This window comes from Protopterus annectens, chromosome 6.part0 (assembly GCF_019279795.1).
Source record: "Protopterus annectens isolate FY-2018-M chromosome 6.part0, PAN1.0, whole genome shotgun sequence".
Lineage (NCBI taxonomy): Eukaryota > Metazoa > Chordata > Ceratodontiformes > Protopteridae > Protopterus > Protopterus annectens.
The window spans coordinates 1,740,915,815-1,741,059,993 of NC_056737.1; positions in this window are offsets into that span (position 1 = coordinate 1,740,915,815).

Genomic DNA, 144,179 nt, shown 5'->3' on the forward strand with positions numbered 1-144,179 from the left:
TCTATTTGAAGGGCATTTCTGTTGCTTAAATGTGTAAGGACAGGTACTGACATAAAATCTTGAAATGTGATTTTTTTTTATATGTGTGCAATGCTGCACATAGCATTGCACAAACAATTGGAGTGGAAGGTTAACATCTTAGCAGGAATTTCTACGAGCAGTAGAAATACATGGGGGACAGACAAGTGAAGAACATATTGCAGCAATATCAAAGCTGAGGAAGAAATAGATACAAGACACTGCCGCAATTACAAAGAGATGGCATCTGGCCATAACCATGATCTGTAATACAAACAAAGTTGAATAAAATGATGGATGCATTATCATGCCAGGGCTTCACAGAGTAGTACTTGAACTGTTCTCACTGTGTATCACACATAATCATACCCACATAGAATAGTGTTGGCAGAACACAGTTGTTACCACTTGCACATGTGATGGGGTTAGAATGACAGCTGAATACAACAATTTTCAATAGAATAGGGTAATAGGAAGTGAACACAGTATCCATGAATCTTGCTTGGATGTGGATAGCCAGAAATCACATTCTTTAGCTGTAGAGTCAAGCTTCCATGGTGTGAACAAGAGCATTATCCACTGTACTGGCTTGTTCTATTGTGGTTTGATGCATCCTGTGGCAGGAAAGGTATAGATTGATAAGACTGTGAGTATTCACCATGATGGAGCATTCTGTGTGCTGATTCCATTGTTTTCATTTGATGGGCATAAATGACCGCTCCCCCTGTAGTATTGCAGATAGCATGACTGTGTCATTGTTCCATGCCACTTGCATGTTGCCATTATTGTCAGCCACAGGTGCCCTAATGATTAGGCCTGTGTTGTGCTGTTGTGCTGTTGTGCTGTACCCTTCAACAGTAGATCCCGTGAATGTACTAGAACAAAGAATGGCTATTACTAAGAAGAGTAACTTGGAAGATAGGAAACTGAGAAGGGAGGATATATGAATGTACAAATTAAGAGTGTTACCCCCAGAGGAGGAAAATTGCCCAACAGAATTATAATTGTTGACTGATGTTAATGTAGTAGGGAGATGAAATGGGGAGTTAGTCCCATTATTGCCCCCCTGAAAGTGGTATATGTAGTTATCTGCCTGGGTTCAGTATGCAGGTGGTCCTCGTTTGGCAGTGCAATTTTACTGAAGCTTTTTCTCCTGAAGCTAGTTTGAAGAGGAGTCTGACAACATGGCATTATTGTCATGGTTTCTGAGAGAGTATCTGGAAGTTTTGATGTGTAGTTTGTTTCCAAGGGAAGGAGAGAAATGGTTATGCAGGATTTTAAATGTAAGGAATGGGAAAAGGAGAATGGGTCTAGCACTGATAGGGAGTAAGTTTACTTTTTTAGGCTGAGACGGTGTTTTAACTGAAGAGAAAGATTTACAAATCTGTATATTGCATTTAAAGCTTTCTGTATTTTGTGGGTATTGTATGGAGATTACTGGATGCTGACAGGCAGAGCATATTCAAGTCCTTTTGCAAAGACATACCTTGTAAGGGCTATTTTAGCATCTTTGTTGAGGTGATTTTAGATAGAATAAGATGTTTTAAGGTGGACAGTTACTTCTGAGATTACCAGGCTGGTGTTCTGTTTTGAAAATAAAAATATGATCTTGTATCAAGATGAGGTACTTCTATTTCTCAACTAATTAGATGGTTTCCTTGCTAGAAGTAGTAATAAGGAAAGGAGAGGAGGTAAATGTGTTTTGTTGAGTGCCAAAGAACATAGCTGCTGTTTTGGAGGCATTATAAGATGGTTTGTTGTTGGACAGCCAGTTACACAGAGAGGTGAAGTCCTTTTCTAGGACTGAGTGTACAGCTGTAATAGAGTATCCCTTTCTATACAGGATGATGCTGTTTGCATAACGTGTTATACTTTCAGGTTGATGGAAGAGTTTATGCCATTGATGAAGAAACACAGAATAGTATGGGACCAAGGATGGAGTCTTTTAAGATGAACCCTGAACTACTATGGTGTATGGGTATACGACAAAAAACAATCACCTTTTGCCATGACCTATCTAGTGGGGTGAGTAATTTCAGAGAAGTAGCTACTTGATTGTACTTGGGTTTGCACACTGCAAAGCAATTCCCTTAGAAGTAAAATTAGAGAGAGGGAGAGCAGCATGCTACAGAGATGTTCCTCACTTTATCTTTTTCCTTTTATGGTACTCTAGTTTGGGTGGACTCCATAGTTATTCTACCCACACTTTCTCACTCATATATATACCAACTCCCTCCCTCTTTTTCCTGATTTAACTTCCCAGACGAAGAGATTGGAAACCTCAAGGGTGGACAAAGGGCACTGGGGACTATTACCATCTGGTCCACTAAGGCTTTCCTGCTGGGGTCTTTTAACCCGGCCTTGTCCAGTGCATATAGGATTTGAACATGGCTTAGCCTGGCACACTGCTTATATGAACAGAATCCTTCTATAGTGGTGGGAGGGAGTCAGCTCAGGCCTAGGGAGAAGGTAGAACTCTGGCAGATGGGCCAATAAGTCAGGCTATCCACAGACAGGAATTCCAAAAGTCAGGACTACAACACTGAATATACTCAAATATCCACATTTACGGTAAACTTCTAACATAATTGCACTTTTTAAACATGTCTATGAAGTCTTAAAAATATGGTACTCTCTTGTTTGCAGTTTTGTATTTTTTGATTGCACATTATCAATGACAAGATTCTGGATCTTGCCTGCTGGAAGTAAAACAATGTCATGGGGGACATCGGCAGGGAATGTGAGAACATTTTGATGGTAATTTTTATGATGGACAGCACTGCTGAATGATGCTTTCAGAGAACGTTAATGGTTTCCTTTTGTCACTGTTATATGTGACTGTAGAATTAGTATTTATAAGTTGGTGGGGGGTGATGGTGGGCTTGCTCCCCCTACAAAAAAGCTTATTGCATTTTTCTCTGGTAGTGGCTTTTAGAAATATTTTTTCAAGTTGTTTGTTGGACAAGTATCACTTGAAAAATGCCATTATTTGATAAATATTTATGAATCACCTTCAGCAGCAAGAGTCAGTAAGTCATTGGAGGTCAGATCAGCAAGTTGTGTGATAGTTCCAAGTAGTCCTAAATCAGTATTCTGAGACAGTCTTCAGTGAAGGAAAAACATGGCAGGTGAACAGTCATTTCTACTAAAACTTTAAGTGAACTTGTAAATGCTATGTACTTTAGTACAGCTATGCTTCATAATGTGAATTTAAAATAGCAGAATATTGATTACACTGAAGCGGCAGCTATTCCTTGTACTTGGCTATATTTGCTCTTCTTGACTCGTCTGTTTTAAACATGTCTATCCATAGGTTGCATGCTTTAACATGTCTGTCCATAGATTGCATGCTTTAACATGTCTGTCCATAGGCTGCATGCTTTTACTTAACATGCTTGTATTAGATATCCAGATTTTCCTTAGATTGTTGGTAACAGTGAAACTGGGTTCACAGATTTTAAACGCATTTATTCATTTTGCATAAGGAACTCTTATTCAAGTTTCTTATTAGTGCTACAGGTACAGCTTTTGACAGTGCATATAAAACAACTACATATACATTTGCAGAGAAGGCTTTCTCTCTTTGTACTGTTTTTTTTCCCTTGTACAGTGTGCTCTGTTCTAATCTTGGTTGCTAAAGGAAACAGCATTCTGCACAAATTGTATTTTCTGAAAACTAATTTGTTCTCCTCAGAGCACATTACTAATTCATGCATTTTTATAAACACGGATAAAAGTTTTGTTATTGATTTTTACAAGTACAAACCATGATGATGTTTTTGGCATTATTACATTAAAAATCTGGGAAATTACATTGCCTCTCTTTTATCAGTTCATGTAGTAATATACAAGAATGCGGCACCAATTTTTTGTCTTTAAAAAAGAAGGATAACAATATAGTTAATCGTGGATCTACCCAGCAAAAACTCCATTACTGTTCACGTGTGCTTTTGGTGTATATCATTTTGCATTTGTAGACAGCATTTTGGTAAATAGCATACCTACCACTACCACAAGTATAACTCAAGTCACTCCTTCACCGAATCCTGAGGCAAACAACATTGTACCTTGACAATGCAGAATGACTAAAGCAGATCATAGCAAGGAAGACGGGAAAAATCTAAGATAAAACCTACATTATAGCAGGAACAAGAAATTGCTGCAGACATGCATGTGAAGGGGAAGCAGGAACAATGTGAGACTAATGCCTTATGATAACTGCTATACAACCTTACAAAGAAATACTCCCAGAAGAGTTCTTTGCCTGCCCAATGTCAGAGAAGTACAGTAAATGATTATCGCTTGTCTGGTCAGGATAAAACAGACAAGTGGTTGTGGTTTCAGTTCAAGCAGCTTTATTACACACAAACACATCAGGAATGAGGCTTTGCAACTTAAACTTAAATTAACTTATAAACAGACTGACTACCACACTCATACATGTTAACACTCTGGCTGTTCTCTCAAAATGGCACTGCTGCCTGCACATGCTCACTACTTATATGCATGTGCTTATATCTGGAAATGCTTCTTAAAGGGACATACACATGCTGCGTTCTACATCCTCCCTCTTTGAGAAATAGATCATATACCAAATGACAGTATTCAATGACATGCAATTTACAGAAATGATTTTTTGACATGCAATTATATGGAACTAATTCTTTGACATGCAGTCATACAAAATTAGACACATATAGAACAATCATGTCCAGGTTGCAGTGTAGTTTACACTAGGTCTAGAAATACGACTTGATCATGTAACATAAAAGTCAGAATTGGATCTAGCAATGGGGACTGTCTTCAAGGAATGTTCAACTTTGGGGTCAACTGGGACATCATCAGGAACAGGAATGGATACTGAGACATGTTCTTCGGTATAAACATTGTTAGGGTTGCTCTGAGATCTAGAGTCTGTATCACAGGTACAATGCTGCGATATCATTTCTGATACAGGAAGAAGATGTCTGCAGTTTCCCCTGTATTCTATACCCTCAGATTTCACTAAGTAGGATCTTGGCTTGGCACATATATTTCTCAATTGACCAATTCAGTCAAAGCCTTTTGCTGTTTGCATCCTCACTGTCTCTTCTTCTTTTAATAGACAAAGAAATCCGCTTGTTGTATCATAGCTGGACTTCTGAGAATGCTTCTTAAAAAGTTGAGTTTTGATTGCTCTGTTGTTTTTAGTATTAGACTCCAACAAACTAGAACTGATAGGAAAAGTTGTTCTGGTTTGCCTAGATAGAAGTCTCTGAGCAGGCGAAACAAGTAGGTTATCATGAGGTACATTTCTGAGATTAAGCAAATTCAAGTAGATATCGGTATTGTCATGCTTTGACCTCTCTAGTGATTGCTTTGCAATCTGTACTGCATGTTCAGCAGGGTCATTTGACTGTGGGTATTCAGGACTACTAGTAACACGGATAAAGTCCCACTGTTTTGCAAATCTCTGAAACAATTGACTGGTAAAGTGAGAATTATTGTCAAAAATAACTTTATGTGGAATACCATGGACTGAGAAATGATACTTCATCTTAGTAATAACAGCACCGGATGTTAGGTTAGGTAGCAAATCAACCTCAAACCAGTTCGAATAAGAGTCTACCAGCACTAAGTAATGCTGATTGTTCCACTCAAATATGTTAGCGGCTACTGTTGACCAAGGTAGTTCAGGAATTTGGCTTAGCTGAAGTGGCTCTTTTTGCACATGCGGCTTACTACTTTTGCACACTGAACAAGAAAAAAAGCACTTTATGAATGTCTTTCGATAGAGAAGGCCAAAATACTAGTGCTCGCCCTTCTTTTGGTAGAGTCAGAACCAGGGTGGCAATGATGCAAAATCTGAATGTATTCACATTGTAAGGAACTAGGAACAATAAATTTTGGACCTTTGAAAGTGATACCATCTTCCATCAGCATCCCATCTCTGTATGGAAAGTAAGGTTGTACTTCTGGCGATACACAGGATTGCTTTGATGGCAATCCTACATTGATGAAGTGGTTGAGCTTTTGCAAAATTGGATCAGTCTTTGCATGATCTCTCAGCTCATCAAGTCTCGTGGAAGAAATATTATGCACTTCCATGACATCAAAGTCAAAATTCTCTGCATCAAGCTGTTCCATGGTATTTCTGGGTGATCTGGATAAAGTATCAGCTGGATAAAGAAGTTTGCCTTTTGTATAGACTATTTTGAAATTATGCTTTTGCAATTTGAGCATCATTCTTTGTAGTTTTGCTGGAGCTGAATGCATATGCTTCTTTAGAATAGTGACTACATGTTGATGGTCAGTTTCTATCTGGATAGCTCAGCCAAAAATATAATCATGGAACTTCGAACATGCGAACACAACTGGCAAATGTTCCTTCTCAATTTGAACATACTGCATCTCAGTTTGGGTAAGAGTTCTAGATGCATAGGCAACAGGTCTGCTCTCTTGAATAATAACTGCACCAAGACTGAACTTTGAAGCATCACTAGGAAAGAACTACTAGTTTTTGGACATCATAGTACCTTAATGTAGACAGGTTGGCAATTTGCTGTTTGAGATTATCAAATGTTCTCTGGTGTTGTTCTAACCATGACCAGGCAAAATATTTGCATATCAGCTCTCTCACAGCCGCCGATAACTCACTAAAGTCAGGGATAAATTTGCCCAAATAATTAACCATACCAAGAAAACGCTGTAGAGCTTGGACATTGTCTGGAGCTGGCATCTCAAGGTTAGCTGCTTGTTTAGATGGGTCAGGTCATAGGCCTGTACTGATAAATAAATGACCTACATAAATAACTTCTGGTAGTCTTAATTTACATTTCACAGGATTGAGCTTTAAATTCACTTCACACTCTGTGTCTAGAACTTTTCTGAGGTTTCTGTCATGTTCTGCATCACCATTGCCTCCAACTAGTAAATCACCAACTATTATTTCACACAGATAGCCTGAAACAATTTGTTCCATTGCACGCTGAAAGACTTCACTGGCAGAATTTATTCCAAAAGGCATCCTGAGGAATCTGTATCTACCAAATGGGGTACTGAATGTAGTCAGTAGTGAAGATTTGCGATCAAGCATTACTTGACAAAATGAACTCTTTGCATCTAAGACAGAAAAAGCAGTGGCATTTGGCATGAGGGTGGCAATATCCTCGACTGTATGCATAAGATGATGAGGTCTTTTTAATGCCTTGCTCAAGTCTCTTGGGTCAATGGATATTCTGATTTCATCTGAATTTTTCTTATGAGCAGCTACCATGGAAGGCATACACTCAGTTGGTATTATGACTGGACAAATCACACCTTGCTGCACCATTCTGTCTAACTGGACCTTGACTTTGCCCTGCATAATTATTGGGGCTCTCCTTGCTAGTCTGACCACTGGACTGACCTCTGAGTGCACTTTCATGGAGTACACAACTGGAAGTTTGCCTAGTTTGTTGATGAAAACATCAGCATACTCTGAAAAAATAGCATCAGTGACACTGGAACTGGGACATGTGCTTACATGATGGACTTCTTTGGTAAAAGAAAGCAGTTTCATTCTCAAACTGTCTCTGAGACCCAATAATGACTGCACAGGTCTGACTACATAAAATTGCAAGTTGTAACTTTTCCCAGCTGAATAGCATGAAAGAACTACTGAGCCTTTGGTTTGAATCTCTTCACCTCCATAAGCATCAAGCTTCACACAATTGACCAAATTAAGTTGCTCACCAGCCCTCACTTTAGCAAATGTTTCTACTGACATCACATTACACTTTGAACCAGTGTCTACTTTGAGCTCTGTTAGTTTACCATTGATCAGGACAGTACAAAAAAGTTGTTCTTTGCCAGCAAATCTACTGCATTAACCGTTTAACTGACCACTGATACACCATCTACATAGAAAGTAGGGTTGCAGCTCTCTACTTGATCAGATTGCTTTTTTGAGTGACCTTTCTTAATAACTGAATGAGGCCTGCTTGATTTACAAAGCTTTTGAAAATGATTCCATTTTTTACACTTGTGGCATTGCTGACCAAATGCTAAGCACTTCTCTCCTTTAGACTCATGATTGGCACCACAATTACGACAGTTAACAATAAGACTTGACTTGGATTTTGCTGACTCACACTTATACTGCACTTAGCATGCCCTTTTTACTAAGCTAGTCTTGGAACTTGCTAGAGAGCTATGCAATTTCCCAGAAGATCATGTGGGGGTTACAGCTGCTATTGCTTAGACCTGCTTCTGCTTGCCACATGAGGCATGCTGTGTACGTTTGCTCTAGAGGCTGTTGAAACCATGCTTTTATCACTTGCAAGAATACTTGGATAGCTTTCTGTAAGCTCATGGATTTGACAAATCTATATGGCTTTGCTTAACATTAAATCACTGTCATGAAGCAAATTCTTTCTCACTGAAGCACTATTAACACCACACACAAGCCTGTCCTTTAATAACTCATCTTTCATGTCAACAAATCTACACATTCTGGCCTTATTTCTCAAGTCAATGATATAAGCTGCAAAAGTTTCACCTGGGTTTTGGTCTCTTGTATGAAATAAGTACCTCTTTAATGAAATATTTGTTTGGAGGTCGCACATTTCTGTAAATTTACATTTCAAGCACTCACGGTCCTCCCTTGATTCAGCCAGTACCACGATATGGTGGTTTTCCCCCTCTCCTGCATATACTGCTGGTGCACACACAAATGAACGTTCTCTTTTAGTAGCTTCTGACCCAGCTAAGTTAAGCAAAATGGATGCCCTTGTATGTGCATCTTTGTCAGAAAAAGCTGCTTGTATGAAAATATCATATTCCTGCTCAAATACTCTCTAATTCTCTGCTATATTATGATCAAACACACGTGGACTAGGTCTGCTAAATGCCTCTGCCATATCAATACACAGTAGTGAAAGTGTCTGAAATTATGTACAAACATACACTCATAAATATATATGCCAGAACTTAATGCCAATACTTGTAGTTATGCCCAGTAGCACAACAAATTCTTTGAAATAACTGCACTTTGTCAAATAAATCTCCATAGCACAAGAACACTTTAAAATCACTGTACCTTGTAAAACCACTCTATCAGTGTAAGAAATACTTTGAAATGACTGTACTTTGCAAATAAACTGTACAAAGTGGAATAAGCTCATAGTAAGAAACACTTCAAGATGAATGCACTTTGCAAATAAACTGTACACAGCACAAGAACCTTTCAAAATGACTGCACTTTGCAAAATAACTCTGTACAGTGTAAGAAACACTGAAATGGCGGCACTCTGTGAATAAATGCACACAGCACAAGAAAGTTTTTAAAATGGCTGTACTTTGACTGTACTTTACAATATAACTGTAATTTGCACACAGCAAGCTCTTTGAAATAATTGCACCGTAATAAAGCACAAACTCTGCAAACACTTTGTACACTCTGAGATACTTCAAAAAACTCTAATTATGCTTTGAATGGCTTTGGTCAATGCAAAATAGTAGTTTGTGCCCAAACATGGTCTTTTACTAAAAAACATGCAGTCGCCTTGCTTTTTACACTTAATTTGCCCTTTTATTGTACTTGTTATTCCCTTTTAATCTCTTATCATGTTCATTATACTTTTCTAGTGCCTGTTTTACTTCAAATGTGCTCATTATGCAAACCAAGGGTAATTCTGAGCCCCATATGCATATTTTCTGCTAGTTTTATCAAATATCATAGTTTTGAGCATTTCATTTAATGAATAATGCATTTTATGCCTTTTGTTTACTTAATAATATATTTTGTGCTACTCATTTGATTAATAATGCATTTTGTGCCTTACAAATGCTGCGTCTCATTTTCTTCACCAAATAAATCATTTGTGTAAGTTTTTGTTACCTTAAGTTTGTTTCTAGCCTTTTTTTGTTTGTCTGAGCTCTGTTCACACAACTAGCTTAATCTGCATTTCACCTTCAACTCTGCACCTCATGGCTTGAAGAAGCTGCTCTCTTAATCCCTGCTCTGACACCATGTCACTCGTCTGGTCAGGATAAAACAGACAAGTGGTTGTGGGTTCAGTTCAAGCAGCTCTATTACACACAAACACATCAGGAATGAGGCTTTGTAACCTAATCTTGAACTTATAAACAGACTGACTACCACACTCATACATGTTAACACTCTGGCTGTTCTCTCAAAGTGGCACTGCTGCCTGCACGTGCTCACTCTTTATATGCACGTGCTTATATCTGGAAATGCTTCTTAAAGGTACATACAAACACTCTGTTTTACAGTGTTAAGGTGCAGTCATATGTAAATTGGTTAATGAGGTATCCTGGAAAGGTTAACTGGTTGATTTGCTTCATGGAAAAGCAGGCATACTTTGCTGATCTCAATACCAAATGGAAGAAAAAAAATCAGTGGCAGACAACAAAGTACAAACACACCATTATGAGTGATCAGTCTGGCTTCACTATAACAACAGTCTTCAATTACCGTAACAGCAAACAAGAAAAAACTAGTATTATGTCAGTTATAGGCAGAAACACATTTTTATGCCCCCACAATAAACCATGGCCTCTTTTGTGAAACTTGAAAATGAAACCAAGCTTTTATCCAGCAACCAAAAGCAGGCAAGCTGATGATAGAATTTGCCACGTGACTTGAAGAGCATTATAAAGAAGAAGGGGAAAGGTTCCATTACACCAGTCAGCATGTCTTTAACTGGGTGTCAGCTAGTAGTTCTTTGATGTCAGGCATGGGGTTGCATTCTGTAAAAAGGATATCTGCATTCATTCATGTATGTTATTGAATAGGTATTGTGCTTACTTTGAGTGCATGGGTAAGGGTACATGTGGGCTTCTGCCATGTGGGGCAGTCTTGGTGAAGAGTGTTATTGTCCATTCAAGTTATGTCACTTGGGGGGGCAAATTCTTCATCATAGAATATTTCTGTACTGTGGATACAGTGTCTGCTTCCACTGTATTGTTTTGGCACAGATGTACACCAATTTGGTACAAGAATGGTGGGAAAATGGAGACACACTCACCCATATACTGCTCTGTATCTGATACAGGTTTTGTGCAAGCAACTCAAAAAGAGAAATGTGGCTATCACCAAAGCAGTGTTCTGCTTCCCATACAAGAGAAAATTAGTCTTTCCATTGACAGTGGAATGAACAAATGAAGCAGACATCCTTCAGACGATACTGTTCTTGAACAGGGATATCATGTTGCTTTAATTTGTATATATACAGGACTGTGCAGACACAGAGGTGGACTGAACAACATCATTGCTCTATTAGTAGAGTAGGGATATTACTAACAATACAATGCCTACTGTATCATTCTATTTTATGAACAGTGGCCTTTATAATATAGAAATGGTCAAAAGTCATGTCACTTTGATACCTATTGAAGGACCTGCCACCCCAGTGTTATCTGATTTCTGGACAAAGCGTGTTCATGTTCTGTAAATTCCTAAATTTGCTCCTGCTACTTCACATTGCAACAAACCCTAGAAATTAATTTGTATTTGTTTGTTTGCTTTTTGTTTGTTTAGTTGACTGGAATATTCTTACTGCATGTTTCATTTTCATGTAAGAATAAATAGGACAGTCAAACTGACTAGTGGTATTTGTTTGGGCTACTTGTGAAATTCCCCTAGTCACAATGAACAGCATTCAGTGGAATACTAGCTGTCAAGGGCTAAATGTCTCAGAAACAGAGAAAGAAAAAGAGAATATTCAGACTAAAGAGCTGATGAAGGAAATGCTATTTTTACTGACCTAGAGGATCAGTATTGCCTCTGCAAGCTTTATGGACTAAATTACAGATGACCTTAAGCCAAGCCAGAGCAGAAAATTGTTTTATGGGGTGAGTCTGTTGAGCAAGTGGATATGGAATTAGAAGTAAGTATTGTAGTGTTTCATTCTGTGATGTAAGGAAGATGGAGTGTGGGGTTGCTTTCCTCTGAAACCCAGGAGAATATGCATGGCCTCAACAGAGTAGCAGAAAGTGATATCACCCTATAAGAAGGGGCTCGGTTGCAAACAGTGGTAGTGACACCACAGTGTCCTTACTCAAAACTGGATACTTCCGCAGGGAATGAAGCAATTCCATTCTGCAGTATAAAACTATCATATTTTAGCAATTAGGTAAGTGAGCCACTAGGCAGATTAATATTTTACATAGCTGTCTTGGAGCAGTTGCGTCCATTCAGCAGATGAGAGTGGTAGTGCATATCTCTAAAGAAGATTTGTTTGATAATTCATTTGAAATGTTACATGACTGGTAAAAGGCTATGGAACATAAAAAGAAAAAAAAAATTTAAAAGGAGAAAGAAATGGAAAAAAATAGACAAGGGACCATAACACTTTTCACTAAATATAAATCATTTTAGGGATGACGTGAAAAGGAAGTTGTTTTGAATTAGTTGAACAATATGTGTCTTTTCACTGGACTACAGTTCTTGAACATATGGAAAAGGAGAAATGGTCCAATCTACACAGCAAGGAAATACTATCTGGTCCTTCAAGGCACAGGAGTGCAGTGTAGTAAAATCATTATGTGTTCTAGTAAATCTCAATTAAATGTTTAAGCTACAACTTCGATTGAAAATAGACAAACTAGACTAACAAATATGTATGCTCCAGTAAAAGAGAAAGAGATAGGACCATTATTCAGAAAAATGAAACACATTTCTTGATTTTTGCCCCCCATCTATTGGGTGGGGGATTTCAGTCCACATATGGGAGACAGAAAGAGGAAGAAAGGGTAAATGGATAAAATGATATTGAAAGAGATTATTAACAACATGGATATGTAAGTAGTTGAAAAGAGGGGACACTGAAACAGCTATAGACCTTTTTAGTCAAAACTCAGTTTGTGAAATATGAACTGCATATACCTGATAATTCATTCTCAGATAACAAGCCATTAGTATAAACACCTAAACAGATTAAGTACTAGAGAAATAAGAAAAGAGAGGACAAGGGTAGATGCTGGCTTATTATAGTATGCAGCATGTAAAGAAGTCATGGAATATATTTATTTTACATTTGTTAACCGGGAGTGTCTGATTGAGCCGAAAAGGTGCTTTTTCAGCAGAGGTCCAGGGAGAAAAGCTCCACATAGAAAAATTACAGATACATTTAGTTATTTAGACATGATCAGTATACACACAAATTACAAAAGACATGTTTTTACAGTGATATGCAGCACATCAACAATTACAGTGGAGAGAACAAACAAAAAATATTAATTTAAAAATAAAGGTAATTAAGAGATTTGTGGTGTACAGCTGAAATTTGGAACATAGGTAGAATACATACATAGTACACAGGTACAGTACATACATTGTAGATTAGCCAGTGTTTGTGAGTAAGACTGAAAACTATTATCAAGTATTCTAGATTTAGTATGTGTACCTTATCCGCTTTCACTTGCCTGGGGAGCAATCATGGCACTGCCAGCTTTGCTTGAGATGTTGCCTGATGACGTCTTGAAAGGAGGCTTTGGAGGATGTGTTTTGAATGCTAGTGGGGACAGAGCTCCATTTTTTAGCCACTGAACTACTATATAGTGCATCTACAAAGCTATTGTAGCTGTTGGTGACTTCTAGTAGTAATTTGCTTGATGATCTAAGAGGCCTTTTGGCTGAGTGATGTTGTAATATGCTTTTGAGGGCAGGACACTTATTGGGGAGGTAATAGATTGAATGACAGAGGCAGAGCTGATTGTAGGTTAGGAGGTTGGGCAGTTCAAGCCAGTGGAGCTGTCTCAAAGCAGTACAGTGATGAGTTCTATATGAGCAATTTGCAGCAAAGCGGGAAATTCTGTTATTGCATGCTTCTATTTTGCTTAGTTCAGTTTTGTTGAGATTAGTCAGAATGGGAGATGCATAGAGTAGGGTGGATAGAAGTTGGGAGCGAAAAATGGCTGATCTTGTGTTGTCGGTAAGAAATGGTTTGATACGGTAGAGTGATCCCAGTTTGGCATGTACTTTTTTAATAGTTAAGTTGAGATGACTATCAAATTTTAGGTGGGAGTCTATGGTTATTCCCAATAGCTTAGCCTGTGCCACTGGAGCAATTGGAGTAGCATTTGTGGAGTAGATAGTGAATTGACTGTTAGTGTTTTTGTTAGAACTGGTTATAATCATAAGCTGAGTTTTCTTTGGATTGAGGATAAGTTGGGCTTTGGTAAGGTAGTTTTCAATTTCAGAGAATGCTAGTTGAGTTGTTTGCAGGAGGGTGGGAATGTTTTGTGCAGCACAGATTAAGGTAGTATCATCTGCATACTGAATTATAGATGCATGCTGTGTGGAGGTATGGAGGTCATTTGTGAAGACTGTGAATAGTAGTGGTCCTAAGATAAAACCCTGTGGGACTGCTATAGTTATGGGCAGCTGAGTAGAGAGAGAATTTCCCCATTTCACAGCTTGGTACCTGTCAGTTAAGTAGCTTTGGAACCAGGTAAGAGTGGAATTTGATAGGTGATATTGGTTTAGTTTGTTTAGCAGAATTTGGTGTGAGACTGTGTCAAATGCTTTGGACATATCCAAAAAAAGAGTTGACATCTGCAGGCCTTCATTTTTGAGACGGTTTACTGTGTCTGTGAAGCAGAGGAGGGCTGTAGTGGTACTATGGGCAGGTCTGAAACCATGCTGAGTAGGTGACAGGATGTTGCTGTCTAGGAGATATTTTAGCATCTGGATATAGATGCATTTTTCTAGGATTTTGGCCAGGGGGGAGAGTAAAGCAATGGGTCTGTAGTTATTAAGTTCAGTGGAGGTCCTGCCTTTATGTATGGGTGTAACATAGGATATTTTCCAGAGTTTGGGCACATAGTTTTCAACAATTGATCTGTTTATGAGAGTAGAGATTGGGATAGCAATTGCATCTGCTGTGAGTTTCAAGAAATAGCTGGGGAGTAGGTCAGCTGCTGTTGATGAGGTTTTTAGTTTGGAGAGCATGCTTTTGATTGAAATGGTGGAAACTGTTTTGAGGGTAAAGCTTGTATTAGTGTTATTTGTGTTTGGGGGGGATAGTGAGGAAGGAACTGTCCTGCGATACTAAGGATAGACTTGAGTTCACAAAGTGGGAGTTGAATTGTGTTTCAAATGGAACTTTAGTGTCAGGGGTGGTTGGTTTGGGGGTAGCCTTTTGGGTGGGGTTTAGTAGCTGATTTACATGTTTCCAAAATTTTGGGGGGTTGTGTTGGTATTTAGTTTGTAATGTTGTGTGGTAGGATTTTTTGTCCAGCCTAATGCATTTTTTTGCACGATTACGCAGTTCTTGATACTTAGTTAGGCTTTGTGTTTCTTTGTTTTTTTGATAGTTAAGCCAGACAGTGTCTCTGGACTTGAGGATTTGTTTGGTTTATTTACTGAGCCAGGGGTTTGTAGAGGGTCTAACCTTCATTTTGCACAATGGAGCGACAGTGTCTAGGTGTTGTAGAAATGTTTTGTTGAAATATGCTACAGCCTGGTCAAGTGGGAGGGTTTTTAGGGGGGTCCAGTCACAGCTACAGAGTAAAGTGTTGAGGACCTCAGGAGAGAATTTGTTTGTGTTTCTAGTGGATATATAGTTAGTGGTTTTGCATATGCTTGTTCTACTATGTATAAAGTATATTATGTGGTGATCACTTAAGGATATGAGAATATCTTATGATTCATGGATTTTGGCTTCCGTATACTTCACTGAATCCCAGTCCACAAGGACTCCACTCACTAAATTCAACTCCCCACTGTTGAACTCCCTGATTACAGTTCTATAGGAAATCACTGGTAGTGGTGTTTCTACATGTATCTAAGTGTGCACCAGCAGTGGTTCCTTTGTTTCACTGGTGGTGGTGTTTCTAAGTGTGCAGCAGCAGTGATTCTTTTGTTTCACTTGTGGCGGTATTTCTATGTGTTTCTAAGTATGCACCAGCAGTAGTTCCTTTGTTTCACTGATGGTGGTGTTTCTAAGTGTGCACCAGCAGTGGTTCCTTTGTTTCACTGGTGGTGGTGTTTCTAAGTGTGCAGCAGCAGTGATTCTTTTGTTTCACTTGTGGCGGTATTTCTATGTGTTTCTAAGTGTGCACCAGCAGTGGTTCCTTTGTTTCACTGGTGGTGGTATTTCTACACGTTTCTAAGTGTGCAGCAGCAGCAGTTACTTTGTTCTGGGAGATTTCTCCCTTCTACATGTTTGTGTGACTGTAGAGTTGATATATTTATAAAGGTTTGATAAGTGCAGGGAGCTCCCCCATGTAAAAAAATATTTTACCAATATGCTGAAGAGCTAAGCCCACAGACACAATTGCCCCACTTTGAGGGCAACCAAGAAGTACAGTCAGTTTAAGAGACTTGCTCAGAGTCACATGGTAGACAAATAAAATTGAAAGGAACCTAACCAGGACCCTTAGTCCTCTTTATTAAATGCCAGACAAATATGTGTAACATTCATAAGTGAACTGTGGTCTTCATGGTGGGTGGATTTAAAAGAGAAGTAAGGGAATATGAAAGTCAAAGGAGAAGAATCAGAAAACTGAAAAGGAAGAGAATATATGAAGATTATAGAAAGTACACAAATGTATATAGAAAGGATTTTAGTTAATTATTTTTCATTTGTCATTTGTTAGGAAATAAATTTTGAAAATAAATTAAATTGGAAGTTTACTTACTGAAGAAAGGAACAAGGTATTTTGGGGTGCTTGAAATATTTGGAGGGATTGTTTGAGGGATCAGGGCTAATAAAAAATAAGATGTGGGAGGTAAAGACAAGTACCATCATAAGTAGATTAATATTAAAACAGGAAATTTAATTGCAAAGAGGTATGAACAACTTTGAAGAAAGAAAGAAAGAAAGAAAGAAAGAAAGAAAGAAAGAAAGAAAGAAAGAAAGTTCAGTTAGATGGAGCACCAAGATTAAAAAAGTTGATATACCAATTTTGTGATCATGGAATTTCCCCTGCTAGGTAAGTATTAATGATGTACCAATTTTGGATGACTTCCACTTATAACTAGTAGCAATGGAATTTAATGAATGGTGTATGAATCAGCACATGGAGAAACATTTTATAGGAGTACTGAATTCTGTCTTGAACAAAAAATAGGGAAGATATTTTGAATTGAAGTCCTTGGACCATATTAAATTCAAATAAAGCTTGCTAGTCAAGTTACTGCAGTTATGAATAGACTTAGATTTTGGGAAAATTGAGTTAATAAATGAGGTGTTTGATGTACGTTTGAGAAGTTATGATGTCACTAAATTCTTTATGACAAACTATCAGATGGTCTCTAAATGCAAACAGAAAAAAAGGGTTTTAATGACTGGCTAAATGGTTGGTGTCATTACAGGTAGACCCCAATATATGTCAGCCTGGGAAAAGGTGACAGGTTAACGTACATCACAAATGATGGCCTGCAGCTCTCACTCAGTAATGTTTACCTATTGGCCAAAGCCTTTGCAACCTCAAAAGTGCCTTTTTAGGCAAAGCCCAGCTGTTGGACATCCCAATGTAATAGACATAAATACATTAAATTCAAGATCAAACTATATCAACATTACTCTTCTTAACACCAGAAATCTAAATAATAATTGCCTGATCTTGAGGCTGTCCTTAATCTTAAACATTTTCATGTTTTTATTGTAACTAAGCTTGGTTTCACTGTAGAGATAGTGTCCCCCTCCATTACCAGTACTACCACACACTCAGGCCAGATGGAACTGTGGCAACAGTTCTATACCTGTCAGGGATCCTATCACTTTTGGACAGATTCCATATGATCCAAAAAGAAAACTGAATAAAATAAGTTTATTGCCTGTTACAGGACACTTTTCAAGAAAATCCTAAAAGTACTCACAGAACTGTCCATAATGAAAAATACCTCTATGACAGATGAATTTGACAGATAGATATGTCTAACAATTTGTAGACTAAATTAATAAATCTCTGGGACAGATAGTAAGCCAGCCCACCAGAGGATGGGACATGCTTTATCTTGTCCTTACCAACATAGCCTGTACATGTTCCATCCATATAGTATCTTTGTCTCTAGTTAAATCTGATAATAGACTAGTGACCTTCACCTCCACAGTGAATAAAACTAAATTTAAAGACTTCAAACAGACCAACCTGGTTAAATTTTATGATGATGTTTCAAACTTTACTAGCAATGTCATCAGTCCTTTTGCAGTTTCAGATGCTACTTGTGCAGTTGAGGTTTACATCCACCTCCAGAAATGTATAAATAACAGTCACTACTGCAACAAAATATAATGGATAATTTAAAAACAAACCTCTCTGGTGGTTTACCAGTATAAACAAACCCCTATAACAAAAGAAAAAAACTCCTAAAATCTTTTCACAATTTTAAATCAACCTTTGTTAAGTATGCTATGAAAAAGATTAGCAAAGAATTCAAATCTACCATCAGAAGAACAGAGCAAAACATGAACTGAAAATAGCTTTCAAAGCCAAGGAGAGTAATAAATCACTCTTTAGTTTCATCAGAACATTTCAAAATAATACAGAGCAGTGTTCAGAGCTAGTTCAAATGTGCACTTCCCTCAATGACCCTAATCACATTGCAGAAATACTTACAGATGAGTTTAGTGCAAACTTTACTTTATAATCAATCAGTGAACACCCACAAATTCCTAAAGACCTTATAGCTCTAAGATCTTCCATGGAAATGACTTAACTAGTCTCTCAAAAGCTCCAAATCCCACATATTTACAATATGCCTATATGCTTAATAAATAATGCCAAACATGGTTTACAAAACTCCCCCTATACTTGTTTGACTTAAGCTTAGCCACAGGTCATGTCCTTGAGGTATGGAAAACAGCTACTGCAATGCTCCTCAACAAGAAAGCCCTACTACTGACCTTGGGGACTATCAGCCTAGCAAGCCTAATTTACAAAGCCTTGGAACACATCCTATCTGACTTCATAAAGCACGATATCCAAAACCTCATACACCTAGAAAAGCAACAGTGTGATTTTTCAAAGGATAGCTCACATGTATTAATCTTCGTAAATTTCTTCAAAATTATCATGGATGCATTGAGCAGTGGACATTTAATTCAAGCTGCATCTCTGAATCTGGCTAAGGCTTTTGACACCAATCCCCAAACTGGTATTGTGAAAAAAAAATAAAAATAAAAAGCAGAAGACTTGCACATATAACATTAAATGATAAACTGGAAAGCAAACTGGTTGAAAGACAAAGCCCAAGTTGCACCAGTAGACAATCCCACTTCCAAAAGCAAGAAGGCAACAAGTAGCATATCATAGGTATCAGTGCTGAAACCCCTTCATTTTGGCATTTGTATTTTTGACCTCCAAGTGGCAAACCCAAACCTATGGATAGCTAAATCAGTCAATGACTGTAAGTGGAGTGTCATTGTTTGATCACCTGGTGATACAGAATCACTCCAAGGATTGCTCTATGTAAATCAATGATGTACAAAAATAGGGCTGAAATTAAACAAAAAAAGTGCAGTATTGTCACATTAGGCAAACAGCCTCAAACTACACTTACAATACAGACAATGCTCAACTTCAAATGGATGCAGTTATCAGGGATTTTGGCATCTTGGTGGACAACTGCCCCCTTATTTGACCACCATGTAACAAGAGAAGCTAGGCAATCTTTCTGAATGAACCAACTGATATCCAAGGCTTAACATTTATATTGAAGGAAGTTATCTGTCTCTTGTATGCATCTCTGACTGGAAAAATAATAGCATACAATGCACCCTCCTGCATGTACTTATCCAGGCATATCATGCATTAAAAAGGCTGTAGATATCGATTACTAAAAAATAACTGATTTGGAGCCCCCTAGCTTCCAATACAGGTTTGAAGCCCTACCCCTAGATTCTGTTCCTTTTCGGTTCTTGCATGGTGACCTATATCTTGCATCCCATGACATTAAAAACTCAACCCGCTTTGATATTTTGTACCTGCAACAGTATTTAAATTAAGGGTCTCATTCTTCATCACCACATCAGGAAATAGTGCTGGAGGAATGGGTTTATTACCAGTTCGCCCCATATCTGGAGCAAATTACCACCACATGTAAAACAGGGTAAGATCCTTATGCCCCTCAAGACAATCTTTGACAACTGGATGGGTAACTGCAAATTATTTCCTGGTCTGACCTGAGCATCCTCATATGGATGGAAGGAACTTCATGAGTGTGGATTCTGACAACTTGCATATAGTCCTTGGATTTAATTGGCATGTATCACCTTTTGATCTTATGATCACATGAGAAGTTGCTTGAATATTACAAGAGGGTATAGTTTCAATTCACTTATGATATAGATAATAGCCAATATACATAGAAAAGTATGGATTGCACCTCTAATAAATGGAAGAAAGGGATGTCAAATGCAAATGCCTAATGGGGTAAGACAAGGGTGCAATAATATAAAATACAAAGAAGGACGGAACAGATTTAATTGGTAAAAGACAAGACAATTCAAGAATATGTGTCATTTTAAATTACACTGATAATTTTGTTTCATCTGTACATGGGATAAATGAAGTCTGTGGAACTGAAAAGAAAGAGCTACATTACTGGAGGTAGTGTTAGAAATGAATGAAGAAAAATGCAATGATTTTTCATGCAAGTTTGAAAAGAAAGGGGTGATAGGAAAAACAAATTTGTCATAAGAGTGCATAGATATATTGGGTATTTATCTTAATAAAAAATATATATGGAAGTTATAGTGGAATAAATGGAAATGTGTTACTAAGGAGACAGCCAGTTTTACTTGAAACACCCAGAACCAGCTTTCACTGCAACAAGAACAGCCTCTGAACTCTAGACCCTAAACTTTGTGAATCTGTTCCACTTAATCTCAAACTTACAGAATTTTCATCAGTTGTAATGAGTTAAAAATCATACCTAATAAACCAATCTAAATGGAAGTGTCTTTACTCAAGTCATGTAACATAAATCCATCATTCACCTCTATAATTTACATATTCTCTCATGTTAGTTCCATCCCACAGTAGGTTTCTAACGCTTATGTGGATTTTCACCCTTCATATTCTCTTTTGACGTACTCCTTCTTACTTGCGATTGTACATTTTGTAAATTTGTAAATAATTATCCTCTTTGCATTATTGAGCATTTATTACATTAACTGTTCTATAATAATTTTCACATTGTTTTATATTAACTTGATTTCATTGCTCTAAAGTGTATACTTTGATTTTATCTCTGTTTTCGTTTTGGGGGCTGAGACTAAACTTGATCCACTGAGATCACAGTAAACAAATTCAAATAAATAAATAAATTCATTTAGACTTTAATTTACAGAGAAATTACATTAAAAAGACAAATACATTGAAAAATTAAATTGCTTTGGATAAGATATGCATTTTCTAAACAGTAGGAAAACATTAAATATCTTCTTTTTGGTTATTTGGGGCTGAAGATTGAACCATTTAAATAAGGGAATGTTACATAGTGAGATTAATAAAAGAAGACCACATGAGCATTCTAATTGTTTAGTTTCTTTTCAGTTTCATTATATGATGCAAGTGATCATGTTACAAGGGGGTCATGAAGTTGATGAGGATTTGAAGTACAACTATAATTATCTGAAGCACAAACTAGTAATATAAAAGCAGCAGAAGGTTAGACATAATCATTGTCATTATAATAAGCTGGTGATGGGAAGAGATATGAGTGGAAATAATTATGGAAGGGAGGCAATGATATAAGTAAGAGATGAAAATGAATTACAGTGAACCCCCTTCAAAACTGTTGGTACAAGAAGTCTTAAATGCTATTCAAAGAAGATTTAGTTGGATTGTGCATAATTCTGCCCTGAATTACTTTGCTTGGAGAATCTCACATGGTAGGTTACCAGTGAAATCCCAAATAAAGTGCAATGTGAAAGAAGAAAGAATGCGCTCTTGCCTGAAATGTGGTGAGGCAGAATCAATAATACTTTTTAAAATGAGAATGACTTTCAAACAGTTGAGAAATAATTGCTAATAAAATGTATATGGATGTTCTTAATAAATTGATATAGTATAGCATAATAATGTTGTCATCGACAACAAGAATTTAGACCTAATCAACAAGCACTTAGAACTAATCAAGGCCACCCCATGGATCAGTTACTATGGAAACAGCATTCATCATAATTGGCTCTCCTTCATGGAATAAAATTCCAATAGACATAAAAAATAAATAAAAAATGTATTTCTTCATACAAAATCTCAACGAGTTCCTTCTCAATGAGCACACATGCACATACTACAGAGATAAAGGTTAACATATCACCATTTAAGACATCACCATAAACATTGCATATAGCTATTCAGATTTCCTATAACACGAGTATACATATGTAAATAGATTTACTAACAAGATACTAATGAATGCCATAGAGCTAAACTGCAATATGAACATTTTACTTACCTGAGTTAGTATTAGGTCATTTTAGAGGTGTAGAGGTAATAAGGCAATACCTTATTACTTCTACAACTCTAATATGACTTAATACTTCATTACTACTTTTATGTTTCAGAGGACCTTTTATATTGACTTTTGCACACATTGCTCATACTGTAACCCTTAGGCCTATTATGATCAAAATGTGTAATAGTTCTCATTTGTAATGTTTTATACATTTCACACTCTTCTGTGAATTTTGTCATGTTAATACTCTTGCAAATTCAAGTGTACAATATTGTTGTATTCATGCCCCTTTACAGGTCTAGTTCGTGGCTGATAAAGGTCAATTTCAACAGTCCATCTACATGGTAAACAAACAAACAAACAAACAAACAAACAAATAAATAAATAATATATGGCCATTATAAATCCGAAACAAAACAACAAAGAATGGATACAATAGTTATCTATATATGGGTCATTTGGCTAGGAAAAAAAAACAGAATGTGTTTTATATATAAAAGAACAAGAGGTGAGGGAAGTAAGTAAACAGAGAACAATGGTTGTACAGTAATTTAAAATATTTTAAAGTATTTGTATATTAAATACATAATATTATGTTGAAAAGGTATAGGAAGTTGATTTCTTGAAATTGTCTGTCATGTTGAAATGATGTAAAATAACACATATTTTAATAAAAAAACTTTTTTTAAAAAAATGAGGTTACTTTACTCAGAAATGATCAGCAGTAATACTCAAGCTTTCACTAGGATAGAGGAAGATGAAGAAGTAAATCAGTGTAGGAGGTAAAGAAACATATCAATTCAGTTGTACAACTGCCAGTTTGAGTAAATACTTTTGGCCAAAATTACAGGCATTAAAAGAACAAAACACAGTTGCTTTAGTGCCTTACCAATTTCACAACTGTTAGTAAAGCATGTTTTTGTTGTTATGGAATGAAGAAATTGACATTAACAATCCAATTATAGGACTTAAAAGGAGAGGTACTATTGGATCCAGAAGCAGTTGTCAATGTGTTTGGTGCATTTTGAGTGTTAATTGAGGATTTTATTGAAATTCAATGTAAAGAACATTTGATCAAACAAAGGTCTTCTATAATGGTCAATATAAAAATGTTTTAAGCATATTCATAAAGATCATTATGAGTGTAATGAGATTAAATGCATTTTTATGGGGAGAGATGTCACATAAGACACAACTGTAAAAATGAGATGCAACATATTTTTGTGCTGAAAAGTGTCACTATTATAATTTACTGAATCTAAAATATATAAAATGGATAAATTGGTTGATTAAAATGGGAGAAGATTGAGAAATGGTACAAGTGTGGAAAATATACAGAAAATAAATGATGAAACAGCAAATTGTGAGAGGAGAACAAGCAGCAAAGTGAAACTGTGAGAGACAGAAAGGGAAGATGTAAGAATAGCAGGGACAGGAAGTGTCTGTTTTTTCTGCAAATGGAAAAGAAAATGAAACTGTGGAGATACTAGGAATAGAAAAGGGAAGAGGAGGAATAGAAAGAGACTCAAATAATGTAAAACCTATGTAACTGAAAGGAAGGGGATAAATCAAATGCCATCATGGAAGTATCGAATAGAGAAAGCTATAAAACACTAAAATCCAAATGTAGAGAAATGGCAGATAAAACTGCAACTAAATAAAAAACAACCTGCCACACATAAACTTTTATTCAATAACGGTTAAATGCTTTTGTCCTTGTATTGTGTTAATGACTTCTAAGAACCAAAAGTAAAAAAACTATAAAGCAATAAAGACAAGAAGTGTTGCTGTTAGAAGAGTACAGAAGAGGGGAAAGATCAACAAAAATACACAAAAAGATGGACGTAAAAAGAATCAATGCACAGTATCAGAACAGACCAGGATCTATTGTACACTATTGCAAATAATAAACTAAAGATATCAGCACAGGCAGAAAAACTTAGAAAATAAATATAAAGTAAAAGTACAAAATAAGCAACTTATTGATGACCCCCAAAAAGTTTTATAGAGAATTGAGAAACAAGGCAAAAGGAGTAGAAATATCACGAGAAAAGAAGAAATAGACACACGTTGGAGAAATATCTGTGAAGATCCTGTGGAACATAATAAAGATGCTGAGTGGATAAAAGAAGTAAAAGAAAGAATAAGACAATCAAATGTACAGGATATGACATGGAATGAAGTAACAGCCAGAGAAATTGAAACAAAATTAAGAAAAGCTCCTTATTGGAAAACCCCAGGTCCAGATGCAGTACCTAATGTCTGGCTAAAAGTATTAACATCTTTACATGAAGATTTTAGCCATGAGTTAGAACTATTTATAGGCACACCCCAAATAAATTCTAATCTGGTTAACAACAGGAAATATTATACTCCTCCTTAAGAGTGAACCTGCAAGATATCCTAAAACCTATAGACCAGTAACTTGCCTTCCAATGCTGTATAAATTATACACTGGAATTGATGTCAGCAGAGTTTACAGTCATTTAGAATAAAAATCAATCATGGCAATAGAATAAAGGGGTAACAAAGAAAGTCCTATGGAACAAAGGATCATTTGTTGTTGAATAAAGTCATAATGGAGAACTGTAAAAATGGTAAGAATCTAAGTATGGCATGGATAGACTACAAAAAAGCATTTGACAGCATCCCACATTCATGGATAAGAGTGGTTACAAATGTATAAAATACATCCTGCATTGATCAATTGCATTGCAGTAACCATGAAACAGTGGCAAACCACTTTGCAGCTAAGCCATGATAAAAGACAAATTATTATCCCAGGGATAAAAATTCAAAGAGGGTTATTCCATGGCGACTCTTTGTCACTTCTGCTCTTTTGTCTTGCCCTTAACCCAATAAGTTGTCTACTTAATAGATCCAGTCATGGCTACAATTTGGTTCCCAAAAACAGCAAAGGGAAAAGACTTATCTTCTCTTTGTGGAAGATTTAAAACTGTATAGTTCATCAGATGAGGAACTGAAAGCACAACTGCAAGTAATCAAAACTTTTCCAGATGATATTAGAATGTCATTTAACCTTGATAAATCTGCAAAAGTAATCCTTAAAGCAGGAAAGCTGTAGTTCCAAGAAAATATCAGTCTCAGACAGGAATGTAATATAAAAGAACTTAAGCAAGAGGGAGTGTATAAATATTTGGGAATTGATGAAGGATCAACAATAAAACATGAACAAATGCAAATAAAACATACGAAGGAATATTTTAGAAAATTAAAATTAATACTGAAAACAGCTCTGACATCTAGGAACAAAGTTCAAGCTATAAACCAATTTGCTATTCCTGTTCTAATTTACAGTTTTGGGGTGATTGACTGGCCCAAAAGGTATTGGATCAAAATTCATACTTATGAAACAACTTATAAAAATTAATGTATACCAAGATTTTATATTCCCCATTCTGAAGGAGGTATGGTCCTCCTCGAAACTGATTATATGTATAGATCTGCAATCATAGGACTGCATACATATTTGCTGACCTTACACGATCCAAACATAGAGAAAGTTTTAAAACATGAGGAAAACAAGTTTAAGATGACTTCCCTGCTTAATTTAACAGAAGCATATTGGTGTCAAGTAGGAAAGGAAATCATACCAGCAGTAGATAAAAATCAGGCAGCAACTGAATGTGCCAAAAAAACAAAAAAGAATATAAGGTGAAGGATCAGATGAGAAGGCAAGAAATGTGGAAAATGGATAAATATAGTTGCAAGTACAGAAAACTCCTGGAACAACCTCATGTTGATCAGTATTATATGCAGGAATGGTTGAGGTGAATTTAAACCAAAATATGAAAGGTTAATATTGGTGGCCCAGGATAATGGACTACGTACATGCAGGTTTTGTAAAACAGAATTGGAAACAGTTGTACTTCTTGTTGCTGGGTGTGATAAACTAATGGCAGAGGGCCTATATACTGAAAGGCATAATACTGTATCAAGACTGCTGCACTGGGCATTGTGCAAACATTATGGCATTGAAGTAGCTGAGAAACATTGGAAGCATGAGCCACAGAGCATTATAGAAAATGATGATGTCTATATCACATAGCATCACCCATTACCAACAGTTCAAAAACAGATGCAAGAAAACCAGATATATTAGTCCTGGAAAAGAAGACAAAAGTAACATTGATCATTGAAAGTGCTACACCCAGAGATTACAGTGTCTTATGTACAGAGACACACAAAGTCATAAAATATCAGGATTTGCAGGTAGAAACAAGGGCAATGTGGATGAAGGATACCCAAACAGTTCCAATAATAGTAGGAACAATGGGCCTCATAAAAAAGAACTTACAATTGTATTTAGATATGCTATTGATACATGTAACTCCATATGAACTAAAGGAGTCAATTTTGGACACATTGCGGGTGCTGTGAAGAGAACTTTTGGCTAACATCAAAGATTGAAACAATAATAGTTTCATGAACTTTAATCATACTTTAACTTAGGAATGGGGTCTATTTCTGTCTTGGTATTAGAAACCCAAAAGTCTTTGAGAAATTAAAAAGAGAAATCTCAGTCTGTGGAAAAATAAATATGAGAAACTACAGCATTAACATACAAGTACAATGGAAAAACGTACTAGCACATTTCATGAGTAGCATCAATTGCTGCTCATTTTTAAAGGATTTACTTCAGCATGTCCAGTGTTACATAGAATTATCTTGGAAGACAATTAGAAGACATATTATTTTAAAAGCAAATTATAACTCCATAGTCTTGCTTAATGACTTGTTTATCATATTAAGCATAATCTTGTTGGTAGAGAGTATCTCTGCTTTTGGTTCTTTAATGCTTATCTGGACAATTTGATCATAAGACCATAGTTGCAAACAAAACAGGAATCTTAGTTTTTATTCAGCTGAAATAAGGAAGGCTGATTTTCAAACACAACAAAACAAACTTCATTTGATGAGCAAACAAAGTAAATATGGACATGGTTGTTAAGAACAGCAGCACAAATCTGTTAGGGACAAAGCAAAGACAGCAGTTTTCTTTACAAAAAAGCAATGCATACAGAAGGTAACAGTCTCCACAAATCCTGCTGTAGATTTTACCACAACAGCCAGGTGTCCCAGTTCTATATATTGGGCTATTTAAAAGGTCACACCCTTACTAAGACAAGAGTGACCAATTTTAAAGTAAAAGACTTATAAAACACCCCTGTTACAGTCCCTCCCCTGTTCAAACTCCAGGGGTTTGAATGACCTGTGACATTAATACATGTAGCTGCCAGACCACTGCCCAGATGGAGTTCAGCACTACTTATCCTAAGTAAGTGAAACTCCCTGTCTTCAAAGTAGCTGAATGTCTTACTGAAGTGAGTAATGCTCTGGTCAATACATGGATTTCTATAGGACTGAAACCTGACCCTCTCTTTGCTTCTAAAACTAAATATTATTTATTTCAAGGAGAAATGTGTTTACACAAATGCCCCCCCCCCCCCATTCTTTTGGTGCACTGGCAGAGTGTCAGCTATCTATACCTTATTAGTTGGGCTCCAGAACTTGGGCTTGACCCTGTCACCTGAGAGACTTTTAAAATCTATCAATATTGCAAGGTTTTAATGCGCTAACCTGTAATGTCTAAGGAGGTTTCTTTCGGTTGGTATGCATCTTGTTCAGCTTCCCAATCCATATTTCTTGCTCAGTCACTGCAGACAACTATTTTATTTTCTTTCCTGCACTTCTAAGGGGTAGAAGAAGACTGTAGCTATTCTCTGATACTTGGGGCAGGAAGAATTATATGAAAACTGTATTCAACAAAGTATTTAGGAAATCTTCTGTCATTTTCAATTCTATTTTATTTCTTTGCAAATATGGTTTCCTTCTTAATACATAAAAAATCCAGTCAGCAGTGTCTGTGTAGATTTGCAGTTTCATCGCCTTTTCCTGTCAGTGGCCACCTAATGCATGGCTGGGAACAAGGTTCAGTACTATGTTTTGGAAAGCTTAGGGTATTAACAGTCATTTAACTACCTCTTCAATTTTCTGTCTACTGTAAATGAGCTCATGTTTGAATGCCCTAGGGCAGATAGCCTAGTATCAACTTATGAACCTATATGGGAGATCGTAAATATTCCCGTGGGATCTCTTCTGTATCACTGCTAGACAGAGGCATAGTAAACTAACCTTAAATGGGCTATCTTCTGTGACCCACTATACAGAGGCACAGTCAACTAATCTAAGAAGGGTGGCGAAAGCCAAGCACATTCTGGCTAGGCTTGTAAATGCCCTAGGGCAGATAGCCTAGTATCAACCTATGAACCTATGAATCAAAATAGGGGTGAGTGAGTGGTCAGTCTGGTCATATGGCAAACTCATTTACAGTTGGTATTTTGTGGCCTCTTTTAAGGTGAGGTTCTCCCACTGTGCTTTTTTTAAAGATATGTCACTAATGTTCAGATCGATCAGATCCTTACTTCTGCTGTTGTCTTCAGATTCCAGTTCATTTTGGCTTGAATCATACCCTTTTAATATAGGTATAGTATTTCTGCTTTACCTTCATTTGAGATTCCATCTAAGTTTATTTCTAAAAAATGCAAACTTTTCTCACCAATATTCTTGACCTTTGTGGGCTGTTGTGATCCACCTTTCATGTGTGCCCAAAAATCAAGGAAGTGGGAAAATTTTTTCCCAGAATAATCTAATACAAAAGTCTGGTTATTATCCCTATACGAAATCTGAGTGTTTCTGTGAGCACTAAATGCCACACTGAGCAGTCCTTTCTATCCCCATGTACACATGCAGACCATATATTTTCCTCTGAGTTCTGTATCTTATTATTTATTAAAAATAATTTAGTAAAGTTACCATACTTCCAGTGCCCACCAGTTCATAGACCTGTTCTGAATTTGTGATTGAGCACTACTAACAGTAGCTGTATCACCCTTATCCACAACCACGAAATGTGTCTCCCTACTAGACGTTTCAGCTTCACCTGTAAACACTGAATGTGTGTTCCACCTCGAGAGCTACCATATCCCATAGCATTCAACACATGTAGCAAACTTTCATTTGAGCTGTAAAGGCATTTTATTAGGACACAAACAGAATTAGTGCTTTGGCTTAACAAACACCCCCTTTTCTATTTTGATTGGATTATTTGGAAAGCTAATTTTGTGGAAAAGTGTGGATTATATGCCTCATATTACATAATTACACGGACTAGCAGATAACTATTAGCAATTCCCAAATTCAGAAAAAAATAAACATTTTTTTTGAAGCTGTTTACTTCTTTTTGCATGTATGAATGCATACATTTGTTAACCAAATAATCACACTGTCCCAAGAACCCTTTTCAGGCATGACTCAAGCCAATAGGCAAAAGGAAAGCATATTTACAAAGAAGTAACACATAACTGATAGTACAATAGATTTCTTAAATACTTTGCTTACAATTTTCATAGACTTTTACAAGATTTAACAATAATAATAGTTTACGTAAAAGCATTATTGACTTAAATTTTCATGTAGTCCCATCCATATTTACGGGATATCTGGGATTGCAATAACCCAAACAGGTGCACCAACAAATGATTCAAAAAAAAAAAAACTGACTAAGAATCACCAGTGAAACTGTCATTAACAAGGGCAGAGGCAAACCCTGGACTGAATATAAATTGTAAACAAACTTCCAAGCAAAAATAAAAGTACAGTACTGTTTATTGACTGGTTAAGTGCTTTCGTCCATCACAGTGGACTTCTTAAGAACAAAGAACCTAAAATAATTTGCATTATATATACACATCCCTTCCATTTAATCACAATTAAAATCCAATCAAGTAAGCCCCCTTTAATTGAAAGCAATTAATACTAAAACTTTAAAGTGAAAAAAGGAAGTTAAAAGGAACTCCTCTGGCAACTTAAGCTTGATGCCGCTGTTATTCCAGGCCTTAATGACCAAGAGCAGCAAAACTATGAAATATGTTAACATTTACTGTCAAGGCTAAATAAGTGTTAGAAATTTTTGTATATGGATTGTACTTATTTTAATGTTTTTATGACTGAGTTTTTGCTTTGAAACATTTTAACCGTATGTTTTTTTCTGGAAAGAAAATGTTACCTGTTTCTGTGACTTACTCATCTATGGATGTATGAGCTAGACTTCTCAAGAAATAGTTTAAAATAATAAGATCTACAGCTCAGATTGTTAGAATTTTCTCTGACTCTAACCATTTTTATTCCAGCATGGGTAAGTCAAGCATTTGAGAATGGGATGACTTGTCTGATATGTCTACTTGTAAAATCTCTGGGCATCTACTGCCAGAGTGACCCCTCCCACGTGTGAGAATATCTGCCTTTAACTTATTGCATTCATTGGCATGCACTTGCTCCAAAACAAAGCTGCTTTTTGGGATTCCCCTTTCAAAATTGGGGTATTAGTATACTGCACTTTCTCATCTCTGGGCATCTACTGCTGGAGTGACCCCTTCCACATGTGTGAAGATATCTGCCTTTAACTTATTGTATTCATTGGCATGCACTTGCTCCAAAACAAAGCTGCTTTTTGGGATTCCCCTTTCAAAATAGGGTTATTAGTATACCCCCTTTCCCTTTCAGTGGTTCTCTAGAAAGTTTAGCAAATAGACATCAATATCATTAGTGGTGCTTATTTCCTATAAGAAGTAGTTAACCCTTACCCCTGTGTTCTGAGCTGGACAGTGTTTTGGTGAATCATTGCAAGGGCCTGGAAGTGCTGTTCATGATTCATGAGAAGGGTTGCATATTTTGGCCATTTTCTTATTGAGCAGTGTTCTGTTGTATGCTGTCATGGAAAGCTCAATTAACTTATTTTTGGGCATGAGCACTTGAAAACTGTGCTACTATGGCCTTTTCAACTTCTCCATGTTGCTGTGTACAGTTTGTTTCACAGTACATTTGACCAGAGAGCAGCTTCTGTAGCAGTTTCTTATAGTTCACTAGGCCAAAGCATGCTTTAGACACATATCAGCATCTCTACCATGTGTAGCAAACTGATGCTTATCTAAACACGCTTTGGGCATGAGAGTGTAGATCCAACCAAATATCTTAGTTTCTGTCACGGCACATAAAGTAAATGCAGCTTGCTTTACACAATCAGTTTGTCCAAGAGACAACAGTCTTCAAATACACTGGTACATGTGTAACCACAAAGGCCAGATAGCCCAGCTCTGCTTGCAGTCTTCAAATAATAGTCAAGAAGGCACAATCTTGATTTGCAGGATGTTTGTATCACAGTCAAATGAGAAAAAAACAGTGCTACTTTCAGGCTTTTTCTCAGCATTTGTGCTACATAAGCTGTCTTCTTAGATTCCCAGTTTTTAAAGTCCTTTTAAGATTTGCTAAACATGAAACTTTAAACATAGAAAATACTCCACTAACACTGTCTACAGAAATGTAAATTTTTTCTTCATCTTGCTGTTTGCCGTCACATCTCAGCTACACAGTCTCATTCAAACTCTCTGCAGAAGTTAACTTTCCCTCATTCAATTCACTCATTAGCTTAGCCTTTCAGTAGCACTGTTTAAGAGAGACACATGCCTATTAAAGCAATCTCAGGGCTTATGCAGTAATCATGCTGAAATAACCATAATATGGAAGTCTATAACTGTAGTGATAATTGCATTATGACCATTTGTTTATAGCTATGCAGGTCTATTAGAGGAAATTTTTTACAGGCGCTTTTCCCCTGCTGCCTGCTAAACATCAAGCCTTCCCCACTGGACTTGCACCCATTTATTCCCTAGTGATGGAAAGTCTCCTAACACACTTGGGTAAGAGTCATTTGGAGAGATTGTCATTGCAGAAGACATCAGAGGGTATCCTAGCAAAGAGAGGATTTGCGTAAGTCCCTAACCCACCCATAGCTAGGGAGGGACAGGTTAATCATATCATCATGGGGACTCACAATACCCTCACCCTGTGAATGCATGCTCTGGTGCATGAGCTAATGAGAACTACCACCAGGTGGTGGACTGTTGAGCCATAAGCACTCCACAGGCTTCCAAATGCAATGCCAGTCCTCTGAAAGACTGTGGCTATACATCTTCTACCCCTCCCTATATCTCCCTCCTCTCAACCCTTCCCCCAAGAATGGGCATGCGCATTCTCCTCTGCCAGCTCCATCAAGGACCTGTGCCATTAACATCTGACCTGGCTTAGTGGTAAATCACTTTGGCTATGGTGTGCAGGGTGCTGGGTTTGAGCCTTGCTGAGGCTGTTTTAATCAAACTCAGGTCACCTAAGCCATGGCCTGGGCTTTATCTCTCTACACCATAGTTGCTCACTGTTGTAGGTTTTCTCCTTAAGCTTCAGTTTTAATAGGTTATGCTCAAGATCAAGCAAATTGTCAACAACCTGTAGTAAATAAACAATAAAGGAATCAATGCATAACTCTACATATTATTTATATTACACAACTGAAATTGCATTAGGTGATACAACATATAAACAGTGAGACTGATGGCTGATAAGAACCATGTGGCTCATCTACTTTGTCCTTTATTTATAGGATAGGCTGGAAGTCCTATATCGTATCCACCCCAAACAACCAGTGCTTACAGGCATGGACTTATATTAACCCATACATCCTTCAGTTTATCCACTGTTTTGACTTTAGTTCCCTCTCTGGAAGGTTGTTCCAATGGATCACCACCTCCATTTGTGCAAAATAATATTTATTCTTCTATCTTCCCTGACCTAACAACCTTTTATTCTCAAACTGTTTACTGTTTTATCTCTTTTTTGTGAAAGATAGCATCCAATTAGCCTCTACAAGTTCTCCTGATAGACTTAAACATCTCCATTATGCCCTCTCCCTGCTGCCTTTCATCACCACTGTACATATTAAACTCTTTTATTGCCTCGTTACAGTTACTGATGCAGACCACACACCATTTTTATTGCTCTACTCTTAGCTTCCCCAGCACTATTTGTTTTCTTATAATAATGAGGTCTCCAGATCTACACTCAGTGCTCTGGATGTACTACAACCTGTCTAGAATGTGGCATAAGGATGCCTTGCTTTCTCCTGGTCGTCTCTGTTCTCAGTATTTCATCAGCCTTCGCTTCTGCTTTTTTCCAATCCTTCCTTACCTTTAGGTCAACTGAGATGACCAAACCTATGTTTCTTTCCACTTCTATTGTTGCTACTGCTTCCTCTCAAACTATGTACTCCATTCCAGTTTTATGTTTTCCCCGATACAGCTTGAATTTCTTTTTTTCTGTCATATTTCAGCTACTATGTTTAGACTTTTCCAAATCTGAAAAGTCTCCCCATCATTTCTAAACCATGTAATGTTTTCAGTCCTGTTTCATAACATTATGTCACTTTTCTGGATCAGAGCCTGAAAATATAAAAATAATTAATTCTAACCACCATATAAGAGAGCATACAGATTATGCTAGCATTTTAAAGGCCTCTGTCACTTTTCTTCACAATCTCCTTGGATACAAGGTATCTTTTAATTAATCGTTTATTGTTATTTATCTACAAAACATTTTTGCAAGCTAATGCACAGAATTATCTTTACCTTGCAAGAGCTGTTTAGCATTTAAATCTGGCTACCATCTCCTCTCAGTGATTTTGTCTTTAAAGACAAACAGAAGCAGAGATGGCAACCCATCATGCGCAAACACTCAGCTCAAGAGCAGTGCAACACCCATCCATTTGGCAGTTAAAAGGACAGCAAAGAACTGACAGTCTCTCAGTTCTGCGGTGAGGGAAGATCCATGGTAACAAAGACAGAGGCTTCCTTTGGCTGTAAAAGCAATTATACTGCAGCAGAAGATGAAATTTGTCTCTTTAGTTAAGGTGGGGCCTACATAAATGCTAAGTTGGGTCCCCAGCATGCCAAAATGAGGACCAGGGTTACACGTCTTTAATTTCACATTTGCAAAGTTATTAAAAGTACCTATAAAGAGATGAACTACCTTAGAAAAAATGGAACAGAAAATCAAATATTAATCCCAGACTGCTGCATTTGCCACTATCAAAAAACAGTACATCAGCACAAAGATTACACCAACTTAAACAAGAACACTAAAGGTAAGAAACTCATAAAAAATCTGTGCATGTGTGTGTGTGTGTGTGTGTGTGTGTGTGTGTGTGTGTGTGTGTGTGTGTATGGCAGAGGGGTAATAGTACGTCAGGTTTTGGACATTCAAAGTGACACCTGTAAATGGGCAACTTAACAGTCATAAAACAGATGAACTTGAAATAAGAGGAATAAACTTTGTTACACAAAACTGCTGTAAGCAAGATTACATCCCATATGCACAGGAGCTAGGGCATTTCTGTCAGAAATTATCTGAGAAGCAATGCAGATGGAATTAGGCATTAATTGCCAATACTTGACAGGCTCCCACATTAGTCAGACAAAAACCTATTGGCAGTCAGATGCAAAAATGACTGCAGAAATCCCTGTATCTCATATGCTTGGACGCTGTAACCTCATACACACACTCATACACTGTATGCTGGCTGAGTCTTTTGGCAATGCCTGACTGACTCTTGAATGATCAGGGTGTTGGTTGCTATTAGCTGTATCATGCAATAAATACCACAAATAGTTATCCTGAAATGTAACACATGGACTGGAGTACTACTCGTGCCATTGTACGTAGGAAAGGGGAATACATGAAGGAACAGTTAACAGTCAGAGAACATTGGCAGGAAAGGACTATGGTGCTTCAAAAGGAATTTGATCTACTAAGGCATGAGTTCTGGCCTTTTGGTGATACAATGATGTAAATTACCTATGTAGGGTTGCAGTTTTGTACCTCAGATAAGTAGGCTAAAGCCTTCTAACATCTAACTTCATTTTTCATTATAGAGAAAAGAAGGGATAAAATCTGTGGGTTATTTAGTATAGGCAGAAAAAGTAAACTCATCTGGAAGTGGACTGATTTCCAGCTACAGAATATAGACTTTGTCTGGGCTGGAGATGAAAACTAAGCAGCCAGGCAACTCACCTTTTAGCATATCAGAAAAGTCAAACTAAAAGAAAATGTGAATTAAGGGTGTAACAGCTGCCAGACTGAGTCATAAATTTCACAACTCTGGGCACATCAAAATGGTTTCTCCATACTCATTCCATTAGGAAACATTTCAATAAAAGATGTCACTGATAAACGACCACATTACAATCCAAGAACAACATAAAATTAACTATCTCACTCTGCAAGGGAAATCCTGGAGGTAAAACTGTCTCAAATCCATACATTTAAAGGCACTATTCTTAAAGAAAAGACAAAGCAGACTTTAGACAATCTGGAATATCTTGAGGTCTACTAAACAGTCTGGCAGTTAGTGTAAATGATTACGACTATGGGCTGCTTCCTGAAGTTGGGATTTTAGTTCATTCACTCTCACTCTGAGCTAGTCATTTATCCAGACTGTGCTCCTAGCCAGACTCTGAGAAAGGCCCGTGTAGCTCAGTGCTTTACACTGTTTAACAATAAATACATTTGTTTTTGATGTTTGGAATGCCAAGAAAAGGAGAAAAAAAGATGCATGTGCTGTTTGTTCAGAAAGTTTTCACTAAAACAGTAGGCTATTCCAAACAGGTAACCTTGTACATCATTAAAAAAGGTGCAGAGATCATTAATGTTAAAATCTGGCCACTAAGACCATGCCAATGCCCTTTATAATGCTCCTTTTGAATTTTCTGACTAAGCTGGATATATTATCACCCTGCAGACAAATACAAAACATCAGGTAGAAGGGACACCCTCAAGAAAAACTATGTATTTACTTGTATCTGTCTGTACCAAAAAAAAAAAAAATAGAATATTAAAGACATTTGCAGGAAAACTGAATGCAACTTGTTGGGCATTACTTGTGGCTTAACCAGCTGACTAATTTATAGTGGATATACGCTGGAAATATGGTGAGAGGCAAGAAAAGACTAGCCGTACAAGGGAAATCCTGGAGGTAAAACTGTCTCAAATCCATACATTTTAAAGGCACTATTCTTAAAGAAAAGATAAACCCCTGGATTTACTAATCTTCTGTGTAAGACTAGATTAGTCTTGCACGGAAGCGCCAGTGTAAGAGTATGATGGCAGCATGCCATGCATAATAATGAGGGTGCGTTGCCTCAACTCTAAAGCTTACATGGAGCGTGGACGCATTTAGGGGGTGTGTCAGACTGCCGAGCAGTCCAAATATCCATGCCCCTGCAATGAAGAAATGCCACAACTTCCATTTAAATGAGCGAGTCTGCTCACACGTGTACAATGTAATACTACACTCCCCCATATGTTAAACAACTTACAGAATAAAAAATAAAAATAATTTTTTTCTTCCGATATAGCTGCCCGTAGTTGCGCAGGTTTGCCCATTGCTTAGCTAGTTACAGCAGCTGAGATGCCAGAAGAGGATAATAAAAAAAAATGTATGCAAATTAAACAACATAGCAATAACATAGTGGTTAGAGCCTTCGCACAAAGAGGAGGCATTCCTGGTTTGAGTCCCACTACTACACATTCCATTTTCTGTGGGAAATCTGTATACAAAAACATTTCCTGACATTTTTTATGTATAAGTTTTGTAAAAAGCATTGAAATGTTAAATGTAGTAGTGCATGAATTATATATATGAAGGTGAAATGTTTATGCATTCTGAGGCATAAGTACCCTATTTTAAGAAATATAAAGCACTGCTAAGCACATTTTGCCAGTACTGAGCATATTTAAATACATTTGTGCATAGCTGTGCACCACGCTAACAAGCGCAACATAGGGCAACGTCGGGCAATGTCGGGCAACGTAAGGCAAAGTCGAGCAAAGTCAGTTAAACATGCTCACACCTGCTTTACTGTTCCTTAACCAGTCAGGTCTGCCCAGCAGGAAAATAAAAAGCAGTGACAAGGCTCAAACTCAGGATACTGTGCATTATTGTCACAGCACTTAACCACTAAGCCATGATAGCATTTCACAAACATGCACTTTCAACAGACACATATCTATCAAAGGAATTTTAAACATTGTTATCATCAGCTAAGCAGACGTGCCCACAGCTGAGCTTTTCCAAAACTGTCCAATCAAAAATAAGTGTGGGAAATGAGGCATATTTAAGCTCCACAGGTTGGAATACTTGCTATAACTGGTTGTAGCTTCCTTCTGCAGTCATCATGGCTGGTGTAGGTAAAGGCACTTGATTTAGAGCTCAACGCTGGGTCATCTAGGAGTCCAAAATTATGGTTTGGCTCCTCGTCCACAAACATGAGGAAAGACTCCTGCAGGGCCAGTACCAGGGTACCCAATATAAAACGGAGGCCTAGAACAGTCTTGCCCATGATCTCACCAGTGCCACTGGTGTTCCTCAGACTGGTGAGAAGGTCAGGCACCATTATTCTGACTTGAAGCAGCATAGGAGTGATGAACTGGACCAATGGATCCAGGAATCCCATACGATGCCTAATGCCCCAGTACTGAGTAAGTAGCCATTGCATTAAGTAGTTAAGAATTGCCATGCTTGTCTATACTATGGATAGGTATGTCTCAATATCACTGCATTTGCTTCACAGCTGCAGGTGACCAGGCTATGAACCTGCAAGCCCATGATGATAGGCAGCAAAGGCTGCATCATGAGGCAGGTTAGTAATTATTCTGCATGTACTGTTATATAAAATAAAAAGTCTTTTAACCCAATAAATAAAGGTGTAATAATCCCTTAATAAATATATGATTCATGAAGTGTGTCTGTGTCATTTTCTTTGATATGTTGCTGTACTGTTGCATTCTACAAATAGTAGTGTTGTATTAAGCAGTGTCAACCCACACTTGGGTAGGCCCATATAACGTGGATGAAGGGAGTGCCAGTAGCTAGTATGCATATGTACAGCTCTCAACTGTTGGTTCATGGCCAGCATGTACAGGTTAATCTGGCACATGAGTAGCTTGGTATTGTGTTCCCCAGAAATGTCAGTGTGCTGCCAGAAATGTAGGGAGCTGTCAACATATAACTGATACTTTCACCTGAACACATTTAGATAATTATATGAAAGTAGAGCTGTCAGTGTACCATCTTAGCAGTAGTGTGTGTGAGCAATTCTCAAAATATGTTGCAGTAACATCTGCATCTTGGAAAGTTTGTATGTAAGATGCAGCTCATGTATATAATGATCTAGCAAAATCCAATTGCACAATATAAGGACACTGGGTAGTGTAATAATACATGTAAGGGACATATAGCTGCAGTTAATAGGAATGTAGTGAAAACTAGAATGATATATAAGTTGTTAACTGAGCTATCTTTTTCCACCCTACTGTATGTGCATAAAAAATGCAATTCCATACCTCAATCGGTATGTCTAATCTCAAAACATTTGTTGGGACATATGTCCTATTGGTTTATAAATATTTGCATTTATTTCTATGCATGTGCCCTGTTAAAATACCACAATATTGGTGGCCTGTTACCATCAATTAAACCTGCATGCTGTTGTAATTTCCACTATTGTTCTATATATGCATGTGTTGTGCTTGCTTTTCAACTGTTGAAAATCTGGTGTGTTGGTTTAATGGGAATACTTCTGCATGCTGTTATAACTAATTGGGAATGCTGTTGACTGTTACTAACCCATATATTTATTAAACTCTCCAAAACATAGCTCATATGGGAAGGCCGGTCCCAGCGGACCCACCTATCCCACCTCAGCTGGCCATGGCACCTGGCACCAGCAGATCCGGTGCCCAGCCTGGGACCTCCTCTTCCATTGGCCCTTTGCCACCTTCGGGTGGAAACGTTGCAGGGGATGAGGTTCGGCCCCCCCATGCAAGCATGGGCGGAGAGGCACCTATCACCCTTCATACGGTCCGGGCTGTGATGCGTAGAGAGATTAAATGTTCTGTTGCAGAACCTCTACACCAGCTTGAGGCCTGAGTGGCACAACTCCTGGGTCAGCCTGCCCCTCCTACACAGCCCCCAGCACCAGCCACCTTCTGGGCCATGAAGGTGCAGTGGTGACTGCCCATGGGTGGGGACCTCAGTCCCACTATTTCCATCTGGGGGCTCATGGGCTTGCGATTTCCAAACATCCCTCCTCGTCAAAGGTGTTCAGCCACCACATGTGCCATATACTGCCCCTGTATGCATCTTGTTTGTTTTGTCTGTTTACCTTCTCAACCTACCTCCCCAAATATACCTACTTCCCCTACCCCACATTCCACTCTCACCTGAAAAAAAAAAGGGCAATCTGCTCCCAAAAAAATAACGCCCCATACATAGCTGCCCGTTTTGCACACATGTCCACTGGACACATGAAATGTTATTTAATTGGCATTACAACATACTTTGTTGTCCTCACCCCTCTCTTAAGGGTTGAAGGGTTCATATCTACCTCCAAATTTATTGCATATGTACAGCTGTTGCTGTTGAAGAAATGGGCAGCTATGGACCTTCCCTACACCTGTCTTGCACATCCCAAGCTATTTTCTATACTGTCTTTCCCTCTTTGTGCCCCTTTTTCACCACTTTCCTATCTCCCCATTTTCTTTTCTTTCAAAGAAATTAGCACGGGGGTGAGCGGGAGTAAGCAACATTAAGCAGTAGTGAGCGGGTTTGTGCGGGTTTGCTCTTGTTTGCGCTTGGCTAAGCAATGCAGAGCATTGCGCAAACCCACGCAAACCCACTTACAACTGCTTAAAAGTGCCTTAGTCACGCTGTATGTGAGGGCCCTTGTTCTGCTCAGAAACAAAATAAAACACCTCTGTAAGTCTCGAATCCTGGACCTTGCATACCCTACACAACATGAAGTACCACTAAGCCACAGTAGATATACATCATGTTGGTGCTTAAATAATTATATCATGCATCAGAATGAGTGACTGTAAAGGAAAATTCGGAATACCATACCACACAACTTGTTCTGTGGATGTTGACCAACAGTGGTTGTGGGGTTACATTGCATGACTGTGATAAGAGAAGCAGCCATTCTAGCAGGAAATAATGTCACACCATCACCTTACAACCCCACACAGTATCACAGCAGGACAAACACTGGCATATCTGTTTAGGGCAGAGGTCATACCTCTCAAATGTCCCTAATTTAAAGGGACGTCCTGATTTTGACCCAAATTTTAGCTTTGTCCCTCTGAATCCCTCCTAAAACTACTGACTTTGGGCAGAAATGTGATGAATTACACTTAATGAATAATGACAATAATTAAGAATTATACACTTCTTTTACTTCAGAATAGGTGTATTAATACATATGCTCTGATTCTCTCAACATTTCAACTTAATGGCACTAATATTTTAAAAGAGTCCCTGATTGTCCCTGAGTTTTTCTTGACTTTTCCCGAATTCTGTTCAAATTTGTACCTGATTGGTTGAGAGGTCTGGCAGAGGCAGAAACACAGAGGCATATTAGCCTTTCTGCTGTTATACACTGTGCAAATAGCTTTGGAAGGAGTTTTGGAAACATATCCTTATGTATGAATAAAACACTGAAATACAAATGGATGTAGCCATGTACTGGTAGCAACCAACTGTAAGAATGCAATTGCTCTATTGCTGAAAAGACCTGTGTGGTGCACAGACAAAAAATAACAGGCTGTTCTCTGGCTATAATGTGGATAGGTCCACAGTTGGGAGTTACGCAGACAGACTACATACCTTGATAAACTAACATGTACAAAGCAACCCTGTAAGTTCAGCAAGATAAAATCCACACAATACTACTTACGCTCTCTGTACTTCTGCAACCCTACTCAGATGTAGAATATACCTGTGTGTGCAGGGTCTACCAAGGATGTAGGTAAGCATACTCACTGTACTGAAATGTGTCCAGTTTTTTCTGAGCAGCTTGTGCTAATGTCAACACTAAAAAAACACAAACTGTTTAGAACTGTGTAAATGAATATTCACAGTATAGCAGTTCACAAACAATTCTTGTGCCAAAGGAATACATCTATATAACTAGCTTTGTATGGCAGTTGAAAAGAAAGTACATCTTTCCATGTATCTTGGGGTAGCATTTTGAGGGGTGAGTACATTTCTACACTGACAAGTGGGTACTGGAAGCAGCAACATCAGGCCTGAGTACAAAATATAAATCTCTGGCTACACCCCTGGCTTCTGATATAAGAACTATACCAACCTTCTGTCTTAAACAATGATGTCCACACCAAACAAGGATGATCTCCATCTTGGAAAGCTGAAAGGGCCATGCCTATGAGTCAGCAATTTATAGTACTGGGTTGCTATGACAGTGATAACTTCAAGTACTACACATCAGGCTGCATGTAATTAGCAAATGGTGGGCACTAATTGGTGCAGAGGCCATCATATGCTCATGTGCAATTCCTACAAAAGCAGGCTGCAAACTCTGCCAACAAACTCAATCACTCTATTGCAGAGACTGACAGAGAGAGAGACAGAGACAGAGACAGAGAGAAAAGGAAAAAGAAATATTACTAAATTATACAAAGGAAAGGTATGTGGCACATATGTATTTACTGGCATGTAGTAGATGTTATTGAAGAATAGTCTATAAAATGTGAAACATTCATATGTGGCAGCAGTACTTCTTTCTGCACAGATGTTCTGCTTAACTACTGCTATGGACAATACTGTGTGTACCTGTGGCCAGTGGGACATACCTGTGAAATGTGTAGCTCAGCGTTAAATGTCAAAGATCTGATCCATGTTATCTGTGTTCTGTACAGTAATGTGGCCAATGGCTGTTGGGAGGTTAGCGCTGACATTATATAAACATGGGTGTGACAGAACAACACATGCATGATAGTCATATTAAAGTGTAGCTTAGCATTGGCAAGTGCTGTAGCAGTCTAGTATGCTTATCTAGCATCTGTTGCCATATATACCCCCCCTAATGTTAGTCTGTGTTCATATATGACACCTGTTTGTGTTGCAGCAAGGCCCAACAGTTCAGCTGTGAGGTCCAGGGACTTACAACAGCGTGGACCATGTGTGTGTATGCCACATACATACAGAGAAATATATATGTGTCATATATATTCACATCTGCATATGTGCATAGAGCAGGGGACATATTGCAACTGTTTGCAATGGGGGGGGAGATATATATGAAATGTTATTTAATTGGCATTACAACATACTTTGTTGTCCTCACCCCTCACTTAAGGGTTGAAGGGTTCATATCTATTTCCAAATTTATTGCATATGCACAGCTGTTGCTGTTGAAGAAATGGGCAGCTGTGGACCTTCCCTACACCTGTCCTGAACATCCCGAATTATTTTCTATACTGTCTTTCTCTCTTTGTGCCCCTTTTTCACCACTTTCCTATCTCCCTATTTTCATTTCTTTCAAAGAAATTAGCGCGGGGGTGAGCGGGAGTAAGCAACATTAAGCAGTAGTGAGCGGGTTTGTGCGGGTTTGCTCTTGTTTGCGCTTGGCTAAGCAATGCAGAGCATTGCGCAAACCCACGCAAACCCACTTACAACTGCTTAAAAGTGCCTTAGTCACGCTGTATGTGAGGGCCCTTGTTCTGCTCAGAAACAAAATAAAACACCTCTGTAAGTCTCGAATCCTGGACCTTGCATACCCTACACAACATGAAGTACCACTAAGCCACAGTAGATATACATCATGTTGGTGCTTAAATAATTATATCATGCATCAGAATGAGTGACTGTAAAGGAAAATTCGGAATACCATACCACACAACTTGTTCTGTGGATGTTGACCAACAGTGGTTGTGGGGTTACATTACATGACTGTGATAAGAGAAGCAGCCATTCTAGCAGGAAATAATGTCACACCATCACCTTACAACCCCACACAGTATCACAGCAGGACAAACACTGGCATATCTGTTTAGGGCAGAGATCATACCTCTCAAATGTCCCTAATTTAAAGGGACGTCCCTGATTTTGACCCACATTTTAGCTCTGTCCCTCTGAATCCCTCCTAAAACTACTGACTTTGGGCAGAAATGTGGTGAATTACACTTAATGAATAATGACAATAATTAAAAATTATACACTTCTTTTACTTCAGAATAGGTGTATTAATTCATATGCTCTGATTCTCTCAACGTTTCAACTTACTGGCACTAATATTTTAAAAGAGTCCCTGATTGTTCCTGAGTTTTTCTTGACTTTTCCCGAATTCTGTTCAAATTTGTACCTGATTGGTTGAGAGGTCTGGCAGAGGCAGAAACACAGAGGCATATTAGCCTTTCTGCTGTTATACACTGTGCAAATAGCTTTGGAAGGAGTTTTGGAAACATATCCTTATGTATGAATAAAACACTGAAATACAAATGGATGTAGCCATGTACTGGTAGCAACCAACTGTAAGAATGCAATTGCTCTATTGCTGAAAAGACCTGTGTGGTGCACAGACAAAAAATAACAGGCTGTTCTCTGGCTATAATGTGGATAGGTCCACAGTTGGGAGTTACGCAGACAGACTACATACCTTGATAAACTAACATGTACAAAGCAACCCTGTAAGTTCAGCAAGATAAAATCCACACAATACTACTTATGCTCTCTGTACTTCTGCAACCCTACCCAGATGTAGAATATACCTGTGTGTGCAGGGTCTACCAAGGATGTAGGTAAGCATACTCACTGTACTGAAATGTGTCCAGTTTTTTCCGAGCAGCTTGCGCTAATGTCAACACTAAAAAACACAAACTGTTTAGAACTGTGTAAATGAATATTCACAGTATAGCAGTTCACAAACAATTCTTGTGCCAAAGGAATACATCTCTATAACTAGCTTTGTATGGCAGTTGAAAAGAAAGTACATCTTTCCATGTATCTTGGGGTAGCATTTTGAGGGGTGAGTACATTTCTACACTGACAAGTGGGTACTGGAAGCAGCAACATCAGGCCTGAGTACAAAATGTAAATCTCTGGCTACACCCCTGGCTTCTGATATAAGAACTATACCAACCTTCTGTCTTAAACAATGATGTCCACACCAAACAAGTATGATCTCCATCTTGGAAAGCTGAAAGGCCCATGCCTATGAGTCAGCAATTTATAGTACTGGGTTGCTATGACAGTGATTACTTCAATTACTACACAGCAGGCTGCATGCAATTAGCAAATGGTGGGCACTAATTGGTGCAGAGGCCATCACATGCTCATGTGCAATTCCTACAAAAGCAGGCTGCAATCTCTGCCAACAAACTCAATCACTCTATTGCAGAGACTGACAGAGAGAGAGACAGAGACAGAGAGAGAGAGAAAATTAAAAAGAAATATTACTAAATTATACAAAGGAAAGGTATGTGGCACATATGTATTTACTGGCATGTAGTAGATGTTATTGAAGAATAGTCTATAAAATGTGAAACATTCATATGTGGCAGCAGTACTTCTTTCTGCACAGATGTTCTGCTTAACTACTGCTATGGACAATACTGTGTGTACCTGTGGGCAGTGGGACATACCTGTGAAATGTGTAGCTCAGCATTAAATGTCAAAGATCTGATCCATGTTATCTGTGTTCTGTACAGTAGTGTGGCCAATGGCTGTTGGGGGGGTTAGCGCTGACATTATCTAAACATGGGTGTGACAGAACAACACATGCATGATAGTCATATTAAAGTGTAGCTTAGCATTGGCAAGTGCTGTAGCAGTCTAGTATGCTTATCTAGCATCTGTTGCCATATATACCCCCCTAATGTTAGTCTGTGTTCATATATGACACCTGTTTGTGTTGCAGCAAGGCCCAACAGTTCAGCTGTGAGGTCCAGGGACTTACAACAGCATGGACCATGTGTGTGTATGCCACACATATACAGAGAAATATATATGTGTCATATATATTCACATCTGCATATGTGCATAGAGCAGGGGACATATTGCAACTGTTTGCAATGGAGGGAGATATATATGTTGTTGAAGGTTAGTATGGGCATATTTGTATGTAGGTTTTAGAGTGTGACAAACAAGACAGCATACAGTGCTGGTATATGACATGTGGTGGTTAAACACTGTGGGTGGTTTGTTCAGTTTGCAATGTTGAAGCCAGTAAGGCCTGCTAAAGCTACCTGGGCTGTGAACACCTTCAATGCATTTATCCCAAGACTCTGCGACATTATTACATTGCTGTACACCTTACATCCTTTGTATAATTGATATTCTCACTATGAAAGGTGAAATGTAAATGTGCCTATATATATATATATATATATATATATATATATATATATATATATATATATATATATATAGTCATACACACCTACATCTACTTGTTGCAATAGATTCTCTGTACTGTTGACTGACTGTGATGGTCAATATGTTTGTGAATACGTCAAAGATATGTATCTGTGGGATAGCTTACTGGGAAACTGTTTATGTTATGGTATTCTGGGTCCTTTGATCCTAGTAAAAGCTGTGTATTCTGTTGCTAGGCAGAACAAGTGCTATTGCATACAGTGTGATTAAGTACCTTGGTTTTAACTAGGGTGTGTCATTGGAGGCTAAAGCACTACATCTATGGTATTGATTGGTACCGATGTTGAATGCAAATCCTGTGTGTACTGTAGTACTAATTGAAGCTCTGGGCCTGTACAGCAAAGTATGGTGTATGTCCACATTGCTTGCATCCACTGTTTTGTGTGGTCCCTGTATTCATCATAGATTATATTTCTCAAGATTAAGGTTGTGTAAGTACTGACACACAGTACTGTATAGTACACACTGAAAGCTTATCTAGGTTGTCATACCTTTGTGTCCTGTAATTATGTCTGACGTGTGTGTGGGTATGTCTGTAACATGTCCTTTGACATGTGTGGTAATACATATAACTGCGTATCTAGCAACATTCATAGTGTACTACAGCAGTATGTGACCTATATTCCTAATTGTGCACATATTTTGGCCATGTGTTTGGCATTAACAAGTTGTGTGGTATAATATTAATACATATACTGGACCTTACACTGATTGTGATGGATGATATATATTCTTTACACATCAGCTTGATGTATATCTGCTGTGGCTAGGTGGTGCATCGTGTTGCATACATTGTGCCAGGTACTCTTGTATAGTCTTATATAGTGATTTTATTTTGTTGCTGTGCAGAACATGGTTTATTGGCTAGAGAGTGAGCAAGGCACTTTCAAGCAGTTATGGGGTGAGCAGTGATAAGTGGCAGTTACAGTGTTTCACTCTCGGTTAGCTTATAGGTTGCTAAACGTCCATAAGCTGTGCTTACCCTTCTGAAAACCCACTTGCAAATGCTGAAATGTGCCTTATTCCATCTGTAGCTCCTGACCTTTGTTTTGGCTAGTAACAAAATAAAAAGCATTTACTAGGAAAAAACCCACAGCCATTCACATCACAGCATACGTGATTTGCCACTAAGCCATCTCAGATATACATATCATTTATGTATTCACAAACATAACATCCAGTACAATCATACAACACTACAGAAAATGTACTCCAACATGTAGATGTATGTGTGTGAGTAATTATTGTAATCTGTGCTCAGGTACAAGATATTGTATTATGTATGTAAATATATATATATATATATATATATATATATATATATATATATATATATATATATATATAGCAGTTCAGTGATATCTGTACTGTATAATGTTAAATGTGCCATATGACTTGCTCAGACATATTTTTATATTTATATCTTCCAGGGATCATGGCCCACCACAGGAACCCAAGCTACAGTAGGGCTGAAGATGATATCATCACTAGCATTATGATTCAGCACTACCATGTATTGTTTTCACGAACCAGCCAGGACCAGCAGGAGCGTACTGAAATGTGGCAAGATCTTGTCTGCAGGGTCAATAAGGTAGGCCTGCATAACCGCACATATGAGCAGGAATGCCACCACTGCAGTGATCTTCTCCGACATGTCTATCAGCATGCCGTTGATGCGCGTACGGAACAGCTTGCAACAGGGGGTGGTGTTAGCATCCATCCTCCCCTCACCAGATTGGAGGAGCTGCTCATAAGCCTGGTGGCACCTGCCCAACAACAGCAGCAGCAGACATACACCATGATGGAGGTTGGAGCTACCCAGCAAGCACACATGGAGCATGCAGGTAACATGGCATATCTGTAGACTACTGTTATCTGTATTGGTAGATCATGCATATGTGAGATGTGGAGTGTATCATTCAAAGATGTGTTGTTGTGCAATACTGATCATTTGGAACATAATCTGTAGCCCTGGAATGTAAACTGTTGTTGTACTGTAAGAATTCAAACACACAGTAGCAATGCCACAGTTGTGGCCACTGACAAACTGTCTCATCTCTATGTAGGTACCTCTGGGGTGATGTCAAGACAGCGGACAGATGCTGGTGAGTGTGTTCTACATTTATTATTGGAAATAAAAAGTGCATGTCATAGTTAAGGTGTAGGCCATGTGCACATGTAACACACCTACCCATAATGCATGCTGTGTATGTTTGGTGTTAGAGCACGGACATCTCACTAATGTGATTAGCAGCCTCAGACACATGCAATACCTCGACCATCTCAAACAAATGTGGCTAGACTGCAGTGACCATTGGATAGGCACAGTTGATACTCAACATGCACATACCATGCACATCTATGTCATACACAGAGCATTTTAACATGCTACACATAAAGGATTCCCAAACCCTCTGTAAAGACACACTCCAGTATGCAAAATCTCATCCACACATTACACATAATATACCTGAGGGGTAGAGGCCTATCCTGGGGCATTTAAACACTCTGCAACACACTACACATTCATGTCAGGGAATGCTCCTTATTGGCCTCCTTACAAAATCACGTACCAACTGATTGTGAAATGGTGAATTTAGCCAAGGTAGTACAGTTCCGGCACAGCATGATTTGTGCTGGTTTGTGAAACATTCATATACTTGAGTGACCACCTGATGCCTCATGATGATGGCCTATGGTACTATACCCCATCCAGTTATTGTAACCACAGTACTACACATAGCTGTCATTGCTACACACCATAATGATGAGTGTGTGTGCACATATGCACCTCTAAACAGTATGCATACCAGTCACCATTTGCACAACTGACACATATATGTCTTGTGATGCTATTGAGTGGCTAGGTCATATGACACATATTGGGTATATGTAGTGTTTAAATATGCAGTCGTGTTTTAGCATGCCATGTCATGGATGAGACCGGCATGTCCACAATATGATCTACACTCACCATAAGTACCATACATTGGGTATGTGGCCGAATGGTATTCTATCAGTTATCCATGCACCACTGATGATGTTGTGTGAATACTCATCATGTATGTGCTAAAAATGTGTCCACAATTAGCACGTGTCCACAATTATTTGCTAAAGACACAGAGGCTGTAATCAGCATTGGATGCCTATCTGACACAAATATACACATCCAGCAATGGTATGTACATCTGTGAGTTATGGTGCACAGTACATCACAGGGTTGTGAATACCTGCACAGCAATGTTGTGGCCATGTATGCATTGTGTTCCAGGGGGAGGGCCATCACCGAATAACAAAACACATGCATCAAAACCATGTATACTGTTAGTGACAAGGATTGACTACACTTGCACTGCATGCTGTTGAGCAACACATGTCCTGCATGCTGACAGGCGTTATATGACTGTTTTGCTTGCCATACTGTACTCCACCATCACCTGCTATTGTGTATGTTCTGTGATTGCTGGTGTTGTGTGTGTCTGCTTTTGGGAGGAGTGTACTTTTGTGTATGTGCATGTGTGCATGTGGTCTGAAGTCATGTTCAGGTCTTAAAGTGTGTTTCCTGTTTTCCTCTCACAGGTGGCGAGGTGGGGCTGGTTTAGTACAGCAGGGAACCTGATGTCACTGACACAGAGAGTGATCATAAGGATAAGTGTGTTGAGTAACAGGCAGGTTTGTCAGGGTCTGTTGCTGGGCCACCAATTGACAGTAGACAAGTCTCCACCCCATCCATGTGCACAGTCATACTGCCTGTACATCCATCATCACCATTGCCCTTAGCTGATGGATAGTGTATGGTTGGTACTGGCCAGGACAGTGTGATATCTATGGCACATGTATCAGGGCACAGCAGCCATAGCCAGATGTCTGGAACGGTACCACATAGGCAGATGCTCAGGGGTTCTCATCAGAGCACTGGTGGTCATCATGCCCCTGGCAGACGTGCCACACCTCTTTCTACCACACACATGTTCCAGGCTGTCATGGAGGCACAGACATGAATGGAGCGGTACACCAGACAGGGGCTAAGGGCACAGAGGGCTCATTACACCTCTATAAATGACAGTATCTGTGACCTAGCAGGTGCCATACGTAACTACACTGAGGTCATGATAGACATTAGGGTGAGACATTGGATGTCCTCCACAATGTCATGTCCATGTGTCAGGACAGTGTGGGACGGTTGAGACATCAACATGGACATATGCCAGCAACACCACCAGCTGGAGGTCACTGTGGATGTCCAGCAAGTCACAGCCTCTCCCGTAGTGCCAGTATCAGCCCCAGCAATGTTGGGGGGCTGTCCATAGACCATCCTAGCAGACCACGTGCATGAGGCTCTGGCCAGTCCCAGCAGGGACCTGGATCCAGTGGACATTTGTCAACCTCTGAGGATAGTACCCAATCTGGATTAGTACCTGATACTGTCTGTAGCACCCCTGCCAGGCACAGGTTCCATATCCGTGGCCAGAGATGGTGATCTGAAAACCCTGCCAGCTACAGTCTGTAGCTGTCTCACAAATCCCCGTATATGGCAGCAACATGGTGGAACTGTGTGCATGCAGACACACACACACATAAACCAGAAACCTAGGGCAAACACATACCTACACACATGACATCAACATTGGCCCATAACAGCACTCATGGTCCTCACACACACACACAGTCACACACACATGTCAATTGTATGGCTCAGTGTAGGCCTCTGGCAAACCAACAACACACTCTGTGCATATGATGAAACCTGTGCCACCTCCTTTCATCTGCAACATTGATGCAGGAACAGGCTAACATGGTGCTGATGCACAGGGTGAGTTTAATAAAGTATAACAATGGTTGGATGTGTATCATGTTGTTAGCAGTAAAGTGTAATGATATCCTTGAAGGTGTAGCTAAGCAGACATGATGCATTAAATCTGTAATTAGCAATGCTGCATTGTTTTCACCAGTGTTTATTCCAATTGTGTTTTGTTTGCCCATGTGCCATTTGGCTGATGTGTGTAGTTGTGTCAGCATGCATTATACAGTAGACAGTAAGTGTGGGGTGTGTGCAACACAGGTTTGCAGGTGTCCATTTGTGAATATGATGGAGGTGCACTGTCTGCATATACATGCATATTGGACACATGAGCAGGGTGATATGCCCTGTATTGGCCAGTGTTAACACTCCATAGTTTCTATTGGTGGCCAGTATGCATTGTACTACACACATTTTGGAACTTGAGTACACATGTGTGTTTTATGACACAGGTTAACACTGTGCTATGGGTGATGCTGTTGTTGCTATCTGTCATTGGTTTGCATTACTAAGGTTAACACTGTCTCAGCTGCATAATCCTTTAATAATGCACACTGTTCACCTACAGGGTTGCATGGACCGTGCTATCACAAACACAAGAAATACTCACTTATACAGTAAAAGTGCATTAGTCTCATGGACCCCTGCCATAAACTAAATATATAATAAAAGGTGTGAAGTTGTACCAAAAAAGAGTTACATGCCAAGAAGGGATAACCTCTCTGGTCAGTATCACTGGGAAAATACAAGCCCTCATTAATCATACAAGACAAGCTTCAAAATACAAATTGGCAAGGATTCCAAAGACAACACTAAAGCTTTCTTTAGTGTTGTTTATAATCTAGAGGGGAAATCTCAGATTGGGTCAGAGTTAATGTAAATGGTCACAAAGTACACTTATCTGAATGACATTACTGATATCTTGTCAGACAGTTTGAATGCAGATTCCACCACCCTGTCATTACACAAGGGCCACATTTCTAGACCTGAAGAATGTATAACCTGATGATTCACAGACACTCTAAAAACATCTCTTTACCAAAGGCCAAACCACAGTGGCAATGGTACTGGACAGTGTCCCTGGCTGTGTCATACACAAGCTGACATATGAAGTAACCACTCTCCTAAACACTCTGTTCAGATGCAGCCTCTGTACAGGTTGCATACTTGTGGAATGACGCATGGTAATGGTGTTCACAGTCCACAAGGGTTGAGCTACAACTTCTTCTTCTTCTCCTTTCAGAGGCTCCCATTAGGGGTTGCCACAGTAGATCATCTGTTTCCATTTCTTCCTGCCCTCTGCATCTTGCGCTGTCACACCATCCACCTGCATGTCCTCTCTCACCACATCCATAAACCTCATCTTAGGCATTCCTCTTTTCCTGTTACCTGGCGGCTTCATCCTTAGCATCTATTTCACAATATACTCTGCATCCCTCCTCAGCACATGTACAAACCAACGTAATCCTGCCTATCTGTCTTGGTCTACTAACCTTCAAACCTGGGCTGACCCTCTAATATACTTATTCCTAATCCTGTCCACCCTCATCACACCCAGTGCAAATGTTAACATAAATTGATTAAGGGTAAAGCTACAACAGATCCTGTAAACTCTCACCCTATAAGCCAGACAAATGTTATCTGGAAGGCTATGGAGCACAGCATTATGGAACTCATTAACAGAGACATTATGAACCTGCAAACACTGCACCATACCCACTTAGGTTCTCTAAAGGCCAAATCATGGCTCCTACACCTAGTAGACTTCAATCCAGTTAACAAGGCTGTAGGTGAGGGAGGGGAGGTCCACACAGCCAAGCTATAGCTCACCCAGCAATTCATACCCATCCCACATTCTGGCATTATACATAACCTCAACAGACTGACCATAAACGACTGTTAGATGATGGATTGACAACTGATGCACAGATGTAGGACACACAGTAACATTTGCAGCCTCCATGTACAATTCTATGCCAGTAACAAGTGGTATTCACCTGCACTCAGTCCCTTAATCACTCCTGTTTGGCATATAGCTTTCTTAGGTACAGGCAAACACAGTAGGGATATGTCTGTCCACATTTCATGAAAATGCATACTGTGGGCTATGCTTTATTCTCCAGATGACACACACATCCTCCAAAAGGGTATCATAGAGACAGATACCTGGTGTCAAAATCATGCTGTAAAGCTATGAGCCAAAGAAAGCATAGTTATCCACTTTTAGAAAACAAAATATCCCCAGAGTAACACATAGGTAGTAGCCCCCAAAATGTGGAACAGGTACTAATTTATACATAGAGCCATGTGTTTAGTCATCTCTCCTTTGATAATCACATTACCAAAGGGTTTTGGAAATCCTTCTGTGGAGCACATAAGCAATAAAGGGTTTCCATGCAGATCAACAGAGGTTGTTGCACACCTATAATGATTAGTCATCTTTGCCAGACTTTCCTTGCTTTGGAACAGGATTCAAATATACCTCAAGCATAAACCCTCACTCACACTCTTCAATAGAAACCATGATGAGTGGATGTGAAACAGAAGACTTGGCCCAGGGATCACTGCAGTGGCTAAGCTTGTCACAAGCATACAGAAGTAACCTAAGGTCTGGAAAGTGCCAGCACATTCTGGCAAGGCTAACAGATGCTTTCATGGAGAAAGCATAGTACCCACCTATGAAACAATTGAGGTCACATGTATGTATATGGCTTTTCCCCACAGCTACCTTACATGTGTTATGCACATACAGTTGCCATTGTGATATGTCATACACTAGATAAACCAAAACCCACTCCACATTGACCAACAGTGTCACACACTCTCACAGCACTGGAACACACAGTTAGCAAGTGCAGGATTCAAACCCCTACCTAACCACATTATGATACCACAGCAGTACGCATTTACACAACACACTATACACATTACTGGAATTTCATTTTCTCACAGGTATATTTGTAGGATGGTGACATCATCAGACTTGACAAAGATGAGTATATCACTTTTAAGGAAGAGACAGACAGACACACACAACTAGCAAGTGCAGGATTCAAACTCTACCTAACTACATATGATATTACGGATCACACCTTCCCACAGGTATATTTGTAGGATGGTGACCTCATCAGACTTGACAAAGATGAGTATATCACTTTTAAGGGGTGAGAGTAGTCTCCAAAAAGGTTGCTCCCTCCCCAGGGAGAGACAGACAGACACACACACAGTTGGCAAGTGCAGGATTTAAACCCCTACCTAACTACATTAAGATACTACAGCAGTACACATTTACACAACACACTATACACATTACTAGGATTGCACCTTCCTACAGGTATATTTGTTGGATGGTGACATCATCAGACTTGACAAAGATGAGTATATCACTTTTAAGGGGTGTGAGTAGTTTCCAAAAAGGTTGCTCCCTCCCCAGGAAGAGACAGACAGACACACACAACTAGCAAGTGCAGGATTCAAACTCCTACCTAACTGCATTATGATATTACAGCAGTACACATTTACACGATGCGCTATACACATTATTGGGATTACACCTTCCCACAGGTATATTTGTAGGATGGTGACCTCATCAGACTTGACAAAGATGAGTATATCACTTTTAAGGGGTGAGAGTAGTCTCCAAAAAGGTTGCTCTCTCCCCAGGGAGAGACAGACACACACATACACAGTTGGCAAGTGCGGGATTCTTAATCCAAACTAAGTACTTTTTTACACTTCAGCAAGCAATATGGAGTTACAGAATGCAGTATAGACATTACTCGCTGACAGTTTGCCCAAAGGGGTTTTTCACATTTGCTAACCTCAGCAAGCTTATCATACTAGGTGTATTGTGAGTGTATTGTATGCATAGGCCATAACTATATCATATATGGGTTGATGCACCACATGCTGGAACACACAGGGTCAAACTGGTGGCTAAGCTCTGTCAACCCAATACTGGACAATACAGTCAAGAGGAGTAGGGTCATACAAGCACAACACCAACAGTCTCACATAGACGTACAATATAAGCACCAGCAAAACAAACACATAAATACACATTACCATACCCAGAGAATACAAATATTAATCTGAAAAAGAGAAAATGTCCTTCTAAGCAGACAAGCAAGCAACATGGACCTCCAAGCACACGCCAGAAAACACATAATACACCAAAGCAGGGTGCCAAACAACAGACCCTAAGGCAAAACAACATACCCAACACACTAGTAATAGATGCTCCATAGTCAGGCATACAGATGTTCCACTCACTAGGCTGGACAAGGGGAAGGTTACTGTTAGTTGTCTGTCAGATGCTATGATCCGCCACATAACACAAGCACTTACATCACTCCCGAACAGGTACATATATGACGTGGTCTTTCTACATGTCAGTGCGAATGATTTGAGACATACCTCCCAGGATAACATGACAAGAGATATTTTGTAGCTCTATGATCATGTAGCCCAGGCTGGTATGACCCTGACCTTGAGTAGCATCTTACCTTCACCTACATGGTACTGGAATATAACAGAAATATGATAAACTTCAGCAATTGGCTGAGCTTCTGGTGTCATTCAAAGGGGATCCAGTCTCTGTCTACCTGTGATGACATGATAGACAAGCCTCTTTGCTTCGCTGGAGATGGTTTGCACCTGTCACCCCTATGCTTCTGAATACTGGCCAAAGCTCTTGCTTTTCCCATATTACCTTTTTTAGGCAAGGCTCAAAGATTCATAGGTAGGTACTAGGCTATCGGTCCTGGGGCCTATACAAGCAGAGCCAAAAAGGTAACCTGGCTTTTGCCACCCAAGAAAATTATTTTCCTGTGCTACTGTCGAGCAGAGTCACAGAGGTGGTCCTCAGGGTGAATTTCCTATTTCTCATCTAATCATCAAAATTTTTCTTGAAGAGTGCTAATGAGGAGCTTTGCTTGATATAGATAGGTAGTTTATTCCAGAGTATGGGAAGTCTCTGGGACAGGAATCTATCCCTCAGGCATATTCTGTTTATTGTGGTGACAAGGTTTAGGTCCCTAGAGCGTGTAGCTCGGAGGGATTGGGATTTAAGTGGAGCATGTCCAACAGCTCTGGGTTTGACATAGCTTTGTATGTTAGGCAGAGATCACCTCTGAGTAGGCGATATGCGACAGAGTAAAGCTGGATTTTTTTGAGACGGTCTGTATAGGGCAGCTGTATGAGTCCGGTAATCCTCTTTGTGAGGTATTTCTGAAGCCTTTCCAGTTGTTGTAGATGTCTTGTGAGGTACATACCAAAATGGGTGTTGTACTCTGTAATGGGTCTAATGAGTGATGAGTAGAGGGGAACAATGACCTCTTTTTTCTGGATGAGAAACCTTTTGTGATGAGGTGTGCCATGTAGAAGGGTTTCCTGACTACTTTGGCGATGTGATTATCAAAGGAGAGACTACTGTCCACCTCTGTCCCAAGGTCTCTTATCACACTTTCGGTCTTAAGTATACTACCACCTATGCTGTAGTTCATGGGTACAGAGTTTTTACCAAAGGGGATGACAATGCACTTTTTGGCATTGCGCTTGAGGCCATGGCTTTGACATCAGGCATCTGTCTCAGTGAGGCCCTTTTGTATGATGTCCACATTGTTAGGAGTTTCGATTATGGCTCCTAATTTGCAGTCATCTGTGAATGTTGTTAGCCAAAGACCTTCTGTGTTAGCCTGTACTTCAGAGAAGTAGATACCAAACAGGAGAGGACCCAGAACTGAACCCTGTGGTACTCCACTTGTCACTGGTCTGAAGTCGGATTTGGAGTCTGCTACTTTCACAGTGTGGGTTCTGTCAGTGAGCCAGTTGGCAACCCATCTTGTGACATAGGGATTTATACCTAGTTTAGTGAGTTTATCTATAATTCCAGAGTGGGGGATGGTGTTGAAAGCCTTGGCAAAATCCAGATAGGCTGTGTGAACCACCTTACCCTTGTCTACGGCTTTGGTTACTGCTTCAAAGAAGTCTATCAGGTTTAGGAGACATGATCTGCCTTTTACAAACCTGAACTGGGTGGGGTCCAGAGTTTGGAGATTACCAATATCTTTGTTTATAAGTTCCATGATGATACATTCCATGGCCTTGCAGAACAGGCTCATCAGGCTAATGGGGTGGTAGTTCCCAGGGTCCGTGGTGGCTCCCCCCTTGTGGAGTGGGATAACCATCTCTGTGCGTCATTCAGCAGGCACAAAGCCTGAGGTGAGGCTATGATTGAACATGGTACTTAGGTGGGGTGCCAGTTCATTCTGTAGTTTGTGTAAAACGCAGCCTGGGATGTTGTCTGGTCACATGGATGCTGTGTTCTTGCCTTTGGAGAGTGTGTTTTGAACCTGTGCAGCCATGATTACAGGAACTTTGTATTCTTCTGGTATAGAGATGGGTTCTTTAATGGGTGAGGGGAGGGTAAAGTTAGCACTGAACCTATCTGCCAGGATGTTGGCAATATCAGTTGGGTCTGTATATTTAGTGCCATTGTGCTGTAACTCAGAGCAGATCTGAGTGTTGCCATAGAGATTCTTAACATAGCTATAGAATGCTTTGTGGTTGTCTTTAGAATCAGTGGCAATTTTATTTTTGTAACTAGCTTTGGAGCATTTTATCAGGGATCGCAGCTTCTTACTGAGGCTAACCAGGGATCTCCTCCACTCATGGGATTTTACTCTCTTTTGCAACAGTTTCTTCCTTCTGTTGTACAGTTTGTTTATGACAGGGGACCACCAGATTTGCTTCCTTATTTTGGAGGATAGTGTCTTGGTTCTGTTCGGGATAGCACGATCCATGCACTCATGTAAGTGCTTATAAAGTGCAATTGTGTAGGATTCAGTAGTTGTAACTGTATTGTCCATCTGCATGGGTATCATAAAGTTCACCACTTCTGTCTTAAGAAGCATGAAGTTGGCTTTGGTGAAATTTTTTACCATGGTTTCCTTAATGGGGGGTGGGGGCAGAATGTGGATATCTAGGGTAATTAGCTTATGGTCAGATCAGACCAATAAGGCATTGACTTCGGGTGTGGAACACCGGTCACTCAGGACAACCCAAACCCCGTAACCAACACAAATAACCACAAAGTGAGCTAAAGGCTACTCATTGCAAGAAGTCTCAGCCTCCAAATGCACACACTCAAGGCACTTCTTAGTATGGAGAATATTGATATCTGTGCAGTAACAGAAACCTAGTTCAAGGCTCCAGAGAGCACACCAGTACTACCAGGATACTACTCATTCCATACCTTCCAGCATCAGAACCTGGATCATAGCACATAGGGTGGGGATGTATCCATATTCATCAAGGATACCTACACCTTTCTCTACATCCTCTCTACAGGATGTGTACTCATAGAATGTTGCACAGCAATGTTCTTCCCACTCCACAAGGATGGGGCCACAACAGATCCTTGACATTCCCGCTCTATGAGCCTGACAAGTCTGATCTGCAAGGCAATGGAACCAATCATAATGGAACTCAACAATAAAGACATTGGGAACCTTCACACAGTTGAGCTCACCCAGTTTGGCTTCATCAAAGGCAGATCATGCCTCCTGAACTGAGTAGATTTCTTTGAGACAGTTACCCAGACTACAGATGATTGAAAGGAGCTCCACACAGCCAACCTATACCTCGCTAAGGTCTTTGACACAATTCCCCAGTCAGGTATCATAGATGAACTCACCAACCTGGGCATAAATCCATACATCACAAGATGGATTACAAACTGGCTCACAGATAGATCCTACAAATTAAGAGTTGTTGGCTACATGTCAGACTCTAAACTGGTAACAACTGGTGTCTCCCAGGTTTCAGTCCTGAGGCCCCTCCTGTTTGGTATATACTTCTCAGAAGTACATGCCAACACAGGAGGGTTGTGGTTGACTAAGTTTGCTGGGGACTGTAAAGTGTTTGCCATAATAGATTCCCCAGATGACACAAATATTCTCCAGAAGGGACTCTATGAGACAGATGTGTGGTGTCAGAATCATGACCTCAAGCTCAATGCGAAAGAATGTATAGTAATCCCCTTTGGGGAAAACAAAGTACAAACAAACTACCACATAGGTGTTACCCCATAAAAACTGATGAGGTAATAAGGGATCTGGGGACACAAGTAGCTAGTCATCTTTCCTTTGACAACCATGTTGCCAAAGTGGTTAGGAAATCTTATGTGGCCCACCTAATCAACAAAGGGTTTGCATCAAGATCAAAAGAGGTAGTGGTGGCCCTCTACTCTTAAGTCATCAGACCCATTGAGTACAATGCACCATTTTGGATGTACTCGACTAGGCATATCCAGCAGCTGGAGAGACCACAGAGGTACCTCACTAAGAGGATTACTGGCCTCAGACAGTTGTGTTATGCAAACTACATCTGTTCTCTGTTGTGTACCGCCTAGTCAGAGGCAGACTCTGCCTAACATACAGAGCTATGTCCAACACATAACTGTTGAACATGCTCCATCTAAGGAAAACAAAATTGAGTCACACTACACACTCCAGGGATATGAACCTCATCACAACAATGAATACAACATGCTGGTGGGATAGAGTACCATCCCAGAGACTTGCCTTACTATGGAACAGAGTCCCAATGTACATCAGACAGAGCCCCTCGCTGACACTCTTCAATAGGAACCTTGATGAGTGGATGGGAAACAGACAATTCATGCCAGGGATCACATCAGCAGCCCCATTAGAAAGGGGCTTAGGGTACTAACTATTAGAACTAGGGCTTAGGAGACTAACCAATGGGGTGGTGAAAGCCGCACAACTTGCCTAGGCTAATATATGCCTTCGTGAAGATAGTCTACTACATACCTGTGAACCTATGTGATAGGTACATGTCTACAGATAGTAGATGTGTACTTCATTGTACAGTCATGTTGCACAGCAGGCACATGCACCACATACACTGTAATGCTTACAGATACTGTGGCTATTATGTACAGTGAGTGAGATGTGCACCTCAAGTCTTTTGTGCCATTGGGATGTGTGCTGGATGGGACAGTCCTGGATGGCTCCCTGTCATGGTCACCCTCTTACACACATCTCTGCCCCATCCATCTTTGGCTTATTATACTGTGTTCCCCCTACATATATAGGTACATAGATAGGTAATAGGCTATCTGCCTTAAGGCATATATTAGTATGGCCAGAGTGTGCAGCTATCACCACACCTGGGGTTAGTTCCCTATGCCTCTGTGTAGTAGAGCTGATGAAATGATCCATGGTGTGACAGTTCAGTTTCACATACACTCATCATCATCCTCTGGAACAGTGTCAGTGAGGGACTCAGCTTAATATAGGTTGGGAGCCTGTTCCAAAGCAAGGGAAGTCTGTGAGTTAGTAATGTATCCCTCCAACATGTTCTATTTATTGTTGTGATGATTATATCCCTAGAGCATGTGGCTCAGTGAGCTTGGGTTTACTTCAGATAGAGCATGTACATCAGTTCTGCATTGGACATGGACCTGTCTGTTGGGCAGAGATCGCCTGAGTAGACGGTATGCAACAGAGTACAGACTGAGTTACTTCAGTCTTGTTGCATGGGGCAACTGTTTGAGGCCAGTAATCCTCTTGTTGAGGTACTTCAGTGGTCTTTCCAGCTGCTGAAGGTGCCTAGTCAGATTCATCGCAAGTGTTTCATGGTACTCTCTGATGGGTCTGATGACTGATGAGTAGAGGGAACCTCCTTTGACCTACATGCAAAGACTTTGACAATTTGTGGGAACACATAGTATGATTTTCTAACCAATTTGTGAATGTGTTTCTGAAAGTAGAGATGACTATCCACATGTGTCCATAGATCCCTTATTATTACCTCCATATTTAGGGTGTTGTCACCTATGTGGTATTTGTATGACTGTAGCTCGAGACCATAATTTTGACACCACATCTGTCTGACTGAGACCCTTTTTAAGGATGTCTCTGTTGTCCCAAACATCGATTATGACAACCTTTTTGACAGTCATCCACAAACTTTGCTATCCATAGCCCTCGTGTGTTTGACTGTACTTCTGAAAAGTATACACCAGACAGGAGAGGACTGAGCCATGGGGGACAGCAGTTGTTACCAGTTTACAGTCCAACAGGGAGACCACAATTCTTACCTTGTGGGATCTATCTGTGCCCCAATTGTTAATCCATCAGATGACATATGTGTTTATGCACAGGTTGTTGATTTTGTGGATATGACATGTGTGTGGGATGTTGTAAAAGGGCTTTTCAAGGTCTATGTAGGCCGTGTGGAGCTTATTTCATTGATGTTTGTCCTGGGTAACTGCCTTGAAAACTATCTAGCAGGTTTGGGGACCATGATCTGCCCCTGACCAATCCAAAATTGGTAGGGCAGGGTGTTTGTGGGCTCCCAATAGCTCTGTTTATGAGTTCTATAATGATGGACTCCATGGCCTTGCAGATCAGGCTTATTAGGCTTATAAGACAATAGTTCCCATGGTCTGTTTTGCACCAATACTTGTGGAGTGTGCCAAATGTTGCTGTAACCCATTCAACAGTTTCATATCCTGTACAGAGGGTGAGTCTCAACAGACTGTTCAGGTGCAGGGTGTGTTTGTTTTGGAGTTCACATATGACACAGCCAGGGACACCATGTCATTCCTTAGACACCATGTTTTTAGGCTTGGATAGAGCTGTTTAACCATCGTATATGTGATTTCTGGGTTTTCACAATCTCTAGGTATGGTAATGGGCCCTTTTGTCAGTGAGAGGGGGGTAAATATGTATGAACCTGTCTGACAAGATGTTGGCAATGTCAGTCATGTACATGTATTCATTTACCCTTTGCACTAACTCAGAACATATATGACTTTACATTGATATTTATGGCATAGCTAAAGAAAGCTTTGTGGTTCTCTATGGAATCTTTGGCAATATTTTTGGCAGAGTTTGGCTTGGATAACATTAGGAGTGCTCATTGTTTCTTGATGATACTGATCGGAGATTTATTGATCTTCTTTGGATTTTAACTTTCTTTGAACAACTGAAGTACTTGTATTACATAGTTTTATTATGACAGGGGTCCAATATATTATATAGGTCTGTTTTCATATCACTGTGTGTGCTAGGCAGGATTGGTGAATAGTGACATGTGTCTGGAGTAAGAACTGCAACTGCCAGATATGTGTGGCTCACTGCTGTACTCAGACATGACCTAAGTGTGTGAGCATGCCCAGTATGACCTTTCAGTATGTTGTTGACTGAAATTTGCTAAATTTGTTTAAGTGTGTGAGCATGCCCACTATGGGCATATATACTATATGTGTGTGAAAAATCAAGTTGGTTTTTATTTCAGGGCTCACCTTTATGTTGTACATCAACAAGAAGCACGCTGTGCTTGCATGGCTTCCATGAGTCAATTTGCATAGACTTATCAACATTTCTACATACAGGGGGGGCAGCTATTATTTGTACATTTCTACCTGGGGGGCACACCTGATTGTTACTGTGGGTGTACATAGGATGAGGGGTATACCTGACACTTATACCATTTGCTAGGCCTGCACTGCTATGTCAGGTACTCCATTTCAGTCTGTACTGTTGCCTATCGTGCTGGCTGGAGGCATACCACTGTACTACAGACCTTAGCTTCCAATTACACGCATATTAGTTTGTGACTTCATAGCCCAGCCAACCCACATCACACTGCCTGGCCTGCTGTTATCTGTCTGCATAGGCCTGGGGGGAGGTTACCCATATGCCTCTTCAGAGGGCATGATACAGCATTTGTTTGTGTTTGCGTTTGTCTACAACTGTCCTGCTGGCTGTGACTGTTAGGTATGTGACCCCCCCCCCCAACTGGTCTGCTTGAGTGACTTAAGTTATGTCTGTGCCAGTAAAATGCTATCATGGCTTAGTGGTTTAGCACTGTGACTATAGTGTACAGTATCCTGAATTTGAGCCCTGTCACTGCTTTTTATTTTCCTGCTGGGCAGACCTGACTGGTTAAGGAACAGTAAAGCAGGTGTGAGCGTGTTTACCCGACTTTGCTCGACTTTGCATGACTTTGCCCGACTTTGCCCAACTTTGCCCAACATTGCCCAACATTGCTCGATGTTGCCCGACGTTGCCCTGTTTAGCGCATTGCGCAGCTATGCGCAATTCTATTTAAGTATGCTCAATACTGGTAAAATGTGTTTAGCAGTGCTTTATATTGCTTAAAATAGGGTACTCATGCCTCAGGTGGTGCTGCAGGGCTGCCTATGTCGGATGCACATAGTACACTCCCTATACATGTTTAAAAACAGGTAGTGTCAAGTTAGGCATCCCTTTTACTGTATGTGCGAGTCAGAGAGAGGTGTCATTTCCAAGGTTCCTACTGCATCAGTGTATGTGCTATGCGTTGCCTCTTTGCCAAGGCCAGGGCATACTGGGCATGCCTCCTTCTGCCTACTGGGGCAGGCTCAGGTTGTTCCTCCTCTGAGTCACGCTGTGCCTGTGCAGGCCTTGGCAATGGTGGGGGGCTGTTTGGCCCTGCCCCATGCTGTTCCTGCTGCAGCTGTTTCCGCAGGATCATATTGTGTAGCATGGCACATACCATAGCAATTTGGGTACATGTAGTTGGTGAGTACTACAAGGCTCCGCCAGATGTGTCCAGGCACTAGAACCATGATTTGAGCATCACAGACACATGCTCAATTATGATTCTTGTTTGTGCGTGTGCCTCATTATGGAGTTCTTGTTCAGGTGTGTGTGCACTTCTGATGGGTGTCATCAGCCATGGCTCCAGTGCATATCCAGCATCCCCTACTAGGTGACCATAGGGAATGTCCCCATTGGCAAATAACTGGTACAGCTGGGTCAGATGCCAAATTTGGGAACCGTGACAGCTTCCAGGGCATCCAGCACACACATTCATTATTATGTCCTGGGCATCGCACACAAACTGGCAGTTGATGGAGGGGAAGCCCTTGCAGTTGATGTAGACCCTACCCCACTCACTGGGTGGTGCTTTGATGCGTATGTGCATGCAGTCTATTACACCCACTACCTCAGGGTGTTCTGCTATTTGGTGGAAAAGACGCATGTTGCTGGCCAATGTCTAATGGGAATTGTGGAAATATATGTGGTCACCGACATGTGCTGACATGGCATCCAGAAACTGGTGGAGTACCTGGATGCTGATGCCTGTGAAATTCCCATCATATCACCAGTTGGTCTTTGGAAGGTACCTGTAGCTAGTATTCTTAGGCCAACACATACCTTAGTATACACTGGGATGGGTACCCCTCTGTTGGTTCTGTGTGTGAGGTATGGCTGGCACAGCTCAACATTTGCTGTAGGAGGTCCCTGTCCACCCTATGGTGCTCCACTATCTCCAGCTCATGTAGCCCCTGGTAGGTTACCTGGGTCTGTACACTCTTCTCTGTCTCCTCACTGTGGGTTGCTCAGCAGCATTCACAACATCACCACCCTCAGCACCTTGCACATGTTGGTTTATGATAGCAAGAGCAGCCCCTAACATTTTGTCTGATTTAAGCTTTTTAAGCTTTCCCTCTTTGTATACTGCATTGTTGCAGAGTTCTTGAGAAAAAACAGAGGGAATGGTGTTTACAGAGTTTAAAGTGCTGGGCTGGGCTGGACTAGTCTGCTGCCTGTGTAATTGGCTGATTCTGATATATTTCACATGGCAGCTCTGCCAGTTCTTGGTTAACTTCCTACTACTTCTTTTCCTTCCTTTTGCCTTTCTGTTTCCATCCGGAAATGTGTGCATGTTTGCAAGAAGTTTCCTATCTTTTAACAGTGTGCACCTTGGGTTTGAGGTTTTCAAAAAGGGCAACTGTAGGCACGCCTCTTTGCAATCCTGAGCAACTCAGGGCAAACACGAGCCATTGTGCTCCAATTAGCTTACAGCCTGTCTGACAAACTCCCTTATGATGTCACCTATATTCTAGTCTTCTACTCACCTACTCCTAATCTTACTCTCTTGGGACATGCCTCACATGCTGGGGAAAATTGGGATTCACTATCCTTATCCTCATTTGCACAGGATTGCCTAGTAATGCATGGTTACATCTCTCACACTGAGCTCCCCCCCCCTTAGCAACCACTAGTCAGTAGCCATGTTGTCTTCAGCCTGCCATTCACCTGCATGGCAGAATAAGCTTTTTAGTGAAAATGCCTATTTTTGGCTTTTTTTTAATTATTTTTTTATAAGCGCCACACATTTGTGTGGTGCTGCGTTATGCTTAAACATCGAAGATCGGGGAAAAAAAGTTAGATTTTTATCTTTTTAAACATTTTGCAATGCCAATGGCCTTATATTTGGCCATTGGCATGCTTCCTCAAATGTATGCATCCTTTATTTGGCGCTGTCATAGCTCCATTTAGCTATTTGCAGAAATGTACTCCGTTACCAATGGAGTACATTTCTGCAGGTAACACTAATCTTCCACGGACAGGTTAGTGTTTGCTGGATCGCAAATTTACCTCATTTGCATGGCTTTTACCAGCAAATGAGGTAATTTGCATACCATGATGCTGTCCACGCAAGACTAGCTTTAGCAGCTCTCGTACATGCCCCTGACGGCTGATCCTGGATTGCACGGCAGACATATTGCCGGCCTGAGCTCCTACACTCATCTTGCACTCTGTGCAAGCTTTCGTGAATCCAGGGGAAAACAGGCTTTTGAAAATCTGGAGTATCTTGAGAGATGGTCTACTAAATAGTCTGGCAGTTAGTGCAAATGATTAAGGCTATGGGCTGCATCCTGAAGTTGGGGGTTTGATTCATTCACTCCCCATTTGTCTAGTGTGTCACTCTGAGCAAGTCATTTACATCATTGTTATACCAGAAACATGCTGTTGTGTATCTCTCCAGTTTGTTATTTGAGTGTTCTTGTTGGTGTTGGTTAGGCTTACTCCAGTTACAGGATCCTTTAGGCTGTACATCATCTTGTGATGTATGCTGTCCTTTATGCGACACAGGTGGTAGTAAGTATCTCCAATGACATGGCTTTGGGCATAATAACACAAACAGGCAACTCGTTATTTTTTGTTACTTTTTTTTCTTTTTCTCTTTTTAACAAACAGGCACATCTTTATCAATAAATGCCTCATCACCTCTTTGCTGCATTTAGGCCTTGTATTCTTAGCTCTGTTTAACAACATGAATGTAGATATACTATTCTTAGCTCTGTATTCATGTTATAGTTTCTGTCTTGATGATTTATACTGTCACCCTCTGTATGATCATAATTATCAAAATGATAATATTAGCAGCTAGTGTACTGTTGTAATACCGGATATGTAACTTGTTATTAGCTGTTTTAATATTGTTCCTTGCTCTTCCAGCCCAGGTTATGACTTCAAAGGGTCAGTTGACAAGATCATTTACCCAGTCATCAAATGGTAATAAATAAATATAATTGCTCAGAGAACCAGGAGGCTTGTTCCTTATGGACCATCCCTGGACGGATCTGCATTTCTTTTTTTACCTTTTTTAGAAGGTAGTACAGATTTGTTCTCATGCCCAGTCTGAATCATGGCTCCCTGGAGTGTAAGGCTTTGCTGTGCAAATGTGGTACTAATGCTACTGGGGAGACCTTATGCTTATTTTAGTTGAAAGTCTGGAATTTTGTGAATTACCCTTATGTCCAGTATACATTTATTGTCATGCCAGACATTAACTATAAGTGTTGGTCACTGTACACAATACTAGCAGATGGCAATTTCCAAAGATATTTGTCATACAATATATCAGAAAATGACAAGCAAACAACACATTGATTAACCTGAATTCAGCCTCTCATACAGTCCTAAGTGTATGTCTTTCTACTGATTGTGCCAATACAAAGTATATGTAATTAGAATGTTGCCCATGGCATGGCTGTAATGAGTCCCAGCATGTCACCATTTTATGAGGTTGATTGAGTACCACTTGTCTGCTACTTGTGTTTCTCAGTGTCTTCTTACATTACTGAGTTCAAGGCAGAGGAATAATATGACTTCTCAAATTGTACACTAACTTGTACACCAAACTTTCCATAATGTGACACCCACACCACTATTGTTACAAAAACTCTAGACTATGCATGTATGTGGACAGCATGCCTTTTCAGTACTTTCCTAAATGGGTCCTGAAATGACAGAATTAAAATGCAAAACTCATTTAACCAATCATGCATTAAGAAAGAAAGAAAGAAAGAAAGAAAGAAAGAAAGAAAGAAAGAAAGAAAGAAAGAAAGAAAGAAAGAAGCATTTATATAATCACAAGCTATAGCAAATATCATGGCTGTTTATTTATATCCTAGCACATAAAAAACATATGTAAAACATACATATATTTACCTGGGATTACTCTGTTGAGTAACAGGTGGATGTAAAACCAATGAACCAGCCAAACATGAACTAAAGATTGCTATAGCCAAAATAAGTTCATGGACAGGATGCAGCTTGGAAGTGGATGACATGATGGTAAGGAGGAGGCTGGACATCCTGTGTATCTGGGAGACAAGTTGAAGGTGCAGATCAGCAAGGCCACTTGGCTTGGGATCCAGAATCTACACAGGGATGACAGACTACAAACAATGTGAGAAATTATGGTGAGGGAGAGTCTTCAGAAAACAGTTAGGGATGTCACCAAAATTAGTAATAGACTCATGGAAATCAGATTCTATTGTAATAATAGAGCAGTATTCATAATCTGAGCTTATAACCAACAAGATGGTTGTAACAGTGAGAAAAAAAATGCAGTCAGGTAATAGTCGCAGGACCTTTTAGATAATGCAGGATAACATGATTTGGTGTTGATAATGGGGGACCTGAATGCTCTTATTGGGACAGACAGACAGACATAACAGGATATTACTGCCTGGGTTCAAATGGGTGAAGCAATGGGAATAAAGAAGAAAACACCATTCTAGACTTCTGTCTGGCAAATAGCTTGATGGTGGCCAAAACATAGTTTAGCCACATACGCAGTCACAAGACCACATACAAGAGTGGCCAAAATGAAAATAATGTACTTCCTCCTAGTAAGGAAAGGACAGTTGGGTAGAATCATAGATGTCAAAGCCTCCCTCAGTGCAACAGTCAGCATAAACCAGAGGTGACTACAACCAGCTACAGGCAGTGGCCAGAGAAGGCATTACGGCCAGCAGAAACATGGCTGAATACCTGGAAGATGACTAGAGCAAAACCACAAGAGTTCAATGAAATACTTATGGCACTTGCACCTTAGGTAGAAGAGGAAATAGGTGGAATTAAAGAAGAATGGCCGCATCTAAAAATAGCACATGTGAGCACTATAGAACCGATATGTGCCCAAGCCAGGTATTGACATGTGAATCATAACAAAAGGTGGTGGAATGAAGACGTCCAGGAAGTTGTCAAAAATGAAGGGTTGCAGGAAAAAGTGGGAGGCAGAAAAAATTGACAATGTTAAGAAGGAAAACTGGTTGGATAACAAACAGTATAAGAGTGCAGTCTCCATTACAAAGAACAAGGAATCAGGACACTCTACTAGATTTGGGAAAGTAACTCAGCTGATGCCACAAAGAAGTTCTATCAGAGTGATAGGCAAAGACAGGAAAATAAAGAAATTAGACACCTTTCATAAGGGATGCCAACACCAGTCCACAGGACATCAAAAGCAGTTGGAAGGAGTACTTCCAGCAGCTTCTGAATGAAGGAAACCCCACAGAAGCTGTACTGCCCTAGACACAGCTTTCAATGAAAGAGGAAGAACAACACATCCTAAAAGTAAGAACAGCACTAAGGAAAATGAAGTTAGGAAAAGTGGCAGGCTCAGATGAGGTTCCAGATGTTGGGTGAGTTACGGGAGAAATGGCTTCGGGGATACTCATACAGTATGGAGGGAAAGGCATATCCCAGATTACTGGAGACTAAGCATTCTAGTGCCAGTGTACATGAACAAAGGGGATATTCACAACTGTGGGCATTACGGAGGTATCTAACTCCTGTTACACCTCATGAAAGTGCTGGAGAGGGTGACTGATAAATTAATATGCAGAGTAGCAGAAAGTAAGATGGGAGATGAGCAGATCAGATTCAGGTCAGGATGCAGCACAACCGATCTGATGTTTGCAGTGAAACAGATAATGGAGTTGAGAAAAGAGTCCAATTGGGAATTTCTAGACTTGGAGAAGACATATGACAAGGTTTCTGATTTGGGCAGTCCTGTAATGGTTTGAAGTCCAAAAACATTTATAGAATTAGTGCAAGCTGTGTACAAGGACCCACTAAGACAAGTCTGAATAGTGTTTGGACTCACAGAGGGGTTCCCAATGGAAGTGGGTGTGTATTAGCATTCTATAATAGAATGTAATATGTACACACAACTGTAAATTGTCAAAATGGCCTTACTTTATATGGTGCTTTTCTCCCCAGGCCTCCACTGGAAATGGATTTCTGACCTAGATGGACTTTCCCAGTCAACAAATGTCAATAAATAAATAAAAAATAAATAAATAAATCAGGGCTCAACTATGAGCACAGTGTTATTCATATTGGTAATGGACTGTTACCAAACAGGTTGGAGAGGTCAGATCAACAAAGCTGTTCTATGAAAATGATGTGGCATTAGAAACACTCTCTGAATAAGCAAATAACAAAGAAGAAAGAGGGCATCTCTTTCTGGTTTCTCTGTTCAAATACAGCTTCTCAGTGAGAAACCCTATCACCTTAATTCTTGCCTTTGACCCTTCATAAATTCTCCTAATCAACCCTATCATTCCACAAAGTAACACAAATCCTACCATTGCCCTACTCATAAAATCACAGCTGACCCTATTGAATGTCTTCTCTGCATCAAGGCCCACCAACAATGTTTATACTCCGCATCCCTCTGGATTATTAATGTTCTGTTAAGGTTGGTAAATGTTTGTCTCCCTTTGACAAAATCATAATGACACATACCTATCAGTTTTGGAAACACCTGTGCCATTCTCTCAGATAACATAGACATAAACAATTTATAATCAGAATTTAAAATTGAAACTGGTCTACATGAAGCTGGATCTGAAGGGTCTTTACTCTCTTTAAATTATACATCTACCGCAGCATTCTTCCATGATACTGGTGTTGTCAAAATATTGTAAAACAAAACCTTCTAGATCTTCCCTCCTAACCTCCAAGCATCCACAGAAATATCATCTGTTTCTGAATACTTCCCTATTGACAGATTATACATAACCATTTTTGTCTCATCCCTTCCTATCATAGCTGTTAATTCTTGAGCCTCAAATTCCTCTAAACCTGTCATACTTAATTCTTTCATACATATTTAATTTGTGATTTTTCTTGTTTTTCTCATTTGTCTGCTTTATACAGAGTTTCATACAGTTTCTGAAATATCTCTAATACCTGTTTATTAACATTTAGCTTTAGAATCAACAGGTACTCACCAGAAATGATCTACCTTATATTGTTCGGTTACTTGCATTATGCTAGTAATCACTGCAAGTAAATTACTTCACACTGCTGTAATGTATGTACAACAATATATGCACGGTGTAATCATTCTTATAAAACTATACTGGCCTAATAAACTCTTGTATTCTTTATTACACTAGAAAGTGTTATTTCTAGTGGGACCTTGTTTCTCCCTCAAGCAATCCACTGAATATTGGACCAAAATCTAGTGGAGACCTTGTTAACAAAATAAGATATAAATATGTAAAAGTCCACTAGAGTTGAGGACAAAATATATATATACTGTGTACTATACCAAGCATCTTGACATGCTTCATGCTACAGTTTTTAAAACATGCACACACAAATAATTTAAGGTGCCACAATTTCACATCACAGCGGCACAACACTACTGATTTACAAGGACCTAAAAGTATCCCTTTTGCAGTGCTGACCATGTCCCCCTAACAGTCTACACCTGAAGATGCTACCCCTTCACCCTGCCCTAACCACGGTAATAATATAAATGGAATACATACAAGTTGTCAAAAAGGCAACCTAAAGAGAAAAACTGCACCTACAGCTGATCAAAAATCCGCTTATCATATGTACTGGCTTTTTTCCCTGTGTGGCATTGCACTACTTTGGGGATCAGGAAACTTGTCCTTTCTCCAATATAGGGCAATCTTGGAAATGGTGGATATAATTAGCAGGTGGTGTTGGGGTAGAGAGGGGCTTGCCTCTGCAAAAAAAAAATTTTATTATTATTATTTTTTAGTTTTCAGTAGAATGCTGATTAACCAGTTGTTTTCAATCAGCTGCAATTTAATATTTTGTATTTTTGATCTATGGATATATATTTATATCTCTCTATCTGTATCTATCTGTATATCCATAAATATTTATATATATATATATATATATATATATATATTTATATATATATATATATATATATATATATATATATATATATACACATATATATGTATATATATATATATATATATATATATATATATATATATATATATGTATATATATATAGAGCGAGATAAGCTTCCAGTGTTTGGTAGAGAGCTGTTTAGTTGAGCATTTTTGATCGACTAAGCAGCTGGTTGACAGGTGTCCAGGCTTCACAATTCTCAGGGTTGGGGAATATCCCCTTATGCTATGTTTGTGTGATCTCAGAGTTAGTATATATAATTAGCAGGAGGTGTGTTAGGGTGACGGAGGGGGGTTTACCATCCTGCAAAAATGATGTTTGTATTTACTTATTTATGTAGTGTAAATGTTGCATGTGCTGAAGCTGTTTCTCTGCACACTTGTAGTGATGTGTAGGCTTCAACATTTTGGGTGTTTTTATGTTTTGCATGTCAACACTGAGTGTATTTGAGCTATGTGTGTGTGTATATAAGTGTGTGTGTGTGTGTGCGTGTGTGTGTGTGTGTGTGTGTGTGTGTGTGTGTGTGTGTGTGTGTGTGTGTGTGTGAACAGATTTTTTTTTTTTGTTAGAGCAAGCATATTTGGTATGGGATATATCACTTTAATACTAATGATTTGTCTATAGTGATCTACTTGTCACTTGATACAGAGATCTGTAGTTTTCAGTGTAAATACACACCCTAGTGAATCTAGACCACATCCTCAGTGTCACCCTCTCACTTATTGGTCATTCAGATATGACAGCTGTTATTTTACAAATACCTTCTTGAGTTATCTCTCTCTCTCTCTCTCTCTCTATATATATATATATGGCTTACATTCCTATTGTTAAGTGACCATTTGTTCAGCGAGTTCTGGGGTGGTGCTTTATGTCAAACATACAGATAGTTGAACATTCAAGGTATGAATGAGTTTTGGAGGGGTGAGAGTGTTTGTGCTTGTGTTTGAGTGTTGGGGTTAGGGTCAGGGATAGGTGAAGGGATGAGTTTTGACTGTGTGCGAGTGTGTGGATATTTTAGAGTTGGGGTTGGGATTAGATAAGGGGATAGATGCAGTGTTCCTAGTGTGTGTTTGTGCATTTTTGCCTGTGTGAATGTGTCTTGTCTAGAGGTAGTGTTACAGGAAGTGCTTTTTTATGCTAAGGTGTAGGATTAAAGTTGGATTAGGGGCAGGGTTAGGGTAAGTACCCAATTTTAAGGTGGGCATGGTCTTCACCACTGTTCAGATCAATGTGAGGCTAGTGTTAAGGTGGGTTTAGTGCGAAGATAGAGAGAGGAAATAGTTTTTTCTTTTTCAATTTTTTTATGTTCAATATTGAGGTTGTTTAATCATTCTTAGAGGGACCATATATATAAATATATATATCTAGTGTAAATTTTAGCATGTACATAGCATCATGTTACTCTTGTAGACTTAATTATTTCCTAATTAAATTTGTTATATAACACTTTTTAACTTCCGGAGCAACTGACAGCACTTTCATCGAGTGTTGAATGATTAAATGCAAACCAGCAAGACAAGTTTTGCTAAATCTTGGACGTAACATTAATTGCAAGAGGGCAAGCCCCACTGCACCCCCACATAACCCACACTTAAAAATACCTATTCCAAGGTCACACAGCAGTGAAAAAAAAGAAAACTCTACCGACAATGAAAGTTGTGTCACCTGTTTGTATTTGCTCTTTCAGTTCTCAGTAAAAGGGCTGTTGATTGCATGGCTCTGCCCAGTAGAACCAACCCAGTTAAAATGTGAGTTAATTAATTACAGTGCATAAAAACAACAAATAAAAGCTTGATCCTGTAACTATACATGTAAAAAGGCATGGATATAAACATATGTATTGTAAATGAGATGCAACAATACTGTAAATTGATAATCTTAATAACATAATTTCATTTTTAACTAAGTTCTTTTGTGATATGTGTCAAAGATAGTAGTGGCAGCTATTAAGTATGGAAACAGCTGATATAAGTAACTGTATTTCCATAAGTAAATATGTTAAGTTATTAGGGGTAGTATCATAGCATTTACATGTGGTTTGTTTCACAGAGAGAATACTGAGTGAATTTTAAGGGTTTTTAAGCTGCTGACACTCTGATATGGTTTGGCAACTGATTCCAGATGCAATTATCAATTAATGAGAAACATGATCACTTGAAGTGTTTGTTTGTGGGTCAGGTAAGGGTTATTGCACCATAACAGTTAGATTATAAGACTGCATTGGAAATTTTGGGCATTAGTATGCATGGGGGTAGGGGTGGTGGTATTGGTAGGGCTATAAGTTGTGAAGAGGTGGTGAATTTTGAAACTAGGCCTTTTGCTTTCCAAGCAACTATCTACCCCTTGTCACAGTATAGCAGTAGTCCTGTCTGCTAGAAGCTTAATGTATAAACCAACCTTTTCTACAAGAAATTAACTGAAGGACATGCAGAGTTCTGTAGGATGCAAAACATGCTATGGGTTATAGATATGAAGCCATGACTTCTGAACTTATTAATTTTTACTAATTTAAATATTTACATTTGGTGATGACTGTGAATGTTCCAACTAGGCTATGCCCATTTTCAGTAACATCCCTGAGAGAAAAGTACAAGGAGCAATTATTAGACAGGTTTAAATACAATATATATTAATGACAGTTAAGCTGTCAGTGGACATACAAGATTAAATATATAATGACAATTTAGAACAGTTGTCTTCACAGCTGCTTCAATAATGGTCAATACATGAAAACAGAAAAGAGCTATAATGTATGTATGTAAGATTTGTATTTATAAATGAATGCTTTAGGATGGCTCAGTGGCACAGTGGATAGTATTGTTGCCTCACAGCAAAAGGTTTTCCGGTTCAATTCTCAGCTGGGGTGCCTTCTATGTGGAGTCTGCATGTTCTCCTTGTGTTCAAGTGGGTTTCCTCCAGATGCTTCAGTTTCCTCCCACATTCCAAAGATATGTAGTAGGTGGACTGGAGACTCTAAATTGGCCATAGGTGTGAGTGTGTGGTGTGGAGGAATTACCACAGTAGGCCTAGTCAACCAGTGGTGTAAACCTTGACTCTAGATGATTGTCACTGTTAAAATGACACCCTGACATCCATGTGCAAAAATATGAAAAAGGGGTGATGGATGGCTACCACTGATTTTAAGTAAAGAAGTTAATCCCACTTTGCTTTAACAGTAGTCAGTGTGAGAAGAATGATGAGCTTTTGTGTATGTACACACTAGGTCTTCATTATAGTATGCCATTGATTTGTTAGAGGCTAACACTTAGCTTTGGCTCATGGCCTTTCCTTGGGTTCTCAACTTTGATTGATGGGGTGTCGTTCTGGAGTATTGCTCAAGTAACTGATTGCTTTAGCTACAGCTCTTCCAGATGGAGTTCAATCCTAATATCCTGACAAGATGCATACACATTGGTAACTACTAGATTCTTGATGTACATCAGCAGGTTTATAGCAGAGAGGTCTATAAAGATGGAGTTGGCAAGCAGAGTAAAAGAAAAGGTCCTAGTACTCAGCCTTGGGGAACTTCAAATGGAGTGACAGCAGATATGATCAGGAAGCTTAGTTAAACTTTAAAACTTTCCTCATCTACATAATGAGTGACTCAATCATCAGTTACTTTAACAAAGCCCAAATGGTAAATGGTTTAGGTTTTGGAAGAGCAGAGTATGATTCAAGGAGTTTAGTACTTTTGTAAAATCAAACAAAATGGCTCTATTTAACATTTCACTATCTGTAATGATCAGAAGCTCCCACCTTAGGTGGGGAGGGAATGGCAGGTGGCTGGGGTTGGCATAATAGTTAAGGTCTTTACCTGATGGATACAAGGTACAAGGTTTGATTCTGACCCCTGATTATTGGCTAGGTTTGTAGTAGTCTGTAGATTGATACTGTAGAATTGACCTATGAACCTTTAGAGTAAATATGAAGTACAATAAAGAAAAATGAAAGAGGAAGTGGCAGATTACGATGATGTCAAAGCAGATATAATCAGGACATTGGGGGGCATTATGGGAGTAATGGCTCCTGAGGGTGAGGGTACTCATCACAATATTGAGAGAGAGAGAGAGAGAGAGAGAGAGAGAGCGACACACACATATCCTAGATGACTGGAGAATAAGCATTCTAGTGCCAGAGTACAAGAGAAAAAGTGACACTGATGTAGGATTGTCACCTTTTCAAGTTAGCAAATGGGACATTTTTATGGAAACATGGTGTTTTGTAGGACAAACCATATATATAACCATTGCAAATGAAAATAAAAGATTACTGTCATATAATTTGTATTGTATCCAGTGTTTCATATAATATAAATGTGTTTCAGATACAAAATCAGTCTTTCATGCAACAAGTAGTGGAAACTTAGCTAATACTTCTTGCCGTAAAATCCAAGTTCATTTGTCATTTTTCATGCTTTTTTTCACAGGACACAAATTGGGTTTGCCCTATATAAGGAGGGATAGGTGGCAATCCTATATTCACAGCTGCAGGAAGTAAAGAGGCATCTAATTCCTTTCATACTGCATGAAAGTACTGGAGAGTGTGATTGATAAACAAATATGTAGAACAGCCAGTAAGTAAGATGGGACATAAGCAATTGAGATTCAGTTTAGAATGCAGGATAATTAATCCAAAGTTTGCAGTGAAACAGATAGTGAAGAAGAAGCTGAAGATGAGGAAAAAGTCCACATGTGCATTGCTAAACTTGGAGAAAGTATAGAACTCAGGTCCAAGAAAGCTGACTCTCGAGATCCTGCAATGGTTCAGGGTTCAGCAGTGAACCCATTTCCTACTCATGCTGGTGATGGACCATATTAGCATATAGGTCAGAGGGGGCACATCAACAAAGCTGTTGTATGTGATTATGTGGCACTATAAACAGACTCTAAACAGGAATTTCAGCAAATGATAGGGAACTAGAATAAAAAAAAATGAAGACACACAGAATGAAACTGAGTACAGATAAGACAAAAGTCAGAGCAGCAAATAGGGGAATCAGAATAGGTTCATAGGTTAGTACTAAGCTAACTGCCCTTGCGAGCCATTTTAAGCCTAGCCAATTATCCCTTGTGAGACTCAAACCCTGCACCTTGTGTTTGTAAGGCAAACACCTTCACCATTAGGCCACCCTCCCAACCCAAAGATGAAGGCTGAAAACAGAAACAGAAAGGAAAATAATGGAATAGCTTAACAGCTTCAAGTATTTCAGAAGTGTATTTAAAGAGAAGGGCAGGATGAATAAATAAGAGGGCAAAGATAGAATAATAGGTGCTGCAAGTAACTACCACTGTGTCAGGATTATTGTTTGACAGAAGAATGCCAGAGAAGCTGAAAAGTTGTTGTTGTGTTTTTCGGCTTTTTCCCGGTTAGGGGTCGCCACAGCGGAACTCCGGTCCGCTAATGATTGGCAGTTGATATTTACGTGCCGAGTTGCCAGCCCTGATGCACAACCTTCAATGAAGGTATGCCCATTCATGCCTGTCTCCGTGCAGAAGACGCTCTAGCTGAGAATTGAACCAGACAGCGTCTTACTGTGAGGCGACAACGCTACCGCAGCACCACCACCGCGGATACCCAGAGAAGCTGAAAAGTAAGGTGTATAAAAACAGAGGTGAGATCAGTGCTTGTTATAGCACAGATACCTGGACAATGTAGGCAGAGCAGCTGGGGAAGCTTGACGTGATGGAGATGAAGTTCCTCAGATGGATAGTAGGATGCACACTGCGGGCAGACAATGAAGTAAGGACATCAGAATGGAAACCAAAGTAGCCCTGATTGTGGGGAAGGTTAAAGAGAATTGATTACTGTGGTTTGGTGACATCGGCAGGAAAGCAGAAGACAGTTTGGTAAAGACGATTTGGGAGGGACAAGAAAAATGTAAAAGGTGACAAGGGTATCCAGCTAAAAGATGGATGATTTATATAAGAGAAAACTGTAACAGTCAGTCATGACTGTCTTAAAAAGGAAAGAGAGTGGCTCTGAACTGACAGAGGTGGCAGCACATAACATGACACTCTGACCCAATGTTAAAATGTAAATAAGAGGAGTTGATGATGATGATGGTGATGTCTGTAACGGTCAGTAGTGAATTTGTATACATCCAGATAACATAGTGCCTGCTTCTTTAGTGCAAATGTGTTTTCCATTGGATGACACACTAGTCTTGCTGAGATACTCTTACACTTTATTTTGTTTCATTTATATTTTGTTGCCTACATTACTATCACTAGACCAGTGACCTACATAAAGAGGAGAGCCAATGTAGTATTCATATACATTAGGAGAAATGTATCCAGGATACCAGAGAGATGATGTCAACTATTTGCTGAGTGTGGGAGGAATTCTGATGTTGCATCAGAACAGTGGAGACAAATGTTTGGGGATTAATGATGAGCAGATAGAAACATGTGAGTCTGTTGAATCATTGGATGTACTGACTGTGACTGTTACCACTGCGGGGGAGGCAAGACTGCATAACACAATACTGATGCAGATGACTGAAGAGGAAGAGCTGACAAGATGGTAATATAATGCTTTGAAGGCTGCAGAAGAAAAGTGCTTTCCGTTAGGTGAAAACAGCCAAAATGATACCCTGGCTGACAAAAAGTCATTTTGGCTATAACTATTAGAGATACAAAACCTGTAGATATGCGTGGAGAGAAGGAGGGATCAGAAGGAGATTGTGTTAAAAAAACAGATGAATGACAGGAAGTTTAACAGGTCAGTGTAGCAGGAAAGACTCTGATAAACATGAACTGTGTTGTGTTCCTATGCAGCAGCTGATGCTAGATGTGTGATGTGTGGCAATAGACACCAGCTGTGAGTATAACAAGTAAGAAAGATGTTGCATTAAACAGGTACGCAACTTGGGATAGATTATTTGCACACTTGAGTTTTAAAGGCACTGAAATTCATTCCATGGTTCCCTTATGGAATGAAAGATTTTGTAACTTGACTTTTGAAATAGTTTGGTTGCTAGAAAGAATTAATGGGGCTGATAGAAAAACAAATGTAGAAAACTTTATGGGGCTGACAGTGAAATAAGATGTGTAACGATGGAATGAATATCTCTTCACAAGTGTAAATGTACTGAATACGAAGAAAGTAATAGTACAGTTTAAAACTTATAAAGTTGCAGAGAGAAACGAAATATTCTTTGAGCTTATGTGCAAACTTTGAAGATGTAGATAGACATGTGGATGAAAGGAACATATAAACTGGGGTAGAGGTATTGGATTTGACTTTGTATATTCTGGAAAATAAGATAAGGCATAATCCATGTATAATAATTATGAATAGAAAAAAGGGAAAAGTAAAGAATGAGGGGCAAGGAATCATAAAGGTTACCCCAAAGTGTACACTATGTGTACATTCAGTGTAATTTTTCTAAGTGAATAGACAATGCAAGCATTATGGTAGGGCTGATCTTGCCTTCAGAAAGTGTATACATAGTGTACGCATAGTGTCTATGTCCACTTCGGGGTAACCTTTATGAATCTGGTCTACAGTAGGTAACTGTGATAAAAGAAATTATAGACAATTTTGTGAAAAAGGACATAAACTAATTACAACATGAAATTTGCAAGGTGTTTGAAATAAGGACACCTGTATTTGTCAATAATATGGGAAGGAAGGGGGAAGGACACTGAAGAGATGTAAAATGAAACAGAAGATAGACCTATTATTTCAAGGAGTGATATAAAGCCTGAGAGAGGGAAACATTTTTTTGGAGATGTGGCTGAATCTGAAAGTGAAAGGAATAGTACTATATAAAAAAAAGAGAAAATGACTAAAGAAAATAAAAAAAGTACTGCGGAGGTATTTGCAGAAAACAGACCTGAGTGACTGCAGACTGAAGAGAAGGATAAAGAAACGGTTCCCGTTACAAACAATTCATGAGGTGACAGAATGAAATAAAAACAAAAAAAGAAAATGAAGGTGAAGCTTAAAACATACAAATATTAAATGAAAAGGATATTTTTGTTTACTTCTCTGGATGTAAACAGTATTAAAAGTAAACTGAAGATATTTACAGTATAGGAATGTTGTAGAGGGCTGAAAGTATGCATGCATGTTTTCTAGATGTAAGATACTTAAATGAAAATCCAAAAGTACACTTTTGGCAATTGAGGAAATTACATGATTTTTTTTTTCTTATGTGAAATGAATACTGTAGAATTGTTTTGCTTATTAATAATGCAAAAATAGAGGTTTTAGGTATTGCAATAGGTGTTGCAGGGAGACTGTTGATAGTAGAATGTAGCCACAAAGAAGAGTGAGGTTAGTAATTATGATATGATGAAAGAAGGTATGAAAAAGTATGTTTTGTCAAATATGGACATTGTGGTTGTGGGAGACATTAAATTTTATATAGAAAGGAGAAAGAAGAAGATGTTCAGTGATGTAAACATGTAAATAAGTTATATATTTTGCATAGACGAATACAGCAATGGAAAGAGGATATACAACAGCAAAAGAAAAAGCGGAAGTATGTTTCCCCTTAGGTAAAGTTATTTTGGCTATAACACTATTGGAGATAACAGAACCTGTAGATGGACGAGGAGGATGTTATCCTGGACAAATTTACCCTAGTCAGTGTAAATGCCCCCTTGGGTGTCTTCTAAAAGATGACCACTGATCTAGTGAGAATAACAAAATCAACAAAAAAATAATAAAGTAAAACTAAACTAAATAAAAAAGTATTTGCGTATGTCAACAAAAATGGTCTATTGTCCATTTGCAGTAAGGAAACAGGCGTACTTGTGTATGTCAACAAAAATGGTCTATTGTCCATTTGCAGTAAGGGAACAGGCGTATGTGTATGTTAACAAAAATGGTCTATTGTCCATTTGCAGTAAGGGAGCAGGCGTATGTGTATGTCAACAATAATGGTCTATTCCAGAAATAAAAACGAAAATTGCAAGCATTCACTGGGTAAAACCACTGTGGTGTAAAATGAATAAATGTACATAAAAAGAAAAAATATTTACACCATCAGAGGTAAAACACAGCTGCAACTCGATGAGGACAAACACTCGGCCAGTCAAAGGAATAAAAATCCACTATTTATTCCAGCACAAAAACAGGTAAGCGCTTTCGCATTGGAGCTTCATCAGACCTTTACAAACAGTAGACCTAACCTATCTTTTATACAAAACCATCTCATCTAATAAATCAATTAAATAATCAACACTTAAAGTCACAGTAAAGAGATACAGAGTAATAAAGAACAAAGTTAAAAATAAGGACGTTAAACAATGCATCCTTACAATCTACATTCTAAAAATCACTTTAAACCAAAATACATTCACAAACTGTAAACTCAACAGAAAAAACTAAAAATAAAAACCATCAAAGACTTTATTTACGAAGTCTTCTTTTCTTCAAAACTGGCTTAATGGAAGCCCTTACATTAAGGCCAGTGCCTCGATCTGCTCTTAAGAGAACAATCCACCTTGTTTCCTTATACTCAGTATAAGCAATAATGTCCCCTTCTCTGATGCTAGGTATAACAGTTTCAATCACCTGAAATTTAAACGTATGGGTGCACCCAAACTCAGTGGCATGCTTAGCAAGTGCATTATGTGGGGAGCCCTTCCTAATGTGATAGAGATGTTCCCTCATTCTATCACGCAGGGGTCTGTTGGTTTTCCCAACATAAAATGCACTGCATGCCACACACTGAGCCAGGTAAACCACATGTGGGGTCATACAGTTGTTAACCCCTCTAAAATAAAAATCCCTACCAAGATCAGGGTGATGAAAAACACTGGATGAGTCAATATAACCACAAAAATTACACGAGTCACACGCTACCGTGGAACCACAGTGGAACCTATCAACATTATTGTGTGTCCCAGAACATAGTAACCTCTTCAGGTTCATATGATTTCTGTCCCTAAAAGTGGGAAAACTACCCACAATATTGCTAATGTCATCGTCCACTAAAAGAATGGACCAATGGTGATAAAACAAATCAGTGACTCTTCTGTAATCATTAGTATAAAAAAGTGGAATCCTCGTTTTATTGCCACTAGTAGATGGGGAGAAATTATTCAATTCTGGAGGCAAACCAAAATAAGGACATGCCCTAGTGGACCTTAAATCAAGAAGGTCAGACCACTGTCTACTCAGCTCATCCCTGGTATTGCCCCTATCCAGAAACTTCTTCTCCAGGCTGGTCATTTCCTTGTGAAATCCTACTAATGAGGGATTTAATCTCGATGCTCTCATACCCTGTCCCCTGATGAGATTCTTAAAAATGTAACCTGGATGCATACTAGACCTGAACAGGAATGCATTCCTATGGCATGTCTTCCGATGGATCCCTGTATTAATCAGGTGATCATCCAACTTCTCAACAATGACGTCTAGGTAACTAATCCTTTCATAAGACAGACTATAGGTGAAATTTAGACAAACAGTCAAATTGTTCACAATCCCAAAGAACCTATCAAACTGTTCAGATGTCCCCCGCCACAGCACAAATAAATCATCTACAAAATGTCGATAAAAAACAACGTGATCAACAAAAGCTGTTAGTGGAAACAGAAACTCAGATTCCCACTTGGCAAGAAACATATTGGCGTAGCTATTGGCACATGAAGTGCCCATAGCTACGCCATGTTGTTGTAAAAACATATCTTCACCAAAGATAAACACGTTGTTATTCAGGACTGTCTCTAAAAAGAAACAGATCAAATCAATTTGCTTAGGTGAATACCCACTGTGGGTAACTAAGTATTTTTAAATAAAATAAAAAGGTTGTACCTAGAGGACTTTGTGTCCTCAACATGCCCAGTCAGGGGTCTCAATATCCGGAGTTGTTGGCGCGCTGGCAAAGACTGAATCTGGAGGTGAGTGCCAGCTATATGAGATTACTCATTGACTTTTTTGAGCCTGAGAGGCGAGACTCAAGCAATCCTTGTGTCTTAAGCAGGATGAACTGTTTCAGAAGTTTCAGCATAAGACTTTGTCTCCGTTGTTTGAAAGACTTTTAGATAGTGTAGCTGTGCTTGAACGTAAATTGATAGAGCAGAAGAGAACTAAACTCGTTAGAGATCTTTCTGATTTTCAAGCATGCCATGTCTTTATGTGGCCACGCACGACTTATGCTTCTGTTAATCGTCCTCATAATAATGTTGCTCTGTCCTCTAGTATTAATGGAGCTGTGTCAACAAATGACCCTGTTCATGTTTCTACTGATATTAGTACTGTTCCTCGACAGGGTAGGGCACTAGCGTCCCCCGCTGTTTCGGATAAGCATGTTGATACTTCGGTATGTAGGAAGGACAGTACTAGTTTTATTGATGTCGTACCTTCGGTTGGCTCTGGTACATCTTGCACAGTTGGTACCACAGTTGGTGGGTCTAGTATGGTCATGCCTATTAATTTTGTTGAAGGCCACGGCTCTGCAACAGTTTCAACTTCTATTTTATTGAACAAGGATATTAGTAACTGTTCTGTTAGGCCCAAGGATGAGTATAGACCTGTGGCTCAGGATAGCATGGTTGGTGTCGCCCTGGCAGGGACTGGTGGTGAGCTCCCTTTTCCTTTGCCTGCCCGGTTGGACAGAGCAGGGGGGCGAGGGAGGTCAGCCAGCAGGGGTCGACACAAAAGGAAACTGTCAGGGGAACAGTTTCCCAATCAGACCTTGAAGAAGATGTGGGGGAAGAACAAGATTCGTTGATATTTAATATCTCTAGCTATTGTCTGACCCTGTATGAATTCAATGTTTTGATGAAAGGACTCAGTTTTATACCAAATCGTAGTAGTAATGTTGTTGATACTATTTTAGATCTAAAGACCTTTTGTAGAGATGTGATGTTACGGCTAATCTATGGTGGACCTACAGATAATGTGAACGATAGGAGCTGTCCTTCTATTCATCTTAGGAAGTTAAGTACTTTTGTACCGATTAATCATCCCCTCGTAGAAGCATACCTCAAATTAACTGAGGAGGATATAATGCATTTTTATGATAATAAGCCACGATATGGGAGGGACTCCAAGCAGAATCTCAGTTTTATGGAGAGACAGGCTTGGAATGAACTTCAGAATAATAGCTCCATTGTGATCAGACCCGCTGATAAGGGGGGATTGATTGTTATAATGGATAGTGCTTTTTATTATCAAGCCATGCACCACATGCTTGAAGATACTTGTTTTTATAGTAGGATCACTGTTTCAGAAGTTCATAGGATCATTTCCTCGGTGAATCGCGATATTAAAGATCTCCACATAGCTGGTCTCCTCACTGATGAGTTGTTCTCCTTTATGGATGTTAACAACCCTCTGAAACCAGTCATCCAGGGGTTACCGAAGATCCATAAGCAACCTAGGAATCCACCTATGAGACCTATTGTTGCTGGAGGGGGGTGGGTTACTGAACCCTTATCATTGTATGTAGAGAAATTTCTACGACCAGTTATCAGTTTAAATCCAACTGTGTTGAAGGATTCTAAGCAGTTTTTGTTAGACCTATATGAATGTGTTAGTGGTTTAGATGACATCAAAGACTTGGCATTTGTTACGCTTGACGTTAAGTCATTGTTTACAATGATACCCAATGAGCTGGGGATACACTGTGTGCAGAAATACTTAGTTACCCATAGTGGGTATTCACCTAAGCAAATTGATTTGATCTGTTTCTTTTTAGAGACAGTCCTGAATAACAACGTGTTTATCTTTGGTGAAGATATGTTTTTACAACAACATGGCATAGCTATGGGCACTTCATGTGCCAATAGCTACGCCAATATGTTTCTTGCCCAGTGGGAATCTGAGTTTCTGTTTCCACTAACAGCTTTTGTTGATCACGTCGTTTTTTATCGACGTTTTGTAGATGATTTATTTGTGCTGTGGCGGGGGACATCTGAACAGTTTGATAGGTTCTTTGGGATTGTGAACAATTTGACTGTTTGTCTAAAGTTCACCTATAGTCTGTCTTATGAAAGGATTAGTTACCTAGACGTCATTGTTGAGAAGTTGGATGATCACCTGATTAATACAGGGATCCATCAGACGACATGCCATAGGAATGCGTTCCTGTTCAGGTCTAGTATGCATCCAGGTTACATTTTTAAGAATCTCATCAGGGGACAGGGTATGAGAGCATCGAGATTAAATCCCTCATTAGTAGGATTTCACAAGGAAATGACCAGCCTGGAGAAGAAGTTTCTGGATAGGAGCTATACCAGGGATGAGCTGAGTAGACAGTGGTCTGACCTTCTTTTTTTCTTAAGGTCCACTAGGGCATGTCCTTATTTTGGTTTGCCTCCAGAATTGAATAATTTCTCCCCATCTACTAGTGGCAATAAAACGAAGATTCCACTTTTTTATACAATGATTACAGAAGAGTCACTGATTTGTTTATCACCATTGGTCCATTCTTTTAGTGGACGATGACATTAGCAATATTGTGGGTAGTTTTCCCACTTTTAGGGATAGAAATCATATGAACCTGAAGAGGTTACTATGTTCTGGGACACACAATAATGTTGATAGGTTCCACCATGGTTCCACGGTAGCGTGTGACTCGTGTAATTTTTGTGGTTATATTGACTCATCTGGTGTTTTTCATCACCCTGATCTTGGTAGGGATTTTTATTTTAGAGGGGGTTAACAATTGTATGACCCCACATGTGGTTTACCTGGCTCAGTGTGTGGCATGCAGTGCATTTTATGTTGGGAAAACCAACAGACCCCTGCGTGATAGAATGAGGGAACATCTCTATCACATTAGGAAGGGGTCCCCACATAATGCACTTGCTAAGCATGCCACTGAGTTTGGGTGCACCCATACGTTTAAATTTCAGGTGATTGAAACTGTTATACCTAGCATCAGAGAAGGGGGCATTATTGCTTATACTGAGTATAAGGAAACAAGGTGGATTGTTTTCTTAAGAGCAGATCGAGGCAGTGGCCTTAACGAAAGGGCTTCCATTAAGCCAGTTTTGAAGAAAAGAAGACTTCGTAAATAAAGTATTTGATGGTTTTTATTTTTAGTTTTTTCAGTTGAGTTTACAGTTTGTGAATGTATTTTGGTTTAAAGTGATTTTTAGAATGTAGATTGTAAGGATGTATTGTGTAACGTCCTTATTTTTAACTTTGTTCTTTATTACTCTGTATCTCTTTACTGTGACTTTAAGTGTTGATTATTTAATTGATTTATTAGATGAGATGGTTTTGTATAAAAGATAGGTTAGGTCTACTGTTGTAAAGGTCTGATGAAGCTCCAATGCGAAAGCGCTTACCTGTTTTTGTGCTGGAATAAATAGTGGATTTTTATTCCTTTGACTGGCCGAGTGTTTGTCCTCATCGAGTTGCAGCTGTGTTTTACCTCTGATGGTGTAAATAATGGTCTATTGCCCATTTGCAGTAAGGGAACAAGTGCATGTGTATGTCAACAAAAATAGTCTATTGTCCATTTGTAGTAAGTGAACAGGCATATGTGTATGTCAACAAAAATGGTCTATTGTCCATTTGTAGTAAGGGAACAGGCGTATGTGTATGTCAACAAAAATGGTCTATTGTCCATTTGCCGTAAGGAAACAGGCGGATGTGTATCTCAACAAAAATGGTCTATTGTCCATTTGCAGTAAGGGAGCAGGCACGATGACTGTTATCTAGACATGCACAAATTCACTACAGATCATTACAGGCATCATCAGCATTAATGGCATTAACTCCCCTTTTTGTATTTTTATATGAGGTCAGAGTCACGAATAAAATAGATATGTTAAAAAGCTGAAATAGAGTTTTTTCTGAAGGATTAAAGGACATAGAAACAGAAACAGCATAGTAGGTTTAAAAGATCCTAATGCAATATGGTTGGTTTTGTTTTTGGTTAAAATAGGGCGATTATTAAAGAGGGAATGAGCATTAGAATATACACAGCACATACCTCTCAACTGTACAGATTTTTGCCTCATATTTTTGGTCTGTTTTTCATAAAATTGTGGCTTTCTGCTAAATCAATGGCAAATGAATAAAGACTGACATGAGAAAAAATGACAAGACATTTGACTTTCAGACTTCAGAAATGCATGCTAATGCAAAACCTGTTATTCTATCAACTTGCTAAGTTTGTAAGAACAATGTTTAAAAATTGTCCCTCTTTTGGGGCCTTTGACCCCATTATTTATGGTTTTGTCCAGATTTCTTCCTCTAAGGGGTTGAGAGGTATGACAGAAATATATAATGAACTGAGTTTATTGATGAAAGAAAAACAGCAAAAAGTTTTGGAATACTGAATTATGAAATATTGATAAATGGATATGCTATAAAGAATAGTACACCAAAAGTAGAGGTTGCGAATGAGTCACATACAATTGATAAGGGAAAATATATGGGAAACATAGAGGAATCTCAGAAGGAAGTAGGTGAAAAAATACAGTGCATAGTAAGGAAGCAAAAGGATTTATATGAATCAAATGAAGTAAAGACAAAAGATATCTATTAAAAATATGAATGAAGCATTGACATCACATTTAAATAAAAGGGCAGGGAATTTGGAGGGTATAATGTTGGAGTTAGAGGTGTGTAACAGTGTTATTGTTAAAGAACAGAGTTAAATAATAGCGGACAAGGAAGGATATATAAAGAATATGTATAGTGAAAGGAAAGGGAAGCTAAAGTTGATTGGAAGTTAAAAAGAATAGACGAGAATGTAAAGAATATGTTAGAGAAATAAGTAAAAATAAAAAAGTTGAAGTATGGGATAAAAGAGAAAAAAAATACAAAATATGCCAGGCAAAGATTGATTAGAGTATGAGATTTTCTTTTTGAGCACGCTGAGCTCCTCTGCTTAACATTGTCAGCTGTCCCCAGTGCTCCCCATTCATTGTTGGGTCTACTGGTCCCTTCAATAGTACCCCCAGACTTTAAGTGGTTTTGAAAAATGAGGGCAACATGGAACCTAAGGATGTCCGGGGTGGGGCTACTATCTGATGGGTGTGTTCCTTTTTTCTTTCTTTCTAAGGCCTACTCTGGTTTCCTTATCCTTCCCTAGTTCCACGGACATGTCATGACAGGTGGATGTGCAGTAGGAACATGAGCCATCTCACCCTGCCTCTGTAGAAGATCAGTCATTCCCCACCTTAATTCCACCCTTTAAACTATGCCCCACTTGCTCAATCCTCACCTTCCACCAGGCATGTCATGGGAATGATGCCCACCAAACCACTCACCCTCCCCAGGGTAGCTGTATTATATGTGAAATGTTGTACTGGGGTAAAATCACCAGGTGATTAAATCAGAAAATACAAGAACATATTTAAGCCTTAAAGAAAACAAACAGATAATGCATTCTACAGATATAATATAGTATATACAGATTTCAGAAATTTTAGTTTTTTTGTGTTAGGCAGCATTGAACTCGATAAATGAATGTATGTGATGTAATTAATGTGTGATAGCAGTGGAAGCCACTGCTGACATCTTTTAAATGCCTATACTTTTAGACTTCTCTCTCCCTTTCATACACTGGCCACCCATTGAGAAAAAATATATATAGTCACTTGATAAGATGTGACATTATTATGAAACACTGTTATAGAACTGATGAATATACATTAAACTATCATGATTATAGCTGCAATGATAGGAGGTACTGTCAGCACAGCTAACTGGAATTCTGTAAATAATTATATGCCATTTGTGAATCTTCTTCTTCTTCTTCTTCTTCTTTCGGCTGCTCCCGTTAGGGGTCACCACAGCAGATTAACTGTTTCCATTTCCTCCTGTCCTCTGCATCTTGCTCTGTCACACCAACCACCTGCATATCCTCTCTCACCACATCCATAAACCTTATCTTAGGCCTTCCTCTTTTCCTGTTACCTGGCAGCTTCATCCTTAGCATCTTTTTCCCAATATACTCTGCATCCCTCCTCAGCACATGTCCTAACCAATGTAATCTTGCCTCTCTGGCTTTGTCTCCAAACCTTTCAATCTGGGCTGACCCTCTAATATACTTATTCCTAATCCTGTCCATCCTCGTCACACCCAGTGCAAACCTTAACATCTTCAACTCTGCCACGTCAAGCTCTGACTCTTGCCTTTTTGTCAATGCCACTGTCTCCAACCCATATAACATAGCTGGTCTCACTACCCTCTTGTAGACCTTCCCTTTCACTCTTACTGGTACTCATCTGTCACAAATTACTCCTGACACTCTTCTCCACCCACTCCATCCTGCCTGTACTCTCTTCTTCACCTCTCTTCCACACTCACCACTACTCAGAACTGTTGATCCCAAGCACTTAAACCATTCACCTTTGCCACCTCTACTCCCTGCATCCTCACCATTCATCTATCCTTCCTCTCATTCACAGACATATAGTCTGTCTTAGTCCTGCTGACCTTCATTCCTCTTCTCTCTATAGCATATTTCATATTTTCATATTTCATAGTTTCATATTTGTGAATATCAAACTGATTTATACAAGATGCTTGTGTTACAAATGTATCAGAACTGTATGTTATGTGTATATCAAACTGATTTGCACAGATGTTTGTGTTGAAAAGGTGTTTGTAAAGTGCTTGTGATTGAAATGTATCCACAGTGTGCCCTACGGGAGACAACAGAAATGTAAATGCACTATTGTAACTGTTTAAATGTGTAGGTTTTAACAGAGGAAACTTGAAGGTTAACCTTAGTCCAGCGAACTTTAAAATATACCTGAAATTAAATCACTTTACGGGCTAGGCCATAAAGATGCTATCTCACAGGTTACAATGCAGCCAGAGACACAAAGTCTGTACTAGGAAGTGTTCTGTATTGTCTTTGGGGTAAACTAATTACTACTCTGTAAGCATGGCGGTATGAAGTTGTTTTATGACTTTCAGCACCAGGCACAGTTCTGAGCAGAAGCCCTTGTTTGTATTTTTTTGCAGGTAGGTGCTAAATCCTGCCAGCTTCCAGCAATGGGGGTTTGCATGGGAACTAGAAGTCAGATGACCAGAAGTGATGTCATTTTGCAAAAGTAATATAGCATTCTGTATTTTGTCTTGGGCCTGACAACAAGAAAGACCATTCACCACATCATCTGCCTTGCTCTGTTAAGTAACTAGGGAATACTAACTGTTTTAGATGCAATCAGGAGTATAGTGAAGCTTAGTTAAGATATTGTTTTTCTTTATTTGCCTGAGCCTGTCCTTCAATGTTATTTTAAATATTTCCATTGATTTGAACTCTGATGTCACTGTGAATATATACTTAGTACTTTCTTGTTCTTTTATTAGTTATTATTAAATATATTTAAACCTTCCATTGTGACTGATCTTTGTAGAGATATTTAAGTTTTGAGAGTACTTGCATATTTATTTGGTGATACTGTGTGGGCCACTCCTTATAGCCTTGCTCTTGGTCAAACTACCATTTGTATTAATATAAATTTCACTCTGTATATTGAGTACCCTTGGAAGCCTTTCCTAGGTGTGTGTGTGTGTGTGTGTGTGTGTGTGTGTGTGTGTGTGTGTGTGTGTGTGTGTGTGTGTGTGTGTGTGTGTAAATCAAACCCCAATAGTGTGTGTGTGTGTGTGTCAGCTACTTGGGCAGGGACATGAAGCACTAGTTGGACAGAGAAGGTGCTGGAGGTCTTGGCTTGGACACTCAGCTGAAATCTCAACTCTGTAGCTGTGCCAGTGGGGAGTCCTATTGGGGATCTGGAGAAAGAGGAAGAAACCAGCCCCAGACTGACTGTGTTCCCCGTGTGCTGTTAAGGGTAATTGTGCTTAACTGTACTTAATGCAGTGACTTGCATCTGGAGATACTGTGTGTGTACCTCTTATCCTCTCAGTGAACGTCCCCACTGGTTCCAGTGGTGAGGATTGAGGCTCCTTGATTACTGGCCCAGAGGTGGTGTGGCATCACAATAGTGATATGGTACTTTAAGAAAATACATATAATATTACAGATGCCTACACATACTATCTATCATACTTTTATTTATACAATTTTAGTATCTGTGTGCTCTGGGGCAGCCATGATGGTGAAACAGATAGCATTGCCACCTCACAGCAAGAGGTTCCCTGGTTTGATTCTTGGCTGGGGTGTCTTCCATGTGGAGTCTGCATATTATCCCTGTGGTCACGTGGGTTTCCTCCTGGTGCTCCAGTTTCCTACTACATCCCAATGACATGCTGTAGGTGGATTGGACACTCTAGATTTGGCCCTAGGTGTGAGTGTGAGTGTGTGCATGTGTGTGCCTTCTGTGGAAGGTTGGTCACTGGGCTGGCAACTTGACACCATAAAACTCCACTGCCAATCATTCTGCGGACTGTTGTTCTGTTGTGGTGACCCCCTAACCAGGAAAAGCGGAGGGAAGAAGAAGAACTGTTGATGTTCTGTGAAGGCCATATGTACATATCATCATTTATGTTATAAGTACAGTAATATGTGAACAATATAGACTGCACTGTATGTAAACTTATAAAACTATAATCTAGTTCCTTGGTGTGGATACACTTAGTACATTTAATTTTGCATTCCTGCTCATAAACAGGTTTCATACTGGTAAGCATAATAAATAAATGTGCTATTTATGCTTAACACATTTAATCTCTCACCATTGCTAGCTGATGTTCATACTGCTGGGATGTGCTTTCACATGTATGGTTTTCAAGTGAAACAGCTTCAAGCTTGGATGTTCTGCTACAACACACAAAGGATTTATGCTTGTCAGCACACCCAGGAAAACTGTGTTAACATGTAAAGTTATTATGCAACTGTCTTAAGACAGATATATTCTGACATCACTTTGTGACATTTGTAACAATGGTGATATATGTTGCATAAGGTTTAGCTAATTACTCATCAAAACTGCACATTCTGAATATAAGGTGGCAACTTTATATCACATGGACAATTGCTCATAAATCACTTTACCTATTTCTCTGAAATATGACTCTCAAACAGATGGACATAGGCATTAGAAGAACATATGAAACACAATGGATATATATATACTATTATTATAAGTTTCTTAATGTACAGCAAATGCCTTTCAGCCTAAGATACATAGCAACTTAAAGTATGCGCTCTTCTTACAAAATGTACATTCCTTATTTCTGTATTACATACTCACTGTTAAATATTCACTGAAAGTGGGTTAGAGATCAGTCAAAACAGCATGTGTGAAGACTATAGAACAGATATGCAGCTGAGACAGGTATATACCAGAAAGACCAAGCATCTCAGTGGTTAAGGTGTTTGCTTCTCATTCATAAGGTGCAATGTTTGATTCTCACCACTGGAAAGAGCTTACTGATTGATTGATTGATTGATTGAAAATAAGGTATATGAGGAAGGATGTCAGTGAAATGCTAGAATTCCAGGAAGTTATCAAAAGAAATACAAACACAAAAGAGTGAAATAGAAAAGATGAAGTAAGCAAAGAAGGAATACTGGTTAGCTAACAAAGACGCTAAGACAGAAGTCAAAATGGCAAAGAATAAGGTGTCAGAGAAGCTCTATCAGCTGCTGGAAAGTGACCCAGCAGATGGCACAAAAATGCTTTTGCAGGTTGCAAGGCAATAAAAGGAAGATAGTTATCAAATGACATTCATATGATATGCCACCAGTAATCCGCTCACCAGTCCAAAGGACATCAAAGGCAGATGAAAGGAGTACTTCAAGAGGTTTCTGAAAAAAGAAATCTCCACAAAAGCTATACTGCCCCACGTTCAGCTTATGATGAAATAAGAAGAGGAACCCATCCTAGAAGAAATATGAAGACCATTAAGGAAAATGATTTCATGGAAAATAGCAGGTTGAAATTAAGTCACAACAGATTCCATCAAAGTGTTGAGTGCATGAGGAAAGAAAGAGTTCCTTAGGGTACTTATTGCATTATGGAGAGAAAGATGTACCCAGATAACTGGAGTGCAAGTACTCTAGTGTTAGTGTAGAACAGCAAAGGGGGCGTTTACAACTAGAGGCAGTACAGAGGTATCAAACTCCTGTCACAATACATGAAAGTGCTAGAGGGGATGACAAAGAAATGAATACACAGAGTAGTAGAAAGTATGATAGAAGGAAAGTAGTATAACGAATCCAATATTTGCAGCGAGACAGACAGTGGAGAAGAAGCTGGACATGGGTCCAACTTCCATTCCTAGACCAGGAGCAAAGATATGACAAAGCTTCAAAAATGCAGATTTGAACAGTCCTGTGATGGTTTAAAGTCCAAAAATATTAGTAAAATTCATAAAGACTACACACATGGACCCAATGGTACAAATATGAGCAGTGTTCAGACTCACAGGGGGCTCCCGTTTGGAGAGGTCTGAGCCCACTCCTGCTTCATACTGGAGAGTGACTAAATTAGCAAACAGACAGAGGGCCCAAATTAACAAAGATGTTGCATGCAGACTATATGCAAGTACACCCTGAACAGGAACGTCATCAAATGCTAGGGGACTGGAATGCAAAACTGAAGGCATACAGGATGAAACTAAGTACAAACAAGAAAATGGTTATGTCAGCAAATGGGGAAATCAGAAAAAGCTGAAAACTGAAACAGAAGGAAAAAGAGTGGAACAGGCTAACAGTTTCAAGTATCTGGGAGATATGGTTGAGTAGAAGGTAACTCTGAATGTAGAGGTCAAAGCTAGAGTCGGATGTGCTGCAACCAACTGGCACAGAGTGTTGGGGTAGTGTGTGACAGGAGAATGCCAGAGAAGCAGAAAGGTAAGGTGTTCAAAACAGTGGTGAAATCAGTGCTTCTGTATGGCACAGAACAGTGGGCAGTAAAGGCAGAGAAACTGAGGAAGCCTGAGGTAATATAGATGAAATGAATAAAATAGGTAGTAGGATGCATACCATGGAAGAAACAAAGAAATGAGGATATAAAAGCAGAATTCAAAGTAGCCCTAATTCCAAAGAAGAAGGTCAGTAGGCCCTGTATATATCATGCTATTGCAACACCCCAGATATATGTGCTATATTAGTGTGTGTGTGTGTGTGTGTGTGTGTGTGTGTGTGTGTGTGTGTGTGTGTGTGTGTGTGTGTGTGTGCGCGTGTGTGTGTGTGTGTGTGTGTGTGTGTGTGTGTGTGTGTGTGTGTGTGTGTGTGTGTGTGTGTGTGTGTGTGTGTGTGTGTGTGTATATACAGTAGGCATATCATGTTACCTACTTTTGCATAGTTTTCTACAAGATGATTTTGTATTACTTGAGTATGGTCATAATTGGATCACTGCCCTCCTCTTTACTTCCTCCCAAGCTTTTACCTCATTTCCATGTTCTTTGCCTAGTAAGTGTTCTTGTACCTCTGCAGAAGGTTGTGGTGATAGATCAAGTACACCATTGATTCCACTGCACCTGTATGTTATCATGGTTTGAGTATGGCACATATGAATATTACTTGTACTTTTTTTCAGGCATGTATTGGAGGAAACCACCAGATGAATCTAGATATTAGAACTGAGGTTAAGCAAATCAAGCATGCTGTCATCACATGTCTCAGCAATATATTTATCTTTTGCTACCTGCGATAGAATTATGGATGAATAGCATTAGCCAGGACTGTAAAGGATACCAACTATCACCTTGTATCATAACCTCATTCACATTCTGTAGTGATATATTGCTCCCAAATCAATTGTGTTTCACATTCTGTAATGATGCATTATTCCTGAACATATGGTGTTGCTAATTATATAATGACATACTGTATCTCAACATACATTGAAACTTTTTATTTTTTTTTATTTATTGTTTGTTGGCCAGGTTAGTTCCACTAGGCTAGTGGCTTCTTTTCAAGGGATATCTGAGGTGGTATTTATACAAATAGGGAGGAATTTAGCTAGGGGATTGGAGACCTTCCCCTACTACTTTGCGAAGGGGGACGGGTTTTTTCATGTAGTACTTCCGGTTTTCATTCCAGGTGCAGTGGTGGCTTGGAGAAACCAGGAAGAATATGGAGGATGAGGAGAACAAAGTGATGTGCAGCCAAAGGAATGGCGATTCCTCTAACTATGAGAATATTATGGCAGTATCAGAGGAAAGGGTCAAGAAAGGGCATGCAGGCGAGCATGCTAATGACCATGTAGAGAAAGCAGTCAAGCATTCTTAAAAAGGGGAAGGGAGCAGTAATGGATTCGGAAGAGATCTTTCAGGAAAATCTCTTCAGAGACGATGTGTTTCAACCCTCCAGCTGGGAGGGTTGAGAGATGATGTATTATTGGAGTTAATAAATGAAAGTGAGCTGGAGAGTGGAAAAGAAGTGTTCTGGGAAGATCTTATGGAGAAGATACAAGAAGCAGAAACAGTTGTGAAAGGTAAATCCTGTGCAGAGATGGTGAATTTGGGAGCCGAAAAAAGAAGGAAGAAGTCATGGGTGTTAAACAAAAGAAAACATTTACAGTAAGTACTGAAAAAAAGAGGATGCTGGACTGGACAGATATACGGTATGGGATGAAGTAATTTCATCACTGGGATCAAAGCAAGTGAGGTAAGAGATTTTATACATGTTTTTTATATTTTTTTTATAAGCACATATACACTTTTTGTGACACTATATTTGATACTGGTCAAATAATGGAGAAATGTTTGAAGGAATATGGAAAAAAAAGAAAAATAATGTACCGTGGAGTTTATATGTATTTAAAGCATCATACAGAGAGACAAAGAAAAAATCAATGTACAACTTAGGACAGAAGTTAATAAAGAGACTTGGAGAGGACATTTATTGAAGTTATGTAAAATGTATTAGATGTGTCAAAAGTGTATGACAATAGTTTTATGGACTGGGTCATGGGATGGTAATGTGATTTTCAAAATCAAAAATGAGAGTGTTGTACATTTACCCAGCATTATAACTATTGATGGAAATAGGGGTTTGGTAAAATATTGGGTCCAGCCTAAAATATGTTTTTTATGTGGTAAAAAAAGATCATTTAATAGGAAATTGTAATAAAGAAGATGTTTTTCATGTGGGAAAACTGGACATGGTGAAAGGGACTATGTAATGAGATGTTATAAATATAATAAGAACTGTCATTTGGGAAATGTGAAGAAAAAGGGGAAAAGAGAGAGAAATGGATGTTTTGGAAGTAGCAGCATAGAAGGATCAAAAGGATTTGAATGAACAAAAAGACTTAGAAGTAAAGGGAAACAGATAGAGACTATGAATAACGAATTAGTAATACAAAAAGTGAGTGTGCAGGAAAAGTTTAATATAGAAAAAAATGGAAGAGGAAAATTCAGATTTGAGTGATAGGGATGATATTAAATGGAGTATAGTTAAGCAAAAATGAAATTCAATTGGTAAAATACTATAGGAGAAGAAAAGGAAAAATACAGAAGGGTTTAAAAAAAAGAAAAGGAAACATTGAAAACAATATTTAAGGTAGAAGCAAGTATGAAGTCCTAGCATTAAATGTGGATGTTTTTAAAAAATTAGAGAGAAGAATGGGAATTTTGTAGTGGTGTAAAAAGTAAGATAGCGATGTCATTATTTTAGAAGATATTAGATTTTTGTCTCAAATAGAAAGACATTAAACTGAAGTGTGGTAGAGAAAAATGCGATTTGGAATTTTGGAAGGGAGACCTGTTCAAGAATACTTATATTATATAAAGATACAATTAAAATGTTAGATACTATGTTTGTTATAACTAGGAGAGTTACTGTTATTGATGTAAGATGGAGTTACTAGATTAGTAAGTGTTACTAGATTTATTGCAATATATGCATACGTAACAAAAAAGGAGAGTGAACGGATGTTTAACAATATAATTCAATATGTGACAGTTAATATGGAGATTATGGTTACAGGGGATCTTAACTGTAATTTAAGACAACAGAGAAAGAAGACATATGATGTTAGTTTGATATGGGACATTATAAAACATGGATAGTTAAAAAAGTTGGAATTCAGAGACTTGGACATATAGAGGAGCAGATTAAACAAATGAAATAGATTATTTTTTAGTGTCAGAAAGTTTAGCAATAATAAAGCAAGGTATGTTACTGATGGATTTTCAGATCATAGGGTGCTTTGGAATAACACAAAAGGAAATGATGAGTATATAACACTAGGAAAATGTTTAAAAAGAATAAGTGAAGTGAAATGAGATGCAGAAGAGAGAGAGGATGTTATAAGATTATGGAAGGAACATGAAGAGATGAGAGAATTTTATAAAGATTGGTCAGAATGGTGGTTAAACTTTAAACTGAAATACAAAAAGTACTATGTAACATGGGAGAAAGAAAACATATATATGAGGAAATAAAGTATAAGATGCTGAGTAACGGTACATGAATTGTTTAGAGAAGAATGATGAAAACTTTCCCCAGGATTCAATGAAGCTTGCGTCATGTGTAGGCGTAGCATCGGCGTTCTAACACCAAATATGGCCGCCGAGCAATTCAGGTACGAGCTGTTTCCATGTGCACTATCTGCATACGCTACACCTGCACAGCTCTTGAGCCTTGTATGCTAATTGCCACATGTGCAGCAGTGTAGAATGCAAATGAAGGTATGTAGCAATTCAGGAAGTGGTGCAAGCATAGTGTAAGCATGCAGAAATGTAAACCGTAGAAAATGGTTTACATTTTTGCAAACATAAAATCGGAGCCATAACAGCTGACCAAACACATGTATTATATTGTTAATATATGCCAATGGGTAAATATATAGCCATTGGCATAAAAACATGTACAAAATATAAAATTAACATTTAATATATATATATATATATATATATATATATATATATATATATATATATATATATATAGTCGCACTATTGTGACATGGAAGCGCAGGACAGTCGTGCGCAAAGGGGATCGCAAGGAATATATAAAAATATAGAATAAAACCACAATGAAACACACATCACGCTTTCCCCATAATAGTCAATGGCAGGCATGCTACACCATACTTATGGTGCAAGGGTTGCTAAGGGGCAGTGACAGTGTTATGCGCAGTAGCTAGGAATTAGTAGGCAATGCCATGCAAATGAGAGGAGTAATAGTGAATTGCAGATTCCTTGCTGGTGTAAGGATGCACCTCACAGTGTAGCATTATAACACCGAGGAGTGCCCTTGAGATAAAGATGACATCAAGAGAGGGGTGTGTCGCCATTGCTGTAAGCACACTGGAGCATTGCTAAACCGGTTTGCCCCTAGCTAGGCAAACCTGCAGGATAGGGGTGTGTCGAATTGGTCATAGCTATGCTTAGCTGAGAGTACACAAGTTAACCGAGTATGCATGTGAACAGAGATGAAAACATGCGTAAACCGGGTAAACGGGTATGCGCGGCGCGCACTGCAGCTGAAACAGGAAGGATATAGGAAAAAAATAAGGGAATGCTGCAGCAGTGAAATTGGAGTACAAATGACTAATTAACACCTAGGAGCCTACAGTGGGTCACTGAGAACAGCTAACAAGGTTGCAAGCAGCTACCTGCAGAACAGGTACTGCAAAGAAAACAGTAAAGTGTCAAAGCAGAACAAAGCCGATTTGCAGTATATCAGCTACAAGGCACATTTTGCCATGATTGGGTAGGGAAAGTACAAAACAAGAAAGATGGCAGGTGGATGTTTGCCTGATAATGGGAGGGGATCCAGGTCTAAAAGTGAATTAAAGGGCAGCAGATTAATCAATGCAGGCAAGTAGATCTCCACAGTAAAGGCCCCACACTTGCAGTACTCATTGCAAAACCCATAATTAAGACACGCTGCAGCTGGAATAGCTCATACACACCCACTGACATCAGCAGCATCCATAACACAATGCTATAAAGTCTGAAAGCACCTCACACACATCTGTGTATTTCCATACACTCTGCACCAGTGGTGTATACAGTTGGGGAACTTTTATTATGTACATGTTAAGGGCTGCCATAGCTTTGATCCACCAGCATGTGTTGGAGACTGAAAGTGGTGTGGAGGATGATGCACATGACCACCTCAGGCACCAGAGGAGGAGGAGAGTGTTCAGACCCAGGGTAACCTACCAGGGGCTACATGATCCGGAGATAGTAGAGCTTTACAGGATGGACAGGGACATCCTACAGCAACATGTGGAGCTGTGCCGGCCATGTCTCAGAGCCAGAGCAAACAGAGGGGAACCTGTCCCAGTGGATACGAAGGTATGTGTAAGCCTGAGAATACTAGCTACAGGTACCTTTCAAAGATCAACTGGAGATATCATGGGGATCTCACAGGCATCAGCATCCAGGGTACTACACCAGTTCCTGGATGCCATGTTACCACATGCCAATGAGCACATATACTTCACCTGAACACAGGAGGAGTTGACCAGCAATATGCATCTCTTCCACCATGTGGCAGAATACCCGGAGGTACTGGGTGCAATAGACTGCATGCACATACACATCAAGTCACCACCCGGTGAGCAGGGTAGGCACTACATAAACCGCAAGGGATATCCCTCCATCAACTGCCAGGTCATGTGCAATGCCCAGAGCATTATCATGGATGTGTGTGCAATGGCAGCCCTGGAAGCTATCATGACTCCCACATCTGGCATGCCTCACAGCTGTATCGGTTATTTGCCAGGGGGACATCCCAAATGGCCACCTGGTGGGGGATGCTGGCTATGCACTGGAACCGTGGATGATGACTCCCATCAGAAATGCACACATACCCATGCAGGAATGCCATTATGAGGCACATGCACAAACCAGAATCATCATAGAGCATGTGTTTTGGATGCTGAAATCACAGTTCCGTTGCTTGGACATATCTGGTGGAGCCTCGCAGTACTCTACAGGCACATGTGCCCACATCTTCATAGTGTATGCCATGCTACACAATATGGTCCTGTGGAAACAGCTGCAACAGGGACAGAATGGTGAAGGCCCTCACAGCCCACCACCATTGCCAAGGGCCCCACAGGCACAGAGATACTCAGACCATGAACACCCTGAGCCAGCCCCAGTAGGCAGACGGAGGAGTACCCAGTATACCCATGCCTTGGCAAAGAGGAAATGTATAGCACACACACTGACAGTGTAGGCACCTAGGGACTGACACCTTTCTCCACCTGCACACACAGTAAAAATGGATGGCACACACACAAGACTACCTGTAAATTGTCATGTATAGGCAGTCTACTGTGTGCATCCAACATAGGCAGCCCTCAACTATTGCACACGCAACTGCCATTGGCACAAGGTAAGTCAACACCTGAACAGTAAATTAAGCTATCAGCATATGCAGATACTGTATGTATAGATTCATAGGTAGGTACTTAGCCAACTGCCAGAGGCCATTCATAAGCCCAGTCAAAATGTGTCAGCTTTTGCCACCTCATTGATTCATTAACTGTCCCTCTGTGGAGCAGAGCCAATGGCGGGATTCCTGGAGTGCATCTACTATTCAATCTTCAGGGTTTCTCTTGCAGAGTGTTAGTGAGGGGCTCTGTATAATGTAGTTAGAGATGTTGTTCCAAAGTATGGGGAGTGTCTGTGACAGGAAGCTGTCCCTCCAGCATCTTCCAGTTATTGTTGTGGCAAGGTTCAGCTCACTACAGTGTGTGGCTTACTGTGACATGGATTCCCATAGGTGGAGCATATCCATTAAGCCTGAGTTCAACATGGCTGTGTTGGCCAGCAGAGATCATCTCTGGGTAAACGAGATGCCACTGAGTAAAGCAGGAGTTTATTCAGTCTGGCTGCATAGGCCATATGTTGGAGGCCAGTAGTCCCCTTGGCGAGGTACATTTGTGGACCTCCCAGCTGTTGGAAGTGTCTTCTGAGGTACATCCCACATGGGTTATTATACCCTATGATGGGACTGATGAGTGATGAGTAAAGGGGAACTATAACCCCAGTATGTCTAGATGGGAATCCTTTAGTAATCAGATGGCCTACGTAAAAGGATGTCCTAACTACTGTGGAGATATGATTGTCAAAGGGGAGATTACTATCTACCTTAGTCCCCAGATACCCCATTACCTCATCCGTATTAAAGTGGCTGCCACTTATGTGTTAATATGTGGGTGCCAGTTCCACAACGGAATGACCATGCAGTTAGTAGCACTTGGCTGGAGGCCATGATGTTGACACCCTGTGAAGTTCTCTGTGAGGCCATTTGAGGGATGTCTGTGTCAGCTGGACTATCAGTCATGACTCCCAGTTCGCAGTCATTGCCAAACCTTGTCTGCCATAGTCAACCTGTGTTTGCCTGTACCTCTGAGACATATATGCCAAACAGTAGGGCTCCCAGGACTGAGTCCTGTGGGACACCAGTTGTGACTGGTCAAGAGTTGGACCTGGAGACCGCTAGTCGTACCATGTGGGTTCAGTGTGTAAGCCCGTTGGCAACCCAATCTGTGATGTATGGGTGTATGTACAGGCTGGTATGTTTATCAATGATACCTGAGTGGGGCATGGTGTCAAAAGTCTTGGCAGGGTCCAGGTAGTATGTTTGAACCACCTCCCCTGTCATATAATGTCTTGGTGACTGTATGTAAGATATTAAACAGGTTCAGTACGCATGAATTGCACTCAACCAAGCTGACCTGGGTTGGGTCACGTGTTCAGAGGTTCCCAATGTCTTTGTTAATGAGTGCCATGAGGATGCAAACCATATCATTACAGACCAGGCTAGTCAGGCTTATGGGGTGGTAGTTACCATGGTCAGTTGTGATTCCACCTTGATGGAGTGGAATAACCGTTGCAACGTGCCATTGTATGGGCATGTAGTTTGTGGAGAGACTGAGGTAGAAAAGATTAATTAGGTGGGGGGCAGGTTGTCTTGTACAGTTTGCAAGATGCAGTCTGGGACAACATCTGCCTCCATTGATGCCGTGTTCTGCTGTTAGAGAGGGCCATTTCCACCTGTGTGTCTCTGATGTGTGGGATACTGTACCTCTCGAGTAGTGTTGTGGGCTCTTTAGGGGGTGAAGTATGCACTTAATGTATCTGCAAGGATGTTGGTGATATCAGTAGAGTCAGCATATTTTGTGCTATATTTCACCGGCACAGTGCAAATCTGTGTGTTACCACGTAGATCCTTGACATAGCCAAAGAAGGTTTTGTGGTTATCTTTTGAATCCTTGCGTATTCTCCTGCTGATGTTAGCCTTGGATGATGTTATGAGGGATCCACGTATCAAACTAATAGTGGTCACAGATGTCTGCCCTTCGTGGGATTTGCTGTTTGTCTGGAATACTGTCCAACTTCTGTAGTATAGCCTGTTTATTGCAGAGGTCCACCAGACTGGTGTCCTTGTCTAGGAGGAGTGAGTCTTGGTTTACCAGTGATGGCACGATCCATGCATCCGTGTAGGTGCTTATAGACTGCATTTGCAAATCTGTCTGTATCTTGAGCCGTGTTTCCTCTTAGCGTGGGGACTGTGAAACCCCCCACCCCTGTCACTAGTAGTGTAAATTTAGCTGTATGAAAGGTATACACTGAGGTATCCGTGGGTGGGGGAGATGCTTGGGTGTGGAAACAGTGAATAGTTCATGGTCAGATCTAACCAGTGACCATTTAACCTCAGTTGTGGTGCACCTGTTGCCCATGTTGGTGATGACCACTTCTAGTAGTTTCCACCCCACATTAGGGAGGATACCGCCTGATATAGGGCATATGAGGTGATAAATTCCAGGAAGTGCTGGGCCTGGAAGTGAGTACCAGAGTAAGTTTCCCAGTTAATGGTATGGTAGTTGACATCGACCAATGCCAGGGTGTGTGTTAAGACTGTCATGTTCTCCCCTGTCTCCAGGTAGGTGGAGTGGTGGTCCTGGGTCATGGGGGGGGTGATCCGTAGCAGGCCACAGTTTACATTTCAGTTGTGGCTGATGATAGCTGCACATGGATGATCTCAGAGGTATCATGCTGTCCCACTAACCTGGAGGTGTAGGTATCCCTGATGAATATGGATACCGCCCCTCTATGTCTGTCAGTCCATGTTCTGTGGCTGAAATGTGTGGTATGGATTTTAATCTGGTAGTGCTGATGTGCTCTCAGGAGCTTTAAGACAGATCTCAGTTACTGCACAGATGTTGATGTTGTCCATCCTAAGGAGTGCTGTGAGTGCAAGCGTGTTGTGATCACAACCCCTGGTGTTGAGTAGCATAACCCTCATTGAATCTGATATTGTGCTGTTTACTGAGCTGGTATTCACCTTCGAGACTTTCCTAAATAAGGCACCATGGGAGCGCCAATAATTTTGGCCAGTATTCCAAAACCTAAGGCTGACACATAGGCCAGTATGGTATCGTTGCATGCATGTTCCCCATCTGTGCTTGTTTTTCATGTCTCCTGTAGGTAACCTACTGGTAAGCAATAGAAAGCCTTAAACTTATACAAGTCTTCTAGCTTCCAAGATAGGCTTTTGGAGTGACTAAGTATCAGTGTTCTGTATGTTCTTGCTGTACTTAACTGTTTCCTGACTACATGGTGATTTCTCACTGTATATTGTGATCTGAAGATCTGTTTATTCACATATTATGGCTGTGATGGCCTGCACTTTAGAGGTTCACAGATAGCCTACTACCTATCTGCCCAAGGGCAATTAGAAGCATAGCTACAGTGTGTTAGCTTTCCCTGCACCATTGATGAAGTAACTGAGCATCTGTCAAGCATAGCCAATGAAGCAATTCCAAGCAGAGTTGCTGGAAGCTGTTGAAGACTGGTGTTGTGGAGGGTGATAGGGGTAATAATGATCTAAAGAGGGCATGTTAATGTGACAATTCAACACCATTCCATTCCTCCAACAGGTCTCGCAGCTATCAAACTGGACAGGCTCCCCCATCCCCTGGCTGCATGGTTCTGGGACATATGATCCCATGGGTGTATATTCTGTTACCCATTCACACAAGGTTTCCCTTGAAGTGTGTCAGTGAGGGGCTATGCCTAATGTAGTTAGGAATGTAATGTATTATCTCACAGTACATTTGTTATATGTTGTTATTTCAAGAGTACGTGAAGCTCAGTGAGTTTGGGGGCCTCCGCCCTTTGCTTAGCCTAGCTTACACATAGAAATCATCTAAATAGGAAATAGCAGAAGCAACATTAATGTCAACAGTGTAATGGTTACAGCATCTGCATAGTATCTGTGCATTCGAGTTTCCAATCCCAATAAAGGCAGGTATGTTTATCATGTTTAAAAGTATACCTTAACCACAGCTTGCATATATAGGTAGTAATCGTCTGTATAATAAACATTCAAAACACCCATATAAACCCATGTGTGCTGGAGAGTACAGATAACAGAGAATGTAATGTTATGTCATCACATAGTGAGATGTTGCTTCACTGACATGTATATATCCTGAATAGTTAGCGGATGTGGCCGTGTTTGCACGCACAGGTTATACGTTACAAAGTTTGTTTAACTGTGTTTAACCGCTGCTATAATGTCACACAAACACTTTTAAACATGCTTACAACTGCTTAAATGAGCCTTATTCTGGAGTAAAAAACATTTGTAAAGCATCGCAGGTATTAAACCCTGGACCATGCACACTATAGTCATGGGACTTACCACTAAGTCATCCAAGGTGTATACATGTTTCATGGTCTTGAGACTACAACATATACGATATGCATTTCACTGTAATGATCACAAATGGGACAGTCACTTTGTGTACATATGTACAGTACATTGTAATGTACTGTAGTTTGTGAACAACACATTCCAGTCTACATATGTATTACTGTTGCAAATTAATACGAAAAATATATATATATATATATATATATATATATATATATATATATATATATGGTTTACTATTGAATTGTCGATCCTGTTTTGTGCGACTCGCATTGCCCGAACGCGGAACTGCGAACGTCACTACACCGACGCCCAGATGTGCGAACGGCAAAACCTCGCCCCCATCCGACCCATGGTAGCATGGGTGTGGAGGTGTTGCGCGGCCGGTAATGTCGATCGTCGGAGTTTCGCGGTTTCAGTTCGCTAGCAAAATGTTTTCGGTGTTTCGGTTCGCGCAAACGCGTCGATGGGGTCGCCGTTCGCACGAAGTGCATTCGCACATTTAATAGTAAACCTATATATATATATATATATATATATATATATATATATATATATATATATATATATATATATATATATATATATATATATATGCATGTAAGTGATGTCTGCACACATATATATATATATATATATATATATATTATACAGTTACATAAATAACCATATATATAAACATCTATGAACATACTTCGTGACACAGAAGCACTCCAAAGGAATTGGAGTGTACACAAAACACATGCAGCTCTGGTATTATAACAATTAATATTAACCTAATTCACCAAAGAAGGAGTGGTTGTTGTGTATGTGAAGACTGGGGTGGGGGAGGAATGATGGGCAATGCAATCATGCATCAAGAAGAGCCTGGGTCGGATGTCCAATAAGTGAACTGGAGGGGTATACATGGAGTATGGGGACAATATAAAAAGGACACAAAGCAAGAACCTTTCGCATTCATAATACACCCTGTCATGTCACATTGCAACACCTAATTTCACAAACATATGAACATTAACATGTATCAGATATATGTACACCAACTGACTGTCACATTTGTTTTCAGTAGTGAGGAATGTTTGTAGTACAATGTATATTCTGAACATCATAACATTTGTACATATCTCAGATGCCTTAGTGGTAAAGTCAGGGACTGTGGTGTTCATGGTCCCGGGGTCAAGACCTGCAAGGGCTGTTAGGTTATTTTGAGGGCCAGAATAAGGGCTTTTGGATGCAGGTGGATTAAAGCACTCTTAAGCAGTTGTAAGCAGGCTTGCGTGACAGTAAACGGTGCTGAAACATGGTAAATGGAGAAGAGCTTCACATGTTTAACCTTTGCCTAATGTCGCGCAGACCAGGGCAAACCTGCTTATAACTATGTAAATGTGTGTTATTCACACTTTCTCTACCTGTGCCTACTCTAAGACGTAAAATAATAACACCTTCCAGGAGTAGAACCCGAACCATGTACTCCATCCTCAGAGTAACCTAACACCAAGCTACCTGGGATGTACCTATCCCAGTTATGTATGCAGACAGGTTAAAACATAAAAGGGAGGAATGTGTTGAAATAGGACAATGGCCAATTAAAGGTGTATGCTCATATATATATATATATATATATATATATATATATATATATATATGAGAGAGAGAGATACATACAGACATGTCGATATATACAGGTCTACATATATATGTAGATATATATAGATAGGTTAAAAACATCTACACATCTATGGAGGTACAGATAAACATATGCAATAATGTATATATTTATATACATATACACACACACACACACACACACATATATATATATATATATATATATATATATATATATATATATATATATATATATATATATATATATATATATATATATATATATATATATATACATATACAAACACACACATACATGTCTGTAGACAGCATCCGAAGTGGTCATATCTGAGTATATCATGGACCATAGCAATCACACATTCCGCCCCCCCCAAACAATATGAACATAACATATGAAGAGTATATGCCAATACGCTATTACAAATATGTTCTATGGACACAGTCACCAACACAACTGCAATGACTGCAAATATCCATAACAGAAATACACAGACAGCTTTTATTTTGCAAAACTTTATTACATTCCGATGTATTGCCAAAAGGATACAAGGACTAACAGTACCTGCATGCTATACAGGAAGCATTTAATAGTGCCTTAATGAATCAACCTGCAATTACCATAGTATTAGTGCACTAAGAGATAGGTGTTCACATAGGAAAGGAACACCCACACACATTTAGACGTTGTATAAAAGGGGTTCCTACACACCTGCATGTGCTACGTACACCCACCAACATCTACTCCACAACCAAAATAATTACATCAATACATACTGTCATACCATAACCAATTATTCAATTACTGTACAACATCTGCTGAAACCTTAACATACCTGGACACAGACACACTAACATGGCCCTATGTGAAATAGTTGCTGTTATACAATTGAACAGCTGCTGATGTAACAGGGTTTGTATGAACTAATCCCGTTTCAGAGGGATGAAATGTTCATACACCAGGAAGTGTTACCGAGTACTGATTATCAGCACAGTATGATACACAGTAACGCCAAACTAAATATGTCTGGTAAGCACACTGTTAACCCCCTAACATTTTATGCATAGCTATGCAGCCTTGAGCTGGTCAAACAACCTGGCCAGACTGAAACATATGCAGAAGTATTAGGTACAGACATACCCTGCACAAGTAGCAATGTTCAGAAATATAACAACAGTACTCATATTTAGACCAAATCCTCTAGGCATTACACACAATATATTACTGTTTGTTTCCATACAGCTGTTGCAATAGATTCCAAACAACACTTCCACGCTGTCTTCCTCACAAGTAAGGCAAAGGGACAACGCCCAAGTGGAGTACTCAATTATACTCCACTGTAGCCATGGTATTGGCTAAGGCAGTAGCAGCACAGCTGATGTGCATGTAATTAGCTACTTAGGAACACCAATTGGTCATCGAGATAGTGCATGTTACTGATCTGTAACTATAAAAGATTGCCTTGTCAGACATTCAAACCATCTGTATCTACCTGTAGGACAGTACAAAGCACTGAAAGATGAACCAAAACGAGTATTATACTAGTCAATAACATCTCCGATTACTAAGAAGGTATGTATAACATGTAGTATGTCTGTGTATGTAGTACCTGTACTGTAAGAATTACAGTGTAATCAATGCATATAGTGGAAAAAGCTATCTTGTATTGTCGAGCAGTAGTAATGCTTGTAGTATTCTATGTATGTACTGCTGTAGGTCACATGGCAAACTTTACATACACCACAAGGGATGATATGGGCTTGGAACCCACCAATTCGCTTCCAGCCACTGTCAGTGTCAGGATTGGTCCAACAAGTATGTGCTATAACAGGGGATAGTATATGTCGATATATTGCAACAGTCGACATATGTATGGGTGTATAAGTAAGATGAACATGTTAAAGGTGGGCTTACCATGCAAATATGGTGTGCATTGTGAGATATTGTGCCAATAACTGTGTAATGTACAGTATTCTAGGCAGATCTGTATTTTATTCTATATAACAGTTCTATTATGTTATGCAAACAGTAGTTATGTCTATTGGCAATTACAATACTCAATAACAGGATACATATCATTTGTATTCATCTGACAGTTAAGCAGAATGATAGCAAAGATAATTGGAAAAGCCAGGTAACTATCCATGCACATAACACATTAAATATCCACCTCTCTAGTATCATTTGCAAGCAATAACAGCCGTGCATGTGTACATGTTATGCAAATGTGTAGTGACCCTTGTTACAGGGCTGGACCTCACTAGTATCGTTTGCAAGCAATAACAGCTGTGCATGTGTACATGTTATGCAAATGTGTAGTGACCCTTGTTACAGGACTGGACCTCTCTAGTATCATTTGCAAGCAATAACAGCTGTGCATGTGTACATGTTATGCAAATGTGTAGTGACCCTTGTTACAGGGCTGGACCTCTCTAGTATCATTTGCAAGCAATAACAGCTGTGCATGTGAACATGTTATGCAAATGTGTAGTGACCCTTGTTACAGGGCTGGGTCAAATGGCTATGTGCACACCTACATAGAGTGGATATTGAGAGCAGAGACACACTGGTTGAACTACCAGATTTGTGTAGCCCAACCTCTCATTGCCAACCTAACAGCCGCTTGCACATACTGTATGTAATGTAGTGCACAGCAGTGGTAATGAAACAGGTTGAATATCATCTTTAACTCCAGTGTAACATCTGCAGTAGGAGTGTAAGATGTAGGAGATAGCTGCCCATGTGTAATAGCCGCTTCATAGGTGATGGCTTACACTATCTGATTATATCCTGATCATGTTGATAGTGGCATCAGAGTCTATTGATACATGACTCTGTTTGGAGAATGGGTGTCTGTGCCCAACAGAGCTCATGATCCTGGTGGATATATATACCCAGAGAAGGAAACAGACCTGTAGACACTTGCATCATCTGTAATCAGCTAACAGGATGTGATGTGCTCCTCAGGGGAGGATTGCTGCTAAAGGTAGCTACAATATTTCTGTAATAGCCAGTGTTGTCATGTCCATAACACAAATATTTACTTGTGAGCATCACTCTCTAAAACATCTTCATAAGCAATAAGTAAACTAAATACAGTACTTGGTACTTGTAGTACTGAATGCTCACACAGGCATGTCCACTAGTCAGCTACTGGTGTTTACTAATGTCAGCTTTGTGTATGTGGCCATCCTGAGGGAATGTAATCTCTATGCCATGTACACTGCCAAACCCACCTAACACCATGCCCCACACATTGTTTGGGATGCAGCTACAGGGTTAAGCTGGAAGGCAGCCCAGTCTACAGCCATGACTGGACTGGACAGTCATGAGATGTAGGTTAACACATGCAGCTCATCAACACAACCAGCACATACCCTTACCAGAACACAGTAAGGACACCCACACATACTACCAGAAATCACACACATTCACAGACACGTATAAGTATCTGGCAAAACAAGTGACCCCTCATGCAGGAAGGGGCAGACACCAAAATACACAAACTGTATGACATAGTTTGCATAATTGTGCCACACCTCAGAACACGTGACTGGAAACATACCCAACAGTACTCATTTGTGAATGCAAACTCTAGCACTATGTTACACACCAACCTATACGAGGGCATGCATACTGTCAGCTGCCTGTCTGCCATAATTAGCCACATACCCATACACTCAGACCACCTTTTGAACTATACACATGGCTCTGGCATATTCCATGTTGTTGTGCCGGACCTGTGATGCAGTAGCTGGGACTGCATGGAGACACATGTAGGAATTGTGAGGTCTTGTAGCCCATGCAGGTATGTCCCAAGGCCTGGGTAGCATTCTGCCATTGGCCAGAATGATACTGCAGTACAGGGACAAAAGGATTGTATTCCACAATTGTTTATTGTAGTGGTGCAAGTCAAAGGGTATCCAGTATCTGTCATCCTGGGATAACATGGTTGACAGACCATGATGCTTTGCCAGATAGTGCCTGCACCTGTCACCCCTGGGAATCTGGGTACTGCCTAGGGCTCATGCTTCCCCTGTAGTGCCTTCATCATGCACGGTTCAAGTGAAGGTCCAGGCAATAAACTGCTGGTCTCACTACACAATGATAGATATCAGAAACACTATATGGACACACATATGTCAATCCCCAACAGGGAGAACATATCTATGCAGTGGCTGAGACATGTTTCAATGCTCCGGAGAGCACACCTGCATGACCATGTTATAACACATACCTCATCTTTTGCCCATTATCCTTTATTGGAACACATGGGCCGTAGGTGTGTCCATATTCCTGAAGGATATGTACACCCCCATGCTAGTTGCACTTGCATAACTTCAGATGCATTATACTGAGCAACTACCTTTGTGCCAAAGTGAAATTCAAATTACACCTTGAGACAGATCACCCACCAGGCCACGGACTTCCCAACTGTCATAATGTGCTGTAATGGGGAAGATTAGGTCTGAGACAGAACCATAATAATGGCTACACTCAACTATTCCATTATGAACTGGGAAGACTCCTCATGCACCAACACCTGCGCTCAATGCATGTTGGATTTCATTGACCCCACTGACCTGGATCACAGTAGTCACACAAACAGGGCTAACAGTATGCTACACATAGTTAGTCTCGAATGCCAATGTTATGTTTCCTAAGAGCAGAGTGGTGACTGCCATGGCACCCATGCAGATGGACAATGCATGTGCAAATGCTGAATCCTACACAAATGAACCTTAAGCAGTCACATATGTGCAGTGATTGTGCCATTGAAACAGAACCAGGATTCAACCCAACACAAACAAGAAGGCAAACTGGTGGTACCATGCTATAAACTGTACCGCAGAAGGTAGTAACTGTTGTAAGAGTGAACACACATGAGTGTAGGTGATCCCTGGTCAGCCTCAGTAAGATGCAGATACACCATATAAAACCACACAAAGCTACTGTGAAACTAATCAGCCACATATTATGAGGCCAAGCCCAGAGAATTATATAGCTGTGTCATTAATCGTAATGGCAATGACAAGACCTGCCATGCTGCACAGCACTATGGCATGGGAAGTACTGCACCTACAGAAATAGCACCCTTTCATCCAGATGGGGTCTTGGAGAACCTAAACCCACTTCCACATCCCCCCCAACAGGCACACTTAGTAATATATCCATGTACACTACAGAGCCCCTGTACTAACGACTATGCAGGTACAAGCTGTACTCTATAAAGCCATACATAAAGCTTTCATGGGACCTGTCAACATCCCAGGGTGTATCCTACACAAATGTAAAAACATTCAGCTATCCACATACACATCATGTTCAATCATAGCTCCATGTCAGGCTGTGTACACACCGAGTGGTGCACAGCAACAGTCATCACACCCCACAAAGGGGGAGGCACCATTGATACTGGGACATAGTTCACAACTACCCTGTTGAGTCTGGTCTGTACGGCCATGAACCGTGATCAACGTATTTGATGTACTCAGTACAGATGTAGATGACAGTAGGGTTGATTCACACTGCATATCATGACCTTGCCAGGTCATAGGACACCATCACCCATACTGTATTCCAGCTACACTCAGTAAACTAGGTGTATATTCCTATGTCACAGGAGTGGTTGGCAGCTGGACTGCTGGCAGAACCAACACTACAGAAGGTGTCTGACTAATACACGCATATCAAACCAGTGCCAGCCACAGTAATACAGGGGTCATTCCTGGTACTCCCCATCTTTGTTATCTATATAACACAGAATAACACCGGAGGCATCAGCCTATTGATGTTTGCAAATGACTATGAACTAGGAAGCAATAGTCGACTCAATGTGTGCTGCGTTGAACATACAGAAGGGCCTTAGTGTGTCAGATGTGTGGTGTGTGATGTATGGCCACAATCTGGCAGCTAAGTATTGCATTGTCATCCACTATGTTACAAACCCTGTACCTATGAACTACCACCTAGGCAGCGGTCAACATAATGGCAACTGTGTGTATGGGATGCAGCTGGACAGTACTTTCCTTTGATAGTTACTTCACCACACCAGACAGTTAGTCATATGTGGCATCCCTAATCATGACAGGGTGCCATCCAGGAATATAAAGATATTTGCTCAGCCATACTCAACACCCATGTGACCCATAATAGATCACATATTTCCTTTAAGGGTTATTTCCCATGTGTAGATGGCCTACACTGCCCTTCCCAATCCCAAGCTGCACTATGTAACATGCAGCCTACCCTGAATAAAACCATGTCCAACCCAGAGGTGTTGGACATGCTACACTTAACACATCCTGATCCCAAATAAACACATACGTCATGGACATCCACCTTTCTAGTACAAGGATCAAAACATGCCTGACAGATCTCTGTCCCATACACTTAACATACTCTTGCCATACTATGCATCCCTGTCCAGCGAAGCTGCACATCGCCCCTCTCTGTGACATGGTGTGATGATCGCATGCCAAATATATCAGTAACCTTGTGGATCAGTTCTGTGGCACTGCTTGAATTGGCCACTGAAACTTACCTGTCTGTTGCCTACAGCTAAGGTAACCTGTCTGCCTAGGCTCATAAATGTCCCAGGGCATATAGCCTACTAGATCACTATGACTATACATGCTATAGTTGATATCCAACCCTGCAAAAACCATCAGGCTAGCTATTGTCCCATGTGTTACACACGTGCAACACAGGCAATACATGGCAGGATGCTACACAGCTGTACAGTGCCATGTAGATGTATACGGCAAAACACATACATGCTTGCAAGTCTGCAGGGTCACAGGTCATGTCCCTAATGGCTATGTATGACTATATATGTGACATATACTCAGCATTAAGGTTGATTGCATTAATGTAAACACATCCAGGCATGTCCTGATAAGGAAAGACGCCAGTACAGGCAAACAGACATGCCCACATCAAGACAAAATCCACATGGTGTATGAGCAATGTCATCACATGACACACACATATATGGTGATAACATCACATCAACAGTAAGTGTCAAATGTGTGTGACTTATACATGTCAGTGGTGTTAGTGTCATGTAGATTTGCAAAAGCGTATTTGTAATCTTAATAAATGTGATACACATGTATGTTCAGCTGTACTGCTGTACTTCTCTGTGAGTTACTGTGACATGTCTCCATTATTATGTATTCCAGGTATGCCATGTAGCAGACTGCTGGCGTACAGCCGCTTGGAGGATGAGGTCTTCATCCCATACCTCCTCGACAACCACACAACATTCTTCAGCCATGTGCCACAGGATGCACAGCAGTGGGATGCCCTGTGGGAGGAACTCTGCAGGAGGGTAATGATGTTGGCGGTCACATTTGCACCTATCAGCAGGTACGCTGACACTGCACTGACGTCATAAGACAGGCAAAACAGCATGTTAATGCAGTCACCAGGGAACAAGGTGCAACAGGTGGGGGGGCACTCATCCAGCCCCCACTCACATGTACCGAGGAGCTACTGGCCAACCTAGGGATACCTGCAGACCTCCATCCACAAGCTTTAGCTGATATTGTGGAGGTGGGTGTCTCTCAACCACTGAGTCTGCAGTTGCCTGGTAAGTCACTACTGCACATAAAACACAACTATATTTCACATAGTTACATGTGTTACTGTACAATATGTAATGTAACATCATATGCAAGGCATGTATGCATACATGCCACATACTATAGTCAGCTACTCTATGTATGCACAGATGTGCATACTCCATAGTACAGTGTATTGTACTGGCTTATGTGCTAACATGGGCATTGCACCCTGTAGCTATCACACAGGTGTGGATAATGATCTTACTTCTGTGACACTCCTGTTTAGGTACCTCTAGCATTTTGCAGTGACAGCAGCCTGTGTCAGGTGAGATTGTTATTATTTACCAGGCTTGATAATGCACAGAACATATTAATTGCATGCTATCTGCCATAACACATGTACACATAATGTATGGTGGTCCAGTTAATGGACACTGGTTAGACCTGCAATGCATCACAGTGTTTACCCATGTGAAACAATTGAAGACTATATTATACTATATATAATAGTATACTACTATATACTATATGAAACACCTACACTAAACCTTCCAAACTGTCATTACCAGATGTGTGGACAACAGTGAATACAATGGTGGAGGTGTGTTCCACTGTAGAGACAGGTACTACATATCAGAATTACACATGTTGAGAATACGAACAGTACTGTACAGAGAGCATATGTGTGCACACACTCTAAATGTGTTGGAGCTGGAGTATGACCGGCCCACAGGATACACCCTTGTGGAATATACCATTGCCATGAATGTCACACAATGTCATGTGCCATCTGACATGTCCATGACATGTAGTGGGCTGACTGCAATGCTGCTCAACTATCCTGCAAAATATGTCTCACATCCCATACATACCACCCTTTGTCTGCATAACCCTGTCCTCAGTGGAGCATATGACATCTATGGATGCATGTCATATGGGATAACACTGTGAAATAAGATGGCCATTATAACCATTGGACAGAACATGTGTACACATGGCCATGGAGAATGGCCAGAGACATGAAGCAACACACACAGTTGAAGTGATGTACATGTGTGTACACCCTGTTGTATATTGGCTCGACACAGTACAACTATAGCCTTTGTGTAATGGTGATATTTCAGATGTGAAACACTAAACATCATACAAGCCTGTGCACAGCTTGTGTAGACATAACATGAAACCACCACATAACATGTCTTGAACATCTTGAGTGTGTCACGACATGGAAGCATTCACCTATACAGTATCCAAACATATACATGTGTTGCACAACATACATATACAACCACATCAAGCCACAGATACAGTACATTCACCTTGCTGGTCTCAGACATCACTGTCATGCCTGCTCCTCATGTGTGTGAGGAACACAGATGGCATGTGGGACATAGAGTACTGATAAGTTAGCCATGTGTGGGCATAGTTACCAGGCATCAGTAATATGGTTGCAGATGTGCAGGGGTGTCATCCATATACCCTTCTGTGACCTGTGTCACACATTCCACATTAGGGTTTAGTGTGTATACACCTCAGTGACGTGGGCCACATTCCACATTAGTATGTGAACATAGTCATGGCTATGAACTGTGTCAGTAGCTCACACTGTATAGCAATTGTGAAGCCACATGATGCCCTGCAATGGCTATGCATATCAGCTCAATGTGCAGTATGTCCCTGCATATTTGTAGGGTGGACAGACAACATTGCATCAGCTGAATGCCCATGTTAGTATAACATGTCTCTGCATTCTGACAACATTACCTTACTGTAGATTAGAAAGAACACCATTGTGTTACACATGTATGCATGTCATTCAACACGTCAGCAGAAGACATGTCATACTACATGTGATTGTTAGGGTCATACACCACACAGCAGGCCGGTGTACTGTAAACCTGTGCTGGTCTGTGGCACCATTGCAAAGTAGGGACAGCCATGTCAAACGTGTGTACAGCCACATGCACAATGTCTAGACTCAGCTAAGGGGTAGGTGGAATAATGCTGAACAGACATGCACTGCTTTGCAGGAGATATGAAAGCTATGGCTCAGGCAAACATAGTATGCAGTCGACATTCCCTACTGCTCATGTCCTCATACATAGGGGCGGTGGCCAATACAAAGCATCAGTGGCAGATGTACAAAGGTCAGAGATGGTCTGTTAAAATGTGGTGTATGTTGCACACACCATGGCAGTGTGGTGCAATGGTGCAAAGTGCATGCATTGTGTTGCAGGTATGGGGCATAGGCTACTAACACAAATGGTGCAATACAGGTATGTATGCTAACCACCACTATAATTGTGTAAGGTGCATGCCGTCTGCTATAACACATGCATGCTGTTGTGTGCTACTCAGGGATGTATAACTACCACTATAATTGTCTAAGCTGAAACTATAATTGTCTAAGCTGAATGCCATCTGCCATATCACCTGCATGTAGTCTGTGTGTCTGTGTGTGTGTGTGTGTGTGTCTGTCTGTGTGTGTCTGTCTGTGTGTGTGTGTCTGTCTGTGTGTGTGTCTGTCTGTCTGTGTGTGTCTGTCTGTCTGTGTGCCTGTCTGTCTGTCTGTCTGTCTGTTTGTGTGTGTCTGGTATAATGTGTAATGTACAGTTCTTGTCTTCCCCTCACAGGTGTTGATGTAGGTGCGTTGCCCTCCTGCAGTCCACCTGATGTTAGTGTCCCCACAGACTCTAGCAGTGATGATGATAGTATGATTGAGGCACAGGCAGGGTTGTCAAGGGCTGAATCTGTGACATTGGTTGCCATTCCACCTGTCTCCCCCTCATCCTCGCACACAGTTCCCCTGCCTGCACATACCCCATCACCACTGGCCATAGAGGAAGGACAGTCGGTGGGTGGTAGCATGGAACAGGGAAGTGTGTAGACTATGGAAAGTGTGCCTGCACACCATGATCCCAGTCAACAGACTGGTGATGTCCCACACAGGCATGTGCCCAGTGCTGCTCGTAGGAGGACCACTGGCCAACATGCCCCTGCGAGACAAAGCACATCAGCTGGAGTTACCAGACGCATGTTCCGGGCTGTAATGAAGGCACAGGCATGTGCTGAATGGTACAACAGAGAAGGTCTGAGTCTTCAGATGGCTGCTGTCTGTTCATTAACTGACAACATCCAGACACTTGCAAATGCTCACCATCATTTTGAAGATGTTTTGGATAGACGATTGGGTGACATGGTGTGAGTCCTTGACCATGGTATGTCAATCCTCGAGCATGAAATGTCTGTGCTGGAACATCTGCTGGGAGTGAGGCATCAGGCACGTGGACGTAGGTCAGCTACATCACCTGTTGAAGGTCCACGTGAACATGCTACTGCACATGCCCGCTCCCATAGTGGCAGTAGCAGCAGCAGTGCAGCTGATGCTGTGCAGTCCACACCAGGACACAACAGGCCATGTGCACGTGGTCCTGGATGGTCCCAACAGGGATATGATTCTAGTGGATATGTGTCATCAGACAGTACCCAATCTGGACCTTTGCCTGGTAGTGCCCGTGCAACCCCTAGCAGGCGCAGGTCACGTGGCCATGGCCGAACACTGTGAACTGTGAAACCTGCCTTGTACAGTCTGCAGCTGTCAATAATACCCCTGTGTAGGCCAGCCACATGCCAGACCTGTGTGCATGCATATACACACACACTGGAAACAAATGTAGGGCACTTCAACACATGCACGCATAACATCCACACACACCCAAAGATATCACAGGCCCTAACACACACACATGATGTCATCCACTGGTGCTGCCTAGGCCTCTGGCAAACATTATCACACTGTGCATATGATGATGCCTGCGTTGCATCCTTGTCATCCACTCCATCGTTGCAGGGACATGTTCATATGGTCTGATGCACAGGGTGAACATAGTAGGTAGACAATTGTAGATTAATATTGTTGAGTAGTGTTGGCAGGCAGCAGACATATCACCAAAAACAACCTGGCAAAAGCAGCAATCGGAGGCAAACTGATCAGGATGAAGTCTACGGACGAAAGCGGGGAATTAAATTTGTTTACGCTATTTGGTTTCATTTATTTCAGTTTGCCTCCGATTGCTGCTTTTGCCAGGTTGTTTTTGGTGTTATGTCACAAACAGGCTTTTTTCGTGGATAGGCAGCAGACATATCATGTATTACAGTTTTAGAATGCATTTTGTACATTTGACAGCATGTATCATGTGTAACAACACTAACAGCATGTTGATCTTGACGTTCTGCCTTCTTCTTTCAGGTGTAGTTGCATGTGCCGGGGGATGTTGGTGTTTGCGGTTAGTGTCCCATATGTACATGTTGACTACCCACAGGTCAGTATGACAATACCTGCATGCACTTTGTAGCTTCCACATCACAGTTATATTCTCCCATGTTTCAATTATGTTTACTGTTCTAATGATCCAAGAGCATGATAGCTGTGTAGTAAGCTACTGTGTTCAGAGCCATCACATCCATAGTGGGTGACATCACAGGTAGAGTTACCTGGAGCATGGAGGAGGTAAAAGAGTGGTATGCCAGATGACAAGGGTAAAGGTCAGTGGAAATAGTGGCTTCTCATTGGGAAGCAGTAATACCCACTGCCATGACAGCATGCAAACACAGACACACCCACACCCTCAGGGATTCACAGACACAGTAACACACACTCTGACACACACACACAGTTTCCAGTGCTGGGATGAGAATCCCTGCCTATGTGCATATCATCATTATAGTACTATGCAATTACAAGGCGTGCCACAGAGATTACACATGTACATGTAGTTGGAATGACCTAAGATCGAGGACATTGACAGAGATACTACAGTGCAGTGAGTGTATGTGGGGGGAGGGTCCATCAGTAGGCCATGTAACAACAGGTCACACCCCAGGGTGTACATGTTAACAGGCGATTAGAATGCCCATCTACGATTGATGATATTAACAGGGATGCTAGATTGCATTGATTGGATTGGGGGAGGGGACATTAACATTTCACTATGGTAAAATACAGCCTCGCTCCAGGGACCGGACAGCCATACACACAGACAGCCACACACACACACACACACACACACACACACACACACACACACACACACACACACACACACACACACACTGTGGCATTCACAAAGATATACACCTATGTCACACAAATACAGACACTTTATGTGTGAGAGGTTCATCTACCTGTCTATGCCTTTCTTTCTACACTTCACTCTGTACTCGTTCAGGAGAGGGATAACATGTGGGATGTATTCCCAACCATACGTGACATATATGGACACACACATCCATACGTGTCAGTACTGTGAATCAAACACCTGCTTATCTCATGATAGGTACTACAGAAGTACATCACTATCACATCCAATACAAAGCTTACTGACTCTTTCCTTTGCCAACTGTGCTGATATATGCACAATATATGCACAGGGGCGGTATTACTGTTACAGGTGTCATGAGGTTTGCCTTCAGTGTCACCCTTACAGCAGTCTACATTGTCTGTCTTCCACTTCAATTAACAAAACCTGACCTTAGCAGTTACACAGTTTATTGTAGGACTGGTTGTAACACACCAGTGAGCTGTCCTCAGTAATCATTCATCTGCAAAGAAGCCCCACCACTTAGTAGTCATGTCCAAACATCTGTCCATACCTCATGTATGGCTTACTGTACTTAGAGCATATCACAATATACAGTTGGCAATGTTGAGGCTGTATTGCAACAGCATAATGTACTAAGACAACAGTCACCTTCAGACATCAGGCACTGCACACACATGGAATCTACACAAACATCAATGTACATATATGCGGTCTACATCCGTAAGTGCACTAGTAGGTCAAGAGGATACATTCCACACATTCCTCATGCCATGTGTGAAACATAGCCGAACATTACACCATAATGGATGTTGTATTCATATACTGATAGGACACCACCACCTTCACTGAGTAGCAAGGTGTACATATATAACAACAGCACATATCAGCAAGACACACACAGCATTATTCCATGTCATGCTCCTATAAACTGTTACTTGACAGTGCCATGGTGAAGCCAGGGCACTGTAATAATCAACAGTGAGCACATCGTATTTGCCACACACACCTCATGTTTACTGGAAGAGTGCCAGCAATGTGATCTGTTAGAGCTAGGCAGTACACTCATTCAAGCATGTGCGAGGTTTGTGGCTTGTAAACATCTCACCCCAGAATGTACTGGCTATTGTGGTACTAAGGCTAATGTCCAGACAGCACACAGCATGCATGGCTTGCAATTGTTGACATGGGGTATATGTAGGAGCTGTGGCCACACATGGCTGTACAAGTCATGAACATATCACCTGCAACTACTCAGGAACATACAGAGCAGAGCTGGATTTCCCTGAGTCTGTCAATACAGGCCTTGTGTAGGTCCTATGATCCTGTTATTTGGGTATGTTTGTAGGCATTGCATTAGATGGACATGTCTAAAGACATACATGCCACATGGGGTGTTGTATGATATGATAGGTGTCATGGGTGACCAGTACAGAGGGAATATTACCTCTGTTAACATAGATATCAAACCGTATGTACTGTTAGCATGCTATCTGCCATGTGCACGTGTGTAATGATTGTAGCCACCTGTATGTAGAAAGGATAACGAAAGCTATGGTAATGTCATTTATGTTGTATGAGTGTGGGATGTACATATCCAGGGCAGGTACAGTTAGTTCATATCCTACCATGAGGGTGTTGTTTACTGGTGTACAGCAACAGTCAACCGTGTTAATGCTGACAACATCTGAAGGACCCTGGTATGTGTACAACTGAGCTGGTTACAAACAGTGGTATTATTGCAGTGCATAACACATTATGTGGCTGTGTCTGTACATGGGTACTTTGCATAGTTGATGTAGGCCTAGGTACAGTCCACCAATTGAGGGTTATCTGGTGGTCTTCCATACTATGTCATACCACATATGGATGTGTGTTGGTAGTCTGGGGACAAGATAGTGGATGTATATGAGGATACAACCTGGAATGCAGCATTTGCCACTCTCACCTCTACCTGACTCATCTGTGATGCGTTATGTCAGAGTAGTGGTCTTTACATGTCAGTATGCCTTTATGAATATGTGTACACCACCACCTGGAATGGTCCATACCACTGTTATGGCCCACATGTCTGGATCTGAGTTATATGGTGGTAGTGCAATTGTGCAGTACAGAGCCTTCAACCAGGTGTTCCTCACTGTACAGATGTCAGTATTCCCCACTGTAGGTTCTACACTGAGCAAATGGATTAATAAAGCCACACATCTAGCACTTTTTAGCATAAGCATCCAATGCAATTGTCTTGTAGGTGTCAGGGTGTTACTTCTGAGTGTAGGACATTTGCCTTGGAATGCGGCTATATGGGTAAATGTGACCTAGGTATTATTCACACACACACATGAAACATGGATGGATGTGCTCTGTGTTGAAGGCTTGTCGCTCGGTCATGAGAGCCCAGAATGACAGACACTGGACAACCTCATAATAACAGCAGGACATTGGCTCATTGTTTTGGTCTAGCAGTTGCCACTCATACCATGACATCACTATGAGTGGCATTAATGTGCTTGGTAGCAAATGCCTCATGTAAGGTGATGGACAGCAGCAGAACTTGTGTATATGACCAATGTGAGATATACTTAGGGTAGCAGTCCTGCTAATAATGACAACTACTAACACAGCCAGGAGAGGTCATCTTGACACCTGCACCTCAGTACCATTACACAATGTGGCTCACGCGTTATGCTTGCACATGCCACTGTTCCATGTATAATGCCACTGTCCACAACCTGCTATCAATGTATGCCTTTCAGGGCAGCAAGATGTGTGACACATGCTGTAGGTAGCATCCACCTGTGTGACCCAGGTAACCTATTGTCTGTCACGTCCACACATGCATGAATGTGTATACTTAACATATATATGTCAGTACTTCATGTACATGTATGCATGTGTATCACACAGCACAGACACAGATATATAATTTACGGGCCACATACAGGTATCAGGTAGTAAACCAGGATGATATGCATATATACTGACAGGTAAGATGTACCTAGCTGTAAACCTGTGTGTTTACAATAGGAGTCCATTACAACATGTTCTGTACATATAAGTGTATGAGCACGCACACTGTGGCCTACAGTAGTTAGAATCGAAGTAAATCCCAAACAGCCCTGTGCTACTAAGTGTATGAGCGTACCCACTGCCACCTTGTGTAATTTGAGTCAGTGCATCCAACAAGCCCTTTGTTACTAAGTGTATGAACATGCCCAGTATAACCTTATGTAGTTGTAGTCATAGTGCATCCCAAATGGCCCTGTGCTACTAAGTGTATGAGCATGCCCACGGTAACCCTGTATAGTGATAGTTGTTGTCCATTCCACAGATGGCCATACTCCAGTTCAGGTTCCTGTTGAGCTACAACTATACCTCTCAGGCCTACCTGCAGATGATGTGTTTTTTTTGTCCATACAGCTTGTAATGGACACCTACTTTAAACACACAAGTTTACAGCTATGCACTTCATGACTATCAGTCTCCCTGTTGTTGTCCTCAATCTTAGAAGGGCAATCTGACTACCTTGGAGTGTGTAATCTCTGTGGCGCATCTCGTAACTGCGTAGTACTGTAATAGTGATCTATAGATAGGCAGGGGTTATGATCCCACCACTGGCAACTGTGTGCGTGTGTTTGTGTGTGTGACAGCGAATACCTGTGTGTGTATATTTGTGTCTGCATCCTGTTATGACAGTGGGTTTTGCTGCATTCCAAGGAGATACCACCTTTTGCACTGGCTTTTATCCTTGTCAGCTGCTAAACCTCTCTCTTCCCCCCTCCCCACTGCAAGTAATCGGTCCTGTGATGTCACCCAGCTCAGAAGTGGAATCAGAGTAAATGTAATTGTATGTGTTCTGTGGCACATACCCCAAATGCATACCACTGTACTAGTTACCTTTACATAGGCAAGACATGTATGCACAATATTGGCAAGTGTGTGCGTGTTTGTGTTTGTGTGTGTGTGACTACCCTGTAGCCAGGCATACACATGTGCAATGTCTTTTAGCACACCATGGTAGCCATCTGTGGTGACCGGTGTCTACAAAGTATTACATAGTTAGGAATGGTAAAGAATACACAGTCAAACATGACTGCAGTTAGGTATGTTATTTTCCTGTGCCACTATCGAGCAGTGACACAGAAGTGGTCACTGGGGTGTAGGTCCATGCCCATCATTCCCCCACCCTAACTCCACAATCCCCGGGGTAGATTACATTAGCCATCTTTCCCCACCCCAAAATATATAGTTATGACAGTTGTACAGATGTAGACTTGTCTTTGTTGTTTCACAGAGTACAGTACATTCAAGGGTACTGTACATATTTACACAAAGTGACTGTCCCATTTGTTTTCAGTACTGTGGAATACCTGTAGTAAGATGTGCATTATAGAATCCAGGCAACATGTATACAACCCAGATGGCTTAGTGGTATGTCCAGTGACCTCAGTGTGCATGGTCCAGGGTTTAAAACTTACAAGCCTTGTTGATACTGTCAATTAGGACTGCATAAGACATTTGTAAGCAGGTGTAAATGCGTTTTCGTGACAGTAAGCAGCGGATATACGCAGGTAACAGACATGTACAACTCACAGTACACTTAAAATGCCCTTCTTTGGCAATCCTGCTGATGTCACCCACCTACGAATACACCTCTGGGACTACTGTAACCCAGTAATCTCCATGGCGCATGCTGTAACTGCGTATTGCTGTAGTGTGTTAAACTAGTTTGGTAGGTGTTCTAATCCCAAACAGGTCAACTGTGTGTGTGTGTCTGCCTGTGAAACGAAACAATGCTTTTAGAGTATGCACACTCTTTAAAATTCACATACCCACCTTTGGCAATCCTGCTGATGTCACCCTCCTAGAAATACACCTCTGGGAGTGCTGTAACCCAATATTTTCTGTAGTGCGTGCTGTAACTGCGTATTGCTGTAGTGTAATAAACTAGTTTGGTAGGGGTTCTATTCCAAGAGAGGCCAACTGTGTGTGTGTCTCTGTTTGCCTCAGAAAAGGACAATGCTTTTTAGAGTATGCGCACTCTTTACAATTCACATAACCACCTTTGGCAATCCTGCTGTTGTTACCCACCTAGTAATACACCTCTGGGACTGCTGTAACCAAGTAATCACCGTAGCGTGTGCTGTAACTGCGTAATGCTGTGGTGTGATACCCTAGTTAGGTAGGGGTTCTATTCCAAGACATGGCATGTGTGTGTGTTTGTTTGAGCCTGTGTGGAGGTGGCTGTGAGTGTCTAACCACTGGACATGTTGGGTAGCGGATTTTGTTGTTTTCCTATATGGTGTCCGTATTATATGTCACAATGTCCACCTCACGAGAAGTACAGATGTCAGTCAGCCAAGGGACTGTTGGCAAGCCATACCCCTACATCTGGCAAAAGGCCTGGTGAACAAAGTATGGAACCCTACTATTACCTGGAATACGTTCTGAACCCATGTGTCATACACAAACACACTTGCCTAGAATATCCCGCTATGTTGCTAGTACCCTGCACATTGATGGCAGATAGTAGGCATGGTGTGATTGCAGTGGGCTGCAGAGGGCACGGCACCCTGTACAGCAGTACAATAGGCACATCATTGTGGACAATATGCCTTCACTATGTTCCCCACTGGATGCCTGCAACATATCTGGTGCCATCAAATGTGATCCACAGAGGCCATACAATGCCTTACACGTGTCCTGTATGGACCAATGCCACTAACACCAGGGAATACCTGTATCATGCTATCAATGCAGGTGCAGGGTCAACCTGCTGTCTATAAGCAGGTCCTGCCACACCAGGCCAGTATTGGCATATCTGAGGATAACAGTCTGTGTACACAACATGTGCCAGCCAAACCAGGTACACTTGTACATGTCACTGTACATTATTGTGGGACGTGCACATCCCAGGCAATGTCCATGTCAAGGACTATCAAACACAGACATGGCATGCACTGCAAAGCTATGGCCATACACAATGGTAACCTGGATGTCAGGACAGTTCATACAATACCCATCTGTGTGGGACATTGCAGACACTACACCCCTGTACCACACTGCACACCATTGTTGGGTGGTGATGCCAAGGATTACCCCTCACCTAGCCTTGTACAGCCATCTTGCACAGCCAACCACTACACACCCATGAAGCAATGCACACATGCATGTCAGTACTGACACCTTGTGTCTGCGTGTGGGGTATGATGCTCCCAACCACAGTCACTCCCAGTATAACTCCCATTGGCATACTGACAGATGTCAAACATGTTCACGTGCCTTATCCCATAGAACCTTCGGATATTCCCTGTGGTGCATGTAGTACCTGTGCATTACTGCAGTGTGGCAAACTAAGTACTTAGGAAGTGTATTTTTATGGGCCTGGCAAAGTGTGTCAGTGTGAGTCAATTAGAGAGTGTGGTTATGTTGACAATGACATCTGTTCATGTGGACAGCCATATGTGCTACACCTAATGTATGTCTACTATATCTCTGTTGCAGATGTCACTCACCAGCACACATATATGTTCTTACAGCACACCAACATGTCAACTTTGTCACACATGGAGTAAATGCATGCACTTGTAATAGTAATGACTAGTTAGTTAGTGGTTTGAACTCCTGTACTCATAGGTGTGTGACAAATGATGCTTAGGTTTTAGTCTCCAAGCCCTTCTCTGATGTATTTTGCCTCTGTCTGTCCCTCCCACACATTCTCTGGTGGATGTGGAGCAGTACACCTGCTCAGCAGCAGCTTGTGTTTTGTAAGTGATGGTCATGATCAGGTGATGGCCTCTGCACCCATTGCAGTCCTCCTTTAGCTGATTACATGTGGAACAGCTGTGATGATGTTCCCATAGCCAATCGCATGGAAACACAATACAATATCTAGGAACATCATGTTGGTGTTTGCCCATGACAGTCACTGTGAGTGGTACCTGGATCTGGTGTTTGGTAAACAGCATCACAGATGATATCTGGATGTTCATCAAACAACATACACAGTGGGAAATAGCGTAAAGACAGGAGGGTGATGTGCCAGACATGACTACAGCATGTAAGTGTAGTTATGCTTCATTGAGACTACTGCCTGTTTAAAAAGTTGTGTGTGGTAATAGCTATTCTGCATGTTTAAAAACTGACAAGACAGTGCACTGTTTGTGAGGGTCCCCCATCTGTAGGGCCATCTGTGGACTGGTCAGTGTGTGGAACCATTTGTTTCCTGTGTTGCTCACTGAACACACATCTGTGAACTGCAGGAGCATAGTGTGAGGATTGCAGTCAGTACATGGTGATAGTAATGAGTTACTGCCATCGAATCCCTGATTGGACATATGTCACATGAAACAGTGGTATGACAGACACTGTCTGCGGTTCTCACTGACATGCCAATAATGGGCCACTGTTCATAGCTGCAGTCACAAGTTTAGTACAGATGTCATGCAGTATATATGTATGTGTTGTGCTCCCTCTGCAAATGTATACCATCTGTTGTGTTGGGTTGATGGTCATATCTATGCATGCTGTTATAAGTAATCTTGAATGCTGTTGACTGTTACTAAGCCATATCTGTGTTTAAATTGCAACACCATAGGCTGTATGGGTTTGGAGGTCCTGGCAGAACCTCCTGTCCCACTTCAGCTGGCCATGGCACCGGGCACCAGCACATCTGGGGCCCAGCCTTAGACCTCCACCTCTGTTGGCTCTGCACCACCTTCTGTTGGAACCGCCACTGAGGATGGGGTTGTCCCCCCGGGAGCAGGTCCAGACAGGAACATGTCCGCTGTCATACAGTCCCAGATGTGGTGCACCTTCGTCCCACTGTTTCCATCTGGGGGCTCATGGGCTTATGACTGCCAAACACCACTCCCCGTCTGAGGTGTTTCCCCCCACATGTGTCATATACCGACCCTGTATGCTGTCTTGTCTGTCATCCTACCCAACCTATCCTCCACGAGCATGCCTACTCTCCTTCCTCCACATCCCACTCTCACCCTACGGAAACAAAAGGTCAATCGGTTCCTAGAACCTATTTGCCCCATACATAGCTGTCCATTTCACACACGTGTCCACTGGACATATGTAACCCTTTTAATATGCATCTCAACATACTCCAGTTGTCCTCACCCCTGTCTCTCAGGCACACGATCCTGGTATGTACATGACTCCTAAAGGTTCCAGGTGCATTTGTACATACAACACTACTGGTCCCTCTGTGGTTACCCCATTTACCTTTTTCATGATGATGATGTCGCACACAGCATTTTGCAAGAGTACTGTTCTCACATAATTATTGGACAGGAACTGTTGCGCTAATGTAAATAAAATGCACAGGGTGATGTATTTGGCCAATGTACAACTGTTTGCGTGAATTAATGACACATGTCTGTCTGAGGGAGTCTTGATATTACATAGGACAACACCACTACATAATACAGGCATTGCTGGTGTTTCCCTTTTCATTCCTTTGTAATGCTTTGTTGTCACATGGGATGTTCTTACTATATCTATATATATGTATGTATCTATATATGGACATAAACACTCACACATACATCTACATGATGGAATACATTTCCTATACTGTTGAATGACTGCGCTGGATGATATGTTTGTGATAAGATCTGATGTCTGTATATCTGCCATGGCTTAGTGGTAAATCACAATAGCTGTGTGTGCAGGGTCCTGGTTTCGAGCCTTGCAGAAGCCATTTATTTTGTTGCTGGGCAGAACAAGCCCATTGGATATGGAGTGATTAAGGCACATTAAAGCAGTTGTGAGCGGGTGTGCGTGGGATTGTGTGGAGCTAAGCAATGCTAACCTCTGGTTACAGTTTCTTACACTCAGCCTCTACATTGCTTCACCAGTGTAATGTTCGCATACTGGCGGCCAAATAGGCTTACACCCACTTGCTCCTGCACTTGCAAATGCACTGCATTTGGGGTTTGCATCTGACACTCACACCCCTAGGTGGGAGTGAGGACTATGATATTACCTTGTGGTGCCTGTTACATTGGATTACATGCCTACAGTATCGGGAATGGCTGCCCTTTAGGTGAAAGCATGCCGTTCGACTGTATGGAATCCATGGCTTGTCCAGAGTTTGATTCATATTATTGGTGTGTTCCTCTTACAATCTGCACCTGTCTGGCTAATACATGGGAACTGACACTCTTCAATACAAACAAGTAATTGGGTTTTGGAACCCACATCCTTTAGCCAAGTCATGCTACTGCATACCTAATATTCTATCATCTTTCTAAGGTTGTCAGTAGAATATGTGCTTTCTGTCCCTATCAGATCTCTCATACGATTGGGGAAAAATACCAACTGAATCAGGGACACATCATAACAACATCAGGGACACATTTAAATTATTGGTACTATTAACGTGACACATTGACAGACTCAGAGCATATGAATTCATACACATTTTCTGAGGTAAATGATGTTTATAACTCTTAACTGTTGTCATTATTCATTACATGTAATTCACCACCTTTCCTCCAAAAGTCACTAGTTTTAGGAGGAATTAAGTGGGACAAAGTTAGAAATTGAGTCAAAATCAGGGACGTCCCTGGAAATTGGGGACAGTTCAGAGGTATGGTCCCTATTTGTTCCCCCAATGGTTTATGTTCTGTCCAGTGGATTTGCTCTTAGGGGTTGAGAGGTATGGGCATCAGCTATGCCCATTTCGGAATATTACTTACATCCCCAGGGCGGTCCTAATATGACTGCGCCAGCCAACACCTGCACGCCTAGGCCCGTAATTGCATACCCATAGTTTCCCCACCTGCCACTCCTCTACAGCACTTATCTTTACTGTGGGTGCAGGTGGGGTATAAACACACCACTACACACTGCCCACTCTCCCTGTGTCGGGACACATGTCGTATGTTGTGTCGACCCATGGGTTATCAGGCTTGCACAACCTACTGGTCCGTGTACATCTACAGCCTGATTTGATGAATCATTATCGGGACTGCCTCCGATGATCATTAATTTTTGGGTGTCCCACAAGGGACATTGATGTCTATGTTTCAAGATTAGACCTGGCAGCTCTCTCCCACTGGTAGTATCCTGCCGGTGGTCTGGGAAGCAGTGGTGTGTTTACTTTTATTGTGTGTCTGTATGTCTCACTGGCCTAGCTGGGGGGGGGGGGGGGGGGTTTGAAGCTATGTGTTACACGTTTGTTTATTGGACCCCTCACCTCCATATGCATGGCCTGTGAACATATGTAACTCATAACTGCTGTATCATATCCTAGCTATATACATGTGTATATTTACAGTCACACACACTCGCACACATATATATATATCTATGATATATATATATATATATATATATATATATATATATATATATATATATATATATATATTTATATATAATTACTATATACAATTATATCTGTATATGTATGTATACATGTATATATTTAGGGTCTATATTATATCATCGAACACTTAAAAAAGCGAACGCTGACTGATCGACCTAATTTAAGCGAAAGCTTACAATCTCAAACTGTCAGATCAGTGATTTTTTTCCCAGGGAAAAAAATCGCTGATCCAAAACACATACACACAACACAAGCACACCAAACAAACAGAAATCCACACACATACACCTAAAATCTGATACCTAACCCTACACTAAACTATGCACACACCACTAACAACCCACTTACCTTAACCCAAACCCTAACCCTAAGGTCCATCACTATCACACACTCACCTCACTCGCTCCCTAACCCTAACTCACTTAAATCCGCCCTAACCCTCATGTCCACTCAATCGCACACACACCTAACCTGAGCCCTAACCCTAACTCACCTAAATCACCCTAACACTCACATCCACACAATCGCACACTTACCTGAATAAGACCGGTAACTTTCCACCATAACACTGAAAATACCGAAGCAACAAAAACAGATAACCAAATTCCTTCCCTAGGAAAAAATTTGAGTTTCTGCTGCTTCGATATTTTGCAGTTTCGCAAAAATAAGTTTGATCAATCAGCGTTCACTTTTTTAAGCATTCGAGGATATAATATAGACCCTATATTTATATGTTGCTGACTATATATATATATATATATATATATATATATATATATATATATATATATATATATATATATATATATATAATACAACATATTGGTCTATGGGTGTCTGCATATGTATATATTTATATGTGGGTATGTATATGCATTCTGTCTCTGTATGTATACATTTATACTACTGAGAGGGAGTGGCTTATCTCTATGTCACTATGGGTAGATATACACACACATACCTCTACATATATACATCTATATCTCCTTATTCCATTCCTTGCCATATAGATTACACTTTGCTGCAGTTGGACTTGTAGTGGGTGTGGCTGCTCGTTGGGTGATGTCTCTGCCCAATATTTGCTTACATCCCTGGGGCTGTCCATATAGGCCCACATCAGCCAACACCTGCACACCTAGACCCATAAGTAGCTACCCATAGTTCTCCCACCCCCCTCCTCTACAGCACCCTTCCTTATTCTGGGTCCTGGTCAGTTCTGAACACACCACTACATGCTGTCCACTCTCCACTTCATGGAACCCATGTCATACAGTTGTCTTGACCCATGGGTCATCAGGCTTTCCCACCCTTGTATTCCAGGTATGTATACACCCCAGCCAGAATGGTCGGTGTATCACCTTTTTTTGGTTTTGGCAATTTTTGGGGTGTCCCGCAAGGGACGCACCTGTCTGTATTCCAAGATTAAATTTCACGGGTGCACTGTGTACTCCCCCGGTTGTATCCTGCCTGTGGTTTGGGGAGCAGTGGACTATTTATATTGTTTGAGGGTTTATGTGTATGTTTCCCGTGTCCGGCTGGGGGGGGGGGGTGGAAAGTCATGCTACGTGTTTCATGTTTCTTGCTTGGGCCCCTCACTTCCATTGGCATAGCCTGTGATCATATGTCATTCTTGTGTGCGGTTTCCTATCATAACTGTATATCTGTGTATATCTCCGCACACACACACACACACACACACACACACACACACACACACACACACACACACACACACACATATATATATACACACGTATATGTATATGTCTGCAACTATATACATATATATATATAAATATGTATATATATATATATATATATATATATATATATATATATATGGATTCCATACATTTGGTTGGGTTACAGTTAGTCGAAAATGATACCAGGCATTGCACTTCACTCTAAGCTCATTTGACTGAAAGCTCACTTGGTCAAAGTTAATTTGGTTGAAAATGGAATATAGCCCCTGCCCCACTGCAGTGCAACCCTGGCGTGAGAATATTAAATAAGGGGGGTGTGGGGGGCACTATTATAAGAAGGTATATCCATTAGAAATGCATTGATAGATACATCTTTAGTAAAAACTATTGGCATAATGTGTCCCCCACACCCCCCTTATTTAATATTCTCACTCCAGGGTTACACTGCAGTGGGGCAGGGGCTATATTCCATTTTCGAGCAAATGAACTTCGATCAAGTGAGCTTTCAGTCAAGTGAGCTTTCAGTGCAGTGAAATGCCTGGAATCATTTTCAACTAAGTGTAATTCGACCAATTGTATGGAATCCATATATAGATATATATATATATATATATATATATATATATATATATATATATATATATATATATATATATATATATATATATATATATATATATATATATATATATACATATATATATGTATATATATATATATATATATATATATATATGTGTGTGTGTGTGTCTGTAAAGCAATGCATACCCCGCACAAATGCACTTACATATGCTTACTGGTGTTTATATATGCTTAAACCTGCTTACTAATGCCTTATTCATTATGACACTGACACTTCACTCTAGTTAACTTTTAATTGTTATTTTGCAGGTTATACAGTGGACAGATGTCGCAATATGTTCATGTACAGATTACTGATGGTAAATGGTATGTGATGTAGTGGGATTTGGTATGGGAATATCTGTTCGTTAGTTGCTCTAACCAATACACTATTGCTGTGCTGCTTCATTTGCATATATACCCATATACCCATGGCTCCTGGTTCCCAAAACATACACCCCAATGCCTCCCTAACACTGCAGTCATCCATTCTCCAGTTGGATTCACGGTGTATCCACACCACTACACATTGGCCACTCCCTACTCCTATAAACCCATCCCATCAGTTGACTCACTCCACGTATCCTCAGAACTCCCAAACTTTTAGTCCACAAACATTGGTGACATGAGTGACCAAAAGGATACTATTCACAATTTTTGAGTTGTCCCTCATGAGACACGCATGTGTTTATGTCAAGATTAGACTCTATATTTCATTACTTCCTTACTCCCGTTAACATGACACTACAATAAATTAATAAGTATGACTATCTGGTAACACACACGTTACACATGAGAGCCTAATTATGTACGTGTTCAGCATATTTCTTTGACAAATAGACCGGTTTAGTAATTGGCGTTGCCATAGCAGGCAGATCACAGGAATGATTCCATGTGTGGGAAAGTCCTCACATTTGATTTTTTTCAGCACAGCACTGACTTCAGACATTGTACACACTTCTGCATTTTAGCAGTTTCGTCCCTTCCCTCTTATGCACAACCTATTATTCTATCTACTGTCGAGGTTTGTAAGGGCACATTCATGTTATTTATATCTGTAAATGGAATGAATGCGTTACAGAGAATGTACTTCTACATATTGATGTCTGCATGTGTGTATGCATATATACTTATAAAGAACTCGCTGACCTCCACTGGACAGTCCAGTTAGAACCAGCCCATCCAACCCTGGCATGCCTGGTACCATAATTTCATACCCATAGTTCCTCCACCCCACCCGGGTTCAACATACACGCATACCATCCATTGTCTAGTTGTTATCGCAGCCATGACACACCTCCACACATTGCTCTCTCCCGAGTGTTAGGGGCTCTACACGTATGTTGTCCCAACCCATGTATTCTCAGGCTCTCCCACCATTTAGTCCTTGAACATACCTGCCCTTTCTTGTGTAATGGTCACATGGCCAAATAGCCTATCAATTTTTGGGTAGTTCCACCAGGGACTACCTTCTGTGGGTAAAAAAGACTTAGCAGATCAACAGTGTTACTCCCACTGGTAATATCCTGCCTGTGGTGTGAGTAGCAGTGCTTTGCTCACTCCTGCCCAGCTTGATATGACATATGCTGACAGCGCTATATAATACTGGGGTTGCTGTTGATTCTCTTCTCATTCCTTTTGTATGCTTTATTGTTACATTGTTCTTTCTTCATATATATATATATATATATATATATATATATATATATATATATATATATATATATATATATATATATATATATATATATATATGTATATATATCTGTACATACTTATATACATTTCTTCTGGGCACTGGTTAGACCCGGGCAAGCACACTCATATTTGCTTACTGGTACTTACATGTGTTTACTGCTGCTTATTTGTGCTTACACCTGCTTAGTAGTGCCGTATTCATTATGACAGTGCTACGTTGCTTGAATGATATTTAAGTTAAATATCTCATGCGATACTCTTATGTCAGTTTTACAGCAAAACGACATTCATTCCACATGGAAAATGATATGTGCTATTGTTGGTCTCAAACCGTGAATGCCTGTTTGTTAGGCAGATGCTCTAAACGCTACACTATTGACGTTTACGTTGATTCCGCGTGCTTTTCTCTATTTGAATGAATTTGATGTGTAAGCTATGCTTGGCGGAGGGCAGCGATGTGCAAACATGCTGCGCTTTGCTTACACCTTCGATATTGCAGAAATTCAAATGTATAATAGGGATACGAGGAATCTAATTGTGAAAGTTCTAGGGACAGGGCTGAACATTCCACTACATGCTTGTGTGTTTACTACTTCGATTTTATTTCACTGTTCATGGACACTCTTCTATGCTTAGCATACATTTCAGTATCCATGGGCACTGAATTGCTGACTTACTATTAGGGGTGGGCTCTACTAGTAGGCATAGTAGGCTTTGCAACTGTTGGGGCATGTTTACGCCTCCGTAGACCACTTGTACACGCCCCCTACACTCACACACATTTCCTGTGCACGTCGAGGGTGCAGCGGCGCACCCTCATACATATTCATATGGCGCTGCTGCATCATTTGTAGTGAGGACGCTCGGTGCAAGGCTAAAACTGTCCTTGCGCTGAGCTTCTTGAATCCTGGGGTTTGTTTTTAACCAATGAACAGAAATTATATGAATTGAATAAGAAGAAAATAGAGCATCTACGTATAAACAAAGATATTTTCTGCATGGAAAAAAAGAAGAAATAACATATTTAAGGAAAATAAAGAGAATAATAGTGTCATAAGAGAAATGAAAGATGCAGCAGGCATAATAGATAATACACTGGATGACATTATGTGTATAGTAAAAGAACATATGACATTATTTAAAGAGAAGAAGTTAATCACGTGGAAGGGCTAGAAGGAAAGTGCATTGTCTGATAAGGATAATAAGGATTTAGAAAAGGAATAAAAATAGATGTATTAGAGCAGGTATTAAAAGTAATGAATTTAAATTCAGCTGCAGGACCTGATGGAATACAATATAAAATATATACAAATTTGACTTAAAAGCAAAAAAAAAATGGTTTGTAAAGTTATTAAATGAATGATTAAATAATGGTTTTATGTATAAAGAGGTATGTAAGGGTATTATTAGATTTATATGGAAAAAATGTGAGAAAAGAGAGATACAGAATTGGAGACCTATTATATTAAATAATACAGATGATAAGATTTTTATGAAAATTATAAAAAAAGAATGGAAGCGAAAGTACATAAAGTTGTAAATGAAAATGTGTTTGGTGTTAAAGGTAAAAAAGGTTCAAGATTTATTATTAATAATTAGGGAATTAGTGGAATATATATTACTGAGAAATTCAGAAAAATAGGAAACAGCTCCAATACTGAATAGACTCACCGTCACAGGATCAAGGAAAATAGTGTAGCAACAAACGGTGGTCTAACCAAAATCCCAAAAATGAAAGTTCAAGTAAACCACTTACAAAGTCTCCGTGAAAAAAAGTAAAAAGATTTATTCCATGGACTAACAAATATAAGCGCTTTCGCGTAGGATAACCTACGCTTCTTCAGATATAAAAGACATACAAAACTCTCCCTTATTTATACTGAAAATGGCGGGAAGAGTAACCTTAATTGATAAGTAATTATTTAATCAACTAATTCATCAAGCTGTAAAAGCTCACCACCATTTGAAGTAGCTATATCATCATGTCCTGAATAAAGTAACGCGCTTAAAATACAAACATAAATAAGCACAATCATTACTGTAAAACATTCTTCTTAATCATAATTGACTAATACATTTAAACAATATTTTTTAAAATATACATAGCATTATAAGCCATTTGATTTGTTCTAGGAGTTGATGTATTGATGTTTAAATCTCATATATGATGGCTGTCAAGTGCAGAGTGTAGCATAGACAAACTAACGCAAGCAGCCGATGATACAATGTTGTCATGAAATATAGAGTAGGTATCAAGTACATAAAATATATTACAAATAAATTAAAACTAAGCAGCTTTTGCCATAACCTTATTGTGCAATGAGTTACATTTAATAGACATGTCTCTCCTTCTTTTCATCATGCAGTATATCCTGCGTGATAGCTGTCAGATGCATGAATACAACGTAAACAACCAGACAGCCGATGGTGTAACGTTGGTCATAAAGAGTAGCGTAGATGTCAAATGCTTAAACTACATCGCAAACAAATTAAAACTAGGCTGCTTTCATCGTAATATTATTGTATGATAGACCACACTTATTGGGCATGTCTCTCCTTGTCCTCATACAATGTACTGTACCCTGGTTTATACAGAGTATGATGTAGACTAGCTGAACCTATTGGCCAATAGCGGAACTAAATCCTGCGATAAATAATAATAATAATGTAGTGCATGAAGTACATTATAAATAGCTTATAGCTGGCAGTTATTAGTGCGGCCTTGTACTATAGAGAGAGATGTGTAGATATGCTACAAGGCATAATTATTAAACGCATCTTTCTTTTACTTTCTCTATCTCTAGGAGCAGTATATATTCGCCTGGATTGAATAACAGGTGTGTATATACTGTTTTAGCAATTTCATGGCTGTTAATTTTGATCTCATGCCCAAATAGAAATCTAAGGTATGGAATATAAATATGTATGATATACCAAATCAATTATAGTGTATGTCATTAAGTGCATAACATATAGGTTGGTTACTTAACCGGATAATTGTTAAATCATATCGACTATTATAGGTGCATATAACATTATTAAGCTCTGCAAGCATGCTTTAACAAATGCCCATACATATCAATGCTATAACAAATTTTTTATTATTAAAATTCTATAGCTCATTAAAATGCTGTATATAAAACAAAATACATGAAGCTACAATCATATAAGCCTCTATGATTCATTTAAAACCATGAGCAATATTAATTATATGAATAGATAAACAACAAGAAATTACAGACTTTATTTAACATCATCAGTTGACATAAAATCTTAAAATGGATGTGTTAAGTAACAGAGTATACTGAGGCCAAATATGACACATCATCAATGTAGGCCATATATATAAAAATCATAGCTCTAGATGATAGCTGATATCTACATGTGCACATTCCTACTAGCAAATCTCTAGTGTGTATATATAAAAGAATCCCAATACATAAATCCCTGGATACATAAAAATAGTGTATAGGTCCTGCTTATTATTATGAAGGACCTTAAGACTATAAAATTATAAAGTTTTCAGAATATCAATGAGATAGTAATTCTTCATATAATGTATGAATCTGAATTGTAATAAATATTAACCATTCTATATAAGCTATTAATTTCTAAAGACCTGCATGTAATGTACTACAGTTGCTTAATGAAAATGTATTCAAATAATGCATTATGCTAAAGAATTAGCATAGCATTCTAAGGTATTTAAGCTGTATACACAGCAAGTGAAGATATTCTAACCTGTGTATATAATTGAATATATTAAAGTATGGGCTTAATAGAAATGAAATTATTCAAACCTGGATGTAAATGTGCCCCTAGTTTTAATATCCAATTTAGTTCAGCCTTGGCCAACCTATTCACTTCATCACCACCTCTTGGATTTAATGCTACTATTTCTAACACTCGAAACTGAAAGGAAGGATGTATAGGATGCTCTATCATATGTTTGGCCAGGGCGTTGTTCTCATTACCCTTCCTGATGTCGTACAGGTGATTGTAAATCCTGTCACTAAGTTTTCTTTTTGTAAGGCCTACATAGAAGGCTTCACAGCCTAAACAATGAGCAAGGTATATTACGTTCTTCGAGTCACAGGTAGCAATGAATCTAGGCAAAAACCTATAATTCATATATGGATGAAAATACTCCTGAATGGAAGTAATATATCTGCATCTGTTGCAGTTATTACATGGATAAGTTCCTAGATTTGTCCTATTGGTAACCGTGAAGGTTGCGTCAGGTGATGGATCTTTACATAGAATCCTTTTTAAATTGCTGCAATTCCTATATAGAAATCTAGGTCTTTTTCCTACTAGTTCTCTAGTTGCACTATCCATGGTTAGGACATTCCAGTTATGTGAAACCACCCCTTGAATGCTCTTGACATCACTGGTGTATTTAATGACATACCTAAGTAATTCACCCGAGACATGTGTATTGAAGCATGTTCTACATTTATAATTGTGGTTAATGTTGCTAGTGGCAGGTATCTCAGGGGTTAATATCATGGATCTAATGTCCTTCACCATGTTCAAATTGTATCCTCTGTCTTTAAACAAAGATTCCATCAAGTCAGCCTCTGTTTGCAACAAATGTTGTTCTTTACAGAGTCTCCTTATTCTTATAAACTGACTTTTGACAATGCCAGAGAATACATATCTGGGATGCATACTGTCATACTTGAGTATCGTGTTTTTCCAGACTGATTTCCTGTATAGGCAAGATGTAACTCGTCCAGTATCACTAACTGTGAGTAGCACATCTAAGAATGGAATAGATACTGTGGAACTTTCTTGTGTAAAGGTGAGGAATGAAGTGGTGGATTCTATGTCTGACCAAAATAAATTGAATTCTATTTGTGTACCTTCCCAAATGACTAAAATGTCATCTACAAAGCGTTTGTACATTTTGACCCTGCTGAACATGGGCTGTGTGAATACATGGTTTATCTCCCAGTCCAAAACTACTAGATTGGCGTATGAATTGGCACAGGGTGTGCCCATGGCAACACCTCATTTCTGCAAATAACATTTTTCACCAAATACGAATACATTGTTGTTCAACACCAAATCTAGCAGTTGACAAATAAGAATATTTCTGTCACTACTATATGGTGATTCATTATTAAGTATCTCACGAATAGATTGTATGCCTGCATCATTGGGTATGCAGGTAAACAGGTTTTTAACATCTAAGGTGATGAGAAGGTATTCATGTTGATCAATATTTAATTTTACATTATCTAAATAGTTTAACAGCTGATATGTGTCTCTCAATATAGATGGAAATGATTCAACAATAGGTTTTAACAAATATTCAATGAAGGTAGAGATTTTATAGGTTGCCCAATCCTCCCCCGATACAATGGGTCTCATTGGTATGGGGGCTATATCCTTATGGATCTTGGGCAAACCCTTAATGATGGGTAGAACTGGATTTTCAACAAGAAAAAACTCATAAATCTCTTTACTAATCTGCCTGCACATGACCAGATCATATAGGGTATCATGAATGTTGTGAATAATTTGATCAACCTCTTTAATGTGTATTTCTTTATATGTATCTTGGTCAGAAAGCATAGAACGCATGGTTGCTGTATAGTCAAACGTGTTCATTACTACTACCCCACCGCCCTTGTCGTCAGGTTTTACAATTATATCATTCCTATGTTTTAAATCATTGAGTGACTTATTTTCAGATAAAGTTAAATTATAATATACTGACTTGTTTGCTTTGGTGGAAAAAAGGTTATAAAAATCTGTTTCACAAAGCTTCAAGAAACACTCTATATGACCAGGCATATTAGGTATAAAATTGCTCTTAGATTTAAACTGAAATGACTTATTATCTAGGGTGTTAACTTGTTGTTGATCTTTGAACAGCAATTTTAAAGATAGCCTGCGACAAAAAAGTCTCAAGTCAATAAGCGTTTCACTCAAAATGCCAAGACAAGCTGGAATGAAGTTGAGGCCTTTATTTACGATATTAACTTGTGTATCATCCAGATCCACGTCAGAGAAATTATAAACCAGGTCAGTCAGTGCCTTGTTCTCCTTGTCTGTCCGAATCTCTCTCCTGATGACTTTCTTTTTCTTGGGCCTCTGCTGTTCGATCGCCCCCTGTTCTGAAAGTTCTGCTTGACCGGGTAGGGTAAAAAACAAGCATTGTCATTAATAGGAGCCTTAGGTATGGCCCCAAGCATAGAGGCAACATTCTTGTCTAAAAGTGCTAATTGGTTGGGTGGAGGGGTGTCAGTACCCATGGAATCAATAGGATCATTCATGCCAGTTTGTGTTGTTGGTACAGGTTCTCTGTTCTCTAGCAACCTGGGAATGATTGAAGGTGAAATATCTGATGAAGATGCAGCCAATGTATGATTAGTTATTATACTCTTCGAAGCCAAATGATTGGCTGAAGTGCTTACTTCATTGTTGATGTCATTGCTGTGAGTTCTAGACCAAACAAAAATCTGGCCACATTGAAAGTCATTATGGTCTCTCATTAACTTCTTTTGCTTAATTTGTTTAAGTCTGATACTGAACGCATTAACTTGCGTGCAAATGTTGTTCAATTTATTTATGCAAAAATCTGAGCTAGAGCGCTCAATTAACTCTTTGTAAGTGGTATCTGCCTTATTACGTAGCTCAATTTCTGTTGCCTTGATACCTACTCTATATTTCATGACAACATTGTATCATCGGCTGCTTGCATTAGTTTGTTTACGCTACACTCTGCACTTGACAGCCATCATATATGAGATTTAAACATCAATACATCAACTCCTAGAACAAATCAAATGGCTTATAATGCTATGTATATTTTAAAAAATATTGTTTAAATGTATTGGTCAATTATGATTAAGAAGAATGTTTTACAGTAATGATTGTGCTTATTTATGTTTGTATTTTAAGCGCATTACTTTATTCAGGATATGATGATATAGCTACTCTAAATGGTGGTGAGCTTTTACAGCTTGATGAATTAGTTGATTAAATAATTTCTTATCAATTAAGGTTACTCTTCCCGCCATTTTCAGTATAAATAAGGGAGAGTTTTGTATGTCTTTTATATCTGAAGAAGCGTAGGTTATCCTACGCGAAAGCGCTTATATTTGTTTGTCCATGGAATAAATCTTTTTACTTTTTATCACGGAGACTTTGTAAGTGGTTTACTTGAACTTTCATTTTTGGGATCGTGGTTAGACTACCGTTTGTTGCTACACTATTTTCCTTGATCCTGTGACGGTGAGTCTATTCAGTATTGGAGCTGTTTCCTATTTTTCTGGATTTTCTCTACTGTTTTGTCACAGCTCCATACCCACGATGGAGACAGCAGATATTGAACTACGCTATCGACTGGAGACGAGGGATACCACCAGCTCATGGGACAGTATTATACATCATGATGGGAACCCTTTATTGACTCTGGACTTTGCAAGTACCAACGAAGCTGTCAGCAGTTCAAATAATGGTGAGAATTTAAATGAATTTTATAGTCTAAGTAAATCTTTTGAAGACGACTTGTACAAATTGCAACGCCTTGTGTGGCAAAGGCTACATTTAGAAGCCTGTCTACATTTTAAAGTGGTACCCAGGGGGATGCATGTTTTTTGCATGCCCTCCTATGGGGACAGCCACCCAAGCTTGTTAAAACAATGGCAGGACTTGAATATAGACTTGGGATTCAGATATATGAAATTACTTATACAGTACTTTCAGCCAACAGAAATTGAGCTACGTAATAAGGCAGATACCACTTACAAAGAGTTAATTCAGCGCTTTAGCTCAGATTTTTGCATAAACAAATTGAACAACATTTGCACGCAAGTTAATGCGTTCAGTATCAGACTTAAACAAATTACGCAAAAGAAGTTAATGAGAGTCCATAATGACTTTCAATGTGGCCAGATTTTTGTTTGGCCTAGAACTCACAGCAATGACATCAACAATGAAGTAAGCACTTCAGCCAATCATTTGGCTTCAAAGATTATAATAACTAATCATACATTGGCTGCATCTTCATCAGATATTTCACCTTCAATCATTCCCAGGTTGCTAGAGAACAGAGAACCTGTACCAACAACACAAACTGGCATGAATGATCCTATTGATTCCATGGGTACTGACACCCCTCCACCCAACCAATTAGCACTTTTAGACAAGAATGTTGCCTCTATGCTTGGGGCCATACCTAAGGCTCCTATCAATGACAATGCTCGTTTTTTTACCCTACCCGGTCAAGCAGAACTTTCAGAACAGGGGGCGATCGAACAGCAGAGGCCCAAGAAAAAGAAAGTCATCAGGAGAGAGATTCGGACAGACAAGGAGAACAAGGCACTGACTGACCTGGTTTATAATTTCTCTGACGTGGATCTGGATGATACACAAGTTAATATCTTAAATAAAGGCCTCAACTTCATTCCAGCTTGTCTTGGCGTTTTGAGTGAAACGCTTATTGACTTGAGACTTTTTTGTCGCAGGCTATCTTTAAAATTGCTATTCAAAGATCAACAACAAGTTAACACCCTAGATAATAAGTCATTTCAGTTTAAATCTAAGAGCAATTTTATACCTAATATGCCTGGTCATATAGAGTGTTTCTTGAAGCTTTGTGAAACAGATTTTTATAACCTTTTTTCCACCAAAGCAAACAAGTCAGTATATTATAATTTAACTTTATCTGAAAATAAATCACTCAATGATTTAAAACATAGGAATGATATAATTGTAAAACCTGCCGACAAGGGCGGTGGGGTAGTAGTGATGAACACGTTTGACTATACAGCAACCATGCGTTCTATGCTTTCTGACCAAGATACATATAAAGAAATACACATTAAAGAGGTTGATCAAATTATTCACAACATTCATGATACCCTATATGATCTGGTCATGTGCAGGCAGATTAGTAAAGAGATTTATGAGTTTTTTCTTGTTGAAAATCCAGTTCTACCCATCATTAAGGGTTTGCCCAAGATCCATAAGGATATAGCCCCCATACCAATGAGACCCATTGTATCGGGGGAGGATTGGGCAACCTATAATATCTCTACCTTCATTGAATATTTGTTAAAACCTATTGTTGAATCATTTCCATCTATATTGAGAGACACGTATCAGCTGTTAAACTATTTAGATAATTTAAAATTAAATATTGATCAACATGAATATCTTCTTATCACCTTAGACGTTAAAAACCTGTTTACCTGCATAATCAATGATGCAGGCATACAATCTATTCATGAGATACTTAATAATGAATCACCATATAGTAGCGACAGAAATATTCTTATTTGTCAACTGCTAGATTTGGTGTTGAACAACAATGTATTCGTATTTGGTGAAAAATGTTATTTGCAGAAATGGGGTGTTGCCATGGGCACACCCTGCGCCAATTCATACGCCAATCTAGTAGTTTTGGACTGGGAGATAAACCATGTATTCACACATCCCATGTTCAGCAGGGTCAAAATGTACAAACGCTTTGTAGATGACATTTTAGTCATTTGGGAAGGTACACAAATAGAATTCAATTTATTTTGGTCAGACATAGAATCCACCACTTCATTCCTCACCTTTACACAAGAAAGTTCCACAGTATCTATTCCATTCTTAGATGTGCTACTCACAGTTAGTGATACTGGACGAGTTACATCTTGCCTATACAGGAAATCAGTCTGGAAAAACACGATACTCAAGTATGACAGTATGCATCCCAGATATGTATTCTCTGGCATTGTCAAAAGTCAGTTTATAAGAATAAAGAGACTCTGTAAAGAACAACATTTGTTGCAAACAGAGGCTGACTTGATGGAATCTTTGTTTAAAGACAGAGGATACAATTTGAACATGGTGAAGGACATTAGATCCATGATATTAACCCCTGAGATACCTGCCACTCCCAACATTAACCACAATTATAAATGTAGAACATGCTTCAATACACATGTCTCGGGTGAATTACCTAGGTATGTCATTAAATACACCAGTGATGTCAAGAGCATTCAAGGGGTGGTTTCACATAACTGGAATGTCCTAACCATGGATAGTGCAACTAGAGAACTAGTAGGAAAAAGACCTAGATTTCTATATAGGAATTGCAGCAATTTAAAAAGGATTCTATGTAAAGATCCATCACCTGACGCAACCTTCACTGTTACCAATAGGACAAATCTAGGAACTTATCCATGTAATAACTGCAATAGATGCAGTTATATTACTTCCATCCAGGAGTATATTCATCCATATATGAATTTTAGGTTTTTTCCTAGATTTATTGCCACCTGTGATACGAAGAACGTGATATATCTTGCTCACTGTTTAGGCTGTGAAGCCTTCTATGTAGGCCTTACAAAAAGAAAACTTAGTGACAGGATTTACAATCACCTGTACGATATCAGGAAGGGCAATGAGAACAATGCCCTGGCCAAACATATGATAGAGCATCCTACACATCCTTCTTTTCAGTTCCGAGTATTAGAAATAGTAGCATTAAATCCAAGAGGTGGTGATGAAGTGAATAGGTTGGCCAAGGCTGAACTAAATTGGATATTAAAACTAGGGGCACATTTACATCCAGGTTTGAATAATTTCATTTCTATTAAGCCCATACTTTAATATATTCAATTATATACACAGGTTAGAATATCTTCACTTGCTGTGTATACAGCGAAATACCTTAGAATGCTATGTTAATTCTTTAGCATAATGCATTATTTGAATACATTTTCATTAAGCAACTGTAGTACATTACATGCAGGTCTTTAGAAATTAATAGCTTATATAGAATGGTTAATATTTATTACAATTCAGATTCATACATTATATGAAGAATTACTATCTCATTGATATTCTGAAAACTTTATAATTTTATAGTCTTAAGGTCCTTCATAATAATAAGCAGGACGTATACACTATTTTTATGTATCCAGGGATTTATGTATTGGGATTCTTTTATATATACACACTAGAGATTTGCTAGTAGGAATGTGCATATGTAGATATCAGCTATCATCTAGAGCTATGATTTTTATATATATGGCCTACATTGATGATGTGTCATATTTGGCCTCAGTATACTCTGTTACTTAACACATCCATTTTAAGATTTTATGTCAACTGATGTTGTTAGATAAAGTCTGTAATTTCTTGTTGTTTATCTATTCATATAATTAATATTGCTCATGGTTTTAAATGAGTCATAGAGGCTTATATGATTGTAGCTTCATGTATTTTGTTTTATATACAGCATTTTAATGAGCTATAGAATTTTAATGATAAAAAATTTTTTATAGCATTGATATGTATGGGCATTTGTTAAAGCATGCTTGCAGAGCTTAATAATGTTATATGCACCTATAATAGTCGATATGATTTAACAATTAACCGGTTAAGTAACCAACCTATATGTTATGCACTTAATGACATACACTATAATTGATTTGGTATATCATACATATTTATATTCCATACCTTAGATTTCTATTTGGGCATGAGATCAAAATTAACAGCCATGAAATTGTTAAAACAGTATATACACACCTGTTATTCCATCCAGGCGAATATATACTGCTCCTGGAGATAGAGAAAGTAAAAGAAAGATGCGTTTAATAATTATGCCTTGTAGCATATCTACACATCTCTCTATAGTACAAGGTCGCACTAATAACTGCCAGCTATAAGCTATTTATAATGTACTTCATGCACTACATTATTATTATTATTTATCGCAGGATTTAGTTCCGCTATTGGCCAATAGGTTCAGCTAGTCTACATCGTACTCTATATAAACCAGGGTACAGTACATTGTATGAGGACAAGGAGAGACATGCCCAATAAGTGTGGTCTATCATACAATAATATTATGATGAAAGCAGCCTAGTTTTAATTTGTTTGCGACGTAGTTTAAGCATTTGACATCTACGCTACTCTTTATGACCAACGTTACACCATCGGCTGACTGTTTGTTTACGCTGCATTCATATATTTGACAGCTATCACGCAGGATATACTGCACGATGAAAAGAAGGAGAGACATGTCTATTAAATGTAACTCATTACACAATAAGGTTATGGCAAAAGCTGCTTAGTTTTAATTTATTTGTAATATATTTTATGTACTTGATACCTACTCTATATTTCATGACAACATTGTATCATCGGCTGCTTGCGTTAGTTTGTTTACGCTACACTCTGCACTTGACAGCCATCATATATGAGATTTAAACATCAATACATCAACTCCTAGAACAAATCAAATGGCTTATAATGCTATGTATATT